At 46.3% G+C, this 144,179-nt stretch overlaps 2 protein-coding genes across 2 annotated transcripts; one reads left to right on the forward strand and one right to left on the reverse strand.

Annotated features, from left to right (window-relative positions):
* Positions 1-5,648: 5,648 nt before the first annotated feature.
* Positions 5,649-114,970, forward strand: COX10 (cytochrome c oxidase assembly factor heme A:farnesyltransferase COX10). Its single transcript, XM_069750614.1, has 7 exons — positions 5,649-5,727; positions 26,812-26,939; positions 27,385-27,658; positions 27,977-28,101; positions 88,741-88,811; positions 107,890-108,122; positions 113,138-114,970. Exons 1-7 carry the CDS (start codon positions 5,721-5,723, stop codon positions 113,551-113,553), a joined length of 1,254 nt encoding a protein of 417 aa, XP_069606715.1. The 5' UTR covers positions 5,649-5,720; the 3' UTR covers positions 113,554-114,970.
* Positions 90,982-92,669, reverse strand: LOC138667883 (salivary glue protein Sgs-3-like). Its single transcript, XM_069755965.1, has 3 exons — positions 92,591-92,669; positions 92,171-92,263; positions 90,982-91,046 (listed from the first exon to the last, which is right to left on the reverse strand). The coding sequence occupies exons 1-3, from the start codon at positions 92,667-92,669 to the stop codon at positions 90,982-90,984; spliced, it is 237 nt and encodes a 78-aa protein (XP_069612066.1).
* Positions 114,971-144,179: the final 29,209 nt, after the last annotated feature.

Raw genomic sequence — 144,179 nt, forward strand, 5'->3', positions numbered from 1 at the left:
TGTGATCAACTTTTTACTATTAATGCTGCCTATGCAGCATCAATAGTAAAAAAAATGTTAAAAATAATAAAAAATCGTGCTATTCTCACCTTCCAGCTTCCCCCGCAGCCTTCCCGATCCTCGCGATGCTCCCGGCAGCTCCCGTGCCCAGTGATGCTTTGCGAAATGACCCCAGATGACGTAGGATCACGCAAGACCGCTATGTCATCACAGGTCATTGTCGCAAAGCATCACTAGGAACGGGAGCTGATGGGAGTATCGGTAAAGCCTGGGCTGGATCTGGGGGCCACCGGAAGGTGAGTATATAAGTATTTTTTATTTTAATTGGATGTTATATACTAGTGGCTTTGCTATACACTAGGTGGGCTGTTATATACTATGTGGCCACTATATACAACGTGGCTGTGCTATATACTATGTGGGCTGTTATATGCTACATGGCTGTTATATGCGTGGCTGTTATATACTACGTGGCTGTGCTATATACTACATGGCAGTGCTATATACTACATAGCTGTGTTATATGCTACGTGGGCAGTTATATGCTCCGTGGCTGTGCTGTAATGCTATGTAGACTGTTATATACTACATGGCTGTGCTATATGCTACGTGGCTGTGCTATATACTACGTGGTTGTGCTATATACTACATGGCTGTGCTATATACTACGTGGGCTGTGTTATATGTTACGTGGCTGTGCTATATGCTAAGTGGCTGTGCTATATGCTACGTGGCTGTGCTATATGATATGTGGGTTGTGTTATATGCTATGTGGGCTGTGTTATATGCTATGTGGCTGTGCTATATACTACATGGCTGTGTTATATGCTACGTGGCTGTGCTATATGCTACGTGGCTGTGCTATATACTACATGGCTGTGTTCTATACTACGTGGGCTGTATTATATACTACGTGGGCTGTGTTATATACTACGTGGCTGTGCTATATACTACGTGGCTGTGTCATATGCTACGTGGCTGTGCTAGATACTACATGGCTGTGCTATATACTATGTGGGCTGTGCTGTATACTATATGGCTGTGCTATATACTATATGGCTGTGCTATATACTACGTGGCTATGCTATATGGGCTGTGTTATATACTATGCGGGCTGTGCTGTATACTACGTGGGCTGTGCTGTATACTACGTAGCTGTGCTATATACTACGTGGCTGTGCTATATGCTAGATGGGCTGTGCTGTATACTACATGGCTGTATTATATAATCCATGGCTGTGCTATATACTCCGTGGGCTGTGCTGTATACTACATGGCTGTTCTATATACTACGTGGGCTGTTATAGACTATGTGGGCTGTGCTATATACTACGTGGTTGTGCTATATACTACATGGCTGTGCTATATACTACGTGGGCTGTTATATACTACGTGACTGTGCTATATACTACGTGGCTGTGCTATATACTATGTGGCTGTGCTATATGCTACCCATTTTGCACTTTTACAAATGTTCTACGTTAATACTTTCTAATGTTTACTTTAAAAAGTTTTCCATTAAAAAATTTTGATATTCAATGTATGCAGTTTTTTCTTTGCAGCAAGTTCAGCTAACAATAAAATACCTACTGGTAACGGAGGAAGAGGGAGTAGGTCACAAGAATTGGCATATAAGGGGATGACTTATATAAAGCCCCCCTGCTGTATGGTATTGTAGAATTTACAATAGCTATCACTCATGTAAGAAGTGAAATTTGGCATTGTACTATACCTATATGTCTCTGCTGTATCTGTGCATCATGAATAATGGTATGTGTTAAAGTGGGGGGCCCACTGAGACACTTTCGCCCAAGGCCCTCAAAAACCTGGAGCCGACCCTGCATCAAACCCGCAGCTTAGTAATGGAGAGGCGTCTATAAGACACCTATCCATTACTAATTCTATAGTTACATGGTAAATAAAGACACAGCCAGAATAAAATCCTTTAATTCAAAAACGACAGACTGCTTTAATATTCTCAATTAAACCATACTTAAGACCTCGCCTAATTCCCGAAGCCCTCGATCTCCTGTAATAAAACTAAAAAAAAACAAAAAACAACAATATACTATACCTGTCCATCGTTCTGTCCCACGACGTAATCCATATCTGGGGGATTAGTTTTCAACCTGAACAGTGCCAAGATGAGACTGTCCAGGCGGAGAACCACTGGTGACTGAGCTGGTGAGAGCGCAGCATCATTCACCAGTGGTGACATCATCACTGGCATTTTCTCGCGATCCTAAGGTCACCGCAGTTCAGCCCTGCTGGGAACAGAGCCTCAGTGATGTCACTGCTGATCACTGATGCTGAGCTCTCACCAGCTCATTCACCAGTGGTTCTCAGCCGGGACGGTCGCATCTTGGCACCGTCCAGGTTGAAAACTAATTATCCCCCAGACATGGATTACGGCGTCGGACAGAATGATGGACAGGTATGGTATATTGTTGTTTTCTTATTTTAGTTTTATTACAGGAGATTGAGGGCTTCAGAGGAATTAGGCGAGGTCGGAAGTATGGTTTAATTGAGAATATTAAAGGAGTCTGTGTCATTTTTTCAATTAAAGGACGTTATTCTGGCTGCGGGCTTGATGTCACCTGACAATACAAAGGTGACATCAACCCCATAAATATTAACCCCACTTGCCACCGCTACAGGGCAAGTGGGAAGAGCCGGGAAAAGCTCCAGAATTGGCATATCTAATAGATGCGCCTTTTCTGGGCAGCTGCGGGCTGCTGTTTTTAGGCTGGGGGGAGGCTCTATCAATGGTCGCTTAACAGCCTGAGAATACCAGTCCCCAGCTGTGAGCTTTAGCAAGGCTGGTTGTCAAAAATGGGGGGGACCCCACACCGATATTTTAATTTTTTATTTAAATAATTAAATAAACAACGTGGGGACCCCTCTATTCTTGATAACCTGCCTTGCTGAAGCTGAGGGTTGCATCCTCCAGCTGTGAGTTTTGCCTAGCTGGTTCAAGAAAATAGGGGGGAACCCACGCCAGCTTTTTCATTCATTTCGTTATATATTGCAGGCGGCCGGCGAGGAATACCCTGATCATCATCCGCTCCTGCTGTCACTGTTATTAGTGGCAGCAGGTTTCGGATGATGGGAGTAAGAGTCCCAAAAGCCCCCACCTGCTGTCATCGCTCACTTTAATATAACTCTCATCATTCTCTTCTGCTTGTGCCGATTGCCGGCAGAGCAGGGGAGAATGAGAGCCGTCTTCAGCACCTGCCGCTGGGGAACAGCGCTTACTGTAGCACTTCTTCCATGGTGGCTATCCATGTGGTAATGATGTGGCACATGGGCGGCACACTGCTAGCACCGGTGTACCACATGTATTACACACCCGGACACGGATATCTCCGGTACCAGTTTCTCCGGTACTGGAAATAAATGGAAGTGTGAAATTGGCCTGTGAGCCACGGTAAAAAGCTCACCGTAAGTCAGCTGGCATCGGTTGATGAGACTACTACTCCCATCAGTCTATGAACATCAGATGGTTACCCCTAGCCTAAGGGACGCACAATTAACACACTGTGTGAACTGAAAAAAGATTCAGAAAGCAATTGCATCCCAATTGGATATATAGAAACACTTGATCTACGCTAAATACATAAAATCATATAAGAAACAGCATATTTTGAACAATCACTATGACAAACTTTATTAATATTTAAAAACATACATTTAAAATAAAAGAGGTAGCCAAAAATGCTTGCAGTTGAGCCAAACAGATATATAGTGGCACCAAAACAGAGCTGGTAGTATTAAGAGTGTAATAATATATAACAATACTTATATCTCACAGTGTTCCCCCATCGCTATAACAATTTCCCTGAGGAAGGCACGCCGCCGAAACGCACGAAGGGGCAGTGGCACCATCACCAGGGCATTGGTAAGTTTGAACGCTCTGATGTTATTGTTTAACTCCTTGTCCAGTGTTCAACATGTCGCCATTGATCTGTGTTTCTAAGTTAGTGCAATATGGGCACGCCAACATGGTTTGATAGACTCCAAACTGATTGTATAAATCAATAGTGCTTTGTTTTGCCTCCCATTGGAATTGTTATAGCGACAGGGGAACACTGTGAGATATAAGTATTGTTACATTATTACTCTCTTAATACTACCAGCTCTGTGGTGGTGCCACTATATATGTTTGACTCAATTGCAAGCATTTTTGGCTACCTCTTTAATTTTAAATGTATGTTTTTTTAAATATTAATAAAGATTGTCATAGTGATTGTTCAAAATATGCTGTTTCTTATATGATTTTTCCCATCAGTCTATGCCTGCTGCTGCTAATAACGGTGAGAGTAGGAACAACTGATGGGAGTATTCATCAGCCGATGTCTGCTCTCTAAATAGATAATTAAAAAAAAAATGTTTCGGGGGTCCCCTGTATTTTTGATAACCAGCCAGACAAAACTCACAGCTGGGGGCTGCAGCCCTCAGCTGTCAGAAAGGCTGGTTATCAAGAATAGAGGGTCCCCACAGCTGGGGATTGGTATTCTCAGGCTGGTAAGGGGCCTTGGATATCCCCCCCCCCCCCCAACCTAAAAATATCTGCCCAGAAAAGACATCTATTAGATGCGCCAATTCTGATGCTTTGCCCGGCTTTTCCTACTTCCCCTGTAGCGGTGGCAAGTGGAGTTCATATTTGTGGGGTTGATGTCACCTTTGTATTGTCAGGTGACATCGAGCCCACGGCTTAGTAATGGAGAAGCGTCTATAAGACACCTATCCATTACTAATCCTACAGTTATATAGCAAATAAAGACACAGCCAGAATAAAGTCTTTTATTAGAAATAAAACAAAACACACTACTCACCTAACACCTATTTCACTGAAGCCCTCGTCTTCTGTAAAAAAAACAAAAAAAAAAACAACAACAACAATATCCCTCACCTGCCCATTGCTGTGTCCCACGCTGTAATCCATGTGTGGGGGATAAATACTTTTCAACCTGGATGGTGCCAAGATGCGACTGTCCAGGCTGAGAACCCCTAGGGAATGAGCTGCTGGGAGCGCAGCGTCAGTGACCGAGGGTGACGGCATAGAGGTTACCGCCGGTCACTGAAGCTCCGCTCCCAGCCGGACTGAGCTGCGGTGACATCCAGTGAGATCCCAGCGAGCACTGTGAGAAAGTCTCACGGTGTAGCACGGAGCCCAGAGGTATGCCTCTGTCACATTTGCTGCCATTTCACACCGTGGGAACTGCGGCTGACGGGTGGTGTTGATTTTCCCGCCGATCAGAAGCGGAGTTTACCGCGCTGTCATATGCACAAACACTGGATGTTGGGGCCAATTCAAAGGAATGGGGTCTGGGGTCTGTTTTGGAACCCCAAGTGATTTTTTTTAACAGTTCGGCCGACCATGAACACGCAGGTCTATCTAAGCCACCACAACCCCCAGCAATGACTGTGTGATATATCCCTCCTAACTCACAGAAGGCAGACAACTCTGGACGAACTACAACTCCCAGCACATTCCATCAGCTACATATGTAAGCACTTGCAGTTACAGAGATGGGGAAGACGGTGAGGTGTCAGCAGCCAGGAGAGCGCAGCAAAGAACAGCTGCCGGCACCAAGCGCCACACGTGACCTCCAGAGACCGGGCTGCACCGGCGCGGAAGTGCGTCACCGGAAGCGCCTCTGTGACGTCAGCGGCAAGATGGCGGCGCGCATGAAGTGAGAGGGCACAGCGGTGACAGGATGAGAGGTACGGGATGGTGGGTGATACCGCGGAGCGGGAGGGGAACCGAGTCCTGGGTGACATATAGTTCTCCCCTGCCAGTCATTCAGTGACATGGAGGAGGACGTGCGTGACACAGCAGAGACCGGAGATGTCAAAGCCTGAATAATCCTCACTGCTGGGGATGTCATCAGTATATAGGCAGCGAGCAGTGACGTCACAGAGAGCAAGATACATCAAATGCTTCACTGTGTACATACATTACTGATCCTCAGCTACATCCTGTATTATACCCCAGAGCGGCACTCACTGTTCTGCTGGTGCAGTCACTGTGTACATACATTACATTACTTATCCTGTACTGATCCTGAGTTACATCCTGTATTATACCCCAGAGCGGCACTCACTGTTCTGCTGGTGCAGTCACTGTGTACATACATTACATTACTTATCCTGTACTGATCCTGAGTTACATCCTGTATTATACCCCAGAGCGGCACTCACTGTTCTGCTGGTGCAGTCACTGTGTACATACATTACATTACTGAGCCTGTACTGGTCCTGAGTTACATCCTGTATTATACTCCAGAGCTGCACTCACTATTCTGCTGGTGCAGTCACTGTGTACATACATTACTTATCCTGTACTGATCTGGAGTTACATCCTGTATTATACTCCAGAGCTGCACTCACTATTCTGCTGGTGCAGTCACTGTGTACATACATTACTTATCCTGTACTGATCCTGAGTTACATCCTGTATTATACTCCAGAGCTGCACTCACTATTCTGCTGGTGCAGTCACTGTGTACATACATTACATTATTTATCCTGTACTGATCCTGAGTTACATCCTGTATTATACTCCAGAGCTGCACTCACTATTCTGCTGGTGCAGTCACTGTGTACATACATTACATTACTTATCCTGTACTGATCCTGAGTTACATCCTGTATTATACTCCAGAGCTGCACTCACTATTCTGCTGGTGCAGTCACTGTGTACATTCATTACATTACTTATCCTGTACTGATCCTGAGTTACATCCTGTATTATACCCCAGAGCTGCACTCACTATTCTGCTGGTGCAGTCACTGTGTATGTACATTACATTACTTATCCTGTACTGATCCTGAGTTACATCCTGTATTATACCCCAGAGCTGCACTCACTATTCTGCTGGTGCAGTCACTGTGTACATACATTACATTACTTATCCTGTACTGATCCTGAGTTACATCCTGTATTATACCCCAGAGCTGCACTCACTATTCTGCTGGTGCAGTCACTGTGTACATACATTACATTACTTATCCTGTACTGATCCTGAGTTACCTCCTGTATTATACCCCAGAGCTGCACTCACTATTTTGCTGGTGCAGTCACTGTGTATGTACATTACATTACTTATCCTGTACTGCTCCTGAGTTACATCCTGTATTATACTCCAGAGCTGCACTCACTATTCTGCTGGTGCATTCACTGTGTACATACATTATATTACTGATCCTGTACTGATCCTGAGTTACATCTTGTATTATACTCCAGAGCTGCACTCACTATTCTGCTGGTGCAGTCACTGTGTACATATATTACATTACTTATCCTGAGTTACATCCTGTATTATACCCCAGAGCTGCACTCACTATTCTGCTGGTGCAGTCACTGTGTACATACATTACATTACTTATCCTGTACTGATCCTGAGTTACATCCTGTATTATACTCCAGAGCTGCAGTCACTATTCTGCTGGTGCAGTCACTGTGTATATACATTACATTACTTATCCTGTACTGATCCTGAGTTACATCCTGTATTATACTCCAGAGCTGCACTCACTATTCTGCTGGTGCAGTCACTGTGTACATACATTACATTACTTATCCTGTACTGATCCTGAGTTACCTCCTGTATTATACCCCAGAGCTGCACTCACTATTCTGCTGGTGCAGTCCCTGTGTACATACATTACTGATCCGGAGTTACATCCTGTATTATACTTCAGAGCTGCACTCACTATTCTGCTGGTGCAGTCACTGTGTACATACATTACATTACTTATCCTGTACTGATCCTGAGTTACATCCTGTATTATACTCCAGAGCTGCACTCACTATTCTGCTGGTGCAGTCACTGTGTACATATATTACATTACTTATCCTGAGTTACATCCTGTATTATACCCCAGAGCTGCACTCACTATTCTGCTGGTGCAGTCACTGTGTACATACATTACATTACTTATCCTGTACTGATCCTGAGTTACATCCTGTATTATACCCCAGAGCTGCACTCACTATTCTGCTGGTGCAGTCACTGTGTACATATATTACATTACTTATCCTGTACTGATCCTGAGTTACATCCTGTATTATACCCCAGAGCTGCACTCACTATTCTGCTGGTGGAGTCACTGTGTACATATATTGCATTACTTATCCTGTACTGATCCTGAGTTACATCCTGTATTATACTCCAGAGCTGCACTCACTATTCTGCTGGTGCAGTCACTGTGTACATACATTACATTACTGATCCTGAGTTACATCCTGTATTATACCCCAGAGCTGCACTCACTATTCTGCTGGTGCAGTCACTGTGTACATATATTACATTACTTATCCTGTACTGATCCTGAGTTACATCCTGTATTATACCCCAGAGCTGCACTCACTATTCTGCTGGTGGAGTCACTGTGTACATATATTACATTACTTATCCTGTACTGATCCTGAGTTACATAGTAACATAGTAACATAGTTAGTAAGGCCGAAAAAAGACATTTGTCCATCCAGTTCAGCCTATATTCCATCATAATAAATACCCAGATCTACGTCCTTCTACAGAACCTAATAATTGTATGATACAATATTGTTCTGCTCCAGGAAGACATCCAGGCCTCCAGAGCTGCACTCACTATTCTGCTGGTGCAGTCACTGTGTACATACATTACATTACTGATCCTGAGTTACATCCTGTATTATACCCCAGAGCTGCACTCACTATTCTGCTGGTGCAGTCACTGTGTACATACATTAAATTACTTATCGTGTACTGATCCTGAGTTACATCCTGTATTATACTCCAGAGCTGCACTCACTATTCTGCTGGTGCAGTCACTGTGTACATACATAACATTACTTATCCTGTACTGATCCTGTGTTACATCCTGTATAATACTCCAGAGCTGCACTCACTATTCTGCTGGTGGAGTCACTGTGTACATACATTACATTACTGATCCTGTACTGATCCTGAGTTACATCCTGTATTATACTCCAGAGCTGCACTCACTATTCTGCTGGTGCAGTCACTGTGTACATACATTACATTACTGATCCTGTACTGATCCTGAGTTACATCCTGTATTATACCCCAGAGCTGCACTCACTATTCTGCTGGTGCAGTCACTGTGTACATACATTACTGATCCTGAGTTACATCCTGTATTATACCCCAGAGCTGTACTCACTATTCTGCTGGTGCAGTCACTGTGTACATACATTAAATTACTTATCGTGTACTGATCCTGAGTTACATCCTGTATTATACTCCAGAGCTGCACTCACTATTCTGCTGGTGCAGTCACTGTGTACATACATTACATTACTGATCCTGTACTGATCCTGAGTTACATCCTGTATTATAACCCAGAGCTGCACTCACTATTCTGCTGGTGCAATCACTGTGTACATACATTACATTACTTATCGTGTACTGATCCTGAGTTACATCCTGTATTATACTCCAGAGCTGCACTCACTATTCTGCTGGTGCAGTCACTGTGTACATACATTACATTACTGATCCTGTACTGATCCTGAGTTACATCCTGTATTATAACCCAGAGCTGCACTCACTATTCTGCTGGTGCAATCACTGTGTACATACATTACATTACTGATCCTGTACTGGTCCTGAGTTACATCCTGTATTATTCTCCAGAGCTGCACTCACTATTCTACTGGTGCAGTCACTGTGTACATACATTACATTACTGATCCTGTACTGGTCCTGCGTTACATCCTGTATTATACCCCAGAGCTGCACTCACTATTCTGCTGGTGCAGTCACTGTGTACATACATTACATTACTGATCCTGTACTGGTCCTGAGTTACGTCCTGTATTACACTCCAGAGCTGCACTCACTATTCTGCTGGTGCAGTCAGTGTGTGCATACATTACATTACTTATCCTGTACTGATCCTGAGTTACCTCCTGTATTATACCCCAGAGCTGCACTCACTATTTTGCTGGTGCAGTCACTGTGTATGTACATTACATTACTTATCCTGTACTGCTCCTGAGTTACATCCTGTATTATACTCCAGAGCTGCACTCACTATTCTGCTGGTGCATTCACTGTGTACATACATTATATTACTGATCCTGTACTGATCCTGAGTTACATCTTGTATTATACTCCAGAGCTGCACTCACTATTCTGCTGGTGCAGTCACTGTGTACATATATTACATTACTTATCCTGAGTTACATCCTGTATTATACCCCAGAGCTGCACTCACTATTCTGCTGGTGCAGTCCCTGTGTACATACATTACTGATCCGGAGTTACATCCTGTATTATACTTCAGAGCTGCACTCACTATTCTGCTGGTGCAGTCACTGTGTACATACATTACATTACTTATCCTGTACTGATCCTGAGTTACATCCTGTATTATACTCCAGAGCTGCACTCACTATTCTGCTGGTGCAGTCACTGTGTACATACATTACATTACTTATCCTGTACTGATCCTGAGTTACATCCTGTATTATACTCCAGAGCTGCACTCACTATTCTGCTGGTGCAGTCACTGTGTACATACATTACATTACTTATCCTGTACTGATCCTGAGTTACCTCCTGTATTATACCCCAGAGCTGCACTCACTATTCTGCTGGTGCAGTCCCTGTGTACATACATTACTGATCCGGAGTTACATCCTGTATTATACTTCAGAGCTGCACTCACTATTCTGCTGGTGCAGTCACTGTGTACATACATTACATTACTTATCCTGTACTGATCCGGAGTTACATCCTGTATTATACTTCAGAGCTGCACTCACTATTCTGCTGGTGTAGTCACTGTGTACATACATTACATTACTTATCCTGTACTGATCCTGAGTTACATCCTGTATTATACTCCAGAGCTGCACTCACTATTCTGCTGGTGCAGTCACTGTGTACATATATTACATTACTTATCCTGAGTTACATCCTGTATTATACCCAAGAGCTGCACTCACTATTCTGCTGGTGCAGTCACTGTGTACATACATTACATTACTTATCCTGTACTGATCCTGAGTTACATCCTGTATTATACCCCAGAGCTGCACTCACTATTCTGCTGGTGCAGTCACTGTGTACATATATTACATTACTTATCCTGTACTGATCCTGAGTTACATCCTGTATTATACCCCAGAGCTGCACTCACTATTCTGCTGGTGGAGTCACTGTGTACATATATTGCATTACTTATCCTGTACTGATCCTGAGTTACATCCTGTATTATACTCCAGAGCTGCACTCACTATTCTGCTGGTGCAGTCACTGTGTACATACATTACATTACTGATCCTGAGTTACATCCTGTATTATACCCCAGAGCTGCACTCACTATTCTGCTGGTGCAGTCACTGTGTACATATATTACATTACTTATCCTGTACTGATCCTGAGTTACATCCTGTATTATACCCCAGAGCTGCACTCACTATTCTGCTGGTGGAGTCACTGTGTACATATATTACATTACTTATCCTGTACTGATCCTGAGTTACATCCTGTATTATACTCCAGAGCTGCACTCACTATTCTGCTGGTGCAGTCACTGTGTACATACATTACATTACTGATCCTGAGTTACATCCTGTATTATACCCCAGAGCTGCACTCACTATTCTGCTGGTGGAGTCACTGTGTACATACATTACATTACTGATCCTGTACTGATCCTGAGTTACATCCTGTATTATACCCCAGAGCTGCACTCACTATTCTGCTGGTGCAGTCACTGTGTACATACATTACTGATCCTGAGTTACATCCTGTATTATACCCCAGAGCTGTACTCACTATTCTGCTGGTGCAGTCACTGTGTACATACATTAAATTACTTATCGTGTACTGATCCTGAGTTACATCCTGTATTATACTCCAGAGCTGCACTCACTATTCTGCTGGTGCAGTCACTGTGTACATACATTACATTACTGATCCTGTACTGATCCTGAGTTACATCCTGTATTATAACCCAGAGCTGCACTCACTATTCTGCTGGTGCAATCACTGTGTACATACATTACATTACTTATCGTGTACTGATCCTGAGTTACATCCTGTATTATACTCCAGAGCTGCACTCACTATTCTGCTGGTGCAGTCACTGTGTACATACATTACATTACTGATCCTGTACTGATCCTGAGTTACATCCTGTATTATAACCCAGAGCTGCACTCACTATTCTGCTGGTGCAATCACTGTGTACATACATTACATTACTGATCCTGTACTGGTCCTGAGTTACATCCTGTATTATTCTCCAGAGCTGCACTCACTATTCTACTGGTGCAGTCACTGTGTACATACATTACATTACTGATCCTGTACTGGTCCTGCGTTACATCCTGTATTATACCCCAGAGCTGCACTCACTATTCTGCTGGTGCAGTCACTGTGTACATACATTACATTACTGATCCTGTACTGGTCCTGAGTTACGTCCTGTATTACACTCCAGAGCTGCACTCACTATTCTGCTGGTGCAGTCAGTGTGTGCATACATTACATTACTTATCCTGTACTGATCCTGAGTTACATCCTGTATTATACTCCAGAGCTGCACTCACTATTCTGCTGGTGTAGTCATTGTGTACATACATTACATTACTTATCCTGTACTGATCCTGAGTTACCTCCTGTATTATACTCCAGAGCTGCACTCACTATTCTGCTGGTGCAATCACTGTGTACATACATTACATTACTGATCCTGTACTGGTCCTGAGTTACATCCTGTATTATTCTCCAGAGCTGCACTCACTATTCTACTGGTGCAGTCACTGTGTACATACATTACATTACTGATCCTGTACTGGTCCTGCGTTACATCCTGTATTATACCCCAGAGCTGCACTCACTATTCTGCTGGTGCAGTCACTGTGTACATACATTACATTACTGATCCTGTACTGGTCCTGAGTTACGTCCTGTATTACACTCCAGAGCTGCACTCACTATTCTGCTGGTGCAGTCAGTGTGTGCATACATTACATTACTTATCCTGTACTGATCCTGAGTTACCTCCTGTATTATACCCCAAAGCTGCACTCACTATTCTGCTGGTGCAGTCAGTGTGCATTGTACTCCATAGTAGCATCCATAATTCTGCACGGCTCAGAGCTGATATCTGCCAGTACTTCCTCTTGTTCAGTGTCTGGGTCGCACATGTCGGAGGGATTAGCAGTGTGATTATTATCTTTATGCTCCGTATAGTAAGTTGTTCTCTTTCCTCATCCATTCCTGACTCGCGGAAGGTTCTAGTTTCCCCCAACATTGTTCTTAGAGACAGGAAAGCTTTACATCAGAGCTGTGCTCCTTTAATGCTGTGCTTTCAGCTGCAGTGCCTTGTGGGATAGGTAGGTGTTCATGTATAATTTTATTTGCTGGTTGTTTATGAAGACACTGAAGCAGCAGGGACTGTCGGTCTGCCGATACTTCATAGAGCTGAGTGCGTGGTTGGATGTGACATCTTCTCTAGTGTCGGCCAGTAAATAAGGGCCGAGGGGGAAGCGTGTATTCTAAGGGTACCGTCACACTATACGATTTACCTACGATCACGACCAGCGATACGACCTGGCCGTGATCGTAGGTAAATCGTAGTGTGGTCGCTGGGGAGCTGTCACACAGACAGCTCTCCAGCGACCAACGATGCCGAGGTCCCTGGGTAACCAGGGTAAACATCGGGTAACTAAGCGCAGGACCGCGCTTAGTTACCCGATGTTTACCCTGGTTACAAGCGTTAAACTAAAAAAAAACAAACAGCACATACTTACATTCTGGTGTCCGTCAGGTCCCTTGCCGTCTGCTTCCCGCACTCAGTGACTGCCGGCCGTAAAGTGAAAGTGAAAGCACAGCCGCTGTGCTCTGCTTTCACTTTACGGCCGGCAGTCACAGTGCGGGAAGCAGAGACAGCAAGGGACCTGACGGACACCAGAATGTAAGTATGTGCTGTTTATTTTTTTTTAGTTTAACGCTTGTAACCAGGGTAAACATCGGGTTACTAAGCGCGGTCCTGCGCTTAGTTACCCGAAGTTTACCCTGGTTACAAGCGAACGCATCGCTGGATCGCATCGCTAGATCACTAGATCGGTGTCACACACACCGATCTAGCGATGACAGCGGGAGATCCAGCGATGAAAGAAAGTTCCATACGATCTGCTACGACGTACGATTCTCAGCAGGATCCCTGATCGCTGCTGCGTGTCAGACACAGCGATATCGTAACGATATCGCTGGAACGTCACGAATCGTACCGTCGTAGCGATCGAAATGGCAGTGTGTGACGGTACCCTAAGAAAATATTCGTGCCAATTCACCAGTAAGATGGAAAGTTGCAAATATCTCCCTTATATCTTGTTAATATGGCAGAAATACATAAATCCGAACACGATCCACTCGCCCCGAAAAACCGCAGAATTTATTTATTTTACTTTTATCTTCTGTCTCCGAATAATGAAAACATTCCAGCAAAATCAAAGCTTATAAGGTCATAAACTGTTTATACCGAGCTTCGGTCACAAGGTGCAGCTGCCGTGTATTGTCACCGCTAGTGTGGGCTGTCCTCAAATGTGACTGATCTGGGGTACTGACACTTGGGGTAATGACACTAATACTTGGGGTACAGGATAATGACGCTGACAATTGGGGTACAGGATAATGGCGCTGACACTTGGGGTACAGGATAATGACACTGACACTTGGGGTACAGGATAATGACGCTGACACTTGGGGTACAGGATAATGGCGCTGACACTTGGGGTACAGGATAATGACACTGACACTTGGGGTACAGGATAATGGCACTGACACTTGGGGTACAGGATAATGGCGCTGACACTTGGGGTACAGGATAATGACACTGACACTTGGGGTACAGGATAATGGCGCTGACACTTGGGGTACAGGATAATGACACTGACACTTGGGGTACAGGATAATGGCACTGACACTTGGGGTACAGGATAATGGCGCTGACACTTGGGGTACAGGATAATGGCGCTGACACTTGGGGTACAGGATAATGACACTGACACTTGGGGTACAGGATAATGACACTGACACTTGGGGTACAGGATAATGGCACTGACACTTGGGGTACAGGATAATGGCACTGACACTTGGGGTGCAGGATAGTAACACTGACACTTGGGGTACAGGATAATGACACTGACACTTGGGGTACAGGATAATGACACTGACACTTGGGGTACAGGATAATGGCGCTGACACTTGGGGTACAGGATAATGGCACTGACACTTGGGGTACAGGATAATGGCACTGACACTTTGGGTACAGGATAATGACGCTGACACTTGGGGTACACGATAATGACGCTGACACTTGGGGTACAGGATAATGACGCTGACACTTGGGGTACAGGATAATGACGCTGACACTTGGGGTACAGGATAATGACGCTGACACTTGGGGTACAGGATAATGACGCTGACACTTGGGGTACAGGATAATGATACTGACATTTGGGGTACAGGATAATGACACTAATACTTGGGGTACAGGATAATGACGCTGACACTTGGGGTGCCGATTCAGCGATGTCAGCGGGAGATCCAGCGACGAAATAAAGTTTCAAACGATCTGCTACGACGTACGATTCTCAACAGGGTCCCTGATCGCAGTAGCGTGTCAGACACAGCGAGATCGTAATTATATCGCTGGAACGTCACGGATCGTGCCGTCCTAGCGATCAAAGTGCCACTGTGTGACTGTACCCTTAGGCTATGGACGTGTAATCTGACCATTCAGATCTCGGCCTCTCCTGTATTTCTGCAGGTCTCTCCTCAGTCCTGGGCTGGATGCTCGGCCTCTCCTGTATTTCTGCAGGTCTCTCCTCAGTCCTGGGCTGGATGCTCGGCCTCTCCTGTATTTCTCTCCTCAGTCCTGGGCTGGATTCTCGGCCTCTCCTGTATTTCTCTCCTCAGTCCTGCGCTGGATGCTCGGCCTCTCCTGTCTTTCTTCAGGTCTCTCCTCAGTCCCGGGCTGGATGCTCGGCCTCTCCTATATTTCTGCAGGTCTCTCTTCAGTCCTGGGCTGGATGCTCGGCCTCTCCTGTAATTCTCTCCTCAGTCCCGGGCTGGATGCTCGGCCTCTCCTGTCTTTCTGCAGGTCTCTCCTCAGTCCTGGGCTGGATGCTCGGCCTCTCCTATATTTCTGCAGGTCTCCTCAGTCCTGGGCTGGATGCTCGGCCTCCCCTATATTTCTGCAGGTCTCTCCTCAGTCCTGGGCTGGATGCTCGGCCTCTCCTGTCTTTCTTCAGGTCTCTCCTCAGTCCCGGGTTGGATGCTCGGCCACTCCTATATTTCTGCAGGTCTCTCCTCAGTCCTGGGCTGGATGCTCGGCCTCTCCTATATTTCTGCAGGTCTCTCCTCAGTCCCGGGCTGGATGCTCGGCCACTCCTATATTTCAGCAGGTCTCTCCTCAGCCCTGGGCTGGATTCTCGGCCTCTCCTGTATTTCTCTCCTCAGTCCTGGGCTGGATGCTCGGCCTCCCCTATATTTCTGCAGGTCTCTCTTCAGTCCTGGGCTGGATGCTCGGCCTCTCCTGTATTTCTGCAGCTTTCCTCAGTCCCGGGCTGGATGCTCGGCCTCCCCTATATTTCTGCAGGTCTCTCCTCAGTCCCGGGCTGGTTTCTCGGCCTCTCCTGTATTTCTCTCCTCAGTCCTGGGCTGGATGCTCGGCCTCCCCTATATTTCTGCAGGTCTCTCCTCAGTCCCGGGCTGGATGCTCGGCCTCTCCTGTATTTCTCTCCTCAGTCCCGGGCTGGATGCTCGGCCTCTCCTGTATTTGTCCAGGTCTCTCCTCAGTCCTGGGCTGGATGCTCGGCGTCTTCTGTATTTCTCTCCTCAGTATTGGGCTGGATGCTCGGCCTCTCCTGTATTTGTCCAGGTCTCTCCTCAGTCCTGGGCTGGATGCTCGGCCTCTCCTGTATTTCTCTCCTCAGTCCTGGGCTGGATGCTCGGCCTCTCCTATATTTCTGCAGGTCTCTCCTCAGTCCTGGGCTGGATGCTCGGCCTCTCCTGTATTTCTGCAGGTCTCTCCTCAGTCCTGGGCTGGATGCTTGGCCTCTCCTATATTTCTGCAGGTCTCTCCTCAGTCCTGGGCTGGATGCTTGGCCTCTCCTATATTTCTTCAGGTCTCTCCTCAGTCCTGGGCTGGATGCTCGGCCTCTCCTATATTTCTGCAGGTCTCTCCTCAGTCCTGGGCTGGATGCTCGGCCTCCCCTATATTTCTGCAGGTCTCTCCTCAGTCCCGGGCTGGATGCTCGGCCTCTCCTGTATTTCTCTCCTCAGTCCCGGGCTGGATGCTCGGCCTCTCCTGTATTTGTCCAGGTCTCTCCTCAGTCCTGGGCTGGATGCTCGGCCTCTTCTGTATTTCTCTCCTCAGTATTGGGCTGGATGCTCGGCCTCTCCTGTATTTGTCCAGGTCTCTCCTCAGTCCTGGGCTGGATGCTCGGCCTCTCCTGTATTTCTGCAGGTCTCTCCTCAGTCCTGGGCTGGATGCTCGGCCTCTCCTGTATTTCTCTCCTCAGTCCTGGGCTGGATGCTCGGCCTCTCCTGTCTTTCTTCAGGTCTCTCCTCAGTCCCGGGATGGATGCTCGGCCACTCCTATATTTCTGCAGGTCTCTCCTCAGTCCTGGGCTGGATTCTCGGCCTCTCCTGTATTTCTCTCCTCAGTCCTGGGCTGGATGCTCGGCCTCTGCTGTCTTTCTTCAGGTCTCTCCTCAGTCCCGGGCTGGATGCTCGGCCTCCCCTATATTTCTGCAGGTCTCTCCTCAGTCCTGGGCTGGATGCTCGGCCACTCCTATATTTCTGCAGGTCTCTCCTCAGTCCTGGGCTGGATTCTCGGCCTCTCCTGTATTTCTCTCCTCAGTCCTGGGCTGGATGCTCGGCCTCTCCTGTCTTTCTTCAGGTCTCTCCTCAGTCCCGGGCTGGATGCTCGGCCTCCCCTATATTTCTGCAGGTCTCTCCTCAGTCCCGGGCTGGATGCTCGGCCTCTCCTGTATTTCTGCAGGTCTCTCCTCAGTCCTGGGCTGGATGCTCGGCCTCTCCTATATTTCTGCAGGTCTCTCTTCAGTTCTGAGCTGGATGCTCGGCCTCTCCTGTATTTCTGCAGGTTTCCTCAGTCCCGGGCTGGATGCTCGGCCTCCCCTATATTTCTGCAGGTCTCTCCTCAGTCCCGGGCTGGATTCTCGGCCTCTCCTGTATTTCTCTCCTCAGTCCTGGGCTGGATGCTCGGCCTCCCCTATATTTCTGCAGGTCTCTCCTCAGTCCCGGGCTGGATGCTCGGCGTCTCCTGTATTTCTCTCCTCAGTCCCGGGCTGGATGCTCGGCCTCTCCTGTATTTGTCCAGGTCTCTCCTCAGTCCTGGGCTGGATGATCGGCCTCTTCTGTATTTCTCTCCTCAGTATTGGGCTGGATGCTCGGCCTCTCCTGTATTTGTCCAGGTCTCTCCTCAATCCTGGGCTGGATGCTCGGCCTCTCCTGTATTTCTCTCCTCAGTCCTGGGCTGGATGCTCGGCCTCTCCTGTATTTCTCTCCTCAGTCCTGGGCTGGATGCTCGGCCTCTCCTATATTTCTGCAGGTCTCTCCTCAGTCCTGGGCTGGATGCTCGGCCTCTCCTGTATTTCTCTCCTCAGTCCTGGGCTGGATGCTCGGCCTCTCCTATATTTCTGCAGGTCTCTCCTCAGTCCTGGGCTGGATGCTCGGCCTCTCCTATATTTCTGCAGGTCTCTCCTCAGTCCTGGGCTGGATGCTTGGCCTCTCCTATATTTCTGCAGGTCTCTCCTCAGTCCTGGGCTGGATGCTCGGCCCCTCCTATATTTCTGCAGGTCTCTCCTCAGTCCTGGGCTGGATGCTCGGCCTCTCCTATATTTCTGCAGGTCTCTCCTCAGTCCTGGGCTGGATGCTTGGCCTCTCCTATATTTCTGCAGGTCTCTCCTCAGTCCTGGGCTGGATGCTCGGCCTCTCCTGTATTTGTCCAGGTCTCTCCTCAGTCCTGGGCTGGATGCTCGGCCTCTCCTGTATTTCTGCAGGTCTCTCTTCTGTCCTGGGCTGGATGCTCGGCCTCTCCTATATTTCTGCAGGTCTCTCCTCAGTTCCGGGCTGGATGCTCGGCCTCCCCTATATTTCTGCAGGTCTCTCCTCAGTCCCGGGCTGGATGCTCGGCCTCTCCTGTATTTCTCTCCTCAGTCCTGGGCTGGATGCTCGGCCTCTCCTGTATTTCTCTCCTCAGTCCAGGGCTGGATGCTCGGCCTCTCCTGTATTTCTCTCCTCAGTCCTGGGCTGGATGCTCGGCCTCCCCTATATTTCTGCAGGTCTCTCCTCAGTCCCGGGCTGGATGCTCGGCCTCTCCTGTATTTCTCTCCTCAGTCCTGGGCTGGATGCTCGGCCTCTCCTGTATTTCTCTCCTCAGTCCTGGGCTGGATGCTCGGCCTCTCCTATATTTCTGCAGGTCTCTCCTCAGTCCTGGGCTGGATGCTCGTCCTCTCCTGTATTTCTCTCCTCAGTCCTGGGCTGGATGCTCGGCCTCTCCTGTATTTCTCTCCTCAGTCCTGGGCTGGATGCTCGGCCTCTCCTGTATTTCTCTCCTCAGTCCTGGGCTGGATGCTCGGCCTCTCCTATATTTCTGCAGGTCTCTCCTCAGTCCTGGGCTGGATGCTCGGCCTCTCCTGTATTTCTCTCCTCAGTCCTGGGCTGGATGCTCAGCCTCTCCTGTATTTCTCTCCTCAGTCCTGGGCTGGATGCTCGGCCTCTCCTATATTTCTGCAGGTCTCTCCTCAGTCCTGGGCTGGATGCTCGACCCCTCCTGTATTTCTGCAGGTCTCTCCTCAGTCCTGGGCTGGATTCTCGGCCTCCCCTTTATTTCTGCAGGTCTCTCCTCAGTCCTGGGCTGGATGCTCGGCCTCTCCTGTATTTCTGCAGGTCTCTCTTCTGTCCTGGGCTGGATGCTCGGCCTCTCCTGTATTTCTGCAGGTCTCTCCTCAGTCCTGGGCTGGATGCTCGGCCTCTCCTATATTTCTGCAGGTCTCTCCTCAGTCCTGGGCTGGATGCTCGTCCTCTCCTGTATTTCTCTCCTCAGTCCTGGGCTGGATGCTCGGCCTCTCCTGTATTTCTCTCCTCAGTCCTGGGCTGGATGCTCGGCCTCTCCTGTATTTCTCTCCTCAGTCCTGGGCTGGATGCTCTGCCTCTCCTATATTTCTGAAGGTCTCTCCTCAGTCCTGGGCTGGATGCTCGACCTCTCCTGTATTTCTCTCCTCAGTCCTGGGCTGGATGCTCGGCCTCTCCTGTATTTCTCTCCTCAGTCCTGGGCTGGATGCTCGGCCTCTCCTATATTTCTGCAGGTCTCTCCTCAGTCCTGGGCTGGATGCTCGACCCCTCCTGTATTTCTGCAGGTCTCTCCTCAGTCCTGGGCTGGATTCTCGGCCTCCCCTATATTTCTGCAGGTCTCTCCTCAGTCCTGGGCTGGATGCTCGGCCTCTCCTATATTTCTGCAGGTCTCTCCTCAGTCCCGGGCTGGATGCTCGGCCTCTCCTGTATTTCTCTCCTCAGTCCTGGGCTGGATGCTCGGCCTCTCCTGTATTTCTCTCCTCAGTCCTGGGCTGGATGCTCGGCCTCTCCTATATTTCTGCAGGTCTCTCCTCAGTCCTGGGCTGGATGCTCGTCCTCTCGTGTATTTCTCTCGTCAGTCCTGGGCTGGATGCTCGGCCTCTCCTGTATTTCTCTCCTCATTCCTGGGCTGGATGCTCGACCCCTCCTGTATTTCTGCAGGTCTCTCCTCAGTCCTGGGCTGGATTCTCGGCCTCTCCTATATTTCTGCAGGTCTCTCCTCAGTCCTGGGCTGGATGCTCGGCCTCTCCTGTATTTCTGCAGGTCTCTCCTCAGTTCCTGGCTGGATGCTCGACCTCCCCTATATTTCTGCAGATCTCTCCTCAGTCCCGGGCTGGATGCTCGGCCTCTCCTGTATTTCTCTCCTCAGTCCTGGGCTGGATGCTTGGCCTCTCCTGTCTTTCTTCAGGTCTCTCCTCAGTCCTGGGCTGGATGCTCGGCCTCTCCTGTATTTCTGCAGGTCTCTCCTCAGTCCTGGGCTGGATGCTCGGCCTCCCCTATATTTCTGCAGGTCTCTCCTCAGTCCTGGGCTGGATGCTCGGCCTCCCCTATATTTTTGCAGGTCTCTCCTCAGTCCTGGGCTGGATGCTCGGCCTCTCCTGTATTTCTGCAGGTCTCTCCTCAGTCCTGGGCTGTATGCTCGGCCTCTCCTATATTTCTGCAGGTTTCCTCAGTCCTGGGCTGGATGCTCGGCCTCTCCTGTCTTTCTTCAGGTCTCTCCTCAGTCCTGGGCTGGATGCTCGGCCTCTCCTATATTTCTGCAGGTCTCCTCAGTCCTGGGCTGGATGCTCGGCCTCTCCTGTATTTCTCTCCTCAGTCCTGGGCTGGATGCTCGGCCTCTCCTGTATTTCTGCAGGTCTCTCCTCAGTCCTGGGCTGGATGCTCGGCCTCCCCTATATTTCTGCAGATCTCTCCTCAGTCCCGGGCTGGATGCTCGGCCTCTCCTGTATTTCTCTCCTCAGTCCTGGGCTGGATGCTCGGCGTCTCCTGTATTTCTGCAGGTCTCTCCTCAGTCCTGGGCTGGATGCTCGGCCTCCCCTATATTTCTGCAGGTCTCTCCTCAGTCCTGGGCTGGATGCTCGGCCTCTCCTGTATTTCTGCAGGTCTCTCCTCAGTCCTGGGCTGTATGCTCGGCCTCTCCTATATTTCTGCAGGCTTCCTCAGTCCTGGGCTGGATGCTCGGCCTCTCCTGTATTTCTGCAGGTCTCTCCTCAGTCCTGGGCTGGATTCTCGGCCTCTCCTGTATTTCTGCAGGTCTCTCCTCAGTCCTGGGCTGGATGCTCGGCCTCTCCTATATTTCTGCAGGTCTCCTCAGTCCTGGGCTGGATGCTCGGCCTCCCCTATATTTCTGCAGGTCTCTCCTCAGTCCTGGGCTGGATGCTCGGCCTCTCCTGTCTTTCTTCAGGTCTCTCCTCAGTCCCGGGTTGGATGCTCGGCCACTCCTATATTTCTGCAGGTCTCTCCTCAGTCCTGGGCTGGATGCTCGGCCTCTCCTATATTTCTGCAGGTCTCTCCTCAGTCCCGGGCTGGATGCTCGGCCACTCCTATATTTCTGCAGGTCTCTCCTCAGCCCTGGGCTGGATTCTCGGCCTCTCCTGTATTTCTCTCCTCATTCCTGGGCTGGATGCTCGGCCTCCCCTATATTTCTGCAGGTCTCTCTTCAGTCCTGGGCTGGATGCTCGGCCTCTCCTGTATTTCTGCAGCTTTCCTCAGTCCCGGGCTGGATGCTCGGCCTCCCCTATATTTCTGCAGGTCTCTCCTCAGTCCCGGGCTGGATTCTCGGCCTCTCCTGTATTTCTCTCCTCAGTCCTGGGCTGGATGCTCGGCCTCCCCTATATTTCTGCAGGTCTCTCCTCAGTCCTGGGCTGAATGCTCGGCCTCTCCTATATTTCTGCAGGTCTCTCCTCAGTCCTGGGCTGGATGCTCGGCCTCTCCTATATTTCTGCAGGTCTCTCCTCAGTCCTGGGCTGGATGCTCGGCCTCCCCTATATTTCTGCAGGTCTCTCCTCAGTCCCGGGCTGGATGCTCGGCCTCTCCTGTATTTCTCTCCTCAGTCCCGGGCTGGATGCTCGGCCTCTCCTGTATTTGTCCAGGTCTCTCCTCAGTCCTGGGCTGGATGCTCGGCCTCTTCTGTATTTCTCTCCTCAGTATTGGGCTGGATGCTCGGCCTCTCCTGTATTTGTCCAGGTCTCTCCTCAGTCCTGGGCTGGATGCTCGGCCTCTCCTGTATTTCTGCAGGTCTCTACTCAGTCCTGGGCTGGATGCTCGGCCTCTCCTGTATTTCTCTCCTCAGTCCTGGGCTGGATGCTCGGCCTCTCCTGTATTTCTGCAGGTCTCTCCTCAGTCCTGGGCTGTATGCTCGGCCTCTCCTATATTTCTGCAGGTTTCCTCAGTCCTGGGCTGGATGCTCGGCCTCTCCTGTATTTCTGCAGGTCTCTCCTCAGTCCTGGGCTGGATGCTCGGCCTCTCCTGTATTTCTGCAGGTCTCTCCTCAGTCCTGGGCTGGATGCTCGGCCTCTCCTATATTTCTGCAGGTCTCCTCAGTCCTGGGCTGGATGCTCGGCCTCTCCTGTATTTCTGCAGGTCTCTCCTCAGTCCTGGGCTGGATGCTCGGCCTCCCCTATATTTCTGCAGGTCTCTCCTCAGTCCTGGGCTGGATGCTCGGCCTCTCCTATATTTCTGCAGGTCTCCTCAGTCCTGGGCTGGATGCTCGGCCTCTCCTGTATTTCTCTCCTCAGTCCTGGGCTGGATGCTCGGCCTCTCCTGTATTTCTGCAGGTCTCTCCTCAGTCCTGGGCTGTATGCTCGGCCTCTCCTATATTTCTGCAGGTTTCCTCAGTCCTGGGCTGGATGCTCGGCCTCTCCTGTATTTCTGCAGGTCTCTCCTCAGTCCTGGGCTGGATGATCGGCCTCTTCTGTATTTCTCTCCTCAGTCCTGGGCTGGATGCTCGGCCTCTCCTGTATTTCTGCAGGTCTCTCCTCAGTCCTGGGCTGGATGCTCGTCCTCTCCTGTATTTCTCTCCTCAGTCCTGGGCTGGATGCTCGGCCTCTCCTATATTTCTGCAGGTCTCCTCAGTCCTGGGCTGGATGCTCGGCCTCTCCTGTATTTCTCTCCTCAGTCCTGGGCTGGATGCTCGGCCTCTCCTGTATTTCTGCAGGTCTCTCCTCAGTCCTGGGCTGGATGCTCGGCCTCCCCTATATTTCTGCAGGTCTCTCCTCAGTCCTGGGCTGGATGCTCGGCCTCTCCTATATTTCTGCAGGTCTCCTCAGTCCTGGGCTGGATGCTCGGCCTCTCCTGTATTTCTCTCCTCAGTCCTGGGCTGGATGCTCGGCCTCTCCTGTATTTCTGCAGGTCTCTCCTCAGTCCTGGGCTGGATGCTCGGCCTCTCGTGTATTTCTGCAGGTCTCTCTTCTGTCCTGGGCTGGATGCACGGCCTCTCCTATATTTCCTCAAGTCTCTCCTCAGTCCTGGGCTGGATGCTCGGCCTCTCCTGTATTTCTGCAGGTCTCTCCTCAGTCCTGGGCTGGATGCTCGGCCTCTCCTGTATTTCTGCAGGTCTCTCTTCTGTCCTGGGCTGGATTCTCGGCCTCTCCTATATTTCTGCAAGTCTCTCCTCAGTCCTGGGCTGGATGCTCGGCCTCTCCTGTATTTCTCTCCTCAGTCCTGGGCTGGATGCTCGGCCTCTCCTGTATTTCTGCAGGTCTCTCCTCAGTCCTGGGCTGGATGCTTGGCCTCTCCTGTATTTCTGCAGGTCTCTCCTCAGTCCTGGGCTGGATGCTCGGCCTCTCCTGTATTTCTGCAAGTCTCTCCTCAGTCCTGGGCTGGATGCTCGGCCTCTCCTGTCTTTCTTCGGGTCTCTCCTCAGTCCCGGGTTGGATGTTAGTGATTGATGATGGTGGTGGAGGTTTATAGTGCTCTAGTTGTGTATTTTGCCCCAGTCCTGACTGGGGTATGTGCTGATTTTCGGAGGGTGGCGTCTTCCTCCTTACCTGATGTTCGGCATCGATCCTTCCAGTGAGGTCACTCTCCGCACTCCAGTATAACAGGCCTCTCTGTAGCAGCGCAGTCATTTCTCATTTCCGTCCGCTTCCACATAAACGACCCCAGAAGTACGCGGCGACTGGAAAAATGTGCGCGCAATGTTTGTTTAATGTCGATCTAATGATCTCGTGAAATGGCTCGCTGACATGTTTTTACACCAATTACGCTTTCTTCGGTGACCAAAGAAAATGTGATTGAGGGGGAAGTTTGCTTTACTGGAAAGCGGCAAAGAGCGAGGGCGGGATCCCAGTGTTTTCTCACAGCGTTCTCCCATGTACAGGCTTCGATGAAAAACACTTCAGTTTTCCAGGGAAAGTTTTTGTTTTTGTGTGCATGGCAGTGGGAGCTTTCCTACCAGAGGTTGAACAGTCTTCCCATAGATCGGACATGGAGAACATCTGTTCCCGAGCTCTCAGAGATGTAGAATTGCTGATCAGTGGTTGTTTTGGGTTCATCATCATCATCTTCCCAAATCTCATGAACAATGTCTGTGAAATTAACCTGCGGTGCAGACTTTATTCTGTAGTATGTGTCTTTGCCTGGTATTTAGTTACCTGTAACTTTAGGAAAGGATAGCTGAAGATCTCGGGCGCACGTGTCTACTCCTCTGATTTATTGTACCCAGGATCCCCTGCATTGTAGAATTGAACGCCTCTGCCGATCTCTCAGGCAACATTCGGCTAATTGAAAACCCCCTGACTGTCCCCTGATGTGCTGTTTTCCCTAATAGAAGCATTCGTGCCATTCCTTTATTTGGTATTGTGCTAAGTGATATTTCCCTGCTGGCGCCATCTTCTTGAAGAATAAGTCCCCTTCTTCCCTCACATAACAGTTTCTGGATCATGGCTTTACAAAGCAAGTAAATTTCCCACCATGTTGTCTTTAGGTTCCATAATCTGTGCTGGTGAATATAATGATGTATCTCTTATGATGCCTGCGCTCCATCATTCTTATACAGAGCTCCAGATCCACAGCAAGACATAGAATTACATGACAATGTTTTTACTACCTGCAGCCACCAATAGGGGGAGCCAAGTGCATACCGGTGTACAACAGAGTTCAGTGTTTTATCTGTATACATGCAGCTCCTTAGCTCCCCCTATTGGTGGCTGCAGGAACTAATGAAATCAGCCTGCTCTATGGTATGAATGTAATGAATTTGGTAATCGCTTTAAAGGGTCCGGCTCTTGATAATCTATCCTTTTATAGCTTAGCTGATCTCTTAATTGGCACAGATTTGATGATTATCATTCTGCCGCCAAGCCAACTATTATGTCACTGCTGACGATCATCTCATTGCCGCTGATTTGATGATTATCTCACTGTCATCGATAACTCAACCCTACCAATAAAATGATTACTCACTGCCGCCTATCTGACGATTATCTCACTGCCGCCTATCTGATGATTATCTCACTGCCGCCTATCTGACGATTATCTCACTGCCGCCTATCTGATGATTATCTCACTGCCGCCTATCTGACGATTATCTCACTGCCGCCTATCTGATGATTATCTCACTGCCGCCTATCTGACGATTATCTCACTGCCGCCTATCTGACGATTATCTCACTGCCGACTATCTGACGATTTTCTCACTGCCGCCTATCTGATGATTATCTCACTGCCGCCTATCTGACAATTATCTCACTGCCGCCTATCTGACAATTATCTCACTGCCGCCTATCTGACAATTATCTCACTGCCGCCTATCTGATGATTATCTCACTGCCGCCTATCTGACGATTATCTCACTGCCGACTATCTGACGATTATCTCACTGCCGACTATCTGACGATTTTCTCACTGCCGACTATCTGACGATTATCTCACTGCCGCCTATCTGACAATTATCTCACTGCCGCCTATCTGACAATTATCTCACTGCCGCCTATCTGACGATTATCTCACTGCCGCCTATTATCTGAACTCTGATGATCCGACATTATCTCACTGCCGGCAATTATCTGACTGCTGACGATCCGATGAATATATCATCCTTTCCCAATCTGACAATTATCTCATTGCTGTGGATCTGGCACTTGAATACCATGAAATATCAGCTGTTATTGCCGAAGGACCAGTGTGGGGGACTCACATGCCGGCAATGTAAACCGTGTTTCTTCTTCCTACTCAGGTGTGGCAGGAATGTGTTTGGCGCAGATCCAGCGGGCAGTGGTGGTGTCTCCAGCAGCGTGCCGCCTGCTCCGAACCTACAGGAGAAGAAGTGACCGATGGCTTGTGTTTCATCCCGCCAAACGTAAAGTACGTGCAGCCATATGCGCTGATTTATGTCTCTCTTGTCCCATCACCCAGTGGTTAGCGTGGCGCCTCACGCTGCTTGTTTTAACCCATTCAGGATGGCCCATTATTTTTGTTTCCATATAGTGCACAGCTACTGAGGGGATTAACCATTGTTTTTTTTTTTTTTAAATTTACCTACAGTGTAAACAATGGAGGTTTTCACTCTGGTTTCCATGGCTACATACAAATACAATGTTTCTATATGTGTTTACAAATATACAAAATAGAATGGAAGTGTAGGGGGCCATGACAACCCATGACTAACAGCAGCTGTAGGGACATGCTGGGCATTGTAGTCTTTGTCTGCAGTTTGCAGAGAACTTTCTCAGAGAACGACTGGTTTTGGCTAAGATTTCAGTCACCTTCCATAAAATATCTTCTGATTACGTCAACTGTTCTTTTCCAGTATGTGACACATTTGGGGGTTTTATGCCAAAGAGCAAAAGCAAAGGAGGACCTGGCCGAGTCGGTGATGCCAGAGGAGGGCGCCATGCCGGAGGTGAAGTCTGTATCAGCTGTGCTGCCAATCACAGACCCGTCCAACGGTCAGGAAGGGAGCCCCGACCAAACCGGCGAGCGACCGACAGCTTCCTCTGAGGAGAGAGGCTGGAAGGAAATCAAAGTAGATGTGTCCACATTACCTGGAATATTAGCCCGGCTGTCCAAAATCCGACTGTCAGGTAAGTGCTGATGTCTGCGCCCAGCAGATAGTAATAGGCACCCGCGCTCTGTATCTGACTGTGGACATGTAAGGGTTAATCAGGCCTGATTGTGACCAGTATTGGAGTGAAGGTTTAACAATCTTCTAGCAAGACAGCGAGATAAAGAAAAATGGAATGCCTAATGATCTCCTGGCCGCCGCCCGTCGGATGATGTCGTGGCCGCCGCCCTTCGGACGATGTCTTGGCCGCCGCCGGGCGGACAATATTCTGGCCGCCACCGTGGAGGGCATGTTGTAATATGAGTAGATACTATAATGCTACCTCTTATGTTTGCAGCTTTGGTGGTGATCACAGCTTCCGCTGGCTATGCCATGGCTCCTGTGCCCTTTGACTTGAGCTGCTTCCTGTTGGCCTCTGTTGGCACCGGACTGGCCTCATGTGCTGCCAACTCCATTAACCAGGTAAGTGGCCGGTGATACATGTGGATATATATTAGGCACCTGTTTGGTTCGTTGGTTCTTCTTGATCTGTGTTTTACTCTATGAGCTCCGTTTGTGTATGAGGTGGTCTTGATCCCCATGATCAGTAGTACCAAGGGCTACGCTCCGTGATCTCCTTAGCCCCAGAGACTGGAGCCACACTGAGGTTGTTCTATTTCCTCTCCATTGCAGGGAGGACGGTGTGGGGCTATGGATGCCCATTCTAGTGATCAGTGGTGAACCTGTTTTTATCCCATGCTATAATTTGGTCTTTCATTTTTGTCCCATGATTGTTTTTTGCTTGTGATCTGGAACCGATCTTTGTCCAAAACCTGACAAGTCCATAGGCAAATATCTGCACCCTTCTAATAGAGCTATGAGCAAGTACAGATCTATTAAGGTGCCATAACGGGTTATAAGATACTGATTGGTGGTGGTGCCGTCAGCGGTTTCCTTTAATAGTGACGAAAACTCCATTAATTTTAATGGAACTAGCTGGACCCAGGAGTAGCGGTCTCGGTGGGCTGTCGTCATGTGTGTGTTTCCAGGACCTGCCCTGATTGTCATACTCTGTAACTAACCATCCATTCTTTTTCAGAAGATAGTTTCTCTTTACCAGTATTCTGCCAGCACTATAGTTGTCGGAAAACTCCCAACCCCCTCATTTTTCAGCATGCATTGCTCTGGCTATTGTCCCAGGAATTGTCCCTTCTCAGTTATGCTTGTTTGCAGCGTGACAGGAGACTAGGAGTAGAGGGACATGGACTTGCCACGATTGCCAAGAAAAGTCTGTTGAAATGTAAACACTTCTATAGGTACATAGATTGCCCCCATTTCCTGTTGAGGGGCACAGCCCCACCCCCATTGACTGTAAAGGGACACAGCCTCCTCCCTCATTGACTGTAGAGGGACACAACCTTGTCCTTCATTGACTGTAGAGGGACACAGCCCCGACCCCCCCCCCATTTCATGTGGAGGGAAACAATCTTGTCCCCATTGCCTGTAGAGGGACATTAAATCCGTCCCCATTTTTTGTACACAGACCTGTAGCCTGTTTCCCGTGGAGGGGCACAGCCCTGCACCCCATTTCCTATGGCCGACCCGATTTCCATTTCCTGAAGAAGGACACAGATCCGCCCACATTTCTTGTACACACAGACCCAAAGCCTGTTTCCCGTGGAGGGACACAGACATGTTCCCCATCTCCTGAAGAAGGACACAGATCCGCCCACATTTCTTGTACACAGACACAGACCCGTAGCCTGTGTCCCGTGGAAGGACACAGACCTGTTCCCCATTTCCTGTAGAGAGAGACAGAACTGCCCACATTTCTTGTACACAGACACAGACCCGTAGCCTGTTTCCCATGGAGGGGCACAGCCCTGCACCCCATTTCCTATGGCCGACCCGATTTCCATTTCCTGAAGAAGGACACAGATCCGCCCACATTTCTTGTACACAGACACAGACCCATAGCCTGTTTCCCGTGGAGGGACACAGACCTGTTCCCCATCTCTTGAAGAAGGACACAGATCCGCCCACATTTCTTGTACACAGACACAGACCCGTAGCCTGTGTCCCGTGGAGGGACACAGACCTTTTCCCCATTTCCTGAAGAAGGACACAGATCCGCCCGCATTTCTTGTACACAGACACAGACCCGTAGCCTGTGTCCCGTGGAGGGACACAGACCTTTTCCCCATTTCCTGTAGAGAGAGACAGAACTGCCCACATTTCTTGTACACAGACACAGACCCATAGCCTGCTTCCTGTGGAGAGGCACAGCCCTGCATCCCATTTCTTGTGGCCGACCAGATTTCCATTTCCTGAAGAAGGACACATCCGCCCACATTTCTTGTACACAGACACAGACCCATAGCCTGTTTCCCATGGAGGGGCACAGCCCTGCATCCCATTTCTTGTGGCCGACCAGATTTCCATTTCCTGAAGAAGGACACATCCGCCCACATTTCTTGTACACAGACACAGACCCGTAGCCTGTGTCCCGTGGAGGGACACAGACCTGTTCCCCATTTCCTGTAGAGAGAGACAGAACTGTCCACATTTCTTGTACACAGACACAGACCCATAGCCTGTTTCCCGTGGAGGGGCACAGCCCTGCATCCCATTTCTTGTGGCCGACCAGATTTCCATGTCCGGAAGAAGGACACAGATCCGCCCACATTTCTTGTACAAAGACACGTAGCCTGTTTCCTGTGGAGGGACACAGAACCGCCCCCATTTCTTGTACACAGACACAGACCCGTAGCCGGTTTCGCAAGCGCCACACAACGGGGGCAGCGGATGCATTTTTCCAGCGCATCCGCTGCCCCATTGTGAGTTGCGGGGATGTGGGGGGCGGAGTTCCGGCCGCGCATGCGCGGTCGGAAATGGCGGACACAACGCAGCAAAAAACGTTACATGTAACGTTTTTTGCTGCCGACGGTCCGCCACAACACGGCGCAACCGTCACACAACGGTTGCGACGTGTGGCAAAGCGTCGCAATGCGTTGCTAATGTTAGTCAATGGAGAAAAAACGCATCCTGCAAGCAATTTTGCAGGATGCGTTTTTTCTCCAAAACGACGCATTGCGACGTGCAGTGCACGACGCTAGTGTGAAAGTAGCCTTACTTTTATTTAGACCCGTAGCCTTTTTCCTGTGGAAGGACACAGAACCACCCCCATTTTTTGCACACAGACACAGACCCGTAGCCTGTTTCCCGTGGAGGAACACAGACCTGTTCCCCATTTAATGTAGATGGACACAGAACCACCCCCATTTTTTGCACACAGACCCGGAGCCGGTTTCCTGCAGAGGGACACAGACCTGTTCCCCATTTCCTGTAGATGGACACACAACCGCCCCCATTTTTTATACACAGACACAGACCCGGAGCCGGTTTCCTGTGGAGGGACACAGACCTGTTCCCCATTTCCTGTAGATGGACACACAACCGCCCCCATTTTTTATACACAGGCACAGACCCGGAGCCGGTTTCCTGTGGAGGGACACAGACCTGTTCCCCATTTCCTGTAGATGGACACAGAACCGCCCCCATTTCTTGTACACAGATACAGAGCCGTAACCGGTTTCCTGTAGAGGGACACAGACCTGTTCCTCATTTCCTGTAGAGAGACACACAACCGCCCCCATTTTTTATACACAGGCACAGACCCGTAGCCTGTTTCCCGTGGAGGGACACAGACCTGTTCCCCATTTCCTGTAGATGGACACAGAACCAACCCCATTTCTTGTACACAGATACAGAGCCGTAACCGGTTTCCTGTAGATGGGCACAGACCTGTTCCCCATTTCCTGTAGAGAGACAGAACTGCCCCCATTTTTTGTACACAGATACAGACCCGGCTTGCCCCTTCTTCTGGTCTGCCTCGGCTTGTCTGCTGCTGTTGACAGATTACATTTGATAAGGGAATGGACTTCGGGTCACCCAGGATGAAGTGTGGACGGGGTGGTATAACGGGCCACCCTACTACAATGCAGGGGTGCCTACAGTCCTGTGCCACCTCAGCAGAGCAGTGCCATGAGCTCCACCACTGCTGTGACCCCATCCCGCCTTGTAGCTAATGCATTAGAGGCCGACATTCCTCCTACTTGCTAAAAAATGGTAGTTGTGGCTTAGAGGATCATTCATGGACTCGCACCGCAGTAAATGCCTTTATCCCTCACTGATCACCTAGTCCGCAGCCCTTCACCCCCAGCACACAGGGGGCTCGTAATGTGGTGTGATCATAGCCATAATGGAAGTGTTATAGGGGGAGGATGAGTCTCCTGAAGAGGAGCTGATGCGGCAGGTTCCTTATCTCCCTGCAGGATCGGATCATACACAGCGGAGAGGCGGCTGCTATTATCTCTGCACAGCACACCTTGTAATGATTGCAGAGCCGGTCCTGGTAATGGGCTCTCCGCCAGACACCGCCACTGAGAGGGGACGGCGGGGGTGTAGGACCGCGGTGTGCCGGGTGCCTCGCAAAGGATCAGAAACACCCGAGACATCCCTGCTCCTGTACACAGCATGGGAGCTTAAAGGCTCTGCTCTTACATTTGTCAGCTCTGTAGAGAGGGGTGTTTTATTGTTCTCTGTTGTCAGCCTTCTTTTAAAGTGGATAGCCCATCCGGACGGCACCTGTCCTGCTTGGAAAATGTGTGAGTAGACGACAGTATTAGGCTATGTGCACACGTTGCGGAATGGGGTGCAGAATTTTCTGCACAAAATCCGCATCTCCTGGCAGAATCCGCAGGTGCAGACTTTCCTGCGGATTTTATGCAGTTTTTATGCGGATTTTGTGCGGTTTTTACCACTGCAGATTTCTATAATGGAAGGGTGCAGAAACGTTGCAGATCCGCCCAAAAGAAGTGACATACACTTCTTTTAAATCCGCAGCATTTCCGCGCAGATTTTTCCGCACCATCTGCACAGCTTTTTTTTTTCCCACATTGATTTACATGGTACTGGAAATCACAGTGCGGATCTGCAGCGTTTCTGCGGGGAAAAATCCGCTGCGGATCCGCACTAAATCCGCATCGTGTGCACATAGCCTTACAGTCGCTCCAACATTGGGCAGGGATAAATGGTCGCATGCAACCTGTGCTACTAACAATGTGTTTGTCATGTGACTATTTCAAGGGGAAGGGGCTTTCCATGACCCCAAATCACTAGATCCCAACGGGTCTCTCTACATTTAAGAGTCATCCATTATCACTACATAGTCCTCTTTTCTGGTCCTGTTCTTATCACTGCTCACATGTTTTTGCTTTTGTTTTTTTTACTTTTTTTTTTATATGTCTTATTTTCATCTTTGTCTTTTCTATTTCCCCACCATACTGTGTTTCTGTGCTCTACACACTCAGGCCCACTCCTCCCCACTCAGAGATTTTACCCCCCGGTGCAAATCCGGCCGTCACGTCCAACATGAACAATGAGCAGGTGCACAAAAGACAATCGTGCATCCTACCTGACATCCTACACACATCCTTCTGCGGAAGTCTTGGCATAACTGGGACAGGGACCGTCAGGTGCACATTCAAACGGTGGGGCCTTCCCTCGGGTGTACATTTGGGCGCTGGGGCCTTCCCTCAGTTGTATGTTCGGGCGCTGGTGCCTTCCCTCTGGCGTATGCTCAGGCGCTGGTGCCTTCCCTCGGGTGTATATTCAGTCACTGTGGCCTTCCCGTGGGTGTACATTTGTGTGCTGATGCCTTCCCTCGGGTGTACATTTGTGTGCCGATGCCTTCCCTCGGGTGTACATTTGTGTGCCGATGCCTTCCCTCGGGTGTACATTTGTGTGCTGATGCCTTCCCTCGGGTGTACATTTGTGTGCTGATGCCTTCCCTCGGGTGTATATTTTGGCGCTGGGGCCTTCCCTCGGGTGTACATTTGTGTGCTGATGCCTTCCCTCGGGTGTACATTTGTGTGCCGATGCCTTCCCTCGGGTGTACATTTGTGCGCTGGGGCCTTCCCTTGGGTGTACATTTGTGTGCTGATGCCTTCCCTCGGGTGTACATTTGTGTGCCGATGCCTTCCCTCGGGTGTATGTTTTGGCGCTGGGGCCTTCCCTCGGGTGTACATTTGTGTGCCGATGCCTTCCCTCGGGTGTATGTTTTGGCGCTGGGGCCTTCCCTCGGGTGTACATTTGTGTGCTGATGCCTTCCCTCGGGTGTACGTTTGTGTGCCGATGACTTCCCTCGGGTGTATGTTTTGGCGCTGGGGCCTTCCCTCGGGTGTACATTTGTGTGCTGATGCCTTCCCTCGGGTGTACATTTGTGTGCCGATGCCTTCCCTCGGGTGTATGTTTTGGCGCTGGGGCCTTCCCTCGGGTGTACATTTGTGCGCTGATGCCTTCCCTCGGGTGTATGTTTGGGCGCTGGGGCCTTCCCTCGGGTGTACATTTGGGTGCTGGGGCCTTCCCTCGGGTGTACATTTGGGTGCTGGGGCCTTCCCTCGGGTGTACATTTGGGTGCTGGGGCCTTCCCTCGGGTGTACATTTGGGTGCTGGGGCCTTCCCTCGGGTGTACATTTGGGTGCTGGGGCCTTCCCTCGGGTGTAAATTCTAATGGAGGAGTTATTTCATGACGTGTCCCAGAATGGCATTTTTTGCTCGTGTGGCTTGCGTTCTTCTTGGCGCTGTGCCACTGAAGTCACCATGTATTCCTAGCCTTAAAGGGGCTGTCTGTGAAGAGACAATAGATAGATGATAATGTCAGACATCTGTAGTGGAACAACTGCTCTTAAAGGGGAAGTGGCAGGTTTGCTCCTTGGCTTATGTGCATTTTGCATTAGGAATGAAAGTGCTAAATCGGCAGCAATCATTGTTCCCTATGACAAAGCCTCCAGCAGATAGCAGGCCATAGAGGGAGTCCTGCCGCTCAGGGTCAGAGGTCGGCCTCCAGGCCCAGCTGATTCTCTCTTGTACCCGATACATAATTATGTTTTGTAAAACCTGGGAAGGAGCGGATCGTCCTCATCCCCGAGTGCTGAGCGATGCAGGCACCGTCATTATGGAGAGGCCTATAATCTGCAGCCGTGCTGACAACACTCTGCAGGGTAATAGAGGGCAGTCCTAGTTACACCGTCCTAGGGAGCAGGACCTGATGGAAATGACATGGGATTTATGACAGGTTGTTAGCAGAAATCTCTGGCATGAGAGCGATGGGAGCGACGTGCTCCTCCATCCCCCTGACAGGAGGCACAGGAACCAGCAGGACACTTTTCTGCCTCATCACAGATCCCAGGACATTCATGTCAGTCAGTATACCATCACCCATCATGGACTTGGTGGGGAACATCTGAAAACGTCAACTTTACCAACGTTTGACGACTGTTGTCAGATCGGGCAGAAGACACAACCACATGGCCCTAAAATACGACCATCGATGGCCATTGTAGAGCATGGAGATATGGTTGAGGGGGTTTCTATTCTTCACCTTCTGGGCCTTTCTCCATGGCTCTTGCACAGGCACCTCCGACCTCCTTAGACTTGACAGAGACATCGATGAGAATTGCAGCCTCATATCTCACTGTCCTGTTACAGCTGCAGAGAGAGAAATCACTGCAGACTAAATACCCTGTCATCAGTCTGTCATCACTCCGGCATTTCTGCGCTATTTCATGTGTCCACAATCTGCTTTCATCTCCCGTCTATGTGCGAGTCCCAAGTATTTTCTACACAATTTATAATATGTCTAAGGCAATGTGCCGGGGGACATCTGTGAATAGTGGCAACTCCGCAGACAGCCCCCCGCCTTCATCAGTGCTGCTCCACAGCTATCCCAGTCACCTGGCTGTAAGATATCCCCAGTGTTCAGTGTCACCTCTCGTAACAGTCTGCTTTGAGGACACATCATTTCCACAAAAATACACAAAACCACAATAATACTGCCACCTATGTTCAAGAATATAACTACTACAATACTGTCCCCTATGTACAATAATATAACTACTATAATACTGCTCCTCTGTAGAAGAATAACTACTATAATACTGCTCCCATGTTCAAGAATATAACTAATAAAATACTGCCCCAATGTACAAGAATATAAGTACTATAATACTTCCCCCTATGTACAAGAATATAACTACTATAATACTGCTCCTATGTACAAGAAAAACTACTATAATACTGCGCCCATGTTCAAGAATATAACTAGTATAATACTGTCCCCTATGTACAATAATATAACTACTATAATACTTCTTTCTATTTGCAAGAATATAACTACTATAATACTGCTCCTATGTACAAGAATATAACTACTATAATACTGCCCCCTATGAACAAGAATGTAACTACTATAATACTGCTCCTATGAACAAGAATATAACTACTATAAAGGTACCTTCACACATAACGATATTGTTAACGATATCGTTGCTATTTGTGACGTAGCAACGATATCGTTAATGAAATCGTTATGTGTGACAGCGACCAACGATCAGGCCCCTGCTGGGAGATCGTTGGTCGCTGAATAAAGTCCAGAACTTTATTTCGTCGCTGGACTCCCTGGAGACATCGCTGGATCGGCGTGTGTGACACCGATCCAGCGATGTCTTCACTGGTAACCAGGGTAAACATCGGGTAACTAAGCGCAGGGCCGCGCTTAGTAACCCGATGTTTACCCTGGTTACCATGCTAACAGTAAAAAAAAAACAAACAGTACATACTTACCTACCGCTGTCTGTCCTCCAGCGCTGCGCTCTGCTCTCCTCCTGTACTGGCTGTGAGCCGGAAAGCAGAGCGGTGACGTCACCGCTCTGCTTTCCGGCTCCCAGACAGTACAAGAGGAGAGCAGAGAAGCAGAGCGCAGCGCTGGAGGACAGACAGCGGTAGGTAAGTATCTAGTGTTTGTTTTTTTTTTACTTTTAGCATGGTAACCAGGGTAAACATCGGGTTACTAAGCGCGGCCCTGCGCTTAGTTACCCGATGTTTACCCTGGTTACCGGCATCGTTGGTCGCTGGAGAGCGGTCTGTGTGACAGCTCTCCAGCGACCAAACAGCGACGCTGCAGCGATTCGGATCGTTGTCGGTATCGCTGCAGCGTCGCTAAATGTGAAGGGGCCTTAATACTGCTCCTATATACAAATATACAAGAATATAACTACTATAATACTGCACCTATGTATAAGAATATAACTACTATAATACTGCTCCTATATATAAGAATATAACTACTATAATACTGCTCCCTATGTATAAGAATATAACTACTATAATACTGCCCCTATGTACAAGAATATAACTACTATAATACTGCCCCCATGAACAAGAATGTAACTACTATAATACTGCTCCTATGAACAAGAATATGACTACTATAATACTGCTCCTATGAACAATAATGTAACTACTATAATACTGCCCCTATATATAAGAATATAACTACTATAATACTGCCCCTATATATAAGAATATAACTACTATAATACTGCCCCCTATGAACAAGAATGTAACTACTATAAACTGCTCCTATGTACAAGAATATAGCCACTATAATACTGTCCCTATGAAAAAGAATATAACTACTATAATACTGCCCCTATGAGCAAGAATATAACTACAATAATACTGCTCCTATATACAAGAATATAACTACTATAATACTGCTCATATGAGCAAGAATATAACTACTATATTACTGCTCCTATGAACAAGAATATAACTACTATAATACTGCTCCTATATACAAATATACAAGAATATAACTACTTTAATACTGCACCTATGTATAAGAAAATAACTACTATAATACTGCTCCTATGAGCAAGAATATGACTACTATAATACTGCCCCTTATGTACAAGACTATAACTAGTATAATACTGCTCCTATATACAAGAATATAACTACTATAATACTGTCCTTATGTACAAGAATATAACTACTGTAATACTGCTCCTATGAACAAGAATATAACCACTGGAATACTGCTCCTATGTACAAGAATATAACTACTATAATACTGTTCCTATGAACAATAATATCACTACTATAATACTGCCCCTATATGTAAGAATATAACTACTATAATACTGCTCGTATATACAAGAATATGATTAGCATAATACTGCCCCTTATGTACAAGAATATAACTACTATAATACTGCTCCTATGAACAAGAATGTACAGTTGTGGCCAAAAGTATTGACACCCCTGCAATTCTGTCAGATAATACTCAGTTTCTTCCTGAAAATGATTGCAAACACAAATTCTTTGGTATTATTATCTTCATTAAATTTGTCTTAAATGAAAAAACACAAAAATCTCTACTTTTGTCTCATCTGACCAGAGAACATTCTTCCAAAACATTTTAGGCTTTTTCAGGTAAGTTTTGGCAAACTCCAGCTTGGCTTTTTTATGTCTTGGGGTAAGAAGTGGGGTCTTCCTGGGTCTCCTGCCATACAGTCCCTTTTCATTCAGACGCCGACGGATAGTACGGGTTGACACTGTTGTACCCTCAGACTGCAGGGCAGCTTGAACTTGTTTGGATGTTAGTCGAGGTTCTTTATCCAACATCCGCACAATCTTGCGTTGAAATCTCTTGTCAATTTTTCTTTTCCGTCCACATCTAGGGAGGTTAGCCACAGTGCCATGGGCTTTAAACTTCTTGATGACACTGCGCACGGTAGACACAGGAACATCAGGTCTTTGGAGATGGACTTGTAGCCTTGAGATTGCTCATGCTTCCTCACAATTTGGTTTCTCAAGTCCTCAGACAGTTCTTTGGTCTTCTTTCTTTTCTCCATGCTTAATGTGGTACACACAAGGACACAGGACAGAGGTTGAGTCAACTTTAATCCATGTCAACTGGCTGCAAGTGTGATTTAGTTATTGCCAACACCGGTTAGGTGCCACAGGTAAGTTAAGGTACCGTTACACTAAACGATTTACCAACGATCACGACCAGCAATGCGACCTGGCCTGATCGTTGGTAAGTCGTTGTGTGGGAGCTGTCACACAGACAGCTCTCTCCAGCGACCAACGATCCGGGGAAAGACTTCGGCATCGTTGAAACTGTCTTCAACGATGCCGAAGTTCCCGCTGTGCTCTGCTTTACGGCCGGTGCTTACACAGTGCAGGGAAGCTGATGTCGGGGGACGTGACAGACATCGGAATGTAAGTATGTACTGTTTTTTTTTTTTTTTTAGTTTTACAATGGTAACCAGGGTAAATATCGGGTTACTAAGTGCGGCCCTGCACTTAGTAACCCGATGTTTACCCTGGTTACAGGTGAACACATCGCTAGATCGGCGTCACACACGCCGATCTAGCGATGACAGCGGGGTGATCAGCGACCAAAAAAAGGTCCTGATCATTCCCCACGACCAACGATCTCCCAGCAGGGGCCTGATCGTTGGTTGCTGTCACACATAAAGATATCGTTAGCGGGATCGTTGCTACTTCACAAAAACGCGTGACGTTGCAACGATATCTTTAACGATATCGTTATGTGTGAAGGTACCTTTACAGCTGCTGTTAATTACACAAGTTAGAGAAGCATGACATGATTTTTCGAACAGTGCCAATACTTTTGTCCACCCCCTTTTTTATGTTCGGTGTGGAATTATATCCAATTTGGCTTTAGGACAATTCTTGTTGTGTTTTTTTCATTTAAGACAAATTCAATGAAGATAATAATACCAAAGAATTTGTGTTTGCAATCATTTTCAGGAAGAAACTGAGTATTATCTGACAGAATTGCAGGGGTGTCAATACTTTTGGCCATAACTGTAACTACTATAATACTGCCCCATGTATAAGAATATAACTACTATAATACTGTCCCTATATACAGTACAGACCAAAGTTTGGACACACCTTCTCATTTAAAGATTTTTCTGTATTTTCATAACTATGAAAATTGTACATTCACACTGAAGGCATCAAAAAAATGAATTAACACTTGTGGAATTATATACTTAACAAAAAAGTGTGAGACAACTGAAAATATGTCTTATATTTTAGGTCCTTCAAAGTAGCCACCTTTTGCTTTGATGACTGCTTTGCACACTCTTGGCATTCTCTTGATGAGCTTCAAGAGGTAGTCACCGGGAATGGTTTTCACTTCACACGTGTGCCCTGTCAGGTTTAATAAGTGGGATTTCTTGCCTTATAAATGGGGTTGTGCCCATCAGTTGTGTTGTGCAGAAGTCTGGTGGATACACAGCTGATAGTCCTACTGAATAGACTGTTAGAATTTGTATTATGGAAAGAAAAAAAACAGCTAAGCAAAGAAAAACGAGTGGCCATCATTACTTTAAGAAATGAAGGTCAGTCAGTCCGAAAAATTGGGAAATCTTTGAAAGTGTCCCCAAGTGCAGTGGCAAAAACCATCAAGCGCTACAAAGAAACTGGCTCACATGAGCACCGCCCCAGGAAAGGAAGACCAAGAGTCACCTCTGCTTCTGAGGATAAGTTTATACGAGTCACCAGCCTCAGAAATCACAGGTTAACAGCAGCTCAGATTAGAGACCAGGTCAATGCCACAAAGAGTTCTAGCAGCAGACACATCTCTACAACAACTGTTAAGAGGAGACTTTGTGCAGCAGGCCTTCATGGTAAAATAGCTGCTAGGAAACCACTGCTAAGGACAGGCAACAAGCAGAAGAGACTTGTTTGGGCTAAAGAACACAAGGAATGGACATTAGACCAGTGGAAAATCTGTGCTTTGGTCTGATGAGTCCTAATTTGAGATCTTTGGTTCTTTGTGCGACGCAGAAAAGGTGAATGGATGGACTCTACATGCCTGGTTCCCACCGTGAAGCATGGAGGAGGAGGTGTGATGGTGTAAGGGTGCTTTGCTGGTGACATTGTAGGGGATTTATTCAAAACTGAAGGCATACTGAACCATCAAGGCTACCACAGCATATTTCAGCGGCATGCTCTTCCATCTGGTTTGCGTTTAGTTGGACCATTATTTATTTTTCAACAGGACAATGACCCCAAACACACCTCCAGGCTGTGTAAGGGCTATTTGACCAAGAAGGAGAGTGTTGGGGTGCTACGCCAGATAACCTGGCCTCCACAGTCACCAGACCTGAACCCAATCGAGATGGTTTGGGGTGAGCTGGACCGCAGAGTGAAGGCAAAAGGGCCAACAAGTGCTAAGCATCTCTGGGAACTTCAAGATTGTTGGAAGACCATTCCCGGGGACTACCTCTTGAAGCTCATCAAGAGAATGCCAAGAGTGTGCAAAGCAGTCATCCAAGCAAAAGGTGGCTACTTTGAAGAACATGGAATATAAGACATAATTTTAGTTGTTTCACACTTTCTTGTTAAGTATATAATTCCTCATGTGTTAATTCATAGCATTGATGCCTTCAGTGTGAATGTACAATTTTCATAGTCAGGAAAATACAGAAAAATCTTTAAATGAGAAGGTGTGTCCAAACTTTGGGTCTGTACTGTGTAAGAATATAACTACTATAATACTGCCCCTATGTACAAGAATATAACTACTATAATACTGCCCCTATGTACAAGAATATAACTACTATAATACTGCCCCTATGTACAAGAATATAACTACTATAATACTGCCCCTATGTACAAGAATATAACTACTATAATACTGCTCCTATGTACAAGAATATAACTACTATAATACTGCTGCTATGTACAAGAATATAACTACTATAATACTACCCCTATATACAAGAATATAACTACTATAATACTGCTCCTATGTACAAGAATATAACTACTATAATACTGTCCCCTATATACAAGAATATAACTATTATAATACTGTCCCCTATATACAAGAATATAACTATTATAATACTTCTCCTATGTACAAGAATATAACGGTTACGGGGGGATTTGTGAATATTACATGGTTCGCTGTCATCAAAATTGTTATGACTGGAACTCTCAGGTTGTGGCTGAGGAGCTTTCATCTCTTCACAATCTGGGATCTTTATGATTTCCTCCTTCCGACCTCACACACCAGTCTATCATTTGTCTTCAGACGCTCCATTCAGGAATTCCCAGCCCGGAGTTGGTGTATTCTTTCTTCTGATGTCGTTCTGGTTTTGTCTGTAATATTGATATAAATTGCTGATAATTATCTGACGGTTTGCAGGCAGCTCAATCTACAGAGGGATGGCGGAGGGTCTATATACCTGTCCTAGCATTTGCATGTCTTTATGGTCACCGGTTTCCCTGTTACTTCCATAGGTGATAATGATGATTTTAATGCCGACATAAAGGATCTGATCACCAGGCGAGAAGCGTTTTTCATAAGCTAAATGAGCCTGAAGACATGGAGAATCCTCCCACCTCAATAGCCCTGATCGATGAAGGGTCTCACTGCCCCAAACGCAGAAGTCATGTGATCAGTGACCGCACCAGCAGAATAGTGAGTGCAGCTCTGGGGTATAATACAGGATGTAACTCAGGATAAATAATGTAATGTATGTACACCGTGAATGCACCAGCAGAATAGTGAGTGCAGCTCTGGGGTATAATACAGGTGGTAACTCAGGATCAGTACAGGATAAGTAATGTAATGTATGTACACAGTGACTGCGCCAGGAGAATAGTGATTGCAGCTCTGGAGTATAATGTAGGATATAACTCAGGATCAGTAATGTAATGTATGTACACAGTGACTGCACCAGCAGAATAGTGAGTGCAGCTCTGGTGTATAATACAGGATGTAACTCAGGATCAGTACAGGATAAGTAATGTAATGTATGTACACAGTGACTGCACCAGCAGAATAGTGAGTGCAGCTCTGGAGTATAATACAGGATGTAACTCAGGATCAGTACAGGATCAGTAATGTAATGTATGTACACAGTGACTGCACCAGCAGAATAGTGAGTGCAGCTCTGGAGTATAATACAGGATGTAACTCAGGATCAGTACAGGATTAGTAATGTAATGTATTTACACAGTGACTGCACCAGCAGGATAGTGAGTGCAGCTCTGGGGTATAATACAGTATGTAACTCAGGATCAGTACAGGAGAAGTAATGTAATATATGTACACAGTGACTGCACCAGCAGAATAGTGAGTGCAGCTCTGGAGTATAATACAGGATGTAACTCAGGATCAGTACAGGATAAGTAATGTAATGTATGTACACAGTGACTGCACCAGCAGAATAGTGAGTGCAGCTCTGGAGTATAATACAGGATGTAACTCAGGATCAGTACAGTATAAGTAATGTAATGTATGTACACAGTGACTGCACCAGCAGAATAATGAGTGCAGCTCTGGAGTATAATACAGGATGTAACTCAGGATCAGTACAGGATCAGTAATGTAATGTATGTACAAAGTGACTGCACCTGCAGAATAGTGAGTGCAGCTCTGGAGTATAATACAGGATGTAACTCAGGATCAGTACAGGATAAGTAATGTAATGTATGTACACAGTGACTGCACCAGCAGAATAGTAAGTGCAGCTCTGGGGTATAATACAGTATGTAACTCAGGATCAGTACAGGAGAAGTAATGTAATGTATGTACACAGTGACTGCACCAGCAGAATAGTGAGTGCAGCTCTGGAGTATAATACAGGATGTAACTCAGGATCAGTACAGGATAAGTAATGTATGTACACAGTGACTGCACCAGCAGAATTGTGAGTGCAGCTCTGGTGTATAATACAGGATGTAACTCAGGATCAGTACAGGATCAGTAATGTAATGTATGTACACAGTGACTGCACCCGCAGATTAGTGAGTGCAGCTCCGGATTAAAATACAGGATGTAACTCAGGATCAGTACAGGGGAAGTAATGTAATGTATGTACACAGTGACTGCACCAGCAGAATAGTGAGTGCAGCTCTGGGGTATAATACAGGATGTAACTCAGGATCAGTACAGGATTAGTAATGTAATGCATGTACACAGTGACAGCACCAGCAGAATAGTGAGTGCAGCTCTGGAGTATAATACAGGATGTAACTCAGGATCAGTACAGGATAAGTAATGTATGTACACAGTGACTACACCAGCAGAATAGTGAGTGCAGCTCTGGAGTATAATACAGGATGTAACTCAGGATCAGTACAGGATTAGTAATGTAATGTATTTACACAGTGACTGCACCAGCAGGATAGTGAGTGCAGCTCTGGAGTATAATACAGGATGTAACTCAGGATCAGTACAGGATAAGTAATGTAATGTATGTACACAGTGACTGCACCAGCAGAATAGTGAGTGCAGCTCTGGAGTATAATACAGGATGTAACTCAGGATCAGTACAGTATAAGTAATGTAATGTATGTACACAGTGACTGCACCAGCAGAATAATGAGTGCAGCTCTGGAGTATAATACAGGATGTAACTCAGGATCAGTACAGGATAAGTAATGTATGTACACAGTGACTGCACCAGCAGAATTGTGAGTGCAGCTCTGGTGTATAATACAGGATGTAACTCAGGATCAGTACAGGATCAGTAATGTAATGTATGTACACAGTGACTGCACCCGCAGATTAGTGAGTGCAGCTCTGGATTAAAATACAGGATGTAACTCAGGATCAGTACAGGGGAAGTAATGCAATGTATGTACACAGTGACTGCACCAGCAGAATAGTGAGTGCAGCTCTGGGGTATAATACAGGATGTAACTCAGGATCAGTACAGGATTAGTAATGTAATGCATGTACACAGTGACAGCACCAGCAGAATAGTGAGTGCAGCTCTGGAGTATAATACAGGATGTAACTCAGGATCAGTACAGGATAAGTAATGTAATGTATGTACACAGTGACTACACCAGCAGAATAGTGAGTGCAGCTCTGGAGTATAATACAGGATGTAACTCAGGATCAGTACAGGATTAGTAATGTAATGTATTTACACAGTGACTGCACCAGCAGGATAGTGAGTGCAGCTCTGGAGTATAATACAGGATGTAACTCAGGATCAGTACAGGATAAGTAATGTAATGTGTGTACAAAGTGACTGCACCTGCAGAATAGTGAGTGCAGCTCTGGAGTATAATACAGGATGTAACTCAGGATCAGTACAGGATAAGTAATGTAATGTATGTACACAGTGACTGCACCAGCAGAATAGTGAGTGCAGCTCTGGAGTATAATACAGAATGTAACTCAGGATCAGTACAGGATCAGTAATCTAATGTATGTACAAAGTGACTGCACCTGCAGAATAGTGAGTGCAGCTCTGGAGTATAATACAGGATGTAACTCAGGATCACTACAGGATAAGTAATGTAATGTATGTACACAGTGACTGCACCAGAAGAGTAGTGAGTGCAGCTCTGGAGTATAATACAGTATGTAACTCAGGATCAGTACAGGATAAGTAATGTAATGTATGTACACAGTGACTGCACCAGCAGAATAGTGAGTGCAGCTCTGGAGTATAATACAGGATGTAACTCAGGATCAGTACAGGATAAGTAATGTAATGTATGTACACAGTGACTGCACCAGCAGAATAGTGAGTGCAGCTCTGGAGTATAATACAGGATGTAGCTCAGGATTATTACAGGAGTAGTGTAACCATCGGTAATGGATATACTACACGTAGTGATAGCAGTGTCTGTGACATCAGATGCCAATATAAAGGTTATTGATACTGGTGATTTGTCTGGAGAGCTCTGCTTGTTGTCAGTACTTGGAGTGGATGTGTATTGCTGTGACTGAAACAGTAAAAACTGACCAGCACATCCCAACTAGTGTGAACAGGTGCCAGCCAACATAATAATTGTAAGAAAATATAAAGCTGCGCTCTGGATTGTTCATAATGGTTCATATAGTGCATAGGGCAGCACGGTGGCTCAGTGGTTAGCACAGCAACGCTGGAGTCCTGGGTTCTAATCCCACCCTGGACAACATCTGCAAAGAGTTTGTATGTTCTCCCCGTGTTTGCGTGGGTTTCCTCCGGGTACTCCGGTTTCCTCCCACATTCCAAAGACATACTGATAGGGAATTTAGATTGTGAGCCCCATCGGGGACAGTGATGATAATGTGTGCAACCAGTAAAGCGCTGCGGAATATGTTAGCGCTATATAAAAATAAAGATTATTATTATTATATAGTGCAGTCCCACGCCCAATTCCAGCAGATGCAGGTGGTTTTATCTAGCTGGTTCCTTCCTGCCCCATATATTGTAGGCTTTTTAGTCCAGGTGAGGGGTCTTATCAGGACAAGGACCCAACTATAAAGGCCCCTTCACATTAAGCGACGCTGCAGCGATACCGACAACAATGTCGATCGCTGCAGCGTCGCTGTTTGGTCGCTGGAGAGCTGTCACACAGACCGCTCTCCAGCGACCAACGATGCCGGTAACCAGGGTAAACATCGGGTAACTAAGCGCAGGGCCGCGCTTAGTAACCCGATGTTTACCCTGGTTACCATCCTAAAAGTAAAAAAAACAAACAGTACATACTTACCTACCGCTGTCTGTCCCCGGCGCTGTGCTCTGCACTCCTCCTGCACTGACTGTGAGCACAGCGGCCGGAAAGCAGAGCGGTGACGTCACCGCTCTGCTTTCCGGCTGACCGACGCTCACAGCCAGTACAGGAGGAGTGCAGAGCACAGCGCCGGGGACAGACAGCGGTAGGTAAGTATGTACTGTTTGTTTTTTTTACTTTTAGGATGGTAACCAGGGTAAACATCGGGTTACTAAGCGCGGCCCTGCGCTTAGTTACCCGATGTTTACCCTGGTTACCAGCGAAGACATCGCTGAATCGGTGTCACACACGCCGATTCAGCGATGTCAGCGGGAGAGCCAGCGACCAAAGAAAGGTCTGGCCCTCTAGCCCCGACCAACGACATCACAGCAGGATTCTGATCGCTGCTGTGTGTCAAACTAAACGATATCGCTAGCCAGGACGCTGCAACGTCACGGATTGCTAGCGATATCGTTTAGTGTGAAGGTACCTTAAGGTACGCATTGACGCTGCAGTTGGGCTCATATACATTGGCCAATATATGTGCTGTATATTTTCCTTTAGTAGTATTTCATTTCCAGTTTTCAAAATTCCACATGTACATGATGAATGTTCTATGGCAGTAATGCAGATCCAGTATTCTAGATGCACCATTGCTTTATATTGCTGTGATTGAGCACTGTGAAGGCCTGAGATATTAGTGGCGGTATTATTAGTGGGGTGTTATTAGGGGGGGTCTTTCGTCTTTTCTGATTTGCTGGGGTCGGACAGTCTCCAGACTTTTGTTTTCTCATCTCTATTTCCCGCCTGTTGGCAGATATATGGCCGTTATCACTGTGTATGACCATTGGGGTCATTGTCTGTTGCAGATAATGGCAGGAGGGGATTATTTGGGTCTTTCCAAGGTGAACGTTCACACCAGCAGTGAAGGGTCCGGCATTCATATTCTGTGGCCATGGATGGCATTAATCAGTGCTCTGGTCTTCGGTGAAGGGTGGTGGAGAGATGCAGCAGGAATCATCTGGAATGAATCTACAGTAATGACCCATAACACAGAAGTGATCCATTTCCTGACAGCAAGCAGAGGCTTGGACCTGCCCATATTATGGTGAACTTTCAGCCATTGTGTTGCCTTCAGGAGAGACTGAGACTTGTATGAAACGAGAGAGACCTGATCAAGGTGTAAAGCAGCAGCTCCCCCCGCCCTCCCGTATTCACAACTCACAGCTGCGGCTTCATTCACTGCCCGTAAGCAGAGATCTTGCCACCATCGAGGAACACAAGCACAACATACACTCCTCAATGCTGAAATTGAAAAACCAAGAAGGAAAAGTCACGGACTTGTGTCCCAGATCCGGGACGTCATTGGTTAGTGATTACACAGGAGCTGCCAGCAGTGGATCTTGATGATTTTGCCGTGTGCATTCTCACTGTGTAGCCTTAGGGCCCTGGACACATTACACGAATGTGGGCTGAACCTGATGGATTTGGCCATCAGTCAGTATGGGGGGCCCCCAACAGATGATGACAGGGGAAATAAGGATCTGGTATGTCCTATTTGTTCTCGGTGAAATAAACCACTGGTAGAGATGTGTGGCAGCGACTGTCTCATAGAGAGCAGAGCAGCACTCTCAGAGAGTGACCTGTCGCTTATAAAGATGGCCATGATAACTGTTGGCCGAGCCGTACAGATGGCAGCTGTGTCACGTGTATTGGGGCTTTAGGGTGGGCACATTACTCACAAAGGGCTGGATCTACTTTCCAACTTTCTCCATTGAAAGCGCATTCATGCTCTACTGAGTGTGCATTTTCATCTGTGATTGGGCGAAATAGTTGTCAGTCGAACTAGTGCTGGATTGTCAGCTGTCACATCTGATCTGATTGGCTGTCACAGGCCGAGGCAGCAGCCGCACTGTCTATAAGGTGATCGGGGCTGAGATGTCTCGTTGTTACCTCCCCTCACACTCTAACATCAGACACTTGATGGCGAGCATCGGACGCTGCTTTCCTGCGTTCCCTACCCGCTCTCCCTACCCGCACTCCCTACCCGCTCACCCTACCCGCGCTCCGTACCCGCTCTCCCTAGCCGCTCTCCAGACCCGCTCTCCCTGCCTGCTCTCCCTACCCGCACTCCCTACCCACTCTCCCTACTCGATCTCCCTACCCACTCTCCCTACTCGCTCTCCCTACCCGCGCTCCCTACCCGCGCTCCCTACCCACGCTCCCTACCCGCTCACAACCCGCTCTCCCGAACCGCTCTCCCTACCCATGCTCACTCCCCTCTCTCCCTACCTACGCTTCTACCTGCTGTCCCTGCCCGCTCTCCCTACTTGCGCTCCCTGCCTGCTTTCCCTGCCCGCTTTCCCTGCCTGCTTTCCCTGCCCGCTTTCCCTGCCTGCTTTCCCTGCCTGCTTTCCGTACCCGCTTTCCGTACCCGCTTTCCCTACCCGCTTTCCCTACCCTCGCTCCCTACCCGCTTTCCCTATCCGCGCTCCCTACCCGCTCTCCCTACCCGCTTTTCCGACCAGCGATCTCTCTTTTCAGCATGGACCACAGGACACTTCCATACCTGTTTGATAATGGTTTCCTTCATCAAACCTCGGGCAGATTGTGTGGAGGAGCAGACATAGAGCCCTGTCATTACTGGAGCCTGAAGATTACAACGCTTGCTCCCAGGACAAGAACACAAAGTATACATCTGATACCTCTGTGTGTACAGTGACATGTAAAAGTTTGGGCTTACTGTTATTGTGAACAGTTAAGGGGGTTTTCCCACCAACAAACGTACACGTTAATCAATAGATCTTGGAATAATAATAAGTTCCACATTGGACGTGTTACAATAAAATGTTCCTGTGCTGAGATAATCTTATAAATGTGCCCCTGCTGTGTAATGGCCGTGTCTGACTGTACAGGAGATGTGGTATGATCAGACCGTGTCCCTGCAGGGTCAGACACGGCCATTACACAGTACACAGCAGGGGCACATTTATAAGATTATCTCAGCACAGGAACATTTTATTGTAACACGTCCAATTGTGCTACTTATTATTATTATTATAAAATCAACTTTTGCTCATAGGAAAACCCAAACACAAAGGAAATGTATCATTTTTAACTTTAGGCCTTTTAGAGATCATTTCATCTTCAACTTGCTTAGCAGTTCTCAATAACTGTAATTTTAACCAGGGGTGCACAAACTTTTACATGACACTGCGTATGTGGTGTCACACTGGTGGCTGAGATACACTGACAGTATCATAAATGATGGGCTACTATACACTGCCTCAGCAGTAATACATAGATACACTGAGGTACACATAATTTCAGAGACCGTATTATTGACAATGGGCTTAGATGCTTGGGGTCCAGGAGACCGTATCACACCTGATAGGATTAGATACACAACTCAGCAGACAGTATCACAACTGATAGGATTGGATACTACATAGATCAGCAGTCAGTATCACACATGATAGGTTTAGATACACAGCTCAGCATCCTTTATTACACATGATAGGATTAGATACACAGCTCAGCAGTCAGTATCACACCTGACAGGATTGGATACACAGCTCAGCAGTCAGTATCACACCTAATAGGATTGTATACACAGCTCAGCAGACAGTATCACACCTGATAGGATGAGATACATAGATCAGCAGGCAGTATCACATCTGACAGGATTGGATACACAGCTCAGCAGTCAGTATCACACCTGATAGGATTGGATACGCAGCTCAGCAGTCAGTTTCACACCTGATTAGGATTGTATACATAGATCAGCAGGCAGTATCACACCTGATAGGATTAGATACACAGCTCAGCAGTCAGTATCACACCTGATAGGATTGGATACATAGATCAGCAGGCAGTATCACACCTGATAGGATTAGATACACAGCTCAGCAGTCAGTATCACACCTGATAGGATTGGATACATAGATCAGCAGGCAGTATCACACTTGGTATGTCTATTGTCTGTACAAGTCCCCTCTATAATTTGTAAAGCGCTGCGGAATATGTTGGCGCTACATAAATAAAATTATTATTGGTATGCTCAGATACACTGTGCTTTCCTACACTATCACATAAAATAGACTTGGATGCACCAGATCATTCACACGGCCCTGAGATGCGGAGATGAAGCAGATCTGTGTCCGCGCGTGGTGTGTGATCGCGGCTGCTCTGCTATGGATACCCTCATCAAAGGCCGCTCTGCCCCGAGGTCGTCATTCCTGTGCACCCTCCCGACTCCTCACACCTCCACCTTCTCCATCGCCTACAGACAAATTATTACTTACGTGCAAAAAGTAAAAATATAGAAAATTTAAAAAACTTTGCAGTGGGCAAACATGAGCTGACCATGGCCACTAAACGCCCGCGGATCGCCTATGTACCAGCCGATAGGGGGTCACGGCATAGTCAGCCTACACAAGCTAGACAGAGTGCTAGGCACATAACCGTCGGTCATGCATTCATTCTGTGCACATACAACACCATTGTTCTCGGCAGCACATAACCTGTTTACAGAAAATCACGTGCTGCCGAGAACAATCCAATCTGGGTTGTTCGCTGGGTAATTGACGTCATGGTTGCACAAGCCAATAATCTGCGCCCGAGCCTCCAGCGAAAGCAAGCTTATGTTATCTAATTGAGCCTAACGTTTTGTTTTTTTATTTTTTCTTGGTTGTTACAAGAGGATATTAAAACCGGTGTCCGTTGTGTGTACAGGATCCTAAATTAAGTCCTCCTCGTGCAGATGCCGATACACTTTTTCTTACTATTCTCTTTTCTGTGCATACTTAGGGAGGCTACGACAAAGGAAATGGTAGTCGTTACATGACTCATTGATTTTTATGGAAGAGTGTTGTGGGCATGCTCTATGACCGGTAGACAGGTCACTATGCAGGGAGGAGGTGAGCTGTAACATCATATATTGATTTTTATGAGAGTGTTGTGGCATGCTCTGTGACCGGTAGAGAGGTCCCTATGCAGGGTTGTGGTGACCTGTGATATCACCTTCTAACTTCTATAGGAGAGTGTTATGGGCAAACTTTTTGACTGGTAGAGAGGTCCCTGTGCAGGGAGTCGGTGAGCTGTGACATTAGTTACTAGCTTCTGTGGTAGAGTGTTGTGCGCATGCTCTGTGACCGGTGAAGAGGTCCCTGTGCAGGGAGGAGGTGAACTGTGACATTACCGTTACTTTCTATAGGAGAGTGTTGTGGGCATGCTCTGTGACCGGTGCAGAGGACCCTGTGCAGGGAGGAGGTGAGCTGTGACATTACCGTTACTTTCTATAGGAGAGTGTTGTGGGTATCCTCTGTGACCGGTGCAGAGGTCTCTGTGCAGGGAAGAGGTGAGCTGTGACATTACCTACTATTTTCTATAGGTGTGTGTTGTAGGCATGCTCTGTGACCGGTGCAGAGGTCCATGTGCAGGGAGGAGGTGAGCTGTGACATTACCGTTACTTTCTATAGGAGAGTGCTGTGGGCATGCTCTGTGACCGGTGCAGAGGTCCCTGTGCAGGGAGGAGGGAGGAGGTGAGCTGTGACTTTACCATTACTTTCTATAAGAGAGTGTTGTGAGCATGCTCTGTGACCGGTGCAGAGGTCCCTGTGCAGGGAGGAGGTGAGCTGTGACATTACCCTTACTTTCTATAGGAGAGTGTTGTGGGCATGCTCTGTGACCGTTGCAGAGGTCCCTGTGCAGGGAAGAGGTGAGCTGTGACATTACCTACTATTTTCTATAGGTGTGTGTTGTAGGCATGCTCTGTGACCGGTGCAGAGGTCCATGTGCAGGGAGGAGGTGAGCTGTGACATTACCGTTACTTTCTATAGGAGAGTGCTGTGGGCATGCTCTGTGACCGGTGCAGAGGTCCCTGTGCAGGGAGGAGGTGAGCTGTGACTTTACCATTACTTTCGATAAGAGAGTGTTGTGAGCATGCTCTGTGACCGGTGCAGAGGTCCCTGTGCAGGGAGGAGGTGAGCTGTGACATTACCCTTACTTTCTATAGGAGAGTGTTGTGGGCATGCTCTGTGACCGTTGCAGAGGTCCCTGTGCAGGGAGGAGGTAACCTGTGACATTACCTACTACTTTCTATAGGTGTGTGTTGTAGGCATGCTCTGTGACCATTGCAGAGGTCCCTATGCAGAGAGGAGGAGAGCTGACACACCATCTACTAACTTCTTTGGGATACGGTTATGGGCAAGCTTTGTGACTGGTAGAGAGGTCTCTGTGCAGGCAAGGGAAGGAGGTGAGCTGTGACCATCGGCTTTTGGGAAGTTCAAACTGGTGACCTATCACAGTCGCATTCACCAGCCAGTTGCTAATCTATTTTTATTCAATGTTTTTGTGCTTTTTTTCCCAATGATTTACATAAAATCGACATTTCATTATATATATATATATATATATATATATATATATATATTATTATTTTTTTTTTTTTTTTTTTGCTCAAAAGTCCATTAACCTCAGATTTGATCCTGTTCTCTTGGATATAATAGGAAATCTCTTGCTTTTTCCATCAGACGGGGGATGGGTCAGACGGGTTAAAGAGATTTTACTCGGCTTTCAGAAACTGTCCATGATGTAAATATCATATTGATCAGTGCATCATTAATGGATGGAGGATACTGCCGATCAAATCCGGGGCCGATACCGCTGGAATTATTACAGACATGGATGTATATTGTAATTGTATTTCCTTTTTTATTTAGCATTTTTTCTATTGTTTTTATGTTCTGTAGATTTTTAGCCACTAGAAGACTTTTTCCATGTAATATTCCATCACTTTCACTTACGGTATGTTATTAACACTTATTTTGTCATATTTTTAAATAAATTACCGTAGATCGTTTTTGTACTATTTTGGAAAATTTGTTATTTTCAACACAAAACCTTGGGTAATATTTTTTCTTTTCACTATTATAATTTTCTGCCTTTGTTGTAGTTTTGCATAGACGTTAGATCGGATCCTATAGACGTGGGGACGCCCGGCATCGTTCTCTCCGGCATATGGCGCTTTATAGATGGTTTACGACTGTCTCATTAATTCCACCGGTTTATATCCAGGAAGCGGTGAAAATCGATGAACAAATTCTCTTGGTTCCAGAGCTTGAACGCCGTGAAACGGGATCCGCGGCCGGATCAGCTTTATGGGCTCCCGCGTCTTCCTGCTGGGTTTTCTGGATATGACGGCAGGACAGGTGCGCGTCAGATAAAACATAGATGGATTTCTTTTCAGAGATTTCAACCAGACCAAAACCAATAACCTACAGATGGGGGTAAACGCTTCACCAAATCCAAACCAGATGGGCTTCAGTTAACCCTTCAGACACTTCAAAAATAAAGAAGGAAAAAAAAAACCGTCAAACTTTTTATTGTAATTGGGGTAGTAGAAAAATGTATGTTCCCCCGGAAAGAATTATCCAAAATTGTCATATCTTTAGAGTGAACCTTTAATTTTCAAACTCCATCTTGATGTTTCGGGTTCAGATCGGACACCTGATGATCACCATAGGGTCCTCAGTAGATGAACTTTATCCACGTTCAAAGGGAGCAGGTGAAGTTAGAAGTTGTGAATCAACTTGATGATCGAGACCTAGCTGAAGGTTACGCAAGATGGAGCAAGGTGTCACACGCGAAGGTTACGCAAGATGGAGCAAGGTGTCACACTTCATGGAGCATGGCAGAAACTGAGTCCTTCTTTGGCTATAGGGCAATTTCAAAAGGGCTTTGGCCATCATGGTCGTCTGATCTGACACCACCAAATTTCTTTCTATGGGGCATGCTCAAAGGAAAAGGTTATCAGAACAAGCCTTGTACTGTGAAGGGTCTAAACGAAAAAATCCCACGTGAAGTTGCTGCTTCCCCCACTTCTATGTGCTTGCCGATAAGTTCAGGAACATGAAGTGCAACTTCAGAAAACAGAGGTCACTTCCAGCATCGTACCTAGGTTGAGGTGTTTAGCACCTTTTTTTTTGTCCAGATTGCTTCATCCTATTGCGAGATATAGGTGCCTCTTCCCATGAATATTCCTGTAGTTACCTCTGTAGTCATGTATTTGGGAGCCCTGGGCAGCTCAGCGGGCACAGGATGAGGGGTAACAACAGGATGTCACTGGTGGAACTCCAGGATGGGAAGTTTTGTTGATAAGGTAAAGCCGATGATGGGATGGCGAGAAGCATCTCAACTCTGGCAGGAAACTACATCTACGAGTCGTGGCTGGAGGAGGCATTGTGGTGGTCTGGGCTGAACAGAGAACATGAGAAAAGAATCACTCAGAGAAGACGACACTAGTTGTGATTGTTCTGTAGCAGCTAAAAGGGGTTGTCCATCCTTTGCCTTTTTCTGGCTCATGCCTTACCTGGTGCCTCACACCATGCACGTGGTTTTCTCCATCTCAGACCCTTCCTCATTATACATGTGAAGCGTGCAGTCTCACATGAGCAACAGCACTGACCGTGTAGATGATAACTCCCATACGATGGAAGAAGGTCCAAGAAGGGGTAAAGTACATGTCTGATCTGTATAACACATGTACAGACGTATCACTACAACAGGGGACCTCACCTGACTCATTGGGTCACAGTGGACCCGTAATATCTGTGCTAGTGAATGTGTCTGTTGAGACCCTGGCAGTGCCCCCGATAAGTTTTACACCATTCCTCCCGTGTCACTGTTACTGCTCAGTACCAAGTGGATTTCAGGACCCTCCTTAGTTACTGCGCTCAGTCTCCACTCCTGATGGTTGCCCACCCTGGTGCAGGATGTTCTCCAGAGACCTCCTTACCCATCAGATTTGCATTACGCACAGAGGCCATTGATGGTCCTCCCGATTCATCTTGTGTTCTTGGCTGGATTTGGAAGAACATTTAGCATCGCGTTGCGTTGAGGAAAGACGATGGAAGCCACGGAGGAGCGACTGGGATTGAGTGTTCCTGGAAAGCGATAAATATATTGTTTGTGGTGATGTTTCCATTCTGTGCGGTGGATGTGGGAAGCTTCTTACGGCGACCACACATTTACTGCTCTCTGCTGAATCCTCAGCAATCTGAAAACCGTATTTGCTACGCCTCTAACTGGGCCTACGATCAGCGGGGAGTCTCTGTTCATCTAGGAGAGCACCGAGGCCAAGCAGCAGAATGGCAGCCAATATCTCAGGAGCGTGAGATTTAATCAGATGGAGAACGCGGGAACAAATTGGGTTTAACTACTCAGAAACGAGGTGCATTTATGTCGTCTTGATTGCTTTAATCAGGTGAATACTGGGTGGCTCCTGTGCACGGAAGGCTTATCTAATTGGAATGGAGGGACGATTCTTACTACTGATGGCTTTCTGCTGCGTTCTTTTTTGCTTTTAATGTATTTAAACGGTCGGTATCTCCAATATGAGACATAGTATGACTGATATCAATCCCCAGTCCCTCCATTCATTGTCTATGTGCGTTCTGGAGAGCAGTCATACTTCGAAGATCTCGCGATGTACAACAAAAGCCTGCGATGATCCCACTGTACGGGCAGCTGATGGATATGTCGCTAGGCCATCGGGGCACAGACCCACCCAACAGTAGTCAGGAAGAGGGTCTGATTTCTGGGAAGCGGGGAAGAAAATATTTCTGAAATGCCCCCTTGGAATGGAGCGCTGGCTGTGCATGTACCCCGATATTTTGAATAGTCTTATGAAGAATCAATGGAGCTCACGTGCGGATACTGTTCTGACGGCGCATTTCAGATCCCCTGTTCTCTAGATCCTAGCACACAGAGGGTATCATCCATTTAAGTCTTGACACCAAACATCAGCCTGTCTCAGTTTGGTGTGGCACATGAGGCCATAAAATACTGATCAGCTAGTAACCGATGAGGACAGCATCCCTAATCATGTGAAGAGTGGCCCCTGAACCTTCCAGAAGCCGCACAATGATGGCATTGTCCTCAGTGTGCCGATATTGTCATAGTCTTGCCCGCCGCATTCTATTTAGACTCCGTGCCCCATTTAACGCTCGCTCTGCATAACTCGCTTCTTACACTTTCCCAAATCCCCTTCGCTACACCTCATGGACAGGACCTGGAAGCAGCGGGGGCTCTCGCTTCACACACATCCCCGCAGCCTGTTTCTCACCCGCAGATTTCATGCAAATTAGATGCAAATATGCAAAGTGTCCCCCTTGAAGAGTTTTGCTGCAATTAAGAAAGCATAGAGGAGCAGAGGGGCGCTGTCAGATCCGGGCAGACATGCTGTCACTCCTCGCTCATTGTCCACGCGCTCATCTATAGTCATAAGACTCTACTCCCTTTCTTGTTTTTCCCATTTCTGGTTCCTTTCAAATGCCCAAAAATCAGATTTTTATGATTTGGCAAAAATGTTTAAAAAAAAAAAAAACACGCAAATATCGTAGTCTTAGGTAAAATTTCCATGTGTTTTCAAAGGGCTTGCAATCTAGTGTCCCCATGTTCACCCCTGGTCAAACTCTGCTTATATAAGACCGAGTTCTCTCCTCACACTCCTCCCAGAATCAGGGCGGTACCCTAATGGTAGTGTGACTCTGGGAGAAGTCCGAGCTCTGTGTGCTGAGATACAAAGGAGAAAAATGGTTTGGATCCACTCTGACGATCGTAGCGACGACAATGATCAGAACGTACCATAGCTATTTTCTGTTCCTCAGGAAATGGTTTCCATCCATTGTAAGGATCACAGCGCAAACGCTGATCAAATCACTATATTGCGGAAAATGATTTCCATGTAACGATTTGTAGTAAAAACAAAATCCAGCTCACCATACCGACATTCCCAGGAGCTCGGAGCACGGAACCGCTGTGTCAGGGCGTGGACGAAAAGGAAAGAGAAGGAGATCCAGCTCAACGAAATAGTGAAAAATCCATAATTTATTTCACTCAAAATACAATGAAAGGACAAAACATCAGCATACAGAAAAAATTATAAAAACAAGGTCAACGCGTTTCCGGTGACTAAGCACCCTTAATCATGAACGATTTGTAGTGCCGATTTAATAACCTGGAAAACCATTTGATAGCCAGTTGATAGTATTAAAAAAAACCACAAAATCTTTAAAAAGGAGATTTCTCTGCATTTTTAAATGTATACTGAGCACCACTTCCAGTCACCGCTGCTCCACTGCTTCTGAAACATTTTCTTTCTTCTGTGCCTTGTTTTGATTGGTCAGTGTCAGAGGTAAAAAAAAAAAAAAGCAGACTCCCACAGAGAGGTTCTGTGGTTTACACCCAGTTGTTCTATGTCACGCCCCTTTCCTTCCTCTACCGCGCCCCTTCCCTCCTCTGTCGGCCCCCTCCATCCTCTTTTGCACTTTTTCCTTCCTCTGTCGCTCCCCTTCCTTTTTCTGTTGCGCCCCTTTTTCTGTTGCGCCCCTTTTTCTGTTGCGCCCCTTTTTCTGTTGCGCCCCTTTTTCTGTTGCGCCCCTTTTTCTGTTGCGCCCCTTTTTCTGTTGTGCCCCTTTTCTGTTACGCCCCTTTTCTGTTACGCCCCTTTTTCTGTTGCACCCCTTTTTCTGTCACACCCCTTTTTCTCTCACGCCTCTTTTTCTCTCGCGTCTCTTTTTCTGTCGCGCCTCTTTTTCTGTCGTGCCCCTTTTTTCCGCCACTTCCCTTTTCCCATCGCATCCCTTTTTCTGCCGCGACCCATTTTCTTTTGCGCCCCTTTTTGTCTCGCGCCTTGTTTTTTCCTTGCGCCTCTTTTTTTTCTCGCGCCCCATTTTCTCTCGCACGCCCTTTTTTCTCTCGTGCCTCTTCCTTTGTCAGCTGCACCCATAGTTGTATATTAACCCTAATGACAGAGCCAAATTTTTTAAATCTGACCAGTGGCAATTTATGTGGTAATAACTCTGGAACGCTTCAACAAATCCCACTGCTTTTGAGATAGTTTTTTTTCGTGACACATTATACTTTATGATAATGGTAAATTTAGGTCGATATGTTTTGTGTTTATTTATAAAGAATATCAGAAATTTGAGAAAAAGGTTAAAAAATTAGCAATTTTCAAACTTTGAATGATTATCCCTTTAATCCAGATAGTCATACCACAGCAAACCATTCATAAATAACATTTCCCTCATGTCTACTTTACAACAGGACCATTTGTAAAATGTTATGTTATTTTGTTTGCATTTTAGGAGGTTTAAAAATGTAGCAGCAATTTTCCATTTTTTCAAGGAAATTTACAAAATTTATTTTTTTAGGGATTTATCCATGTTTGAAGTGACTGTAGGGGTCCCATATATTGGGAAACCCCCAAAAGTGATACCATTTTAAAAACAGCACCCACTGGCATATTGAAAACTGCTGTCGGGTAGTTTATTAACCCTTCAGGTGATTTTCAGGAATTAATGCAAAGTGGCATGACAGAAATGAAAATGTGCATTTTTTAGCACCTAAATGCCGCTAACTTCTGAACAGGGGGTTAAACAGATTTGGACGGTACAAACACTGATCGTGTCTGATACAGCAAGTTGTCAGCTACAGTGGACAGCCGACAGCTGTGGGATTGTCACCTGTGTGGGGAGGCTATTCTCTTATATCTCAGGTCAGTTGAAAGAGACAGTGGCAGTCATTAAGGGGTTAATGCTTGCCTTGCGCTGTCTTGATCCATCATGGAGCCTGTATGTGCAGGATATTTTTGCCCTCTTTCCTAGGTAGAAGTTTTGCATGTTGGCTTTAGTTTTTGATTTCCTCTTTGGCCTGTCATTAGATATTTCAGAAGGTCCTCGGAGATGGGAGAAGCTCTTTGATTTATGTGCGTACTGCAAGCATTTATCAAAGATGTCGTCGTCTCGGTTATTAAAAAGGAAGGAACCGTCGTAATGTGCGGCTGAAGGTGGCCCGGACCTGTTTTCATAAGTCGGTGACATTACCAAATGTCATTGTTAGAAATGAGGATTTATGTCAGCACGAGGGCACTCGGGGAAGGATAAAAACACCATTGATTTTGTGATCAATTTTCCACCACAGGGCTGCGTTAAAGGGCACCGCTGAGCAATAATGAAATAGTCATTTATATCTTGTTGTAAGTGTCTCGCCTTCACATTATTAATGATCTCAGGAATCAAGTGCAAGTTTTTATATTTATGGCCTTGGTAGATCTAACGTGAGCCGCCGGCTCTAAGCGACTACTGGGAAAGCTTGAAGTCTGCCTCCATCTATCGAGCTCATTTCATGCTCGTGTCCACAATTCTCCGCTTATTGGTTTCCTGATAGACCTTTATAGGGGCCGGAGCTCCTGATTCCCTTCTCACCGCTGTAGGAGGCGCTCACTGCATACTGATTTTTACGTGTGCCCCATTGAACTCAATGATACATGTGTATGCAGTGAGCTCCCCCTAGTGGCGACTATACACAGTGAGATCTTTGGAGCATTGCCTTAGAAAAATAGGCCACCAAGTATTAATAAATCTAAAGAGCTTTCTGATACTTTGTGGTTTGCCTACATGACTCATTACATGACCATCAGTCAGAACTACACCTGAAACCAAAATAAAAGCTTGGTCTTTTTGCTTTCCTTTTAATGCACACACCAGCCTAATATGCCCAGAAACCGTCCCAAATCCCCTGTGCCGTAACTTGTCATCTAAGCTTTTTGAGGGGGCACTTTTACTTTATCGGCATTTTTGCCAGTATTATAGGTTCTCAAACTTCCATTCTCTGACTTCTCAGAGTTGTTGATTCCTGCCATTGTCCAATGGCTTGTCTGACAATGCCTGTTTGTGGTTTAACAGACAGGAGAGCATGAGCAGAGCAACAAAATGAAGATAACGACCTGCCACCACTGCCTATGGCGAGGCAACAACCCTTATCCACTTCTGATAATTAGGCAAAAATGTGTCCCCGCTTCTGTTGGAGACCAAAAATCTGTCCCCTTTTCTGTTGAAGATGCAAAGACTCACCCCCACTTCTGTCAAACTGGGGAAAGACCCGCTCCCGCTTATGATGAACAGGGGAAAGGCCCACTCCTTCTTCAATTGGAGAGGCAGTGACACCCCTCCCCCACTTCTTTTGGAGCGGCACAGACACACCCCCACTTTTGTTTGAGCGGCAAAGACCCGCCCCTACTTGTGACGGTGCAGCAGGGACCCGCCCCCACTTTTGTCAGAGAGGCAGGGACCTGCCCCCACATTTGTCGGAGAGCTGCCCCCACATTTGTTGGAGAGGCAGGGACCTGCCCCCACATTTCTCAGAGAGGCAGGGATCCACTCCCACTTTTGACGGAGCGGCAGGGACCTGCCCCCACATTTGTCGGAGAGGCAGGGACCTGCCCCCACATTTGTCGGAGAGGCAGGGACCTGCCCCCACATTTGTCGGAGAGGCAGGGATCTGCCCCCACATTTGTCGGAGAGGCAGGGACCCGCCCCCACTTTTGTCCGAGAGGCAGGGAACCGCCCTCACTTTTGTCCGAGAGGCAGGGGACCGTCCTCACTTTTGTCAGAGAGGCAGGGAACCGCCCCCACTTTTGTCGGAGAGGCAGGGACCTGCCCCCACTTTTGTCGGAGAGGCAGGGACCTGCCCCCACTTTTGTCGGAGAGGCAGGGACCTGCCACCACTTTTGTCGGAGAGGCAGGGACCTGCCCCCACTTTCAGTGACTTTTCTGCTAGAGATGGATTTCACTTAACAACAGGCAGTGGACACAGAAGAGAGGCACCAGTTTGTCAACAATTTGGAGGGACTGAAAACATACTTTTGAGTAAATTAAGTTCTTGGCAATTTTGTTAGTTGAGCAGATGAGCCTAAGGTACTATTAACCACAGTATCAGGATTAATGATGGGCAGGCCCTTAATTGGAAGAATAATTTTTATTTTTGGTGGTTTCTTATCCAGCCATATAAAGTCTCTTGATTCGGGGCACACAGCCCGCCTGAGGTTGGGATACCCTGGCTGAACCCTGCCTAGCCCTCGATTGTGGTCTTGCTGGGATATATTTGCCCAGCCTACGATATTTGTCTCTGATAATTATATCCATAAAATGGACTACGCTGCATACACTAGACTCACTACAATCATTAGGAATGGATGTAGACTTGTCGGCCTCCTTGTGACTTTATACTATTGTAGTGTGAGATTTTCAGTATTTCTTGGTGGGTGGCATCTCCTGCCTCATCTCAGGGGGCCACACGTTGTCAGCACATGATCTAGCCGAGACGTAACCACAGGATCACTCCTACTGGAGAAAGCCATTGTTGAAAGATCCCGATGCTGGAATGCGGCAGTTCTTGTTTGTGTGGGGTCACCGAGGAGCTGGCTATCCCCTAACCAGGGGTTGCAGGAACGTCATCTGGGCTCCCCAAGGACAGTGAGATCAGCAGAAAACCATGTGAGCCGGCCTCATCTGTGAGATGATACGAGCAGATAGACACCAGGCCCACGGCCGGATATTTTTATTTGCTGCTTTGTCACTGGAGACCACCAAACCTGGTTTTTATGAGATTTCGACATTACATTGCTCACAGGAGCTTGTGCTCATTTCTGCCAGGTTACTGCAAGGACAGAACCAGATATTCACACGCTGAGCTTATACTTTTCTGCCTCAGGTTCTGGTTCTTAGACACTTTTGGTATAAGCTACAGGCATTGTACAGATATCCCTTTAGGGGTTGCATCAACAATAGGGGTCCTCCTTTAAGATGAGTGTCACCTTATTTGAAGGACTCCCCAATATTGCCTTTGTATGAACAATGGGCTGCAGTCCCTCAAGAAGATCAAAGAACTGTTATCCTCTTATACTGATCCTGAGTTACCGTATTTTTCGGACTATATGACGTATCGGACTATAAGATGCACCTAGGTTTTAGAGGAGTAAATTAGGAGAGAAAAAAATTGAAGCAAACAATGTGGTCAATTCTATACTTAATATCCCCTATCCTGGTATATATGGTCCCCTCATCCCCATCTTGGTATGCATAGATCCCTCATCCCTATCCTGGTGTGCTTGGCCCCCTCATCCCTATCCTGGTATGTATGGATCCCTTATCCCTATCCTGGTATGCATGGCCCCCTCATCCCTATCCTGGTATGCATGGCCCCCTCATCCCTATCCTGGTATACATGGCCCCCTCATCCCTATCCTAATATGCATGACCCCCTCATCCCTATCCTGGTATACATGGCCCCCTCATCCCTATCCTGGTATATATGGTCCCCTCATCCCTACCCTGGTATACATGGCCCCCTCATCCCTATCCTGGTATGCATGGCCCTCTCATCCCTATCCTGGTATGCATTGACCTCTCATCCCTATCTTGGTATGCATAGCCCCCTCATCCCTATCCTGGTATGCATTGACCTCTCATCCCTATCTTGGTATGCATAGCCCCCTCATCCCTATCCTGGTATGCAAGGATCCCTCATCCCTATCCTGGTATTCATTGACCTCTCATCCCTATCCAGGTATACATGGCCCCCTCATCCCTATCCTGGTATGCAAGGATCCCTCATCCCTATCCTGGTATGCATGGCCCCCTCATCCCTATCCTGGTATTCATTGACCTCTCATCCCTATCCTGGTATACATGGCCCCCTCATCCCTATCCTGGTATGCATTGACCTCTCATCCCTATCGTGGTATGCATAGCCCCCTCATCACTATCGTGGTATGCAAGGATCCCTCATCCCTATCCTGGTATGCATGGCCCCCTCATCCCTATCCTGGTATACATGGCCCCCTCATCCCTATCCTGGTATTCATTGACCTCTCATCCCTATCCTGGTATGCATGGATCCCTCATCCCTATCCTGGTATACATGGCCCCCTCATCCCTATCCTGGTATACATGGCCCCCTCATCCCTATCCTGGTATACAGTACATAGCCCCCTCATCCCTATCCTGGTATACATGGCCTCTTCATCCCTATGCTGGTATTCATTGACCTCTCATCCCTATCCTGGTATACATGCCCCCCTCATCCCTATCCTGGTATGCATGGATTGGGATGGGGCCTCTCATCCCTATCCTGGTATACATGCCCCCCCTCATCCCTATCCTGATATGCATGGCCCCCTCATCCCGATCCTGGTATGCATAGCCCCCTCATCCCTATCCTGGTATGCATTGATCTCTCATCCCTATCCAGGTATACATGGCCCCCCATCCTTATCCTGGTAGGCATGGCTCCCTCATCCCTTTCCTGGTATGCATTGATCCCTCATCCCTATCCTGGTATGCATGTCTCCCTATCCTGGTATGCATGGTCCCCTCATCCCTATCCTGGCAGGAATGATTGCCCTCATTCCTATACTAGTATGCATGGCCCCATCCCTATCCTGGTATGCATTGATCCCTCATCCCTATCTTGGCAGGATTGATTGCCCTCATCCCTTTCCTGGTATGCATGGATCCCTCATCCCAATCCTGGTATTCATGGCGCCCTCATCCCTATCCTGGTATGCATGGTGCCCTCATCCCTATCCTGGTATGCATGGCGCCCTCATACCTATACTAGAATGCATGACCCCATTCTTATCCTGGTATGCATGGCCCCCTCATCCCTATCCAGGTATGCATGGCCTCTTCATTCCCATCCTGGTATACCTGGCCCCCTCATCCGTATCATGGTATGCATGGACCCCTCATTCATCCCTATTTTGGTATGCAGGGCCTCATTCCTATTCTGGTATGATTTTCCCGCAACCTCGGTCCTGGTATGCATGGCCCCAGTCTTATAATTGGCCCTCATCCCCGTCCTGGAATGCATGACCCCATCCCTATCCACATCTCTGGTGGTCACTTGTGCCGCCACTTAAATTACTTGAATCTTCATTTCTCTTAAGTAGCGGCACATGTGACCGCCGGCAGCAGCAGGAAGCCCGTGGCTGACGCTGCGCACTACTGAAGAGCAATGAATAGTCACTGCTCTTTGCACGCACAGTCACAGCAAGTATTCCGGCATCTGTGCCCTGCTTGTGAGCAGCGCATGAGGTCCCTGCCATGCGCTGCTTACAAGCATAAAGCAGTTGCTGGCACCAGAGCAGGACGCTGCTAGGGAGTTCCGGGTAGGTAAGTGTAATGGTTTGGTTTTTTAATGTTTTTTGATGGGGCCATGCATACCAGGATGGGGACGCTGGTGGGGGCCAATTATAAGGCTGGGGCCATGCATACCAGGACTGGGGTTGGGGGAAAATCATACCAAGATACTATTTTTAAAGAGAAATGAATATTCATTGCTCTCCATGCCCATGGGCATGGAATACAGTGAATATTCATTTCTCTTTAGCAGCGGGAACCGGAGTTGGCTGCAGCCCCCGCTCCAGCCTCCTGTGACCAGCTGCTCCGCTGATGCCATTCCCCCACCTCCCCACCACAGCCAGACAATACATTGTACCCCAACGTACATCTGTACTATAACATGCACCCTCCATTTTCCTCCACATTTTTGGAGGATAAAAGTGTGTCTTACAGTCCGAAAAATACGGTACATCCTGTATTATACTCCAAAGCTGCACTCGCTATTCTGCTGGTGCAGTCACTGTGTACATACATTACTGATCCTGTACTGATCCGGAGTTACATCCTGTATTATACTCCAGATCTGCACTCACTATTCTGCTGGTGCAGTCACTGTGTACATACATTACTGATCCTGTACTGATCCGGAGTTACATCCTGTATTATACTCCAGAGCTGCACTCACTATTCTGCTGGTGCAGTCACTGTGTACATTCATTACATTACTTATCCTGTACTGATCCGGAGTTACATCCTGTATTATACTCCAGAGCTGCACTCCTGTACTGATCCTGAGTTACATCCTGTATTATACCCCAGAGCTGCACTCACTATTCTTCTGGTTCAATCACTGTGTACATACATTACATTACTTATCCTGTACTGATCCTGAGTTACATCCTGTATTATACTCCAGAGCTGCACTCACTATTCTGCTGGTGCAGTCACTGTGTACATACATCATTACATTACTTATCCTGTACTGATCCTGAGTTACATCCTATATTATACTCCAGAGCTGCACTCACTATTCTGCTGGTGCAGTCACTGTGTACATACATTACATTACTGATCCTGAGTTACATCCTGTATTATACTCCAGAGCTGCACTCACTATTCTGCTGGTGCAGTCACATTACATTACTGATCCTGAGTTACATCCTGTATTCTACCCCAGAGCTGCACTCACTGTTCTGCTGGTGGAGTCACTGTGTACATACATTACATTACTTATCCTGTACTGATCCGGAGTTCCATCCTGTATTATACTCCAGAGCTGCACTCACTATTCTGCTGGTGCAGTCACTGTGTACATACATTACTTATCCTTTACTGATCCTGAGTTACCTCCTGTATTATACTCCAGAGCTGCACTCACTGTTCTGCTGGTGCAGTCACTGTGTACACACATTACATTACTTATCCTGTACTGATCCGGAGTTACATCCTGTATTATACTCCAGAGCTGCACTCACTATTCTGCTGGTGCAGTCACTGTGTACATACATTACATTACTTATCCTGTATTATACACCAGAGCTCTATAACCAGGGAGGTTTCCAGATTATCAGACTTCTGTTGTACCATGTGATACTTGTTGGGGACCTCACTGTGGGGGGATATCACTGATCAGAGACCCTACCACATAAAGCAGCAGCCTCCTCTCCATGTTTATATTCCAGGTTGTGGCTTGTGATCTGCTAAGTGCCGACGCGTTTCTTCTGCTCGGAGACTGAGACTCGTTTTATCCCAGGAATGAGTCACAGTCCCCGCAGCCCCCTCAGCGTTACGTTTTTTATCGTCACCCTCAAAGCCACAAATCCATTTTCCTCTCTCCATTTGAAGGCAGAGATGGCTGACGGGAGATTTTCTCCTTTTATCTGCGGTTTGGTGTCAGTGTAACGTCTGTTATCTGGAAACCAGCGCTAATTTATCGCGCTATTGGTGTCTTGTACCTATGTGGACCCCGCTGACTTTTCTTCTCTGCTATTTTCTGGGCGGATGCAGTCGGGGTCTGTACATCCCAAATCTGTACAATGATCAGATGATGGAATCGGGAGCAGCCGCTGCGCTCTGGGGATATTGTGCAAACATTTGGTTTTCTGCAATCTTGATTGGAAAACCACAAATTTCCAGCTGTTTCTCCCCCCATATCTCTGCTTGTTCTGCACCTGCGAGGCGCAGGGTCTCGCTTTATCAGTAAGGAGGAGCGGTGGGGGTCTTGTCAATACTGATAACCGCCAACCACATTTTTGTATAACTGATACCAGACGTAAGAATCAGATTAAGGAAATTTGAGAAATATTCCAGGCAGAAAAGCCCATCGCTCATTGATCCTGGCCGCCCTCCCGGACATTGTTTACAAGCATCTAATATGTGACCTCTGCAGTAGACACCTGCTGTACTTATCATGGCTCTGTGCTATTTAATGATGCCTGTGGTATGGCACATGGCCAGTGATTGCCTGCAGCGTTTATGGCCTACAGAAAAGTCAAAGCAGACCATATAATGGACAACTTTCTCCGGATATAGATCAGCTATTTGATTTTAACATGTGGAGTCGCCTGGACAGCTAATCAAAAAAGGAACCTCAAACGTCTTCAGGGCCCACACATTTCTGAAAAGGCGGCTGAACTGGGTTCCTCACAGGCAGGTAGAAAATCCGATGCCAGATTAGTCACAAAATGTCTGGCCCCATAGAGAACACATGAACGCTCAGCTGGGCCAAGCATTCACAAGTATGGGGGTGTAACAGTGGCCGATCGGAGACCACCAAAGCATCAGCGTTGTATCAACAAGAACCCTAGTAGGGCTAGTTTACACCACGGCTCGGTTGGCGTACTCTCTTGTCTTCATTTTTGCCGTACGTCCCGGCCCAACTGCAGGTCTCATGACACGGACGTTCTTGAGAGTGGCACAGGTCTCAGAGGTGGTATCATCCCCCCGTAATAAGAATCATATCACAACTGTATATCCAGAATCAACATGCAAGTGTCCAATATTTCCTGCACTTAGTAAATGTCCACTCCCGTTACCCCACTGAGTGATAATGAGCCGGTAGTGGTTGATAACCGAGAACAATATCTCGCAGCAAGTAATGATTCAACGTTTGTAGGTTGTGAAGTGTTCTTCCTTCTTCCTGCATAGATAAGGTGGTATAAAGACACAGGGAGCTATGTTCTCCGCTTCTTCCTGCTTTATCATTTTTCCGCTGCACACGGGTCCTTATCGCTTCCTGTGTGCCATATGTTGGGTGCCAGTATTACTCAAGGTGATTACACACGGGGGTCTGCGAAGACGCTGGCAGCACCTGACTCCACAGAAGCACAGCAGGTTCCTCTCTGCATAAGAAATAACTAACGAGCGAAGAGAAAGGTGCTAATTAATGGAGAATGGCACCGTGCGCCAGGTACCGTTACCGTCCTCACACAGCCGACGTGTGACTGACAATGCATAGTGATATCCTTAAAGAGGAGCAGAACGTCTCCAAAGACGAGGCCATCGGAGGTGAAGCCATCAGTCATTTGTAATATGTCATCAGAGTAAAGGGATTCGCACTCCGGATCAACTCAGGGCTTCATCAAAAATAAAAACAGTCTATAGATACCTCATCCTGTGATGTCTGCGCTGCTGTTCCTGGCGAGTGACCACTGCAGCCAATCAGCTGTCTTTGATCAGCTGCAGCCTTTGCTATTTTGTCAGAGTGGACGTTCGCTCTAAAGGAATTTTGATGAGCAGCTGCTGATTGGCCACGTGACAAAGCAATGCCCCGTCACTTGTCGGGAATAGTAGCTCCAACATAGTTCAAAGGACCCGCTGCAGTAGGTCAGTATACATTGTTTTCATCTTTTAAGGGGCCCTGAATTGATTCAGCAATATCATTAAAGAGATTGATAAATCGTCATCACAGGATAGGTGATAAATGTATGATCACTGCAGATCTAAGAGCCTCAGCAATCACAAGACTAGGGGTCCCCTTTGGGAATGGAACAGGAGTGAGCATGTGCGACCACCCGCGAGTGAGCATGTGCGACCACCCGCGAGTAAGCATGTGCGACCACCCGCGAGTGAGTATGTGCAACCACACCACCATTCACTGTGTTTCACATGCGCACCCTTTTCACACAGGCGACTTTGGTGTCCTCCGCTCCATTTTTATGATTGTTGGAGGTCCCCAAAGGCTCATATATTTATTATAGAGCAACCAGTTTAATGTGCTTGATGACTTCAGATGAATGGCCCCCATAAGTGTCAACCATGAAGTTAGAGGCACTGAACCCAACTCCTGAGCAATAAGCAATCAGGGCCCCTGACTCTTGGATCCTGGGAGAAGCATAACTGGTCGATTTCATTATTGATTGGCCAATAAGGACTTCTCCTGGTTACCCGTTCCTTTAGAGCGACACTCCGAAGACATAACATAAGCAATCATCATTGGATACTACATGCACCATGCAGTACTCTCGAAGTCATGGCAGCGCTGTCAACATAGCTGAGAGATATGGAGATCTCTGGACTGAAAGCTGAAGGGCTAAAGTTCTCCATCCCGATCTTGTAGCTACATGCTGTACAAATCCCCACTGATTAGTAGAAAGAAGCTGCCACAGTGAGTGCCCCGTCAATAAGTGACCCTCACTGCTTCTGACCATCTTTGTGTCATCACAGTAATATAGGGCTAACCAAACGGGGCTGTGCGGTAATGCCCGGTTATTAAAGGGGTTTTCCAGTGATTGCTATCCTCAAGGTGGCTTCATACCTTGTGGGCACATTCTGTCCCTCTCTAACTCCCTTTGTATATGAAACCCATTGTGCCCGATCCGTGACATCGTCCATTGGAGTAGAGTGTGACTATCTCATGCACATTAGATGGTCGTCCAGTCCTACCAACATTACCAGGTTTCCACCTACCTTCATCTTGCAATAATCCCATCAGTCTAGGATTTGCGGAGGGAGGAGTTGATTCAGACTCCCACCGGTGGCTGTGCATGGTACTGCCGCTCAGCCCTGTTCACTTAAATTATTATTTTTTTTTTTCCAAGAAAAAAAGTTTCTTCTTCCACTAAAAAAAATATATATAATATTTTTAGATTTTTCTTTCCTATTTTTTTTCCCCTTTCCTTGGAGTATGTGCTGGTCTGCCAAGCCTGTCTCAAGAAATTAAAACTTGCCAACTCATCCTGCATCCAAGAGAAGGACTAATAACTCTGAAATTCAGGACACACGTGTGCTCTTGTGTGAATAGAGGAGCGTGTTTGCGAGCGCCAGCCCCGGACTCCTGGCTGCACTGTCGAGAGGATGATGAACGGGGTGATCTATAAAGCAACAGGTGCCAAGTGTGTGGGCAGGCGCTCCATATGGCCGCACGTTATAGGCGCTCAGCGAGGATATCCGATGTCTGGGCTGCGTTTCTTTATCATTAAGAAGCCTGTGATTGCCTATTTAGGTTGCATGCTTACGGTCCCCCTGGATTAATGTGTTTTGCTATTTTCCAGCTTTGCTCTTGATGCTTTGTCCGCTGCCGCCCCCCCCTCTCCCCTTTTCTTTTCTGTCGGGGTTCTCAGATAACTCTTTTGTGGTCCAGATGTAGCAAGTTATATATTAAAACTCCTTTAAGGCTGCAAAGTTCTGAAATTCACGTCATCTCAAATCCCTCCGCTGCTCCGTCTGTTCCTGCAGAAATTCGGGAAAGAAGAAAACTGTCCCCCGTTCCCAGCAGCCTGGCTTTTCTTCCCAGTTTTGCTTCACATACTTTGGTGCGAAAACCTTCAGAGAGCGGCGATTGATGTCAATTACCTTCTCTGCTCTTTTCATGTGGTGGCCATTGTGGACTTTCCTAGAATTGGCCAATTACAGGATTAGAATGCAAAGCTACCCCTGGCGCAGGCACAATAGTGGCCATTTTGGTTTTAGTTGAAGGCTCCCAAAAAGAAGAAGAAAAAAAAAAAAAAAGATTATTTTACATCTCGGCGTCTGTAGAACCTGAAACCTTCTACTTTATCCCACAGGACAAAAGAGGAAAAAAATGTGCTTTTTAGGTCGTCAGCATTACTGCCATTATCTTATTTTTTATTTTAGTTTTATATTTTAACTATTTTTTTGTTTTACTTTTTACTATCCCTCATTTTGGATACATAGGCACACGTGTACATGACGTGATAGCAGAGTAATGCACATGGGAAATATGGAGCGAGCTCTGGTCCTCGTCCGCTGTACTTTTGACATGCTAGATACGGTATCGAAAGTGATACAGCTTTATAAGGGGGGGAGAATGAGAAAAGAGCATTGTGGCGGCATGTAATATTAATATAGGGACGAGAACCTCACCGGAGAAAATAAAGGACCTGAAGTACGGCACTGTGCAAAATGGAGAAAATACTGCCAGCGTTTTAGGTGTTGGGGGACTGGCATATTGTGGGTATTGTTTTTGCATTTTTGATAATTGTGATATATTTATTTTTACATATTTGTTTATGATAAAGCCTAAAATTAGAATCAAATAATGAAGCTCAAAATGTAGCAAAGGGAACGGGATCCCTGTTGTAAAAAAAATGTAGCCTGTAATGATTAATAGACAAATTATCTCAGTATTAAAGGGGTATTCCCATCTCCAAGATCCTATCCTAATATGTAATAGGTGTAATAATATTAGGAAATACCTGCAATTAGAAATGTATAGTTCTCCTGATTAGCTGTGTCGCTTACCTCATGTGCAGGGCATTACAGTAGCTTAGGTAGCCATGGTTATGACCACTAGTAACTACGGTAACTGTCACTATAAGAGTGGTCCATGGACACCTAAGATATTGCAATACCCTGCACATGGGGTAAACAACATGGCGAATCAGAAGAACTATACTACATTTCTAATTGGAGGTATTTGCTAATATTATTATTTCACTTACGGAACTACATATTGGGATATGATCTTGGAGATGGGAGCACTCCTTTAGCCATATACCGTAACTAATATTTTTCGCAATACATTTTGCCTCAGTTTTGTTTTAGCGAATCGACAATCCTAAATGGATGATTATGTTTCTGCATATTTTTTTCTTTGGAGGGGATTTGCTTTACCTTATTATTTTATTAGTGAATGCTACAATAATACTAATAATAATTTATAACAAAAAGTTTAAAAATATTAAAAAATATGAAAAACAAATCGATTATTTCTGGTTCCTTAACAAAAATTGCAGCAAGTTTATTTCACCGCTTATAGTCTGCCTGCTTCAGGGGAAAAAAATGGAGCCACTGGGAGGATCACTGAGAAAATTGCCAATTTCTTTTGGATGGTAACACTCAGTTGTGTGAACGGTGCCCAATGATCACTGTAGGATTTATTATGGGTGATTATTACATGTGAGATCCTGTTTAGTAGTAAAGCTGTTGCTACATTACAATAATTTTGAGAATTTCCCCTATAATTTTTATTTTTTTTTATGAATAATATTTAAAAAACTAAAAAATCCTTGTATTTCTCTTTTTCTTTTTTGCAGTTTTTATTTTACATGATTAGCGTTGTGTTTGCAGTTTGGTATCTATGTGCATGTTTTCTACCTGCTGCCTCTAGGAGTATTATACGAGGGAACAGATTTTTTTTTTTTAGATCTACTATATAATTGTCTAAGGGTCACTTCCGTCTGTCTGTCTGTCCCGGATATTCATTGGTCGCGGCCAGCCAGTGGGCGTACCCAAAAAGGGCAGGGGAGGCCAGGAAGTATGCAGAGCTGGCCAGAAACAATGGAAAGGGGGCGGAGTCGCCATGAGGAGGGCAGAAGCGGCCGGGACCATGGACGCTGTTGGGCCTACCTCGCCAAAAAGGCGGGGACTAAATTACCGGCCGTGGTCAGCCAGTACAGGCGCGGCCAGAAGCGCTGCAAAGGGGGCGGAGTCGCCATGAGGAGGGCGGAGGCAGCCAGGACCATGGACGCTGTTGGGCCTACCTCGCCAAAAAGCCGGGGACTAAATTACCAGCCGCAGGTCGCGGCCAGCCAGTACAGGCCCGGCCAGAGGCACTGCAAAGGAGGCGGGTCGCCGTGAGGAAGGCGGAGCCGGCCGGGACCATGGGCACTGTTGGGCCTACCGCCGCCAAAAGCCGGGGGCTATATACTCTGTGGCTGTGCTATATAATACGTGGCTGTTCAATATACTACGTGGCTGTGCAATATACTACGTGACTGTGTTATATACTACGTGGCTGTGCAATATACTATGTGGCTGTGCAATATACTATGTGGCTGTGCAATATACTACGTGGCTGTACAATATACTACGTGGCTGTGCAATATACTAAATGGCTGTGCAATATACTACGTGGACATGCATATTCTAGAATACCCGATGCGTTAGAATCGGGCCACCATCTAGTCTTTATATAAAAGTTGAACGTTTCCCTATAAATAGTGTTTTTAGCATCATTATTCTTTATTAGCCTTTCCTTAGCTGTTTCTGTTAAGCGGTGATGCATGATGATCTCCAGTTGAGGTCGGTGGATGCCATCGGACAGAATTGTGCATCAGTCATAAAGATAGATGGCCATAGACATAAGATTAGCCTTCTTTGGAATGGGTCGATCAGTTGTACTTTGGGTGGCTTTCAATGACCGGTCCAGAAAAAATGTTTTTGTTTTTTTTTTTTTAAAAGGGCAACGTGGCAAATGATTGGTTGTTAACAAACGATCATGCCAAACATATTTGGTAAAGTTCCAACTTAAAGGGAACCTGTCACCCCGAAAATCGCGGGTGAGGTAATCCCACCGGCATCAGGGGCTTATCTGCAGCATTCTGTAATGCTGTAGATAAGCCCCCGATGTTACCTGAAAAAGGAGAAAAAGACGTTCGATTATACTCACCCAGGGGCGGTCCCGCTGCTGGTCAGGTCAGATGGGCATCTCCGGTCCGCTGCGGCGCCTCCCATCTTCTTTCCATGACGTCCTCTTCTGATCTTCAGCCACGGCTCCGGCGCAGGCGTACTTTGCTGTGCCCTGTTGAAGGCAGACAATGTACTGCAGTGCGCAGGCGCCGGGCCTCTGACCTTTCCGGTGCCTGCGCACTGCAGTACTATCCTCTGCCCTCAAGAGGGCAGAGCAAAGTACGCCTGCGCCGGAGCCGTGGCTGAAGATCAGAAGAGGACGTCATGGAAAGAAGATAGGAGGCGCCGCAGCGGACCGGAGACGCCCATCCGACCTGACCAGCAGCGGGACCGCCCCTGGGTGAGTATAATATAACGTCTTTTTCTCCTTTTTCAGGTAACATCAGGGGCTTATCTACAGCATTACAGAATGCTGCAGATAAGCCCCTGATGCCGGTGGGATTACCTCACCCGCGATTTTCGGGGTGACAGGTTCCCTTTAACAGATTCCAGTTTTGTTGAAGACCAATTTTAAATCGATGATCAAAAATGTAATGTACTAGCCGCGTTGTCTCAGTGCTGAAGATAATGTGAGAACGCTCCTCCACTGACCGGTCATGAACAAGCCATATTGTCTCGGTGGTGACGATATTGTGAGCACTCTCCTCCACTACCTGGTCATGTACAAGCTGTATTGTCTCGGTGGTGAAGATATTGTGAGCATGCTCCTCCAATACCTGGTCATGTATAAGTCGTATTGTCTCGGTGGTGAAGATATTGTGAGCATGCTTCTCCACCACCAGGTCATGTACAAGCCGAGTTGTCTCGGTGCTTAAGCTGTCTTGAGTGCGCTCCTCCACTGCCCAGTCATGTACAAGCCGCGTTGTCTCGGTGCTGAAGATATTGTGAGAACGCTCCTCCACTGACCGGTCATGAACAAGCCATATTGTCTCGGTGGTGAAGATATTGTGAGCACTCTCCTCCACTACCCAGTCATGTACAAACTGTATTGTCTCGGTGATGAAGATATTGTGAGCATGCTCCTTCACTACCTGGTCATGTACAAGTCGTATTGTCTCGGTGGTGCAGATATTGTGAGCATGCTTCTTCACCACCAGGTCATGTACAAGCCACGTTGTCTCGGTGCTGAAGCTGTCTTGAGCGCGTTCCTCCACTGCCCGGTCATGTACAAGCCGTGTTGTCTCAGTGGTGAAGCTGTCGCGAGCACACTCCTTTGCCGCCCGGTCATGTACAAGCCATATTATCACTGTGGTGAAGATGTCGTGAGTGCGCTGCTCCACCACCCGGTCATGTACAAGCCGTATTGTCTCGGTGGTGAAGATATTGTGAGCACGCTCCTTCACTACCTCGTCATGTACAAGCCATATTGTCTCAGTGGTGAAGATATTGTGAGCGCTCTCCTCCACTGCCCGGTCATGTGCAAGCCGTGTTGTCTTCGGTGGTGAAGATTTCGTGAGTGCGCTCCTCCACTATCTGGTCATGTACAAGTCGTGTTCTCTCGGTGGTGAACATGTCAAGAGCACGCTCCTCCACCACCTGGTCATGTACAAGACGTGTTGTCTCACTGGTGAAGATGTTGTGAATGCGCTCCTCCACTACCCGGTCATGTAAATGCCGTGTTGGCTCTGTGGTGAAGATGTCGTGAGTTCGCTCCTCCACCACCTGGTCATTGCAGACGACTTTCATCCGAACTCAAATTCACTGTAGGAATCCTGCCAGGAGACCGGATCTTCCACTGATTATTCTTCGGGGGTTTATAAGATTTTCTCTCCAAAGTCGCACTTGTGGGTACTTTTACGAAGAATAGTTTGTGTTATGATTGGAGGTTGCTTTGGGGGAATAGGGCTCAGATGTCCATCATTCTGGGTTATGATGGCAGAGGCCACAGACTCTACCGATGTTATCTTCTGGAAGTTCTCACACCGGTAACTCGTAAATGCTCAAAGTATAATCTTCACTTTGAAGAGAACATAAGACACTACAGAGCGGGTATTGTATGTAAGCAAACCAGTCCCCCTGCTTCATGATCCGCACAAAACCAGGATCTAGAGATCGAGAAAAAGAGCCATAGATCAAAGGGCAGCAAGACTTTCAAGATGTGAAGAGTCAAAGGAAAAGAAAACATAGAACACCTGAAACTGATGTATTATCAACGGTGTATTTGATAATGTACAGAAACTCCACCCTCAGAATAGTGAGCGCAGCTCTGCAGTATAGTACAAGATAAGTAATGTAATGTATGTACACAGTGACTGCACCAGCAGAATAGTGAGTGCAGCTCTGGGGTATAATGCAGGATGTAACTCGGGATCAGTACAGGATAAGTAATGTATGTACATAGTGACTGCACCAGCAGAATAGTGAGTGCAGCTCTGGGTTATAATACAGGATGTAACTCAGGATCAGTACAGGACAAGTAATGTAATATATGTACACAGTGACTGCACCAGCAGAATAGTGAGTGCAGCTCTGGGGTATAATAAAGGATGTAACTCAGGATCAGTAATGTAATGTATGTACACAGTGACTGCACCAGCAGAATAGCGAGTGCAGCTCTGGAGTATAATACAGGAGGTAACTCAGGATCAGTACAGGATCAGTAATGTAATGTATGTACACAGTGACTGCACCAGCAGAATAGTGAGTGCAGCTCTGGGGTATAATGCAGGATGTAACTCGGGATCAGTACAGGATAAGTAATGTATGTACATAGTGACTGCACCAGCAGAATAGTGAGTGCAGCTCTGGGTTATAATACAGGATGTAACTCAGGATCAGTACAGGATAAGTAATGTAATATATGTACACAGTGACTGCACCAGCAGAATAGTGAGTGCAGCTCTGGGGTATAATAAAGGATGTAACTCAGGATCAGTAATGTAATGTATGTACACAGTGACTGCACCAGCAGAATAGCGAGTGCAGCTCTGGAGTATAATACAGGAGGTAACTCAGGATCAGTACAGGATAAGTAATGTATGTACACAGTGACTGCACCAGCAGAATAGTGAGTGCAGCTCTGGAGTATAATACAGGAGGTAACTCAGGATCAGTACAGGATAAGTAATGTAATGTATGTACACAGTGACTGCACCAGCAGAATAGTGAGTGCAGCTCTGGATATAATATATGATGTAACTCAGGATCAGTAATGTATGTACACAGTGACTGCACCAGCATAATAGTGAGTGCAGCTCTGGAGTATAATATAGGATGTAACTCGGGATCAGTACAGGATAAGTAATGTAATGTATGTACACAGTGACTGCACCAGCAGAATAGTGAGTGCAGCTCTGGATATAATATATGATGTAACTCAGGATCAGTAATGTATGTACACAGTGACTGCACCAGCAGAATAGTGAGTACAGCTCTGGAGCATAATACAGGATGTAACTCGGGATCAGTACAGGATAAGTAATGTAATGTGTGTAGTGAATCACTACACTTTTCATTAAAACATCTCAACAAGAGAAACGTCAGTGGTAAATGTTTGTCCGGCCGTGCAGCGACTTGTACTCCGTGTGTAGCTCTATTCTCCGGTGAGGGCAGATGCCTCGTTCTCTACATACACTTGTGCACTGTGTTGTGTAATGTTGTGCGTCTTGTTTTTCTTTACATTCCTGTCAGTTTGTGGGTGTACGAATACAGATCTGACTTAAAATGAACACATCCACCAACTCTATTCCCACAAATCTATACGAGAGCTGTAGGTGCTCTGTGTGCCTCTGCCTCTGGATGGCGATGCTTCTGAGGGGGGAATAACTCTAATACAGAATTCGATGAAACCTGCTGGAGCTTACAAAGATGGTACTACAGATCTGTGCGTCGTGGAGCTTGGTTGGGATGGTACATGAGACCCAAAGCTGGGCCATTACAGGCCACTCTATCTACTGGATTTAAGCACAGATGACGCCAGTGACAGGCAACTGATTTTATAAACTGCCTATTATACACTCAGATCTGTAAATGCCCCTTAATGGATGTCTCATGATGTACAGGTAGCTCTCTAAGCTCAGTTTTATTTTTGGAGGGGATTTCTTATTTTTCCCAGATTTCTCAGTGGTTTTGATATTTTGTTTGAGGCATTGAAGAGTAGGAAGCCAGACAGGGGTCACATACTTTATGCTGACACTCGACTTGAGGTACCACAGCCCTTATCTCTATCCACTTGAAATATGACATGGAGTTACACCCTCCGGCCCAGGATAAGCTTTTGAACTCTTTGGTTCCCATCTCACTGCTATCTGTGTATTGATGCAGGCAGGTCATTGGACTGACAGCACGGTGAGTGTGAGGAGAAGCACAGTCCGCTCCTCGGGGAAAACTGTTTATAAAGTTCATAAACAAACACTTAGAGCCGTCTCCGACCTAACCTCTCACCCCTAATCAAAGCAGAGACCGGGCACACACCCCCCTTCCCTCCTCGGTATAATGTGTCCAACATGGGGGAACTTCTCACCCCTAATCAAAGCGGAGACCGGGCACCCCCCTGGTACCATATGTCCGATATAAGGGAACCTCTCACCCCTAATCAAAGCGGAGACCGGGCACCTCCCTCTGTATAATGCGTCCAACATGATGGAACTTCTCACTCCCTAATCAAAGCGGAGACTGGGCACCCCCCTGGTACCATATGTCCGATATAAGGGAACCTCTCACCCCTAATCAAAGCGGAGACCGGGCACCCCCCTCTGTATAATGCGTCCAACATGAGGGAACCTCTCCCCCCTAATCAAAGCAGAGACCGGGCACACACCCCCCTTCCCTCCTCGGTATAATGTGTCCAACATGGGGAACTTCTCACCCCTAATCAAAGCAGAGACCGGGCACCCCCCTCTGTATAATGTGTCCAACATGAGGGAACCTCTCACTCCCTAATCAAAGCGGAGACCGGGCACCCCCTCGTATAATATGTCTGACATGAGGGAACCTCTCACCCCTTAATCTAGGCGGAGACCGGACGCCCCCTGATATAATATGTCTGACATGAGGGAACCTCTCACCCCCCTCAGTATAATGTGTCCAACATGAGGGAACCTCTCACTCCCTAATCAAAGCGGAGACCGGGCACCCCCTCGTATAATATGTCTGACATGAGGGAACCTCTCACCCCTTAATCTAGGCGGAGACCGGACGCCCCCTGGTATAATATGTCTGACATGAGGGAACCTCTCACCCCCTAATCGTTGGAGACCCCAGGCACCATGCTATTATAATATGTCCGGCATGAGGGAACCTCTCACCCCTTAATCAAATCAGAGACCGGGCACCCCCTTGGAATAATATGTTCAACATGTGGGAACCTCTCACCCCCCGAATCAAAGCAAACCAAGGGCAACCCCCCTGGTATAATTTGTCTGACATGAGAAACATCTTACCCCTAATCGAAGCAGACCCCAGGCACCCCCCTGGTATAATGTGTCTGACGTGAGGGAACATCATACCTTAATGAAAGCAGACACCGGGCATCCCCCTGGTATAATGTGTCTGACACGAGGGAACCTCTCATCCCCTAATCAAAGCAAAGACCATGCACCCCTTAATGTTATATGTGTTGTGTCTGACTTGAGAGAACATCTCATCCAATAACCAAAGCAGAGACCGGACACCCCCTGGTATAATAATAATAATGTGTCCGACAAGACAGAACCTGTGGCCCAAACTACTCTTCTGCCATGTTGCGTCCTACAAGAGGATGCTCTCACACCGGATGGTCTCCTCTTTTGCGTCCAATTAGATAAAAGCTCACATCCCAGCTATTCTTCCCATACTGTGTCCTACAAGAGAGAACCCCTTACACTGGCACTCTACTTCAATGTTTTATATAGATCAAAACTTTTTCTTCAGTTTGCTGAGGACAAGCTCACAATCTATGAATGATTTGGCTGTGAATCAGTCTTGTGTGATATACTACTCCTTGTCCACGTGGGTCGTCTGTAGTCCGGCATCCTCCATCCCCTACAATCGGCTTTATGAATGGACGTGCGCAGATTGCTGTTCTTAGCATATCGCCAAGTCTCTCGGTTCCGGAAGGGAAGCCCCCAATTAACACTTACAGCTGGTCCTAATTATCGCCAGCATGCCTTATTGAGTAACTAGTCCTGTGTGCGGCTTTTACGTTTCTTCCTAGAGTCGGATTTCTCTGCTATTTTCTGTTCCTCCTTGCTGGAGACGATCCATAGACTGTGGCGGGTGATTGAGGCCGTGCCCCGAGATATAACACCTCTGTGTAAATTAGCGCCAATCTGGACCTGGAAGTGTCACATTAGAGAGGTTAATTAGGACCGTGACACTCTGATAGGGAGCTTATTAAAGGTACCAATCAATGGCCTCTTCTTCACCCGGCCAGACAGATCCAATATGTGCTAGTTCCCAATTAACTAGATTCCATCGGAGAAGAGCCGCCTTATAATACGACTTCTTTATCTTAATAGCATCCAGTGTCTGAGAATAATTCTGATTACGTTACTCGAATCGAGCTCGGAGCCCAAACAGTCGTCCGGTTCTCTCATCTTCTCCTCGAAGAAGCCGAATCTTCCTTGTGGATCTGTGTAGACTTGAGAGTTTAATATAGAGCGGTCGGTCACTCCTGGGAGGTGGAGGAAAGATATCTGGCATGTCAGAGAAGTGCAGAAATTGGGAGATGTCTATTCTGGTTTATATTAGGACATACCCGAATGTCCAGCCGGTGGTGTACCTGTATTATCAGAGTAGGTATGGATATACGTCACTCCCTATTTTTGTAGGTGCTCAGATAGTATACCACTCCTTCCAATTAAGTAAAGTAAAATCTGGCACTCTTGTAAGTTGAATGTGAGGTTTATTTAGTAATAGCGATCCCAAATTAAAGTAACGTTTTGACCTCATATATAGAGCTTCATCAGATAGTATGAAGGAAACAAGATGCAGCGCCTCCAGGATAAGAGTAGCAGCCCAGGGAGAGTTTGCTCACCGTTACCCCTATCCTGGTGAAGGTGTCTGATGAAGGTCTATGTTTGAGACCGAAACGTTACTTTAATTTGGGATAGCTATTGCTAAATAAATGTCACATTCAACTTACTAGTGTAGCAGATGCAAATTGCCTCTCCTGAGAAAAAGAGGACTTAAACTCTATAGCGCCACCTGTTGGAAGTAGCGATCCTGCAAGTCACAATCAACTCTTTAACGAGTCGTGCAATATGACTTAGGATAAAAGCCAAATTAGTATCTCAATTCGCAGACACGGTGTTTCGGGCAGATGTAATTGTACTCGTCTTATCATAATATGCGGCCGGTGGAGTACCTGGATTATCAATGTGAAGCCCACCATGCATTTCTGTAGGCAATATGTATGGCCTTTTGCAGGCGTCACACTCATTCCTTTATGGCGAGCCATCCTCGCTTAACCCTTTAATGTTAAGCTTTTGCGGTGTAATTAGTACTTTGTGTTTGTCTTTTATGTATCTGAGCTCAGGCAGATTGGAGTCCTTTCATTTACTGCTGTGTCGGTGAGGCGGAGGGTGTAATGAAGGCCGCGGAGCTGTTACCTTTATGTTATGATTTGTGACCGTCCCCGTGATGGCGGTGTGCGGCCGCAGCGTTCAAAGCACAACTTTGTTCTTTAACCCCTCTGTGACCTTAGACGTACTATCCCGTCGAGGTGCCCTGGGCTTATCTGACCCTGGACGGGATAGTACGTCATAGCCGATCGGCCGCGCTCACGGGGGGAGCGCGGCCGATCGCGGCCGGGTGTCAGCTGCTTATCGCAGCTGACATCCGGCACTATGTGCCAGGAGCGGTCACGGACCGCCCCCGGCACATTAACCCCTGGCACACCGCGATCAAAGATGATCGCGATGTGCCGGCGGTGCAGGGAAGCACCGCGCAGGGAGGGGGCTCCCTGCGGGCTTCCCTGAGCCCCCCGCAGCAACGCGATGTGATCGCGTTGCTGCGAGGGTCTCCTCACCTCCCTCCCTGCTCGAGCCCCGGATCCAAGATGGCCGCGGATCCGGGTCCTGCAGGGAGGGAGGTGGCTTCACAGAGCCTGCTCAGCTGTGAAGGCTGCAGCGCTGCATGTCAGATCAGTGATCTGACAGAGTGCTGTGCAAACTGTCAGATCACTGATCTGTGATGTCCCCCCCTAGGACAAAGTAAAAAAGTAAAAAAAAAAATTTCCAAATGTGTAAAAAAAATAAAAAAAAATATTCCAAAATAATGAAAAAAAAAAAAAAAATATTATTCCCATAAATACATTTCTTCATCTAAATAAAAAAAAAAAACCAATAAAAGTACACATATTTAGTATCGCCGCGTCCGTAACGACCCGACCTATAAAACTGTCCCACTAGTTAACCCCTTCAGTAAACACCGTAAGAAAAAAAAAAAAAAAACGAGGCAAAAAACAACGCTTTATTATCATACCGCCGAACAAAAAGTGGAATAACACGCGATCAAAAGGACAGATATAAATAACCATGGTACCGCTGAAAGCGTCATATTGTCCCGCAAAAAAAGAGCCGCCATACAGCATCATCAGCAAAAAAAAAAAAAAGTTATAGTCCTGAGAATAAAGCGATGCAAAAATAATTATTTTTTCTGTAAAATAGTTTTTATCGTATAAAAGCGCCAAAACATAAAAAAATGATATAAATGAGGTATCGCTGTAATCGTACTGACCCGAAGAATAAAACTGATTTATCAATTTTACCAAACGCGGAACGGTATAAACGCCTCCCCCAATAGAAATTCATGAATAGCTGGCTTTTGGTCATTCTTCCTCACAAAAATCGGAATAAAAAGCGATAAAAAAATGTCACGTGCCCAAAAATGTTTTCAATAAAAACGTCAACTCGTCCCGCAAAAAACAAGACCTCACATGACTCTGTGGACCAAAATATGGAAAAATTATAGCTCTCAAAATGTGGTATTGCAAAAAATATTTTTTGCAATAAAAAGGGTCTTTCAGTGTGTGACGGCTGCCAATCATAAAAATCCGCTAAAAAACTCGCTATAAAAGTAAATCAAACCCCCCTTCATCACCCCCTTAGTTAGGGAAAAATAAAAAATAAATGTATTTATTTCCATTTTCCCATTAGGGCTAGGGTTAGGGCTAGGGTTAGGGCTAGGGTTAGGGTTAGGGTTAGGGCTAGGGTTAGGGTTAGGGCTAGGGTTAGGGCTAGGGTTAGGGCTAGGGTTAGGGTTAGGGCTAGGGTTAGGGCTAGGGTTAGGGCTAGGGTTAGGGCTAGGGTTAGGGCTAGGGTTGGGGCTAGGGTTGGGGCTACAGTTAGGGTTGGGGCTAAAGTTAGGGTTAGGGTTTAGATTACATTTACAGTTGGGAATAGGGTTGGGATTAGGGTTAGGGGTGTGTCAGGGTTAGAGGTGTGGTTAGGGTTACCGTTGGAATTAGGGTTAGGGGTGTGTTTAGATTAGGGTTTCAGTTATAATTGGGGGGTTTCCACTGTTTCGGCACATCAGGGGCTCTCCAAACATGACATGGCGTCCGATCTCAATTCCAGCCAATTCTGCGTTGAAAAAGTAAAACAGTGCTCCTTCCCTTCCGAGCTCTCCTGTGTGCCCAAACAGGGGTTTACCCCAACATATGGGGTATCAGCGTACTCAGGACAAATTGGACAACAACTTTTGTGGACCAATTTCTCCTGTTACCCTTGGGAAAATACAAAACTGGGGGCTAAAAAATAATTTTTGTGGGAAAACAAAAAGATTTTTTATTTTCACGGCTCTGCGTTATAAACTGTAGTGAAACACTTGGGGGTTCAAAGTTCTCACAACACATCTAGATAAGTTCATTGAGGGGTCTAGTTTCCAATATGGGGTCACTTGTGGGGGGTTTCTACTGTTTAGGTACATTAGGGGCTCTGCGAACGCAATGTGACGCCTGCAGACCAATCCATCTAAGTCTGCATTCCAAATGATGCTCCTTCCCTTCCGAGCCCTCCCATGCGCCCAAACGGTGGTTCCCCCCCACATATCGGGTATCAGCGTACTCAGGACAAATTGGACAACAACATTTAGGGTCCAATTTCTCCTGCTAACCTTGGAAAAATACAAAACTGGGGGCTAAAATATAATTTTTGTGGAAAAAAAAATATTTTTTATTTGCATGGCTCTGCGTTATAAACTGTAGTGAAATACTTGGGGGTTCAAAGCTCTCACAACACATCAAGATAAGTTCATTGAGGGGGTCTACTTTCCAAAATGGTGTCACTTGTGGGGGGTTTCTACTGTTTAGGTACATTAGGGGCTCTGCAAACGCAATGTGACGCCTGCAGACCATTCCATCTAAGTCTGCATTCCAAATGGCGCTCCTTCCCTTCCGAACCCTCCCATGCGCCCAAACGGTGGTTCCCCCCACATATGGGGTATCAGCGTACTCAGGAGAAATTGGACAACAACTTTTGGGGTCCAATTTCTCCTGTTACCCTAGGGAAAATACAAAACTGGGGGCTAAAAAATAATTTTTGTGGGAAAAAAATTTTGTTTTATTTTTATGGCTCTGCATTATAAACTTCTGTGAAGCCCTTGGTGGGTCAAAGTGCTCACCACACATCCAGATAAGTTCCTTAGGGGGTCTACTTTCCAAAATGGTGTCACTTGTGGGGGGTTTCAATGTTTAGGCACATCAGTGGCTCTCCAAACGCAACATGGCGTCCCATCTCAATTCCTGTCAATTTTGCATTGAAAAGTCAAACGGCGCTCCTTCCCTTCCGAGCTCTCCCATGCGCCCAAACAGTGGTTTACTGCCACATATGGGGTATCAGCGTACTCGGGACAAATTGGACAACAACTTTTGAGGTCCAATTTCTTCTCTTACCCTTGGAAAAATAAAAAATTGGGGGCAAAAATATAATTTTTGTGAAAAAATATGATTTTTTATTTTTACGGTTCTGCATTATAAACTTCTGTGAAGCACTTGGTGGGTCAAAGTGCTCACCACACCTCTAGATAAGTTCCTTAGGGGGTCTACTTTCCAAAATGGTGTCACTTGTGGGGGGTTTCAATGTTTAGGCACATCAGTGGCTCTCCAAACGCAACATGGCGTCCCATCTCAATTTCTGTCAATTTTGCATTGAAAAGTCAAACTGCGCTCCTTCCCTTCCGAGCTCTCCCATGCGCCCAAACAGTGGTTTACTGCCACATATGGGGTATCAGCGTACTCAGGACAAATTGGACAACAACTTTTGAGGTCCAATTTCTTCTCTTACCCTTGGAAAAATAAAAAATTGGGGGCAAAAATATAATTTTTGTGAAAAAATATGATTTTTTATTTTTACGGTTCTGCATTATAAACTTCTGTGAAGCACTTGGTGGGTCAAAGTGCTCACCACACATCCAGATAAGTTCCTTAGGGGGTCTACTTTCCAAAATGGTGTCACTTGTGGGGGGTTTCAATGTTTAGGCACATCAGTGGCTCTCCAAACGCAACATGGCGTCCCATCTCAATTCCTGTCAATTTTGCATTGAAAAGTCAAATAGCGCTCCTTCCCTTCCGAGCTCTCCCATGCACCCAAACAGTGGTTTACTGCCACATATGGGGTATCAGCGTACTCAGGACAAATTGGACAACAACTTTTTGGGTCCAATTTCTCCTGTTACCCTTGGTAAAATAAAACAAATTGGAGCTGAAGTAAATTTTTTGTGTAAAAAAGTTAAATGTTCATTTTTATTTAAACATTCCAAAAATTCCTATTAAACACCTGAAGGGTTAATAAACTTCTTGAATGTGGTTTTGAGCACCTTGAGGGGTGCAGTTTTTAGAATGGTGTCACACTTGGGCATTTTCTATCATATAGACCCCTCAAAATGACTTCAAATGAGACGTGGTCCCTAAAAAAAAATGGTGTTGTAAAAATGAGAAATTGCTGGTCAACTTTTAACCCTTATAACTCCCTAACAAAAAAAAAAATTGGTTCCAAAATTATGCTGATGTAAAGGAGACATGTGGGAAATGTTACTTATTAAGTATTTTGTGTGACATATCTCTGTGATTTAATTGCATAAAAATTCAAAGTTTGAAAATTGCGAAATTTTCAAAATTTTCGCCAAATTTCCGTTTTTTTCACAAATAAACGCAGGTACTATCAAAGAAATTTTACCACTATCATGAAGTACAATATGTCACGAGAAAACAATGTCAGAATCACCAGGATCCGTTGAAGCGTTTCGGAGTTATAACCTCATAAAGGGACAGTGGTCAGAATTGTAAAAATTGGCCTGGTCATTAACGTGCAAACCACCCTTGGGGGTAAAGGGGTTAATATTGAAACTTGGACGGATGATTGAAGTATTTCACTTTGTACCTATGTGTTACAGGGACTGCACTTTTCTATGTTCAGAGTTTCATGTTTCATTATATTCACAAGTCGTTCCTCCAGAATGAAAAATATTGTTCAGGTGACACCTGGCGCCCTCGCTGATCAGTTGTTATCCCTTCCAGCCCCGGCCGGATGTAAACCGTTTACGGCACGGAAAAGCACACCTTCATACACTGTAGCGGTTGTTCCCGGGTACTGCTGCTCAGGTCCTATTGACGTGTATGGGATCTGACCTGCAGTACCTTAAAACAGCCACTACACAGAGTACAGCACTCTGCTCTTCAATGTCGTACACTGATGATGACAGCAGATCCATGGGGGAGTCGGGTGTAGGACCCTTACCCTAAGGGTGAATCGTCATTATAAATGTACCGGGAAACCAACACTGTGGGGAGAATACACCGTACATGCTCTATGGAAAGATCTGAAACGGTTGTGCCCGACAAACACTTTATATTCTGGCATTATCTCATGTGATACTTCGTTCCATTTTCTGGTGACGTGCCCTGTAATTTCAGCCTGCCTTTTTTTTTTTTTTTTTTTATATCCTCCTGTGATTTTTCCCTAATCGGGGTCTCATACTAATCATCCTGTGATTTTTCCTTGATCGGGGTCTCGTACTAATCCTCCTGTGATTTTTTTTTTTCCTGATTGGGTTCATATACCAATCCTCCTGTGATTTTTCCCTAATCGGGGTCTCATACTAATCATCCTGTGATTTTTCCCTGATTGGGGTCTCACACTAATCATCCTGTGATTTTTCCCTGATTGGGGTCTCATACTAATCATCCTGTGATTTTTCCCTGATTGGGGTCTCATACTAATCCTCCTGTGATTTTTCCCTAATCGGGGTCTCATACTAATCATCCTGTGATTTTTCCCTGATTGGGGTCTCACACTAATCATCCTGTGATTTTTCCCTGATTGGGGTCTCATACTAATCCTCCTGTGATTTTTCCCTGATCGGGGTCTCATACTTATCATCCTGTGATTTTTCCCTGATTGGGGTCTCATACTAATTATCCTGTGATTTTTCCTTGATCGGGGTCTCGTACTAATCCTCCTGTGATTTTTTTTTTTCCTGATTGGGTTCATATACCAATCCTCCTGTGATTTTTCCCTAATCGGGGTCTCATACTAATCATCCTGTGATTTTTCCCTGATTGGGGTCTCATACTAATCATCCTGTGATTTTTCCCTGATTGGGGTCTCATACTAATCATCCTGTGATTTTTTCCCTGATTGGGGTCTCATACTAATCCTCCTGTGATTTTTCCCTGATCAGGGTCTCATACTAATCCTCCTGTGATTTTTCCCTGATTGGGGTCTCATACCAATCCTCATGTGATTTTTCCCTGATCGGGGTCTCATACCAATCCCCCTGTGATTTTTCCCTGATCGGGTTCTTATACCAATCCTCCTGTGGTTTTTCCCTGATTGGGTTCTTATACCAATCCTCCTGTGATTTTTCCCTGATTGGGTTCTTATACCAATCCTCCTGTGATTTTTCCCTGATTGGGTTCTTATACCAATCCTCCTGTGATTTTTCCCTGATTGGGTTCTTATACCAATCCCCCTGTGATTTTTCCCTGATCGGGTTCTTATACCAATCCTCCTGTGATTTTTCCCTGATTGGGTTCTTATACCAATCCTCCTGTGATTTTTTTTTTTTTTTTTCCTGATAAGGGTCTCATACTAATCCATGTGTGATTCCCCCCCCCCCCCCGATCGGGGTCTTATACCAATGAATAGGTCATCATAAGTGAGTGTGCTTGCTGCTGGTCGCAGTACATGTGCGGTGCAACCGTGCACATACGCTATGGGGAATGGAATAGGAGACCTATTGTCACTCAGGCCCTTGGACCGAGAATAGTCTCGGAAATGAGAAGACACATGGAAATCTAGACGTCTCTGATTCCCGCATCCGTCATCAGTTTCCTACTATTATCTACATCTCGTATGTTGTGGTCAGTCTTAGTAATTGCCAATGAGACAGCAGCGTCCTCTGAATATCAGAAAGTTTCCTTTCTCTTGTAGAAAGAAATATTGACCCTTAATTTGCAGAAAGTGGGAGTGAAGTGGCCGCCACGTGACGTCTGTCTGCCTGCGCCCAGCGTCTTCTCTCCGTCCAGTTCTGGCCCTTGCACGGGGCGGCAATCATTCCCAATCACTGCATAATGAAAACCTGCTCAACGATCAAATAACAAACCAAAAACGATGGCTCCCCTATCAGTAGGTGAATGTGCTGAGTGCGGGGGCACGGGACGCGCTCTTCCGATTTATTTTGCTTGCATATTTGTTTGATTTGGGAAGAGAAGCGTCAGAAATTAGGAAGCCGGGCGCCCCTCACGTGCTGCTGCAGCAGGTTTTCACGCTCTTTTCTCACTCCCGTCAGCAGATGAATTCCTCTTATTCTGTGTGAATACCATACACAATCTTTCCGATGAGTTATTTTAAGGATATTTGCAGACAAAAGTGTCCATTGCTGAATAGTCAAACTCACAAACCCGTCTACTGGTCGTGTCACAGTCCCGCAGGCTCCATTGGGAGATTGTCAGAGCACTTAGCGCATGGACACCCCCCACTGCACTTCCAGGCACATTGGATTATGACAAGACTGGTATCATTTTTATTCTTCTACTGCCATAACACGACTTTCAGGCATCAAATAGTCTTGACCGGTTCCCTTTAAAGCCCCATACACATTAAATAAAAGCGAGCCAATGCCAGTGGACCTGTTGACCATCTAATGTGCATGGGGACCCTTCCCTGACAGATTGAAATTTCATGAGCCCGAAATAATGTCCGATTAATTCGTTCTCAGGGGCGATAAGCAGCTGACTGAGGTGTCTGTAGGCGGCTTTCTTTCCACAAACTCTCTGTTAAGCTTCATCCATGTGACTGAGGGAGCTAAGTCATGTATACAGACAGCTTTACTCCTGCTTCTTCTGGAGACCCCCTGACCATGTTCCATGACTCCGGGATTAGTACCCAGTCCCTATGGCTCAGTTGTCTTGAGCTGTAGGTGTGCACGGCTGTATTGCGCTTCGTTACTGTCAGACCGGTGGTTGCGCCAAGCTGTCAGCACTACGCGGCTGGTGAGCATGTCCACTTCATAGAGAACATACTGACAGAGGGACCTTGTGATGGCCAATTACCCACCAATCTTAGCAGCAGTACATGGCTCCCATGTGCCCTGGGTGTGTCTGTGAACCCTTGGTGGGAGTTCCTGTCATCGCCGTTTTTCATCACTGTCCTTGTTCTCGGCGTGTTTGTGTTCCTTCGCCTCTTTTTCATGTCGTCAGATCAGGTTCAGCCACTCGCGGTGTTTAGGATTAGGCCTCGTCATTAGGAGGCAATGCAGCGTGCGACCAGCACACAGGTGTGTGTTGACTAAATGGCATTGCGGTTTATTTTGCACCTTTGTGTCCCATGCACCTGTGAAATGTATTGTGCAAATATTTTCAGAGGTGACACTTCACAGTGACGGTGCATGAACCAGTAAAAAAAAATATCTGTTCTCCAGCAATTACTTGTACGTCACTCATGGTCCTTTTGTGTTTCTCTTGCAGTTTTTCGAAGTGCCGTTCGATTCGAACATGAACAGGACAAAGAGCCGTCCCCTTGTACGAGGACAGATCAGGTAAGGCTACTGCACTAGTCTTCATAATATGACGTCCTCTCCATTGTACCTCTGGGAGCGTGTGTCCATAAGCAAACACTACACCGTGAAAGTAGCACTGTTGGAGAGGAGAGGAAGGACCTCAGGGACGCAGTAGAGGAGTAGAGAAGAGGGGCAGCAGGGGCGCAGGAGAGGAGTGGAGAGGAGGGGCAGCAGGGGCGCAGTAGAGGAGTGGAGAGGAGGCAGCAGGGGCGCAATAGAGGAGGGGTAGCAGGGGCGCAGTAGAGGAGTGAAGAGGAGGGGCAGCAGGGGCACAGTAGAGGAGGGGCAGCAGGGGCGCAGTAGAGGAATGGAGAGAAGGGGCAGCAGGGGTGTAGTAGAGGAGGGGCAGCAGGGGCGCAGTAGAGGAGTGGAGAGAAGGGTCAGCAGGGGTGCAGTAGAGGAGAGGAGGGGCAGCAGGGGCGTAGTAGAGGAGGGGCAGCAGGGGCGCAGTAGAGGAGTGGAGAGGAGGGGCAGCAGGGGCGCAGTAGAGGAGTGGAGAGGAGGGGCAGCAGGGGCGCAATAGATGAGTGGAGAGGAGGGGCAGCAGGGGCGCAGTAGAGGAGTGGAAAGGAGGGGCAGTAGGGGGTGGAGAGGAGGGGCAGCAGGGACCCAGTAGAGTAGGGGCAGCAGGGGCGCAGTAGAGGAGTGGAGAGGAGGGGCAGCAGGGGCACAGTAGAGAAATGGAGTGGAGGGGCAGTAGGGGGGTTGAGAGGAGGGGCATCAGGGGTGCAGTAGAGGAGTGGAGAGAACAGCAGGGGGCAGTAAAGAAGTGGAGAGGAGGACAGCAGGGGCACAGTAGAGGGGTGGTAAGAACATTAAAAAATTTAAAGGGAAACCCTTAGGATGTGTTTCCCTAATGTCTGTGGGAGTTTGACTACAACAACCAATATTGTGCGCCCCTGAAACAACCCTATTCAGATAGTCTGGACATTTGGGGTTAACCCTCCAGATCTGGGAGTTTTGGGGCTTGCACACCTGTATGAGAAAGGATAAAGCTTTCTTATGACCTCTGCTGCTGTAGGACTCATATTTCCTTATTTACTGAGAGGATCTGGACATTCCCCACCTCGGCACACCGGCCAATAAAAGCACTCCGACTGGAACTGGCAACAGGATGGAAAGTTACTGGCAAGTACAGGGAGATGGCTGCCACGGATGGTGGGTGGTCGACTCTGCAGTAATAATAATAATCTGCCCGGCGTTAACAATGACTGTAAATATAGAAGAGGATATTATATTATCAGGGTGTCGCTGTATAGACCAGACACCACTGGGAGGGAGGAATATTTTTAAGACTTTTTGTTAGACAATAATTAACGGTGATTTTCATTTTCAATATCTCTGCTTGCTGTTTGACCACGTGATATTGTGTTTATATCGAAGGTTGAAAACCCTCCCGATTGTCCTCGATTGTCACGGCTGCCCGGATCGTGCTGGGAGGGATACGATAACCAGAATGTTTCCGTTTACATACAGCAAATATTGATCTTAAAAATGGTTTGCAATTAAACCACTGGAAAGTTGCAGAACATTTTATTATATAAAGATTAAACTTTTATTTTTTTTCTTACATACAAATGGGAAACACCATTAAAGTGTAATGATGGTCCCAAAACTGGCTACTGAGGAGGCGCTCACGGACCGTCCTTACATCAGTCACATCATTCTCCCAGCCCATTTTACTGATTAGCGGGGTCTAAGACCCTGGACCCTCACCAATCAAAACTTCCGACTTGACAGGTGCAGAAGCCACAGTAACTAATTGGGGTGTACATTGTGCAGCCTGCGGCTCGTTGTTGTACCATCTCCATAAGCTTTTCCCATTAATGAGACTGTTGTAATTAATTTCCTATTGTCTGGCAACCCCTCCCCCCGCGTCCACAATCAGGGCTTATTTCCCGGGAGTTGTTCTTTTTATGCTGGTGCGTTGAGGATGTGACATGACACCCAGATATTAACAATTAAAAAAACACGATCTGGTTCCATTACTGGGTATACGAGGCGTGCGATGCACATTGTTGCCGTGTTCTGGTAATTAGCTGCAGGGATCATTTGCAATAAGCGTGCGTGTTACCCGTAGACCCCGGGGCCATTCCATTTTTCCAATCATTTTCAGAGGAGGTGAAGGAGAAAATGGCTGCATGTAGGATTAGTGCCTCTCCTCCAGGCTATGTCCTGCGTACAGGTTGTATGCTCCAGCGGCCGCAACATGTACTAATTAAAAGGACATTATTAGAAAGCTCATCAAGGAAATAATTGTCTCCAGTCACCTTCTGCTTCATTAGTGGAAACTGATATCCTGGACGGACAGTGGAAATAACTCTTCTAAAGATCTGGGCACAATGCTCCTACACACCGTGTGTCGAGGTGCTGTGCTACAGATCATGCATTTGGTCACTGTGCTCCTGCCGTCGTGCATCTGTGCACGGTGCTCCTACAGGTTGTAGGTGTGGTCACAGTGCTCCTACAGGTTGTGCGTGTGGTCATGGTGCTCCTGCAGGCTGTGCGTGTGGTGATGGTGCTCCTACAGGTTGTGGGTGTGGTCACAGTGCTCCTACAGGTTGTGCGTGTGGTCATGGTGCTCCTGCAGGCTGTGCGTGTGGTCATGGTGCTCCTACAGGTTGTGGGTGTGGTCACGGTGCTCCTGCAGGCTGTGCGTGTGGTCATTGTGCTCCTGCAGGCTGTGCGTGTGGTCACGGTGCTCCTACAGGTTGTGTGTGTGGTCATGGTGCTCCTGCAGGCTGTGCGTGTGGTCACGGTGCTCCTGCAGGCTGAGCGTGTGGTCATGGTGCTCCTGCAGGCTGTGCGTGTGGTCATGGTGCTCCTGCAGGTTGTGCGTGTGGTCACGGTGCTCCTGCAGTCTGTGCGTTTGGACACGGTGCTCCTCCAGGCCGCACATCTGGGCACGGTGCTCCTACAGGTTGTGCGTGTGGTCATGGTGCTCCTGCAGGCTGTGCGTGTGGTCATGGTGCTCCTACAGGTTGTGGGTGTGGTCACAGTGCTCCTACAGGTTGTGCGTGTGGTCATGGTGCTCCTGCAGGCTGTGCGTGTGGTCATGGTGCTCCTACAGGTTGTGGGTGTGGTCACGGTGCTCCTGCAGGCTGTGTGTGTGGTCATTGTGCTCCTGCAGGCTGTGCGTGTGGTCACGGTGCTCCTACAGGTTGTGTGTGTGGTCATGGTGCTCCTGCAGGCTGTGCGTGTGGTCACGGTGCTCCTGCAGGCTGTACGTGTGGTCACGGTGCTCCAACAGGTTGTGTGTGTGGTCATGGTGCTCCTGCAGGCTGTGCGTGTGGTCACGGTGCTCCTGCAGGCTGTACGTGTGGTCACGGTGCTCCTACAGGTTGTGGGTGTGGTCACGGTGCTCCTGCAGGCTGTGCGTGTGGTCATGGTGCTCCTACAGGTTGTGGGTGTGGTCACGGTGCTCCTGCAGGCTGTGCGTGTGGTCATGGTGCTCCTGCAGGCTGTCCGTGTGGTCACGGTGCTCCTACAGGTTGTGGGTGTGGTCACGGTGCTCCTGCAGGCTGTGCGTGTGGTCATTGTGCTCCTGCAGGCTGTGCGTGTGGTCACGGTGTTCCTACAGGTTGTGTGTATGGTCATGGTGCTCCTGCAGGCTGTGCGTGTGGTCACGGTGCTCCTGCAGGCTGTACGTGTGGTCACGGTGCTCCAACAGGTTGTGTGTGTGGTCATGGTGCTCCTGCAGGCTGTGCGTGTGGTCACGGTGCTCCTGCAGGCTGTACGTGTGGTCACGGTGCTCCTACAGGTTGTGGGTGTGGTCACGGTGCTCCTGCAGGCTGTGCGTGTGGTCATGGTGCTCCTACAGGTTGTGGGTGTGGTCATGGTGCTCCTGCAGGCTGTCCGTGTGGTCATGGTGCTCCTACAGGTTGTGGGTGTGGTCACGGTGCTCCTGCAGGCTGTGCGTGTGGTCATTGTGCTCCTGCAGGCTGTGCATGTGGTCACGGTGCTCCTACAGGTTGTGTGTGTGGTCATGGTGCTCCTGCAGGCTGTGCGTGTGGTCACGGTGCTCCTGCAGGCTGTGCGTGTGGTCACGGTGCTCCTGCAGGCTGTGCGTGTGGTCATGGTGCTCCTGCAGGTTGTGCGTGTGGTCACGGTGCTCCTGCAGTCTGTGCGTTTGGACACGGTGCTCCTCCAGGCCGCACATCTGGGCACGGTGCTCCTACAGGTTGTGCGTGTGGTCATGGTGCTCCTGCAGGCTGTACGTGTGGTCATGGTGCTCCTACAGGTTGTGGGTGTGGTCACAGTGCTCCTACAGGTTGTGCGTGTGGTCATGGTGCTCCTGCAGGCTGTGCGTGTGGTCATGGTGCTCCTACAAGTTGTGGGTGTGGTCACGGTGCTCCTGCAGGCTGTGTGTGTGGTCATTGTGCTCCTGCAGGCTGTGCGTGTGGTCACGGTGCTCCTACAGGTTGTGTGTGTGGTCATGGTGCTCCTGCAGGCTGTGCGTGTGGTCACGGTGCTCCTGCAGGCTGTACGTGTGGTCACGGTGCTCCAACAGGTTGTGTGGTCATGGTGCTCCTGCAGGCTGTACGTGTGGTCACGGTGCTCCAACAGGTTGTGCGTGTGGTCACGGTGCTCCTGCAGGCTGTACGTGTGGTCACGGTGCTCCTACAGGTTGTGGGTGTGGTCACGGTGCTCCTGCAGGCTGTGCGTGTGGTCACGGTGCTCCTGCAGGCTGTCCGTGTGGTCACGGTGCTCCTACAGGTTGTGGGTGTGGTCACGGTGCTCCTGCAGGCTGTGCGTGTGGTCACGGTGCTCCTGCAGGCTGTACGTGTGGTCACAGTGCTCCTACAGGTTGTGGGTGTGGTCACGGTGCTCCTGCAGGCTGTACGTGTGGTCACGGTGCTCCTACAGGTTGTGGGTGTGGTCACGGTGCTCCTGCAGGCTGTGCGTGTGGTCATGGTGCTCCTACAGGTTGTGGGTGTGGTCATGGTGCTCCTGCAGGCTGTCCGTGTGGTCATGGTGCTCCTACAGGTTGTGGGTGTGGTCACGGTGCTCCTGCAGGCTGTGCGTGTGGTCATTGTGCTCCTGCAGGCTGTGCGTGTGGTCACGGTGCTCCTACAGGTTGTGTGTGTGGTCATGGTGCTCCTGCAGGCTGTGCGTGTGGTCACGGTGCTCCTGCAGGCTGTACGTGTGGTCACGGTGCTCCAACAGGTTGTGTGTGTGGTCATGGTGCTCCTGCAGGCTGTGCGTGTGGTCACGGTGCTCCTGCAGGCTGTACGTGTGGTCACGGTGCTCCTACAGGTTGTGGGTGTGGTCACGGTGCTCCTGCAGGCTGTGCGTGTGGTCATGGTGCTCCTACAGGTTGTAGGTGTGGTCACGGTGCTCCTGCAGGCTGTGCGTGTGGTCATGGTGCTCCTGCAGGCTGTCCGTGTGGTCACGGTGCTCCTACAGGTTGTGGGTGTGGTCACGGTGCTCCTGCAGGCTGTGCGTGTGGTCATTGTGCTCCTGCAGGCTGTGCGTGTGGTCACGGTGCTCCTACAGGTTGTGTGTGTGGTCATGGTGCTCCTGCAGGCTGTGCGTGTGGTCACGGTGCTCCTGCAGGCTGTACGTGTGGTCACGGTGCTCCAACAGGTTGTGTGTGTGGTCATGGTGCTCCTGCAGGCTGTGCGTGTGGTCACGGTGCTCCTGCAGGCTGTACGTGTGGTCACGGTGCTCCTACAGGTTGTGGGTGTGGTCACGGTGCTCCTGCAGGCTGTGCGTGTAGTCATGGTGCTCCTACAGGTTGTGGGTGTGGTCACGGTGCTCCTGCAGGCTGTGCGTGTGGTCATGGTGCTCCTGCAGGCTGTCCGTGTGGTCACGGTGCTCCTACAGGTTGTGGGTGTGGTCATGGTGCTCCTGCAGGCTGTGGGTGTGGTCACGGTGCTCCTGCAGGCTGTGCGTGTGGTCACGGTGCTCCTGCAGGCTGTACGTGTGGTCACAGTGCTCCTACAGGTTGTGGGTGTGGTCACGGTGCTCCTGCAGGCTGTACGTGTGGTCACGGTGCTCCTACAGGTTGTGGGTGTGGTCACGGTGCTCCTGCAGGCTGTGTGTGTGGTCATGGTGCTCCTACAGGTTGTGGGTGGTCACGGTGCTCCTGCAGGCTGTGCGTGTGGTCATGGTGCTCCTGCAGGCTGTGCGTGTGGTCATGGTGCTCCTGCAGGTTGTGCGTGTGGTCACGGTGCTCCTGCAGTCTGTGCGTTTGGACACAGTGCTCCTCCAGGCCGCACATCTGGGCACGGTGCTCCTACAGGTTGTGCGTGTGGACACGGTGCTCCTGAAGGCTGTGCGTGTGGTCATGGTGCTCCTGCAGGCTGTATGTCTGTGCACGGTGCTCCTGCAGGCGGTTCCTCTGGTTACGGTGCTCCTACAGGTTGTGCGCCTGAGCACGGTGCTCCTGCATTCTGTGCGATTGGGCACGGTGCTCCTCCATGCCGCGCATCTGGTCATGGTGCTCCTACAGGTTGTGCGTGTGGTCATGGTGCTCATTCAGGTTGTGCGTGTGGTCACGGTGCTCCTACAGGTTGTGTGTGTGGTCACGGTGCTCCTGCAGGCTGTGCGTGTGGTCATGGTGCTCCAGCAGGCTGTATGTCTGTGCACGATGCTCCTGCAGGCGGTTCCTCTGGTTACGGTGCTCCTACAGGTTGTGGGTGTGGTCACGGTGCTCCTGCAGGCTGTGCGTGTGGTCACGGTGCTCCTACAGGTTGTGCGTGTGGTCACGGCGCTCCTGCAGACGGTTACGGAGTTCCTACAGGCCGTGCCTCTGGTTACGGAGTTCCTACAGGCCGTGCGTCTGAGCACGTGCTCCTGCAGGCTGTGTGTGTGGCCACGGTGCTCCTGCAGGCCGTGCATCTGGGTATGGTGCACCCACAGGTTGTGTGTCTGGGCATGATGCCCCTGCAGGGCATTGAGCTTAACCCCTTAATGACAGCCAATACGTCTTTTAACTGACCTGAGATATAAGAGACTAGCATCCCCGTACAGGTGACAATCCAGCAGCTGTCGGCTGCACACTATAGCTGACAACTTGCTGTATCAGCCACGATCAGTGTTGGCACCGTACATATCTGTTTATCCCCTTAGATGCTGTTGCCAATAGTGACTACATCATATAAATGGTTTACACAGTGTGGGGGCTTCCTCTTTATCCCAATTGGTGCCCTCAGATCATGATTTTGTGTTCCTGATGTTTGCGATGGCATTTCAAGACCAAATAGCGGCCTTAGGCCATGTTCACACAGTGCGTTTTTTTCTGTGGAACCGCAGCGTTTTTGCCGCTGCGGTTCCGCAGCTGTTTTCCATGCAGGGTACAGTACAATGTTCCCTATGGAAAACAGGAACCACTGTGCACATGATGCGGGAAATGGGAAAAAAAGCCGCGCTGAATGGCCGCGGTAAAAAAGAAGTACCATGTCACTTCTTTTTTCGGAGCCACAGCGGTTCTGCACCCATAGACCTCCATTGTGAGGTCAAACCCGCAGTAAAACCCGCAGATCAAAAATATATCTGCGGGTTTTATTGCGGTTTGTGGTGCCGAACCGCTGCAGCAGGAAGTGCGGGGAAGCGGGCGGAAGTGCGTGTGCGGAGTGTGGCTGCCCCGATCCCACCCCCCATGCTCCGATGCCCCCCCCCCATATGCTCCGATGCCCCCCCCCCCCGTGCTCCGATGCCCCCCCGCGTGCTCCGATGCCCCCCCCGTGCTCCGATGCCCCCCCCCCCCCCCCCCGTGCTCCGATGCCCCCCCTTATACTTACCCGGCCTCCCGTTGTCCGTCCGGCCATCTTCTCCCTGGGCGCCGCCATCTTGCAAAATGGCGGGCGCATACGCAGTGCGCCCGCCGAATCTGCCGGCCGGCAGATTCGTTCCAAAGTGCATTTTGATCACTGAGATATAACCTATCTCAGTGATCAAAATAAAAAAAATAGTAAATGACCCGCCCCCCCCCCCCCCCCCCCCCCCTTTGTCACCCCCATAGGTAGGGACAATAAAAAAACTTAAGAATTTTTTTTTTTTCCACTAAGGTTAGAATAGGGGTAGGGTTAGGGTTAGGGGTAGGGGTAGGGTTAGGGTATTTTCAGCCATTTTAACCCTAAAAAACTTCCTAGAAAACACACAGACTCTGCATAGAAAACTGCATAAAAAAAACGCATCAAAAAACGCACCAAAAAAGCACCAAAAAAAGGACCTGCGTTTTCTGCAAAGAGCTGCGGTTTCAGTCCTGAAAAAAAAAAGGATGGAAATCAGGAACGTGTGAACATACCCTTAGAGTCTGACGGCTGTTGTAACCTGTTACCGACATTTAGGTGGTAAAAATACACATTTTCATTTCTGTCATGCCACTTTGCATTAATTCCTGTAAAGCACCCGAAGGGTTAATAAACTACCTGACAGCGGTTTTCGATATGTTTGGGTGTGCTGTTTTTAAAATGGTATGACTTTGGGGGGTTTCCCAATATACGAGACCCCTAAAGTCACTTCAAACATGGATATGTCCCTAAAAAAATAAATGTAAATTTCCTTGAAAAAATGAAAAATTACTGCTACATTTTCAAACATCCTAAAATGCTAACAAAATAAAAGAACATTTTACAAATGGTGCTGATGTAAAGCAGACATGTGGGAAATATTATTTATTAATGGTTTGCTGTGGTATGACCATCTGGATTAAAGGGATAATCATTCAAAGTTTGAAAATTGCTATTTTTTTAACATTTTTCTCCAATTTTTGATATTTTTTATAAATAAACACAAAACATATTGACCTAAATTTACCATTATCACAAAGTATAATGTGTCACGAAAAAACAATCTCAAAATCACTGGGATTTGTTGAAGCGTTGCAGAGTTATTACCACATAAAGTGACACTGGTCAGATTTCAAAAATTTGGCTCCGTCACTAAGGGGTTAAGCATGCAATATTCCCCGGCCACCCACCATAAATTTACAACATACGATCCTTAAACAAGAAATGAATCTTTCAATTTTGGGAATTCTTATTTTTTCCCTCTGATTTCTGCAGTTCACAGTCACGTAGGTCAGGTGAGACATGTGTACATGGGGTCGTGACACTGGCAGGGTCAGTCCTATCTCCTGCCGACAGTCCGACCCCACAAGCCACCTCATTGTGTTATCATTGATATGATTTATCCATCCGTCATCTTGCTTCTCGACAGCTCATGGAAAGTTCTAAAACGTCCATTAGATGAAGGAGCAGATGCAGATTGGTCACGACAGGGAACGATGTTCTTAGTTCGGCCTGCGTATACATGTCACGATGTATGGAGGCACGCTGACAATCCCGTGCTCCTGTTTGAATTGGATCTTTCGCTTTGTTCATCCTGATCTACTGATTCCTGAATCATCCCCGGGGGAATGTGAGGATGGAGGACTTTGGAGAATTATACCATTTTTTTGCATTCTTCCCACATGATGTGACGGGTTAAGGGTCTTTTAAATTTCAGTATCAATGCAACTAACTCATTTCTGCTGACTGAAAGCTAATAATAAATGCCCTGTTTTCCCAGCGAAATATATATTTCTGACAGGTCACCTTTCACTCGCCATATATTGAAGTTGGCTGAAGATTATACGAGTAGAGTGCGGAGAGCGGCCAGGGCATAAAATAAGAGCAGCCTCCATATATTTTCTTTGTGACATGCTGTATACCTGGGGGAGCGAGGGCTCCCCGGCCTCTAAATGTCAAGGCTTTCCGAAAGGCGGCAGAGAGGAGCGGCAGCGTCGCCAGGCAGTCAGCTCGCTGCTAGGCTCTGTTCCTGAAGGCTCGACAGCACAGCCTGTCATGTCACCGAGGCGTCAGGCTCCTAGTGCCCTACCCTCGTTTGCTATCAGTAATGCAAATGACTGATTGTCACCCGTTATCCTGCAGGACGGGGTGCAACCTGTAGCTGGGTTTCGGGGTCTCTACAGCACATCTCACAGTAGGATATAAGTGTCTTCGAGATCTGTAACGGGGTCCCAGGGTCTCGGCAGCACATCTCACAATAGGGTATAAGTGTTTCCAAGATCTGTAACTGGGTTCCAGGGTCTCGGCAGCACATCTCACAATAGGGTATAAGTGTTTCCGAGATCTGTAACTGGGTCACACGGTCTTGGCAGCACATTTCACAATAGGATATAAGTGTCTCCGCAGTCTGTAGCTGGGTCACAGGGTCTCGGCAGCACATCTCACAGTAGGATATGTGTCGCCGCGATCTGTAGCTGGGTCACAGGGTCTCGGCAGCATATCTCACAGTACGATATAAGTGTCTCCGTTATCTGTAGTTGGGTCACAAGGTCTCGGCAGCACATCTTACAGTAGGATATAAGTGTCTCCGAGATCTGTAACTGGGTCCCAGGGTCTCGGCAGCACATCTCACAGTAGAATATGTGTCTCCGCAATCTAGCTGGGTCACAGGTCTCAGCAGCATATCTCACAGTACGATATAAGTGTCTCCGCGATCTGTAGTTGGGTCACAGGGTCTCAGCAGCATATCTCACAGTACGATATAAGTGTCTCCGCGATCTGTAGTTGGGTCACAGGGTCTCAGCAACATATCTCACAGTACGATATAAGTGTCTCCGCGATCTGTTGCTGGGTCCCACGGTCTCGGCAGCACATCTCACAGTAGGATATAAGTGTCTCCGCAATCTGTAGCTGGGTCACAGGGTCTCGGCAGCACATCTCACAATAGGATATGTGTCTCTGTGATCTGTATCTGGGGCCCAGGGTCTCAGCAGTACATCTCACAGTGGGACATAAGGGTCTCCTCAATCATTTACTGGGTCCTGGGATCTTGGCAGGACGTCTCACAGTAGGATATAAGGGTCTCCGCATTTGTAGCTGGGTTTCTGTGTCTCAGCAGCACATCTCAGTGGAGGATGTAAGGGTCTTCGCAATCCTTATCTGGGTACCAGAGTCTCTCCAACACATCTCACAGTGGCATATAAATGTCTCTGCAATCTGTAGCTAGGGCCGGGGTCTCTGCAGCACATCTCACAGTAGGATATAAGGGTCTCTGCTAACTGTAGCTGGGCCCCAGGGTTTCTGCAGCACATCTCACAGGCTGCAGTCAATTAATGTAACATCCGCTTATCCTTCATTTACATTTGATGTCTGACTATAGATTTAAAGTCACATATACAGACTTATTTCAGGGAATCACTTTTCCCGACATCGGTGTGATCAGTGAGGGAACTACGGTGCTTATCAGAGGAAACTGATCTACACTCAGCTTCAAAGGGGTATAAATATGGAGGAATCTTATAAGACACAAATATGTATAAAATCTAATAAATGAGGTTGTGTGCACTAAACATTCCAGAATAGTAGTACAAAAGTGTATAATGCTGCTCCTAAGTACAAGAATATAGCTACTGTAACACTGCTCATTTGTACAAGAATATAACTCCTAAAATACAGACCTATGTACAAGGATATAACTACTATAATACTGCCTTCTATGTACAAGAATATAACTACTATAATACTGCTCCCTATGTACAAGAATATAACTACTATAATACTGCTCCCTATGTACAAGAATATAACTACTATAATACTGCCCCCTATGTACAAGAATATAACTACTATAATACTGCCCCTATGCACAAGAATATAACTACTATAATACTGCCCCTATGTACAAGAATATAACTACTATAATACTGTCCCTATATACAAGAATATAACTACTATAATACTGCCCCCTATGTACAAGAATATAACTACTATAATACTGCCCATATACACAAGAATATATCTACTATAATACTGCCCCTATGTACAAGAATATAACTACTATAATACTGCCCCTTTGTACAAGAATATAACTACTATAATACTGTCCCTATGTACAAGAATATATCTACTATAATACTGCCCCTATGTACAAGAATATAACTACTATAATACTGCTGCTATGTACAAGAATATAACTACTATAGTACTGCCTCCTATGTACAAGAATATAACTACTATAATACTGCCGCTATGTACAAGAATATAACTACTATAATACTGCTCCTATACACAAGAATATAACTACTATAATACTGCTCCTATACACAAGAATATAACTACTATAATACTGCCCCTATGTACAAGAATATAACTACTATAATACTGCCTCCTATGTACAAGAATATAACTACTATAATACTGCCCCCTATGTACAAGAATATAACTACTATAATACTGCCCCCTATGTACAAGAATATAACTACTAAAATACTGCCTCCTATGTACAAGAATATAACTACTATAATACTGCCTCCCATGTACAAGAATATAACTACTATAATACTGCCTCCTATGTACAAGAATATAACTACTATAATACTGCCTCCCAAGTACAAGAATATAACTACTATAACACTGCCCCCAATGTACAAGAATATAACTACTATAATACTGCTCCTATGTACAGGAATATAACTACCATAATACTGCTCCTATGTCCAAGAATATAACTACTATAATACTACCCCTATGCACAAGAATATAACTACTATAATACTGCCCCTATGTACAAGAATATAACTACTATAATACTGCCCATATACACAAGAATATATCTACTATAATACTGCCCCTATGTACAAGAATATAACTACTATAATACTGCCCCTATGTACAAGAATATAACTACTATAATACTGCCCCTTTGTACAAGAATATAACTACTATAATACTGTCCCTATGTACAAGAATATATCTACTATAATACTGCCCCTATGTACAAGAATATAACTACTATAATACTGCCCCTATGTACAAGAATATAACTACTATAATACTGCCCCTTTGTACAAGAATATAACTACTATAATACTGTCCCTATGTACAAGAATATAACTACTATAATACTGCCCCCTATGTACAAGAATATAACTACTATAATACTGCCCCCTATGTACAAGAATATAACTACTATAATACTGCCTCCTATGTACAAGAATATAACTACTATAATACTGCCTCCTATGTACAAGAATATAACTACTATAATACTGCTCCTATACACAAGAATATAACTACTATAATACTGCTCCTATACACAAGAATATAACTACTATAATACTGCCCCTATGTACAAGAATATAACTACTATAATACTGCCTCCTATGTACAAGAATATAACTACTATAATACTGCTCCTATACACAAGAATATAACTACTATAATACTGCTCCTATACACAAGAATATAACTACTATAATACTGCCCCTATGTACAAGAATATAACTACTATAATACTGCCTCCTATGTGCAAGAATATAACTACTATAATACTGCTCCTATACACAAGAATATAACTACTATAATACTGCTCCTATACACAAGAATATAACTACTATAATACTGCCCCTATGTACAAGAATATAACTACTATAATACTGCCTCCTATGTACAAGAATATAACTACTATAATACTGCTCCTATACACAAGAATATAACTACTATAATACTGCTCCTATACACAAGAATATAACTACTATAATACTGCCCCTATGTACAAGAATATAACTACTATAATACTGCCCCTATGTACCAGTTTATAATTATTATAATACTGCCTCCTATCTACAGTATAAGAACAGGGGGTGTTTGCACATGACTGTGAATGTTGATTATCTTCTTATTTGCAGACATCTATAATTACAGATTAGTTGATTTCTATATGGATTAGTTATTTTTCAGACTCATTTAGTAGAAAAATCAGACATGACATTGGACAGATATAGATGTAATGTTTGATATGTATGATGTATTGTAGAGTAGTAAGTTGGGGTCCGGCGGCATACGTACTGCAGGGTTTATGGTGATTTATCCTCTTTAATCTTGTTTTATTTCTACCCTTTGTATCCTTTTTAGAGTAGAACTGAAATTTTGTCGTGCATCTAGTATTTGCAAAAATCCCTAACTGTCCGTCCTGTGACCCCTCATGGACGGCGCTGACCTCCGGCCAGTGACACACGGCTGCTCCATTAGTAAACATGGCGACAGCAGCAATGGTCAGATCAGGGAGAGATGAATGACCGCAGTGGTGGGGAGCAGAACCGATGATCAGTCACTGCCGACAGCTAATGATCCCTGGTAATTGAGATGTGGCACCTGGAGCCTTAAAGGAAGGGGGGGTACTTTTTATTGTCTCTTAAAACTAGTTTTAAGGTTGGTACCTGATTATAAGCCTAACCTTACATCTGCAGTGTACCCGCCGGTGATGATGGCACTAATTGTGCGGGTGACCAGGATTAGTGACAGGTGGGTTATATCACTGCCTCTCTCTTGACGCTGTAACTTGTGTGGATTGACCCTCTTCTTACCCCAGTCATCCTCTTGTCTTAGTCATTTGCAATTTAAGACCTTATAGACATCAGAGCTGCTTGTATGGATGTGTACTTTGAATGCCGCCATATAATACTTGTGCCGCCATATTATAGATGGCACCTACCATTCATATTTTTTTTCCTTTACACTAGTGACCTGCATTGACACTTTGCGGACCGTAGTTCTTCCTCGGCCTCATCCTTTTATGACAAGGACCTTGCCGCTCCGAAGAGACAAGATACATAAGGGAAAAGGGTGTTGTCATTAATGCCGCAGAGACGCCCGGGGATCAGGTGCCCACATCCTGGAAGGGCCAGACATTAATCCCAGCTGTTCCCAGTCCCAACAATTAAAGGATATGTCCAAGAGCAGCATTGTGGATAGGTGATAAATGTACGATTGCTGTGGCTCCCAGTGTTTGTGAGAACGGGGGTCTCATGGCCAGACGTGGTCATTTTTGCATTTTTCCAAGTCTATGGGAATGACTCAGAACACTGTATATACCCGTCAGTCCTACAGACAGTGGATGGGAGCGGTAGTGTGCATGCATGATCAGGGTTGCCACGTTTGTCTACGAGCTGTACACCTTTAAGATCTTTAGTAAATAGGGATAATTTTTTCTTGGAGCAGTTTTGTGGCCGATCACTGACTATATCGCTGTGTATTGTAGGATGAGAAGCATTTAGCACACAATAAAGGAATAAAGGGGATATGACAATAGTCTATTCACTGCAGTAAGTGGCGGCTCAGGTTACCCGGCCGCCATACATGTTCTCATCGCTTTCATCTTCTAAAGACTCTTCTGAAGTGCACTGTACAAGCAGTTGATTTAGCTTACCAAAGCTGGACCATCACCGCCTCTCAACTATGATAGACTAGAGGACTGTCCTGGTCATGGTGAAAATTAGAAGAGACTCTGCTCCTGACCAAAAAAAACAGCAGTGGAGCCCAGGAGATCACTGCAGCAACATTAGTATCATGTGCACGATTGTGATCATCAGGATAGTTATTGGCAGGATAGTGTTTGGCAAAATCATGGTCATTGTTCATGATCTGTGACCAAGATCCATGTGATCGGCATAATTATGGTCATCGTTCAAGATCTGTGACCACATTCCATGTGATCAGCAGGATGGTGATCGGCACGATGGTGATTGACATAATCATAGTTATCATTCATAGTCTGTTGCCAAGGTCCATGTGATCGGTAGGATAGTGTTTGGCATAATCATGGTCATCGTTCATGATCTTTGTCCAAAGTCCATGTGATCAGCAGGACAGTTATCAGCATAATCATGGTCATCGTTCATGATCTATGATCAAGATCCGTGTGATCAGCAGAATTATGGTCATCATTCATGATCTGTGACCACGTTCCACGTGATCGTCAGGATGGTAATCGGCACGATGGTGATTGACATAATCATGGTCATCGTTCATGGTCTATGACCAAGGTCCATGTGATCGGCAGGATAGTGTTCGGCATAATCATGGTCATCGTTCATGGTCTATGACCAAGGTCCATGTGATCAGCAGGATAGTGTTCGGCATAATCATGGTCATCGTTCATGATCTTTGACCAAGATTTTGGTGATCGGCACTATAATGATTAGCATAATAAAGGCGATCGTTCACGATCTGTGGCCAAGATCCTTGTGATCAGCAGGATAGGGATCGGCATAATTATGGTCATCGTTCGTGATCTGTGACCATGTTCCATGTGATCGGCATGATGGTGATTGACATAATCATGGTCATCGTTCATGATCTGTGACCGAGATCCACGTGATTGGCCATGTGGGATTCTTTTAATTTTAACCCTTTTTTGCCTTTAGGAAGACATCCCACAGGTGCTGAGTAATTTCTCACCCTTTCTTGTGTTCAGTGGGGTGAGGGTGACGTACGTTTTTTAGTCCTATTACTGTGTATGGTGGGATCAGTATTGAAAAGTCAGCATGAGCGTCTGATCGATCAGTAATTGTGCAGCAGCTTGTGTTTTATTTCAGAATGTTTGGGATATCCTCCATCACATTCTTCCACTGCTAATTCAGATTATAGAGTGTCCTGAACAGCAGAATTTCAGGTATTATCTCCATGATGGATGTCCGAGGTTTAATGAAGCTGTTATTGTCCCAATTGGAGATAAGCCGGGAATCATCATCTTGTCTAATCTGGAATGATATAGAAGCGGGTGATTGTAGAATTATCCCCGATAACATCTCTTCATTGCTTGTAAACTTTGAGATTGATATTAGTAACGACCTCGACCGCAGCAGCTTCTGTGTAAGGCGCTCCCCCTTACTCTGCCAGACGCCGCCATTTCCCTTGTAATTAGATATATACATATTGATCCTGAGAGTCACAAAGCCATCTCTAATTAAAATGGAAATTGAATTTAACGCTGCCGTTCGTCATTTTTGCGCCCCTCCTTTATCGCGGTTAAACGCCCAACATGAGACTAATAAAGCTTCATCTGCGCAGATCGATTTTCCCGTAACTTCATTAAATGGCGACTGATAACAGAAAATTCTGGTGCAGAATGTCATTTCTTGAGACAGCAGAGATTGCCGCAGAAGTCGAGCTCAATACCGTAACCAGCGAAGCGGGAAATGTTTCACCACGTCCCATATTCTATTACTCTATTATATCAGCGGCGACAGCAAGAACGATGAGTATTACTTATAACTGCATGAAGTGCGGAGTATGAGGAGTAGACGCTGGTAAACATCTCCATACTGTGCTACTTCTGTCTTTAATACCGGGCGATTATCCTAATATTGCGTAGATTGCAGTCATTCTCTCCTGTGAACTTGTGCAGTGATCGGCAAGAGCTTGTCGTTGACCCGATACTTTTTGACCAAAATCTGATCTGTCAGTTATTTTCCCTGTACATTTTCGTAGGCAAAGATACATTATCTCAAAAGTGATCGAATTGATGAGAAACCATACGGTTACTGTTACTTAATGCGTTTTTTTCACACTAACGACTCACTATATCGGTGATATCACATGTACAGTGACACTGACCAATGAAAATCTATGTGCTTGTGCACGAGTGACTTTCCATGCACTTGTCTCGGCTGTTATCCAATATGATACACTATCTGTAATGGCAGGGCACGAAGAACAATGGACCCAGGCTAGTCTGGAAATTGATCAGCTTGATTGGATCGAGAAATCACATATTCATGTGATTCACACTTGATCTGTCTGGAAGAGCTCCTCCAATATGGGTCTTTACCTGGTCGTGGACTTTAGGCATGGTCGAGTTATGAGGTCACGCTGTCTATGGCCCATGAATATTCACCTCCTAAGATGTTGTTGTAGAGGATGTGCTTGTTACAGTTTTTCTTCACAGATTCATGGCATTTGGCTGGTGCAATGATGAGCTGATGCAGGGGCATGATGATCAGCCGGCATGAGCCGATGGCAGCACGCGTTGATGAGCTCATGCCGGTGTGTGACGAATAGCCGAGACGGATATGTGACTATGAGCTGATGCTGGTGAATGACGCTGGTGCGTGACGATGAGCCGATGCGGGTGCGTGACGATGAGCTCATGCGGGTGCATGACGATGAGCTGAGTCGGTGTGTGACGATGAGCTCATGCGAGTGCGTGACGATGAGCTCATGCGAGTGCGTGACGATGAGCTCATGCGGGTGCGTGACGATGAGCTCATGCGGGTGCGTGACGATGAGCTGAGCCGGTGCGTGACGATGAGCCGATGTGGGTGCGTGACGATGACCTGATGCCGGTGAATGATGCTGATACAGATATGTGACGAGCCGGTGCAGTGTGCTACGATGAGTTGATGCCGATGCTCATCGTGACGTTGGTAATGAGGTATAATTATTAAAGCAGATGCGTCATCCTGATATTACATGTAATCAGAATTTTCTCGTTTACCCTGGATGCTCGTGAGTAAGTTTGACCTTTTTCAGGTCTGCCGCATTACATGTATGGTATAGCTTGCCCTGTCTGTGTCCTGTGAGGTTACACAATTGCCAAGTAACAAGGCGAGAGTCCAATGCAATTGCATCAAAAATCCATCAGGCCACCGCGCGGTGAAACACAGTAACATTTAATCTGAGACTGGAGAGCAGGTGTTACATTAAAGGTGCCTTAGAGCCCGGGGCCAACTCCTTATGTTACAGGTCATAGTTCATATGAGCAGCAGCTCCGACACTTCACATTCGATAAGACGTCTCCTAGCACAACCTGTGCAATGGGGGTCGGGAGGAAAATCAAAGGAAGAACAAGGTAGAAATCACCGGCGGGGGAAACACTATGAACATTTCCCACTATCTACAGTGAATATTTTGAGAATGGCGCATATAAATGGCACATGTACTGGGAATAGATCCTCCAAATCCAACAGGTGTACCCCATGCCTTGTGCGCCAGCTTGTTTTTCCTGTGTAAAGTGATATTTTTATGATCTGACCGGTAAATGGCGCACAACGTATGGGGAGTGATAACATTTGTGTACTGGTTGGCTGGTAATGATAGGGGCTTGGATATGTGCACAGCCTCAGAAGTGCTGGAACACGCAGAGAGGCTTATAATGGATTGTAGGACCCGGTGTCTCCTGCGTCCTAGCCCCCCGTGACTATACTCCGTGAGGATCACATTGTATGATGCCGAGCACTCGCTCCTTACATTTCACAATCCACTGTTTCACCATCCTCGTATTTCTCATTCCGTGTAATTAATGGATGTATAATATCTCTCCGCAGCCCGCTCATTGCCGTCACCTTTGCAGCTGCCTGCGCTATTCCTGGGATCACCTTACTGACTGTCGCCGTGAACCCACTGACCGGAGCACTTGGTGCATTCAACATCTTCCTCTACACCTGCTGTTATACCCCAATGAAGAGGCTCAGCATTGCCAACACCTGGGTGGGATCTGTGGTGGGCGCTATCCCACCAATCATGGGCTGGACTGCGGCTACTAGCAGCCTGGATGCTGGTGAGCAATGCCATGATATAGATTAAGAATTGGACATTATTATGGAAGACTCTACTACCATGTGCTATGTGTCCTACTCCAATCACATCCAGAGCTGTGATTTCCTGGCAGTAATCCGTCTGCATTGGTTTACATCTTTACTATGTTGGCGCCTCGTAGGAAATCTAGTGGCTACAACTCCCGCAATCTAGGCTTATTCTTATAGCAAAGTGCCAATGCTAGATACAGCTCTGGTTGTGATTGGAGACCTAACAAGTTGACTTTAGCCAAATCTCCAGCTTTTGTAAAACTACAATCCCAGCCTGCCGTGACATTTTGCAGCTGTCGGGGCACACTGGGTGGTATTGTAGGGCCAGACTGCTCCAGAGAAGGAGCCCCAAATGATCCTCCACAATGACCTCCATAGGGACTCGGCTGTGTTCACTGTGACTTCTTCATGGACAGATACATCAGAAGCCGATCCTAGTAATTATCACTACTGCTTATCTAGTAATTCTCCAGACCCCCTCCTGTGTGGCTGTGCTCCCCAGGGGGCTAATTGTGCAGCTACTAATTTCTAAGAAAGGGCTTTAATTGTGTAGATGGATAGTCAGGGACGCTCCTCATATCAGAGTCCTATACGGCAGGTAGAAGCCCCTAATGAGTGCACATATTCACCAATCTCCACTCCGCATATATACCTTGTATCTGCACCTTCTGTAGCCTATACTAATCAGCAGACTTTGGAGATCCAAGGTCTCGAGGGCACCTTAATCAGCGGCATTGTGTGCCCAGGTCCTCTGCTCCGACCTCCTGTCAATAGTCCAATCAGACCCCGCGAGTAAGTGCAGCACTTCACGGTAATAGGGGCCACGTAACAGTAATTGGCTGTAGCGGTAACCATACTGGGAACCTTCCTTTATTATGGTCTGTGTATGGACACAGGGACCAGGACTTTAGTTCTGTCTCCCATAGAGCATGTTGTATGGCCTCTACTCCAATCACCACTCTGCCTGATGAGAAAGAACGGGGGCCCCTCATTTACCACTTACTCTATAGGTAGTGTTGGGAGATGCACAGGTTTCTCTGGCCGATGTGGAAGACAGGAGCATTGACGCACAGGTAGAGTATGATGCAGGACAGGGACCCTCTCACCCGCTGCTGGATAGCCTAAGGCATGAGCGGAGAACGCCATCAAGAGGCATTTTCTAAAGTCATTCTCTTGGCTGGTGACTGGTTGTGTCCCAATAACCAGAGATGGTCCAGTATTTAAAGCCGAATAGTGGTCATCTTAAAGTGGCTGCCATTTCTGATACACAAGCAGGAGATCGCATCTGTTCCCTGTTTTGGTGTCGTGAACCTTTTTCTGCACCCTACAGGAACATGTGCCGCCACGCTCGGTCACATCCATCTCTCCCCCACCTTTCCATGTGACACTTTAAAACTCTCAGCTGTCACTCCCCGGCAGCGCCTCGTAGCTGTCACCCCACTTCTAAACACTGACGTGATGCCGGGGACCCTTAGCGGGCGAGCCCTTCCTGTGGGGCTACTTTGATTTGTTTAGGTAACAAAGAAACAAACATCCTCAGTTCGATGAATGATGGAGCCCGCGCATCGTATCATTTATTTTCTCAGCTCGTCGCAGCGATTGGGACCCGGCCCTGTGTTTACTCGCAGCGGCATTCGAGGCCTCTTCTACAGACTGTTTAAATAACATGTTCTGAGCGCCGAGCCCTCGGGCAGGGGCTGTATTAATTAGACTCGCAGACTAAAGTCGCTGCGTAAAATGAATTGTGCTGCCAGCTGGAAGAAGAGATCTATTGTTCCCTTATTGACCGCTTTCCATATATTGGAAGCTATCGGTTTTATATGGATTTTGTATGGTCCACAATGGTTGTACAAGGCCTAATGCCATGATCGGGGTAAAATATCTGGAGCTTTTCTAACCCGTTAGTGACGGAGCCAATTTTTACAATCTGACCGCTGTCACTTTATGAGGTTATAACTCTAAAACGCTTCAACGGATCCCACTGATTCTGAGACTGTTTTTTCATGACATATCGTACTTCATGTTAGTGGTAAAATTTCTTCAATATAACTTGCGTTTATTTGTAAAAAAAAAATTTAAATTTGGCAAAAATGTAGAAAGTTTTGCAATTTTCAAACTTTTAATTTTTGTGCCCTTAAATCAGAGAGTCCTATTGCACAAAATTAGTTAATAATATTTCTCACATGTCTACTTTACATCAGCACAATTTTGGAAACATTTTTTTTTTGGTAGGACGTTATAGGGGTTAAAAGTTGACCAGCGATTTCTCATTTCTCCTCCAAAATTTACAAAAACATTTTTTTAGGGAGCACCTCACATTTGCAGTGAGTTTGGGGGTCCATATAACAGAAAACACCCAAAAGTGACACCATTCTAAAAACTGCACCCCTCAAGGTGCACAAAACCACATTTAAGAAGTATATTAACCTTTCAGGTGCTTCACAAGAGCTAAAGCAATGTGGAAGGAAAAAATGAACATTTTACTTTTTTCACAAAAAAATTACTTTGGAACCAAATGTTTTTATTTTCACAAGGGTATCAGGAGAAAATGGACCACAAAATATGTTGTGCAATTTCTCCTGAGTACGCCGATACCCCATATGTGGGGGAATGCCACTGTTTGGGCGCATGGCAGGGCTCAGAAGGGGGGGATCAGTGTTTGACTTTTTGAACGCAAAATTGGCTGGAATCAATGGCGGGCGCCATGTCGAGTTTAGAGACCCCCTGAGTAACCTAAACAGTGGAAACCCCCAAATTATAACTCCAACCCTAACCCCAAAACATCCCTATCCCTAATCCCAACCCTAAACATAACCCTAACCACAATCCTAACCCCAACACACCCCTAACCCTAATCCCAAACCTAATCATAACCCTAGCCCCAACCCAAACCCTAACTCTAGCCCTAATGGAAAAATGGAAATAAATAAAAATAAATCATTATTTTTACCTAACTAAGGGGGTGATAAATGGAGGTGTGATTTACTATTTTTTTTATTTTGATCACTGTGATAGGGTCTATCACAGTGATCAAAATGAACCAATAGGAAAAATTTCCTGTTGTGGCCAGGTGCTGGCCGACAGATCTCGGCGGGCGCACTGCGCATAGCCCGCCATTTTCTTCCCGGAAGAAGACGCCTGCTGCCGGGGGATGCAGGAGGGTACAGGGAGACTGGGGGTACCAGGGGGAGGGGGGGGAGGGGACCCCATTTGTCTCTGCTCTGATGTGCTAGATTACATCAGAGGATTGAGAAATTAAATGGGAAATCTGACTTTTTTTTGCAGTCGCCGTTATTCCGTGAATAACGGCCATCGCAACATCATGTTCTCCGGGGTCTCAGCTATGCTGGGGGGCTCTATATTTTATTTATCGGCGGCGTTAAAAAGCAGCGATGAGGAGTAAGTACCCATAACTACCACCATTAACAGGCGTATCAGGCGTTTATTGTTTATCTCGGATACTGCGGGACCAGGACCACAGACATAAAAATGTCATATACAGTCATGGCCTAAAGTGTTCCAGAAAATGAACTATTTCTCCCAGAGAACTATTGCAATTACACTAGTTTGTTATACACATGTTTATTTCCTCTGTGTATTGGAGCAACACAAAAAAATACTGAGAAAAAATAGCAAATTGGACTTAACTTCACACACAACCCCAAAAATGGGTCGGACAAAATTGTTGGCACTTTGCAAAATTGTGGGTAAACAACTTTGTTTCAAGCATGTGATGTTCGTTTAAACGCACCTCTGGCAAGTGACAAGTATGGGCAAAATGAAAATCACACCTGAAACCAGATAAAAAGGGGAGAAGTGAGCTCAATCTTTGCATTCTGTGTCTGTGTGTGACACGCTAAGCATGGAGAAGAGAACTGACTGAGGACTTAAGAACCTAAATTGTTGAACCAATATCAACAGTCTCAAGTCCATCTCTGGAGATCGTTACTCAAACACATAGGGCCCCCATAGCAAAATGAGATGGGACCCACCACCTAATGACAGGATCTGCAACAGCAGCATAGGGAGCAATAAAAACATGGATAATACCGCCATATGTGAAAGAGCCCGCATAATAGTACCAGATAGCAGAAATCTACAAAAAGATACAGGCCCTGATTCATCATTGCTGTTTCTCCACTTTTTAGGAGTAAATTCTTCCATTTTTTAGTGACTTTTTAGTGTTTGTGCCTTTTTCTCTATTTTTAAGCTATCTGTCTTGAGTCTTTTTTGTTTTATTTTTCCTCGACACCTTGGCTTACCAGTTGTGACAGGTCAGATTCATGAATGTCGCATGCCGCTCCAGTCCCTGCCTGGGGTAAGGTTTGTGTTGGAGTTTTCACTTTGGTTATAAAAAATGTGCGTCTTTTCTTGCTAAAAAGTTGCAAAAACTAGTTAAAGACGAAAACAAAGAGCAAAAATGACTTCAATGAAGCACAATTGATAAAACTGGGCCACTGGCCACATTGTTCTTGCACTATGAGTGGTCCCTCAATATGTGGGCCCCATGGTAGTTGTGGCTACTTTGGATGCATGACAATTAACATTGACCAGGACTATGACCACAGGCATAAAACCGTGATCACACACACATATCTACTGACCGCTGTTTCCAGTTTATATAGGACCCAATATAGCGATCAGATTAGGATAAGAGGAGCTTTTATAACCTGAGGGAGCAGGGAATATTATACAGTTTATTGTAGTGAGTTTCTATAGACTTGAAGGTCTATATCTATCTATATAGACTTGAAGGTCACACGTTATCACGTGTGTATATGGAAATTGTAGTTTGTCTGAGTCCCAAGAACACGATCTGGGTGATATCATTTATAATCTGAGGTTCAGTGAGAGCATTCATTATTTCATTGCGGTGAGTTTAGGTTGTAGAGCAGATTACAGGTACTGCGGTACAAGGACCACAGACATAGACACATGGAGATTACCTGCTGTTTCCAGTTTATTGATGATCTCCTTTATGTTCTAGGGGCCTTGCTGATGGGTGCCATCCTCTACTCCTGGCAGTTCCCTCACTTCAATGCCTTGAGCTGGAACCTCCGTGAAGACTACTCCAGAGGAGGCTATCGAATGATGTCCGTCACGCATCCAGACATGTGCCGCCGCGTGGCCCTTCGCCACTGCCTTGGGCTCATAGGACTGTCCACTGCAGCACCTGTCCTGGATGTCACTACATGGAACTTCCCCATCATCTCCCTCCCCATTAACCTGTATATCTCTTACTTGGGCTACAAGTTTTACCGGGACGCCGATCGCAACAGTGCCAGAAAGCTTTTTTTCTGCAGTCTCTGGCATCTCCCCACACTTCTGCTCCTTATGTTGACCTGCAAAAAGTCTGTCGTTGGGAAAAAAGAGAAATCGGAGGTCGTCCAAGATCCAAGCTGAAAATGGAGAATGAAGAATTTTCTAGAAGGATCACACAATGACCAGACTTTACTGTAAACTCATTTGCAAATAATGAATTTTCTCTGGTGTCCATGACAGATTTACTTCGAGGACACCAGTCTTACCTCATATAATAGGATCGGGAAGGGACGTGCATTTTAAAGTGCTCTTTATAAGTTCGTGACCCCATCACACCATGCAAAATCCTTTAGCTAGCTATTTAAATTTGGGAACTTCTTCCACCTTATGTGATCTGTGAGAATTCAGCAAGCAATATTGTTGGCTCGTCAATGTACGAGAAATCTGTTCATAATACAAAAAGGTGGCATCCACATGACTCCCGCATGGACTGGTATTCTCATTGCTACCGGATGGTGCCACTATTAGCCTGTATCCAATGTTCGGTACAGTTCAGGTCAAGGGAACAAGACAATCTCCAGATGGAAGAGCTAATATTTATTTTCTGAGGTCAGGAGATGGTATACAAGAGTTACTATACTACGGGAGACTGTTCAGAAGATCATGCATGGTTTCACTTCTAGTCTAGTTGCCTATGTCCAGGCTCTCAACATAAATATTGGGTGAGGCCAAAGATACTGCCAGATACTTCTGCCACAGCTTATCATGGAGAAAACAAAGGTTACCCTCAACGGGATCCATCAGGAATATGCCAGTGACTTGGAGCAGCTTTAAAGGGGCTGTCCAGTGGGTAATAAAATAATTTTTAAAGGGTTCAGATTGGATAGAGAACCTCCACCATTTCCCAAAGCTCCTGATCTAAGGTTGATCCTGTCTCCTCTACTCTCTACTTCCCAATTTCATTTTGACAAAGCAGAAAAAGCCCATTTAAAACTGAGTTGGGTCACCGCTGCGGCCAGTGGTTGGCTGAGCAGCAATTTCTGGTGTGTAGAGATGAGACTAATGGATTAAGCTCTGGAATAGGTGCTGGGGGTGGAAATGTCAAGGTGAGTACCAAGTGGTAGAAATGGCTATGTACTGCCGACACATGGCCTCATAAGTGTGAACGTCAATGTGGCAGTGTCCTATCCATCACTGGACCCCAAGTCCACCTCTGGGAAAAAGCTGAAACGATCAGTGTATAAAGCCTTCAACTTGTCTATCACCTCCCTTGAAATGATAGATGGCATCGTCACCCAGATATAATAAGGGAAATGAAATCACACAAGAATGGTCATGTTAATGATTAGGCATCACTTCCAGTCTTAGATTTTTGGTTTCACTTCCCTACCCTCACAGCAACCACCATTATTCTCTAATCTGAATTTGCCTTACGTTTCCTGCTTCAGCCTGTGGGGCTCCGTACTTGAAGACACAATCTCTGATACTGTAATGTAAGATATCGCTCTGTTTATGATGTTTTTTGGCATATTTCATTAAAAAAATGGAAAACTCCTAATCCTTTCGCTGATTTTTTTTTTTGTGAATTGTACTTGAGTCCAACTGTCCGGAAGATACAATTACTATGGGATATGGGATCATTTCCTCCTGCAGCGATCACAGGACACATCTATTTACGCCCCATATATGGGATGTGAGGTATTGGCTCGCAACACAATACCTGTAATTTACCAGTGAGCAAAGTCCCCTCAAGTCATGAAATTAATAGCCGCGTGCGTACATGGGGTAGTCATGCCGGTCTGCGCTTGTGCCAGACAAAGCCAACATGACCGCCAGCTGCCAAGGGTGTGGTGCCAGGGAAAGTCAGCTGGAGCTGTGCTAATGGAGGGCAGGGATGGCAGTTACTTCACCCACAGCTCTTAATAACACTGCCTCGTTGGTGGCGCTTGTGAGACAGCACCTGATTATTTTCCTATCCCACAGGACCGGAAGGCCACAGCAATGGTTTGGGATAGGCCAAAGCCCATGTCGCTCCCAACTTCTACCTGTGCTGCTACCTCAGTTGGTCCCAGTGGTACCTGGTAGTGCTGTAGTCATACAGGGGCACCTAGAAGACTAATCAAGAGCTCATCTAGATTTCTAGAAATAAAGCTTAAAAGGGATTTTCCAAGCTGAACAGGAATTTTCCTATATTGCCATATAGATTGGTCATCGAAATATGCGATTTGCTCCCTGGCGGTCCCGGTGTCCATGAGCTTCTCAATCGCTTATCTTAATAAAAGATTGAGATGAGCAGGAAACGTTGCTTGTCGGCCTGTGACCCCAAATCGTATATAAGCCGTTGTGACAACTAGTGATGAGCGGACGTGCTGGGATAAGGTGTTATCCCACATGCTCGGGTGCTGACCGAATGTCTTCAGCGTGCTCGAATAATATGTTTGAGTCCACGTGTCTTCGACAGCTGCAACACATGCGGGGATTACCTGTTTGTTAGATAATCCCTCCATGTGTTGCTGCTGTCGAACAGCCACGAGACATGCAGCTGCGGGGAGTCGAACATCTTATTCGAGCACACCGAAGACACTCGGTCAGCACCTGAGCATGCGTAATAACACCTTATCCGAGCACGGTCGCTCATCACTAGTGACAACCGCTAAGCTGGAAATAGAGGGTAATCTTGACCTCGTGTACATTGCCCACTGTCAGGATTTGGTAATCTATAAATGTATGTTCAGTTCCCAAAACAAATGTAATCACTCTATAATGAAATGCTTTCAAACTTTCTAATAAGCTTTGTTGTTTCAAGTCAAGACAGTATTTAAGATCTCTGCTTGCCGTAAGTGACTAGGAACATTTATGTCGCCATCTAGATGGTAAGTATACCTACAGAGGATGTACAATTGTATCCAGCCTAGACGATCCTCTGTACGCTCCGAAGTCTGACAATACATTTTACCTGTGCTATTACATTGTAACAAACCATCAGCACAAGAGAGCTTCCTACTGCCACCCACACAATTCTGAAACTACAGGTCCCAGCAGGCCATTAACTCCTTTTACAGTTTAATTCATGAAAGATAGCAGAATTGCATTCCCTGCAATGACAGTCTCCATTCCTAATACTTGGACAACCCTGCACAGATCTGAGCAGAGTATAAGATGGAGCCAGAGGAGCGGTGCACGGACAGATGATGTCTGCTCAGCCGGCTGTGCAGTGACCTGCAGCTGCCTCTATTCGCCAGTCATAATATATTAATACGGGTGCGTCATTAGTTTTCGTAGATGGTGAAAGGGTCACTTGGATGAGATCCCTCATCTATAAAGTACAACCACCCAATCCTGTAAGTAGTCAGACTAAGGCTTCAGACTTCTAATAAGAAGCCAATTATGTGAGCGCTTCAGGCTGTAGGATCGGAGTAATGCACTTTACACACCTTATAAATACCGTACTGTAATATAACAGTGTGAGCGCTGGAGTTCATTCCACAACTTTGTCTGCGGAGCCAACACATATGTGCATTAAAATAATGGGAGTAGTGAGTGATTTTGGCTAAATTTCTGGCATGGCCTGGTAATTTTGGATATGAATGATGCTCATGGCCAGAGTGCCATATACAGTGGTGACATCTTCCAAAATGGGCCAACATGGCACGCCATGTGTCAAATTTATTAAAGCCATGTCCCATTTCTTAATGCACACAATTGGAGTATATGTACACTAGTCGTGAGATGTTATTAGGAGGAATGTCTAACATTGCAGCTAATATATTTTGCCTCCTTAGTCACTTTGGTGCAACTTTTCCCAGGTCGAAAATTATCAGACCATGCCAGAAATGTAGCCGAGGTAAGCATCAGAAAGCATAACCTGCCTTCTGCTAACATGACCTGTATCCTAGTGATATCATCGACGCCTTCCACCTTCGACATCAGATTTGATGTAGACATTTGTTCTAACGTATTGCTCTTAACTGGTCATTCAGAAAGCTGGAGACCCAAATAGAAGATGGTACTATAGGATATACTTGGCACACTCTCGTGGCCATCAGATCCGCGGCGGATACCGCGTCTGTTTCCTCCTCTCCAGCCTCACTTATGGCTTGATCGGCTGGCTATAGCCCTCATACTTCAGGATTTCCTGCTCATTCCACGTTTTTGATGCAATATTCTCTCTGAAGGGTCTGTGCCATATACCCTTTTTCGCTTTTTATAGAGTACACTGATGAAGGTCCTTTGTTGACTGAAACGTTTGAACATTGTAATACTGTGTGTATTATAATAAACACCCTATTGCATCAGACCCACGAGAGTGTGCCAAGTATGTCCTATAGTATATCCTAAGGTCTGGGCACCTACTTCTTCGGCACCTCCACCCTCGGCCTGTGCTTACCATTTATTGTACTCCAAATAGAAGATGGGTCATTCTGTGGAAGCACCATTTATATGGCAACTAGGAGTCAGAGATTGATGATACTTAACCTACCTGAAGATGGCATTACCTCCCCATCCAGCTTGGATTTCAGATGTGGAAATTTGTTCATGACCACAGAAACCTGAAGAGTCAGAGGAAAGTTTGTCGTTTTGAAGCGCTATTTATATGGCCACCAGGAGTTGGAGCTTTTATGATGCTTACACTACCTGCTGATAACATTCCTCCACATTCAGCTCAGATGTAGACATTTGTTCTTGATCATACATTTAGAAACCTGAAGAACCAAATAAAAAATAGGTTGTCTAGAAGCACGATTTATATGACCGCCAAGAGTCGGAGTGGTCTAAATTACTCTTAAAACTGCTGATTACAGTAGCCGGATTCCTAGTGATGTTGGAACTCCTCTTCCAACTCCGATATCGGATATGGTATGGACATTTGTTCTTGACCAGACATTAAAAAAACCTAATGACCCAAACAGAAGATGGTTTGTCTACCTGGAGCACTGTTTATGTGGCCGCCAGGATCAAGAGAGGACTCGACACTGAAACCTGTCTGCCAATGACATTACTTGTATCTTAGTATCTATTCCAACTCGGCAGATGGCTTCTTTCCATATTACACCAGACGGTCATTGCTCTATACATAGAAGAACTTGTATTTTGCTCCATGTTGAATGATTAAACTCATACAATAGTCTGGAAAACCACCATCTTCAGATACTTCACTATGTTCATGCACACATATGATAATTCTCCACAGAGAAAGAACCATCCTAGAATCCAGGTTAGCGTGACCACATTGTCCTGACTATTACACATTAGCATGTACCGCCTCCCGTTTATAGAGCCCTCATCACTGGATATTAACACATCTGCTGACACCAAGCTGAACTCGGTCAGTTCAACTGCCAGGTCGCCCCTCATCCTCCTTGACCTGCCATATAAGACACAAAGGACTGTCCATTGTAATGTTAATGGCCTGGTGTGGAGACAAGACTCAAACAGATGTGACATGGCTGTTGAAGGATGGAGTTCATGTGTTCAGCATACGCCAGGCCCAGCTTGGGGAGGGGATATAGAGTATTACATCTGCATGATACCCTCACCCTATGGGTCAGTAGTCCGAGAATAATACATCATTAGCTGCATCATTACAGGTGATTAGTGCATTTCGCTACTGGGAGAATCGGGGTCTTCTACACTCCGATAGCATGCATATGTTATTAGTGTTTGTGTCATGCAGCCAATGAAATGTAACATGGTTCTATAGAGTCCAAAACTTATTGCACTGTTAAGACAATGTAAAAAAAAAAAATAGATCCCATGTGCCATAGAGGAAAGGTCCAGCAGCTGCTGATGCAGTAACAAACAATGAAAGGGGTGGACAAACTCAATGGTCATGCCTCTCTATGCATTTACCAAAAACCGGAACATTCTGGGACAGAGTGTTTGATTATATAAACTGTTCAGGGTCTCTAGATTTTAAAAAGATTGGAACAAGAAAAGTTCTGATTTCAGTCAAGAATTGATTGTATTGAGGAAGAACGTGGAAAAAATTATGGGAAATAAGAAATACAAGTGGACAAGAAGAGCAACTTTGGTTTAAAAAAAGCTTTCTGGGACTTATTCAGTGATTGTAGGACCAGTCGAGGTCCAATTGCAAACATTACAGCTCATGGCCCCATCACTGTTACAAGATTCACTACCATAGATTCTGTGCCTAATATTACAGCTTTATTATTATTATTATTATTTATTATTATAGCGCCATTTATTCCATGGCGCTTTACATGTGAGGAGGGGTACGCATAATAAAAAACAAGTACAATAATCTTAAACAATGCAAGTCACGACTGGTATAAGAGGAGAGAGGACCCTGCCCGCGAGGGCTCACAATCTACAAAGGATGGGTGAGGATACAGTAGGTGAGGGCCGAGCTGGTTGTGCAGCGGTTTGGTGCATCGGTGGTTACTGCAGGTTGTAGGCTTGTCAGAAGAGGTAGGTCGTCAAGTTCCTTTTGAAGGTTTCCATGGTAGGCGAGAGTCTGATATGTTGGGGTAGAGAGGTCCAGAGTAGGGGGGGATGTGCAGGAGAAATCTTGTATGCGATTGTGGGCAGAGATTATAAGAGGGGAGTACAGAGTTTTTACAGATTCTAAGTTGAGGAATGTACAGATCCTGGAAATTTTTAGTTGATGTCGGCAGGAAGTGGAAAGAGCTTGGCTATGTGATATGAAGGAGAGATCAGAGTCAAGGATTACCCGAGGCAGCGAGCTTGTTGAACTGGGGAGAGTGAGCAGCCATTCACTTTAATGGATAGGTCTGTTGGGGGAGTCGAGTGAGATGGGGAAAAATGATGAATTCTGTTTTGTCCATGTTAAGTTTTAGAAATCTAATTGAGAAGAAGGATGAAATAGCAGACAGACATTGTGGGATTTTGGTTAGTAGGGAGGTGATATCTGGTCCAGAGATCTGTGTGTCATCAGCATAGAGGTGATACTGCAAGCCGTGAGATTCTATGAGCTGTCCCAGTAAATCGAGAAGAGCAGGGGGTCCTAGGACTGAACCTTGCGGGACTCCGACAGATAGGGGTCGAGGAGAGGAGGTGGTGTGTGAGTAGGAGACACAGAATGCCCGGTCTGTTAGGTATGACACGATCCAAGATAGGGCCAAGTCTGTGATGCCAACAGATGAGAGGGTCTGTACTAATAGGGAGTGGTCCACTGTGTCAAAGGCAGAGGATAGAGTAGTGTTGCTTGGCTTTGGCAGTCAGTAGGTCATTGGTGACTTTAGTTAGGACAGTTTCAGTGGACTGATGCAGCCGGAAGCCATATTGTAAGCGGTCGAAGAGGGAGCAGGAAGTGAGGTGGGAGGACAGTTCGAAATGGACATGTTGTTCCACTAGTTTTGAAGCATACAGGAGAAGTGATATGGGACGATAACTAGATACTGAGGATCGGTCAAGAGAAGGCTTTTTGAGGATGGGTGTGATTGAGGCATGTTTGAAGCATGACCAGAAAACACCAGTTAGTGATAAGTTGAAGAGATGGGTTAGGGTTGGGATGAAGACTGTGGTGAGGTTTGGGACAAAGTGGGAAGGGATCAGGTCAAGTGCACAGGTGGTGAGATGTGATCTCGAGAGTAAGATAAAATGTTGGTCTTCTGTAATGATGGAGAAACTGGTTTTGGAGGAGGAGGGCTGAGTAGTTAGGGAGAGGGGTTGTGGGGTGTAACAACTCTGCTGGCATCACAGCATGGCCTCACATCTCTCACACAATCTTACCCACTGCTCCAGGCCATGATGTGCTTTCTCTTTAATGCCAGCTCCATGTTCTGTGTCTTTGCTCTCTGCATGCCTCATGGCTATGTGTATAGGGGGCCGGCGCCTGAACTCTCAGGTTCTTATAGGAATCAGGTGCACCTGTCCAATCAGTTCCTGACCAATTACCAAGAGGCCCCCTGTATATAGTGCAGCTCCACCCTGTGGTCTGGGCCTGTGCAATGTGTTAGCTCAGTTAGTGTTTAGCTGCTGAGTTTGCCTGGCCTTGCTCTGAGTTATTCCCTCTGAGCTTTTCTCTGTGCTTTTTGCCTTGTTCTTGTAGTCCGCCCTCCAGGAGGCAGAATATCCTGGTCCCTGTGTCTTTGTCCCTGTGTCTTGTTCTATTGCCTTGTCTGTACTTTGTCTTTTCTCGGTCTCCTTATCTGTGGCTTCCTTCCCTGCTTTCTTTCCTTGTGTTTTCTGTCTGCTTAACTCCGCACTCTTGCGGCTCTGCACTCAGACCTTGCTTCACACTCTCTGGCTTTGCTCTGTGGCTCCGCTCTTTGCGGTTCTATCTGGCTCCGCTCTTTGTGGTACTATCTGGCTCCGCCTCCTGTGTTTCTGCACTTGGCTCCGTCTCTGCTCTTGGCTCCGCCTCCACCGTCTCCGCTCTTGGCTCCGCCTCCAGCGTCTCCGCTCTTGGCTCCGCCTCCAGCGTCTCCGCTCTTGGCTCCGCCTCCAGCGTCTCCGCTCTTGGCTCCGCCTGCATCGTCTCCGCTCTTGGCTCCGCCTCTAGCGTCTCCGCTCTTGGCTCCGCCTCCAACGTCTCCGACCTTGGCTCCGCCTCTTGCGGTTCCGTCCTTGGCTCTGCCTTCTCCTTCTCTTCTCTTAGTTCCACCTTCTACTTGTTACTTGGTCCTCCTGTGTGAACAGGTCCCTACCTGTTCCTTCATTCTCCTTTCCTTCTGGCTTGTTTCCGTACCTGCATCTTCTGTGTGTACAGGTCCCTACCTGTTCCTTCATCACACTCACAATAGGACTGCACTCGGGTGTCATCAGAGTGCAGCCTGATTCATACACCACATCAACCAGTCCTGTGTATCCTGTGTTCCTGCCAGTCCTGCTGTTCTTGCCCTGCCTTCCAGTCCTGTGTTCTCTGCAGTGCCTCCCAATCCTGTGTTCCTGCCAGTCCTGCCATTCCTGCCCTGCCTTCCAGTCCTGTGTTCCTGCTGTCCTAGCCAGTCCTGTTTCCTGCCGTGTCTCTGCCAGCCCTGAGTTCTCTGCCGTGTCTCTGCCAGACCTGTCTCAGCCGTGCCAGCCTACTCGTCTGTGTTCCAGCCGTGCTCTTCTGCCAGTCCTGCCTAATGCCCGCACCAATCCAGGTGTTCCTGTCTCCCAAGTGGGATCAGCAGCCACAGCCAGACACCACCCTGGAGTAGCACCTGGCAGATGCCTGCTGCACAAGCCTGTCCTCACCATCAGAGGCTCCAGTGAAAACCCAGGCCGCAGTCATAGTCATGCCCCTTCCAGGGTAGTCTGGCTTGTGGCACAGTGGGGCCACAAACCCCCCCGAGCTCACGCCCACCAGTCAGGGCGTGAGCGTGACATGGGGGATGTAGGTCAAAGCTTTATCTGATGTTATCAATCTTCTGCTTGAAGAATGAGGCAAAGTCTTCAGCTGAGGTGAGTGGAGAGGGAGGAGGTGCTGGGGAACAGAGGAGAGAATTGGAGGTGTTGATTAGCTGTTTGGGGTTGTGAGATGGAGGATACGAGAGATGAGAAGTAGGTTTGTTTTGCTGTGGCGAGTGTGGCCTTGAAAGTAGTGAGGGACTGTTTGAATGCAATGAATTGTTCATTGGAATGTGATCTTTTCCATCTTCACTTAGCAACCCTGGAAGCCTGCCTCAGTTATTTGGTCAGGCTGGTGTGCCAGGTTTGTCTGTTGATTTTGCGAGCTTTGGTATGTGTGAGAGGGGCAACCAATTCAAGAGCTGCAGCTATTGTATATAAAGCGGCAGCAGCATCCGCATTGTGTAGGGAACTTATGTCTGTAGGAGGAAGAAGGAATTCAGAGAGTGAGTGTAGATCGAGGTGTTTAAGATTTCTGCAAGGGTGTGCAAGTGTGTGGGGTGGGGATTGTGGACACGGAGAGGAGAGGGAAGAGAATGTAAGTAGGTTGTGGTCAAAAAGAGGTAGAGGTGGGTTAGAGAGGTTAGATACGGAGCAGAGGCGGGTGCAGATGAGGTCCAGTGTGTGGCCATCTTTGTGAATGGCTGCAGAAGACCATTGAGCGAGGCCGAAGGAGGAAGTGAGAGATACAAGTTTAGTGACAGCTGAGAGGGAAGTGTCAATGGGGATGTTGAAGTCGCCCATGATGATAGTGGGGATGTCAGCTCAATCCAATTCAATTAAAGCACTATACCACGTAGATGATAAACTCAACGGAAAGCCGTGGACCCATTAGCCAGCAGAGATTGAAAGAAGTCAGACCCCCACCAATCTGATCTAAATTGACATCAATATCAAACTCCAGGAAAACACCTTTAAAGCAGAAATAATTAGGTAAAGAGGCACATGGCATTGGACATTCACATTTTACTAAGCACCACGTGCACATTAGATTGTCAGCTGAACCAACCAATATTGGCGAATTTGGTCAACGGTCTAATGTGTATGGAGGCAGATGATGATGACAGATGATGTTGGGTGAGATAAGGAGCTGCTATGTCCAATCCTTTGATGTTGGTGCTATAAGTCACCCCCACTTATATCTTTACATTTTTCTGTATGTCTTATGAATGATAAAGAGGTCAAACAGTGAAGATAAGTGGAAAGTATCACAAGAATCATGATCAATCCATTGAGAAGTAGGAAGACCTGCACAAGATATTTTGGAGAAATGTAGACCACAAGGTATCCAGGAGTCAGACCTGACTTGGCGCCACTTTTATGATATCTTAAGAATTCTTTTGGTTTTGTGGAAAATATCACTTAATCTTCAGAAGACGTTCTGCTCCATTGTAAGGTGATTTCAATTATAATCTGTGTCCAGATGAAGTTCAGCCGAGGTTAGAGATTCTGCAGCGGGTACAAACATCTGGGTGGCCACAGTGATTGTTATCGATGCACAGACTCGGTATTTCTATCGCATTTCCTTCCTTCCATGGCTCATTTTTACCTTTCATTGAACTCTACACATAGAGGATAACACTCCACATGGTGCTTCCAAGCAGATGTATATAAAACCTCTTCACGTAGTGCAAAAATTCTCCTTTTCCTCATCTGGCTGGCAGGAGAGAGGTTAATAGGAGCCTGCCGTGTCTGTAATTTCTGGAGTAGTCCATTATATACAGCACCTTTTTCCAACAGCTGTTTCAAGTGTAGAATTTGGCAGATTGGTGAACGCTTAAATTAAAAGCAGAGATTTCCTTCTGGAACGACGGGACGGAAAGTCACAAGAAAGAAGGTACATAGAGAAAGAGGGTTGGATCCAGCATCGGATGATCCAGAAACCTGATCCTGAGAAGAGTCCCAATACGGTAGATCAGTGGTGTTTTTTTTTTTTATATAAGCGCCACCTAATGATAGGTGTCCCAAAACTTGTGAGCTTCAGTGTTGCCTAATGGTCAATGATACAGGAAATGATAAGACCACGTAGACCACGGCTGAAAGGTGGCACATATGAATGGATAAACTTTCCATCTCCTATTTGCTTTATTCGTTTGGAATGCTCTTGATTTTTGGCTTTTTATTAATTGGGAGTTGACTTCGTCAGTGTCTGAAGGTTTGAGCCGAACTGCTCACAAAGTTCTAATTTCTTTGGTGGTTACCTCTCTCTCCAAGCTATTTTCTAACCAAGTTCCATCTATCGATCATTCATATCTATTTATCTATCTATCTTAGGGCTCGTGCTTACGACCTATTTTGTTGGACAAGTGCTATCCTTGGTTTTCACAGATAGCACTCATACTTATGATATCCTGTGGGGCTGTACACACATCCGATTTTTTTCCTCAGACCCCAGTGGTCCTCAGAAAAAATTGAAGACATGTCTGATATTGATCCTAGTGTTGGGTCAAAATGGGCAATTCAAATCTATCGGTCCTTGGGAAAAAAAAGATCAGATCATACTCATATGATATCTGAGTGCGGTCCGATTTTCACAAACTGATACAATGGAAAAGCTGAAGAACTTTTTAGTTTTTTCTCTCCACGTACAAGAAAAACGTATGCCCTTTTTTGATAAAACTCTAATCAGAATAATCTGATCGTTCTCAGATGTTGAGAAAACAGTTATGTGACCTTACCTTGAAATACACCCACATTCCTTATATACACCTCCCTGGCACCAGTGAGTTGCCATGTGTTTGTGTAATCCCAGGTTATAATCTGTTTACACAACACTTCACAAACAACATGGAAGCCAAGAAGTGTCTGAAGTGGGCCTAAAAACAAACAGAAAACACTGACTAGGAAATAACAATAGGAAACAAAGAGGAGAAAGAAAATAAACAGGATTTTGTTCTAATGAGGTGAGAAAGACAAAAAGGACTCCATACCCAGTACAACATAAGTGGTCACACTGACACCATAATGTCTACAGGGCCCAGCAGACCCTTGGCCAATGGTGGCCATACGCATTAGGTAGAAGTAAGCTGTAATGGTCAGCTGACAGTTGAACGATATTTACACCCAGTCACACACATTTTGGTCCATACTCATTGCCTATGTCGTTCAACTTGGCCATACAAAATCAGTGGCAAAGGGCGAAGGATGAGAGATCTTTCTGTGGGCATAAGATCTGTTGTAGACTAGCTAATCCACAAAGATCTTATCATGTTCACAGAAAGACATAAATGAAAGCTTTATTCCAAATGGTGACTGATGACTACATTTTACCTGACAATCATTTAGGTCGATAATCGGATTATGGTTGTAAAAGATGATCTGACAGATGGGGAAGTTTTGGTCTCCTAAAAATTTGTTATTGGACGAGTTAAGTTTAGTCTGTCAGTGATGTGGTGGAATTACTTGTACTGTGGGGTAAAAGTTTGCTATAAAGCGCTGTGAACATTGACTGTGTGCTGCCCCAATCTGGTGGACATCTATGATGGTCTGAACTGGTGATGTCTAAATTGATCTTGTCTGCTGGATATCTACATTTTTACATCCAATCTACTGTGTATTGGTCTGATCTCTTAAACATCTACATTTATCCCATCTGGTCTATTGTGTATTTGTCCAATCTCCTGCACATCTACTGTCTACTAACCTGATGTCCTGGACATCCGCATTTATCTGATCTGTGTATTGGTCTGATCTTCTAAACACCTACATTTATTTAATCTAGTCTATTGATTATTGGTCCAATCTCCCAGACGTCTATTATATATTAACCTGATCTCCTGGAGGTCTATCTTTACACAATCTACTCCATTTTGGACAGATCTAAACATCAACATTAATCTGATCAGATCTTTTTTTCATTGGCCTGATCTCCTGGACTGCTAAATTTATCCGATCTACTCTGTTGGACCATTCTACAGGACATTTGCATTGGTATGACTTGGTCTATGTCCAGCTCTGGCCAGTTGGAGTACAAGTCCAGCAGTACTCTGCCTACTGCCCCCACAACATGAGTATAAAAGTAAGAGTGACTGTATTGTCTGCTAAGGTGGGGGAAGCAGATAAAGAGAAGGCAATTCAGTCCCTTGAAGTGCTGAAGAGATGGTCATGCTGAGAGAGGCCTGAGGATGTGACAATTAGTGACATATATGGCCTTTTAATTGTCCTAATGGCTCTTTGTGTAGGGTTTACAGCTGCCATAACCCCTCCTATATTGACAAAGCCCTTACATTTTACTGTTGTATTCTCCCTAGAATGGATGTGTGAAAGGTATATAAGTGTGTATTTGTGGGGGGTTTATGGGCTGGATTTTATCAGTAGCAAGTCCCTGGGGATGACTGGAGATAGCCATAGACATAGGGCTACTATATGATTGCTTGGTCAGCAGTTACCTACTCCAGTTCTCTAATATATGAGAATTTTAATACAAAGTGAAGAAGGTTTGGCTGGCTCCTCTGGCATCGCTTATTTCTGAGAGCAAAAGATCCTTCTTGGTTCTCTTCATTGGAGGGTCAGCCTGCCCCATACTCAGGTTGGCAGCAGGAATCTAAGTATGGGAGTGTTATTGCAGCCATATACAAGTGGTTCTCACTAAATTAGAATATCGTCAAAAAGTTAATTTATTTCAGTTCTCCAGTACAAAAAGTGAAACTCATATATTACATAGTCATTACAAAATTACAAACAGAGTGATCTATTTTAAGTGTTTAATTCTGTTAATGTTGATGATTATGGCTTACAGCCAATGAAAACCCAAGTGTCATTATCTCAGAAAATTAGAATAATTAACAAAAATCACCTGCTTCCTAAGCATTTAAAAAGGTTTTTCAGTCTGTTTCAGTCGGCTCCACAATCGTGGGGAAGACGGCTGACTTGATAGATGTCCAGAAGGCAGTCATTGACACACTCCACAAGGAGGATAAGCCACAAACGGTCATTGCTAAAGAAGCTGGCTGTTCAGAGTGCTGTATCCAAGCATATTAATGGAAAGTTGAGTGGAAGGAAAAAGTGCACAAGCTACTGGGATAACCGCAGCCTTGAAAGGATTGTTAAGAGAAGGCCATTCAAAAATTTGGGGGAGATTCACAAGGAGTGGACTACTGCTGGAGTCATTGCTTCAAGAGCCACCGCACACAGACGTATCCAGGACATGAGCTACAAGTGTCGCATTCCTTGTGTCAAGCCACTCATAAATAATCTTTATTTTATATAGCGCTAACATATTCTGCAGCACTTTACAGTTTGCACACATTATCATCACTGTCCCCAATGGGGCTCATAATCTACATTCCCTATCAGTATGTCTTTGGAATGTGGGAGGAAACCGGAGTACCCGGAGGAAACCCAAGCAAATACAGAGAGAACATACAAACGCTTTGCAGATGTTGTCCATGGTGGGGTTTGAACCCAGGACTCCAGCGCTGCAAGGCTGCAGTGCTAACCACTGAGTCACTCATGACCAACAGACAACGCCAGATGCGTCTTACCTGGGCCAAGGAGAAAAAGAACTGGACTGTTGCTCGGTGGTCCAAGGTGTTGTTTTCAGATGAAAGTAAATTTTGCATTTAATTTGGAAATCAAGGTCCCAGAGTCTGGAGGAAGAGTGGAGAGGCACAGAATCCAAGCTAATTGTGTGAAGTTTCCACAATCAGTGATGGTTTGGGGAGCCATGTCATCTGCTGGTGTAGGTCCACTGTGTTTTATCAAGACCAAAGTCAGCGCAGCTATCTACTGTGCTTGATTGGCCAGAAAACTCGTCTGACCTTAACCCCATAGAGAATCTATGGGGTATTGTCAAGAGGAAGATGAGAGACACCAGACCCAACAATGCAGATGAGCTGAATGCTGCTATCAAAGCAACCTGGGCTTCCATAACACCTCAGCAGTGTCACAGGCTGATCGCCTCCATGCCACGCCGCATTGATGCAGTAATTGATGGAAAAGGAGCCCCGACCCAGTATTGAGTGCATTTACTGAACATACATTTCAGTAGGCCAACATTTTGGATTTTAAAATCATTTTGCTAGCTGGTGTTATAAAGTATTCTAATTTACGGAGATAATGACTTTTTTGTTTTCACTGGCTGTAAGCCATAATCATCAACAGTAACAGAAATAAACACTTGAAATAGATCACTCTGTCTGCAATGACTCTACATAATATATGTATTGAAGAACTGAAATAAATTATCTTTTTGCCGATATTCTAATTTTGTGATAAGCACCTGTAGATATAATTGATTGATTTTCAGGAAAGAGGTGACACATCAAGTTCCTCTACATAGCTGGATGATCTTTTATTTGCTCACTGTAGGCAGCAATTTTGTTAGCCCAAGATTGGCCTTTTTCAAACTTGATCAATTAAAGGATTAACCTCAAATAATAATGATAATGGAAGATTGGTTGATCGCTGAGAATCCAACCATCCTAGAGATCCGGAGATCGGGGCTCTTGAACCCCCAGAACAGGGCTTCAGTTTGGCTGCACATATAAAACTTCAGCTCCATTCATTATCTGTGGGATTGCCACAGACTGACTGTGGGATAGTTGAGTGCTGTACTCGTTAGTTCCATGGACAATGAATGGAGCCAAGGTTGAGCAGGTGCACCTACGCAACATTGTGGACGGGGCTGCAGAGTGGTTCTTGAAGTTCCAGTGCTCTGATCTCAGGATCCCTTTATGTCTCAGTGGTGAGACACCCAGCAATCAGAAAATTATGCCCCATATGCTGTAGATAGGGGATAACTTGTTGTTTGGGAATAACACCCTCACACCCCTCCAATCTATTCTAAATTCTGCTGCCCGACTAATCCACCTGTCCTCCCGCTATTCCCCGGCCTCTCCCCTCTGTCAATCCCTTCACTGGCTCCCCATTGCCCAGAGACTCCACTACAAAACCCTAACCATGACGTACAAAGCCATCCACAACCTGTCTCCTCCATACATCTGTGACCTCGTCTCCCGGTACTTTCCTGCATGCAACCTCCGATCCTCACAAGATCTCCTTCTCTATTCCCCTCTTATCTCCTCTTCCCACAATCGTATACAAGATTTCTCTCGCGTATCACCCCTACTCTGGAACCCTCTACCACAACACATCAGACTCTCGCCTACCATCGAAACCTTCAAAAAGAGCCTGAAGACCCACCTCTTCCGACAAGCCTACAATGTGCAGTAACCACCGATCGACCAAACCACTGCACGACCAGCTCTACCCTCACCTACTGTATTCTCACCCATCCCTTGTAGATTGTGAGCCCTCGCGGGCAGGGTCCTCTCTCCTCCTGTACCAGTTATGACTTGTATTGTTTAAGATTATTGTACTTGTTTTTATTATGTACAGGTCCTTCTCAAAAAATTAGCATATAGTGTTAAATTTCATTATTTACCATAATGTAATCATTACAATTAAACTTTCATATATTATAGATTCATTATCCACCAACTGAAATTTGTCAGGTCTTTTATTGTTTTAATACTGATGATTTTGGCATACAACTCCTGATAACCCAAAAAACCTGTCTCAATAAATTAGCATATCAAGAAAAGGTTCTCTAAACCAGAGGTCCCCAACTCCAGTCCTCAAGGCCCACCAACAGGTCATGTTTTCAGGATTTCCTTTGCATTGCACAGGTGATGCAATTATTACCTGGGCAAGACTAAGGAAATCCTGAAAACATGACCTGTTGATGGGCCTTGAGGACTGGAGTTGGGGACCTCTGCTCTAAACGACCTATTACCCTAATCTTCTGAATCAACTAATTAACTCTAAACACATGCAAAAGATACCTGAGGCTTTTATAAACTCCCTGCCTGGTTCATTACTCAAAACCCCCATCATGGGTAAGACTAGCGACCTGACAGATGTCAAGAAGGCCATCATTGACACCCTCAAGCAAGAGGGTAAGACCCAGAAAGAAATTTCTCAACAAATAGGCTGTTCCCAGAGTGCTGTATCAAGGCACCTCAATGGTAAGTCTGTTGGAAGGAAACAATGTGGCAGAAAACGCTGTACAACGAGAAGAGGAGACCGGACCCTGAGGAAGATTGTGGAGAAGGACCGATTCCAGACCTTGGGGAACCTGAGGAAGCAGTGGACTGAGTCTGGTGTGGAAACATCCAGAGCCACCGTGCACAGGCGTGTGCAGGAAATGGGCTACAGGTGCCGCATTCCCCAGGTAAAGCCACTTTTGAACCATAAACAGTGGCAGAGGCGCCTGACCTGGGCTACAGAGAAGCAGCACTGGACTGTTGCTAAGTGGTCCCAAGTACTTTTTTCTGATGAAAGCAAATTTTGCATGTCATTCGGAAATCAAGGTGCCAGAGTCTGGAGGAAGACTGGGGAGAAGGAAATGCCAAAATGCCTGAAGTCCAGTGTCAAGTACCCACAGTCAGTGATGGTGTGGGGTGCCATGTCAGCTGCTGGTGTTGGTCCACTGTGTTTCATCAAGGGCAGGGTCAATGCAGCTAGCTATCAGGAGATTTTGGAGCACTTCATGCTTCCATCGGCTGAAATGCTTTATGGAGATGAAGATTTCATTTTTCAGCACGACCTGGCACCTGCTCACAGTGCCAAAACCACTGGTAAATGGTTTACTGACCATGGTATTACTGTGCTCAATTGGCCTGCCAACTCTCCTGACCTGAACCCCATAGAGAATCTGTGGGATATTGTGAAGAGAAAGTTGAGAGACGCAAGACCCAACACTCTGGATGAGCTTAAGGCCGCTATTGAAGCATCCTGGGCCTCCATAACATCTCAGCAGTGTCACAGGCTGATTGCCTCCATGCCACGCCGCATTGAAGCAGTCATTTCTGCCAAAGGATTCCCGACCAAGTATTGAGTGCATAACTGAACATTATTATTTGATGGTTTTTTTGTTTGTTATTAAAAAACACTTTTATTTGATTGGATGGGTGAAATATGCTAATTTATTGAGACAGGTTTTTTGGGTTATCAGGAGTTGTATGCCAAAATCATCAGTATTAAAACAATAAAAGACCTGACAAATTTCAGTTGGTGGATAATGAATCTATAATATATGAAAGTTTAATTGTAATCATTACATTATGGTAAATAATGAAATTTAACACTATATGCTAATTTTTTGAGAAGGACCTGTATACCCCTCCTCACATGTAAAGCGCGCCATGGAATAAATGGCGCTATAACAATAAATAATAATAACTCTTTAATAGATCAAGCTTGAAAAAAGCCATTACAGTGGGCAAATACAAGTCAATTTCTTTGTACACAAAATTGTGGATTGCTGATCTCTTCTGGAATCTATTTAAGGAGGTTTTGGGTTGTAATGATGGATACAAGTGAGACTGAAAAATTTTCACACTTGGAACGACACGTTGCACTTGCCACCATCACTATGGGTCAATATACAACTATTTTTTTCGATACCGGAGTGATGTCTATATCTTTTTGGACATAAATTGAGGTTTGGTTTTATTTGAGAGGCCTTGCACCCGCTATTCTCTTTAGCGTTTGTTTGTGTTGCACCTATATTTTTGCATTTAGATAGACCTGTTATTTCTTTTTTTTTTTAAGAAGCCCCCCTACTCTGCACGCATTACCTGTATTAATTGCAACCTTTTGAACTGGTTACCTGTATAATGGACACCTGTCCACACACTCAGTCACACGCCAATCTCTCCACCATGGCAAAGACCAAAGAGCTGTATAATAACACCAAGGACAAAATTATAGACCTGCACAAGGCTGGGGTGGGCTACAGGACAATAGGCAAGCAGCTTGGTGAGAAGGCAACAACTGATGGCACAATTATTAGAAAATGGAAGAAACACAAGATGACTGTCAATCTTTCTCGGTCTGGGGCTACATGCAATATCTCACCTCATGTTGAGGTTTCTGAGAAAGGTCAGGAATCAGCCCAGAACTACAAAGAAGAACCTGGTCAATGACTTGAAGAGAGCTGGGACCACAGTCTCAAACATTACCATTAGTAACACACTATGCCATCATGGATTATAATCCTGCAGGGCAAGATCCCCTCTTCATGCCAGCACAGGTCCAGGCCCATTGAAGTTTGCCTATGACCAGCTGGATGTTGCAGAGGCAGCATGGGAGAAGGTCATGTGGTCAGTTGAGACCGAAATAGAACTTTTTGGTAAGAAATCCACTCGCTGTTTTTGGAGGAAGAAGAAGGATGAATACAACCCCAAGAACACCATCCCAACCGTGAAGCATTGTGAAGGAACCATGATACTTTGGGTGTGCTTTTCTGCAATTAGGACTGGATGACTGCACTGTATTGAAGGGTGGATGTATTGGGTCATGTATCGCAAGATTTTGACCAACAACCTCCTTCCCTCAGTAAGAGCATTGAAGATGGGTCGTGGCTGGGTCTTCCATCATGACAGTGACCAGAAACACACAGCCATGGGCAACTAAGGAGTGGCTCCGTAAGAAGCGTTTTAAGGCCCTGGAGTGGCTTAGCCATTCTCCAGACCTGAATCCAATAGAAAATCTTTGGAGGAAGCTGAAACTCAATGTTGCCCAGCGTCAGCCCCAAAATCTATCAGATCTGGAGATGATCTTTAACCCCTCTCTGACCTTAGACGTACTATCCCGTCGAGGTGCCCTGGGCCTATCTGACCCTCGACGGGAGGGCGGGAGAGTGCGTGTGTCCCTGCTGTTGACAGGTATGCTATTGGAGACGCTGCCACTGTGCATCATGGTTCCTGTCTATTCATGTCTATAAACTATGCGTTGTCTCCCAGGGTTTTTCACATGCTCTCTAACCGCCGGTCTTTGTTGTGGGAGGATTTGTCACTCTTTTAACCATGTGTTCTGTCATTAGATCTTTTGTAAATTATTAATAAACTTTTGCATTATATTTTGGTGTTAGTCTTTGGACTTCTTTACACTGAACTGTGTTTGTGGTGCCCTCTTGTTGGACTTCAGTGTGTCCGTATATGTCCTGGGGTATACTATGGGCTATATGTGTATTGGTGATACCTTATACTAATATGCTGTCCCATAGCTATACGTGTTTTCCCGCTTATTATTTTTCCTCGACGGGATAGTACGTCATAGCGATCGGCCGCTCACGGGGGGAGCGCAGCCGATTGCGGCCGGGTGTCAGCTGCCTATTGCAGCTGACATCCGGCACAATGTGCCAGGAGCGGTCACGGACCGCCCCCCGGCACATTAACCCCCGGCACACCGCGATCAAACATGATCGCGGTGTGCCGGCGGTATAGGGAAGCGTCGTGCAGGGAGGGGGCTCCCTGCGGGCTTCCCTGAGACCCCCGCAGCAACGTGATGTGATCGCGTTGCTGCGAAGATCTCCCTACCTCCCACCCTGCTCCAGGCCCGGATCCAAGATGGCCGCGGCATCCGGGTCCCGCAGGGAGGGAGGTGGCTTACCAAGTGCCTGCTCAGAGCAGGCGCTTGGTAAGCCTGCACAGCTGTAAGTCAGATCGGTGATCTGACAGAGTGCTATGCAAACTGTCAGATCATCGATCTGTGATGTCCCCCCCGGGGACAAAGTAAAAAAGTTAAAAAATTTTTTTCCAAATATGTAAAAAAAAATAAAAATAATAATAATTCCTAAATAATGACAAAAATATATATATTATTCCCATAAATACATTTCTTTATCTAAATAAAAAAAAAACAATAAAAGTACACATATTTAGTATCGCCGCATCCGTAACGACCCCACCTATAAAATTATATCACTAGTTAACCCCTTCAGTGAACACCGTAAAAAAAAGAGGCAAAAAACAACGCTTTATTCTCATACCGCCAAACATAAAGTGGAATAACACGTGATCAAAAAGATGGATATAAATAACCATGGTACCGCTGAAAACATCATCTTGTCCCGCAAAAAACGAGCTGCCACACAGCATCATCAGCGAAAAAATAAAAAAGTTATAGTCCTCAGAATAAAGCGATGCAAAAATAATTATTTTTTCTGTAAAATAGTTTTTATCGTATAAAAGCGCCAAAACATAAAAAAATTATATAAATGAGGTATCGCTGTAATCGTACTGACCCGAAGAATAAAACTGCTTTATCCATTTTACCAAACGCGGAACGGTATAAACGCCTCCCCCAAAAGAGGTTCATGAATAGCTGGTTTTCGGTCATTCTGCCTCACAAAAATCGGAATAAAAAGCAATCAAAAAATGTCACGTGCCCGAAAATGTTACCAATAAAAACGTCAACTCGTCCCACAAAAAACAAGACCTTACATGACTCTGTGGACTCAAATATGGAAAAATTATAGCTCTCAAAATGTGGTAATGCAAAAAATATTTTTTGCAATAAAAAGCGTCTTTCAGTGTGTGACGGCTGCCAATCATAAAAATCCGCTAAAAAAAACCCACTATAAAAGTAAATCAAACCCCCCTTCATCACCCCCTTAGTTAGGGAAAAATTAAAAAAATGTAAAAAATGTATTTATTTCCATTTTTCCATTAGGGTTAGGGCTAGGGTTAGGGCTAGGGTTAGTGCTAGGGTTAGTGCTAGGGTTAGGGCAAGGGTTAAGGCAAGGGTTAAGGCTACAGTTAGGGTTGGGGCTAAAGTTAGGGTTTGGATTACATTTACGATTGGGAAAAGGGTTGAGATTAGGGTTAGGGGTGTGTCTGGGTTAGGGGTGTGGTTAGGGTTACCGTTGGGATTAGGGTTAGGGGTGTGTTTGGATTAGGGTTTCAGTTATAATTGGGGGGTTTCCACTGTTTAGGCACATCAGGGGCTCTCCAAACGCGACATGGCGTCCGATCTCAATTCCAGCCAATTCTGCGTTGAAAAAGTAAAACAGTGCTCCTTCCCTTCCGAGCTCTCCCGTGTGCCCAAACAGGGGTTTACTCCAACATATGGGGTATCAGCGTACTCAGGACAAATTGGACAACAACTTTTGGGGTCCAATTTCTCGTGTTACCCTTGGGAAAATACAAAACTGGGGGCTAAAAAATAATTTTTGGGGGGAAACTCTGCGTTATAAACTGTAGTGAAACACTTGGGGGTTCAAAGTTCTCACAACACATCTAGATAAGTTCCTTGGGGGATCTAGTTTCCAATATTGGGTCACTTGTGGGGGGTTTCTACTGTTTAGGTACATTAGGGGCTCTGCAAATGCAATGTGACACCTGCAGACCAATCCATCTAAGTCTGCATTCCAAATGATGCTCCTTCCCTTCCGAGCTCTGCCATGCGCTCAAACGGTGGTCCCCCCCCCCCCCCACATATGGGGTATCAGCGTACTCAGAACAAATTGGACAACAACTTTTGGGGTCCAATTTTACCTGTTACCCTAGGGAAAATACAAAACTGGGGGCTAAAAAATAATTTTTGTGGGAAAAATTTTTGTTTTATTTTTACGGCTCTGCATTATAAACTTCTGTGAAGCCCTTGGTGGGTCAAAGTGCTCACCACACATCCAGATAAGTTCCTTAGGGGGTCTAATTTCCAAAATGGTGTCATTTGTGGGCGGTTTCAATGTTTAGGCACATCAGTGGCTCTGCAAATGCAACATGGCGTCCAATCTCAATTCCTGTCAATTTTGCATTGAAAAGTCAAACGGCGCTCCTTCCCTTCCAAGCTCTCCCTTGCGCCCAAACAGTGGTTTACCCCCACATATGGGGTATCAGCGTACTCAGGACAAATTGTACAACAACGTTTGGTGTCCAATTTCTTCTCTTACCCTTGGGAAAATAAAAAATTGGGGGCAAAAAAATGACTTTTGTGAAAAAATTATTTTTTTTTTTACGGTTCTGCATTATAAACTTCTGTGAAGCACTTGGTGGGTCAAAGTGCTCACCACACCTCTAGATAAGTTCCTTAGGGGGTCTACTTTCCAAAATGGTGTCACTTGTGGGGGGTTTCAATGTTTAGGCACATCAGTGGCTCTCCAAACGCAACATGGCGTCACATCTCATTTCCTGTCAATTTTGCACTGAAAGTCAAATTGCCCTCCTTCGCTTCCGAGCGCTGTCATGCGCCCAAACAGTGGTTTACCCCCACATATGGGGTATCGGCTGTTATGGCTGGCAATCAGGCAACACAGCGTGCAGTAATCAGCGCACATACAGAGATCTGGCAATAACCAAAAACAACAGGACGAGCTCTGAGACGTGGAATCTCTGTAGACTGCAGTACCTGATCTATCCTCACACAACTATAAGCAGCAGTGGATTGCGCCTAACAACTACCTATGCAACTCGGCACTGCCTGAGGAGCTGACTAGCCTGAAGATAGAAATACAAGCCTGACTTACCTCAGAGAAATACCCCAAAGGAATAGGCAGCCCCCCACATATAATGACTGTTAGCAAGATGAAAAGACAAACGTAGGAATGAAATAGATTCAGCAAAGTGAGGCCCGATATTCTAGACAGAGCGAGGATAGCAAAGAGAACTATGCAGTCTACAAAAAACCCTAAAACGAAAACCACGCAAAGGGGCAAAAAGACCCACCGTGCCGAACTAACAGCACGGCGGTGCACCCCTCTGCTTCTCAGAGCTTCCAGCAAAAGACAATAGCAAGCTGGACAGAAAAAAACAGAAAACAAACTAGAAGCACTTATCTAGCAGAGCAGCAGGCCCAAGGAAAGATGCAGTAGCTCAGATCCAACACTGGAACATTGACAAGGAGCAAGGAAGACAGACTCAGGTGGAGCTAAATAGCAAGGCAGCCAACGAGCTCACCAAAACACCTGAGGGAGGAAGCCCAGAGACTGCAATACCACTTGTGACCACAGAAGTGAACTCAGCCACAGAATTCACAACAGTACCCCCCCCTTGAGGAGGGGTCACCGAACCCTCACCAGAACCCCCAGGCCGACCAGGATGAGCCACATGAAAGGCACGAACAAGATCTGGGGCATGGACATCAGAGGCAAAAACCCAGGAATTATCTTCCTGAGCATAACCCTTCCATTTGACCAGATACTGGAGTTTCCGTCTAGAGACACGAGAATCCAAAATCTTCTCCACAATATACTCCAATTCCCCCTCCACCAAAACAGGGGCAGGAGGCTCCACAGATGGAACCATAGGTGCCACGTATCTCCTCAACAACGACCTATGGAATACATTATGTATGGAAAAGGAGTCTGGGAGGGTCAGACGAAAAGACACCGGATTGAGAATCTCAGAAATCCTATACGGACCAATAAAACGAGGTTTAAATTTAGGAGAGGAAACCTTCATAGGAATATGACGAGAAGATAACCAAACCAAATCCCCAACACGAAGTCGGGGTCCCACACGGCGTCTGCGATTAGCGAAAAGCTGAGCCTTCTCCTGGGACAAGGTCAAATTGTCCACTACCTGAGTCCAGATCTGCTGCAACCTGTCCACCACAGAATCCACACCAGGACAGTCCGAAGACTCAACCTGTCCTGAAGAGAAACGAGGATGGAACCCAGAATTGCAGAAAAATGGAGAGACCAAGGTAGCCGAGCTGGCCCGATTATTAAGGGCGAACTCAGCCAACGGCAAAAATGACACCCAATCATCCTGGTCAGCGGAAACAAAACATCTCAGATATGTTTCCAAGGTCTGATTGGTTCGTTCGGTCTGGCCATTAGTCTGAGGATGGAAGGCCGAGGAGAAAGATAGGTCAATGCCCATCCTACCACAAAAGGCTCGCCAGAACCTCGAGACAAACTGGGAACCTCTGTCAGAAACAATATTCTCAGGAATGCCATGTAAACGAACCACATGCTGGAAGAACAAAGGCACCAAATCAGAGGAGGAAGGCAATTTAACCAAGGGCACCAGATGGACCATTTTAGAAAAGCGATCACAGACCACCCAAATGACCGACATTTTTTGAGAAACGGGAAGGTCAGAAATGAAATCCATCGAAATATGTGTCCAAGGCCTCTTCGGGACCGGCAAGGGCAAAAGCAACCCACTGGCACGTGAACAGCAGGGCTTAGCCCTAGCACAAATTCCACAGGACTGCACAAAAGCACGCACATCCCGTGACAGAGATGGCCACCAGAAGGATCTAGCAACCAACTCCCTGGTACCAAAGATTCCTGGATGACCGGCCAGCACCGAACAATGAAGTTCAGAGATAACTTTACTAGTCCACCTATCAGGGACGAACAGTTTCTCGGCCGGACAACGATCAGGTTTATTAGCCTGAAATTTCTGCAACACTCTCCGCAAATCAGGGGAGATGGCAGACACAATGACTCCTTCCTTGAGGATACTCGCCGGCTCAGATAACCCCGGAGAGTCGGGCACAAAACTCCTAGACAGAGCATCCGCCTTCACATTTTTAGAGCCCGGAAGGTATGAAATCACAAAATCAAAACGAGCAAAAAATAACGACCAACGGGCCTGTCTAGGATTCAAGCGCTTGGCAGACTCGAGATAAGTCAAGTTCTTATGATCAGTCAATACCACCACGCGATGCTTAGCACCCTCAAGCCAATGACGCCACTCCTCGAATGCCCACTTCATGGCCAGCAACTCTCGGTTGCCCACATCATAATTACGCTCAGCAGCAGAAAATTTCCTGGAAAAGAAAGCACATGGTTTGAACACTGAGCAACCAGAACCTCTCTGTGACAAAACCGCCCCTGCACCAATCTCAGAAGCATCAACCTCGACCTGGAACGGAAGAGAAACATCAGGTTGACACAACACAGGGGCACAGCAAAAACGACGCTTCAACTCCTGAAAAGCTTCCACGGCAGCAGAAGACCAATTAACCAAATCAGCACCCTTCTTGGTCAAATCGGTCAATGGTCTGGCAATGCTAGAAAAATTACAGATGAAGCGACGATAAAAATTAGCAAAGCCCAGGAATTTCTGCAGACTTTTTAGAGATGTCGGCTGAGTCCAATCCTGGATGGCCTGAACCTTAACCGGATCCATCTCGATAGTAGAAGGGGAAAAGATGAACCCCAAAAATGAAACTTTCTGCACACCGAAGAGACACTTTGATCCCTTCACGAACAAGGAATTAGCACGCAGTACCTGGAAAACCATTCTGACTTGCTTCACATGAGACTCCCAATCATCTGAGAAGATCAAAATGTCATCCAAGTAAACAATCAAGAATTTATCCAGATACTCACGGAAAATGTCATGCATAAAAGACTGAAAAACAGATGGAGCATTGGCAAGTCCGAACGGCATCACCAGATACTCAAAATGACCCTCGGGCGTATTAAATGCCGTTTTCCATTCATCTCCCTGCCTGATTCTCACCAGATTATACGCACCACGAAGATCAATCTTAGTAAACCAACTAGCCCCCTTAATCCGAGCAAACAAGTCAGAAATCAATGGCAAGGGATACTGAAACTTAACAGTGATCTTATTAAGAAGGCGGTAATCAATACACGGTCTTAGCGAACCATCCTTCTTGGCTACAAAAAAGAACCCTGCTCCCAATGGTGACGACGATGGGCGAATATGTCCCTTCTCCAGGGACTCCTTCACATAACTGCGCATAGCGGTGTGTTCAGGTACGGACAAATTAAATAAACGACCCTTAGGGAATTTACTACCAGGAATCAAATCGATAGCACAATCACAATTCCTATGCGGAGGTAGGGCATCAGACTTGGACTCTTCAAATACATCCTGAAAGTCCGACAAGAACTCTGGGATGTCAGAAGGAATGGATGACGAAATAGACAAAAATGGAACATCACCATGTACTCCCTGACAACCCCAGCTGGTTACCGACATAGAGTTCCAATCCAATACTGGATTATGGGTTTGTAGCCATGGCAACCCCAACACGACCACATCATGCAAATTATGCAGTACCAGAAAGCGAATAACTTCCTGATGTGCAGGAGCCATGCACATGGTCAGCTGGGCCCAGTACTGAGGCTTATTCTTGGCCAAAGGTGTAGCATCAATTCCTCTCAACGGAATAGGACACCGCAAAGGCTCCAAGAAAAATCCACAACGTTTAGCATAATCCAAATCCATCAGATTCAGGGCAGCGCCTGAATCCACAAACGCCATGACAGAATACGATGACAAAGAGCACATTAAGGTAATGGACAAAAGGAATTTGGACTGTACAGTACCAATAACGGCAGAGCTATCGAACCGCCTAGTGCGTTTAGGACAATTAGAAATAGCATGAGTAGAATCACCACAATAGAAACACAGTCTGTTCAGACGTCTGTGTTCTTGCCGTTCTACTTTAGTCATAGTCCTGTCGCACTGCATAGGCTCAGGTTTACTCTCAGGCAGTACCGCCAGATGGTGCACAGATTTACGCTCGCGCAAGCGACGACCGATCTGAATGGCCAAGGACATAGACTCATTCAAACCAGCAGGCATAGGAAATCCCACCATTACATCCTTAAGAGCTTCAGAGAGACCCCTTCTGAACAAAGCCGCTAGTGCAGATTCATTCCACAGAGTGAGTACTGACCATTTCCTAAATTTCTGACAATATACTTCTACATCATCCTGACCCTGGCATAAAGCCAGCAGATTTTTCTCAGCCTGATCCACTGAATTAGGCTCATCGTAAAGCAATCCGAGCGCCAGGAAAAATGCATCAACATTACTCAATGCAGAATCTCCTGGTGCAAGAGAAAACGCCCAGTCCTGTGGGTCGCCGCGCAAAAAAGAAATAATAATCAAAACCTGTTGAATAGGATTACCAGAAGAATGAGGTTTCAAGGCCAAAAATAGCTTACAATTATTTCTGAAGCTCAGGAACTTAGTTCTGTCACCAAAAAACAAATCAGGAATCGGAATTCTTGGTTCTAGCATCGATTTCTGATCAATAGTATCTTGAATCTTTTGTACATTTACAACGAGATTATCCATTGAGGAGCACAGAGCCTGAATATCCATGTCCACAGCTGTGTCCTGAAGCACTCTAATGTCTAGGGGAAAAAAAAGACTGAAGACAGAGCTAAGAAAAAAAAATGATGTCAGGATTTCTTTTTTCCCTCTATTGGGAATCATTGGTGTGGCTCCTTGTACTGTTATGGCTGGCAATCAGGCAACACAGCGTGCAGTAATCAGCGCACATACAGAGATCTGGCAATAACCAAAAACAACAGGACGAGCTCTGAGACGTGGAATCTCTGTAGACTGCAGTACCTGATCTATCCTCACACAACTATAAGCAGCAGTGGATTGCGCCTAACAACTACCTATGCAACTCGGCACTGCCTGAGGAGCTGACTAGCCTGAAGATAGAAATACAAGCCTGACTTACCTCAGAGAAATACCCCAAAGGAATAGGCAGCCCCCCACATATAATGACTGTTAGCAAGATGAAAAGACAAACGTAGGAATGAAATAGATTCAGCAAAGTGAGGCCCGATATTCTAGACAGAGCGAGGATAGCAAAGAGAACTATGCAGTCTACAAAAAACCCTAAAACGAAAACCACGCAAAGGGGCAAAAAGACCCACCGTGCCGAACTAACAGCACGGCGGTGCACCCCTCTGCTTCTCAGAGCTTCCAGCAAAAGACAATAGCAAGCTGGACAGAAAAAAACAGAAAACAAACTAGAAGCACTTATCTAGCAGAGCAGCAGGCCCAAGGAAAGATGCAGTAGCTCAGATCCAACACTGGAACATTGACAAGGAGCAAGGAAGACAGACTCAGGTGGAGCTAAATAGCAAGGCAGCCAACGAGCTCACCAAAACACCTGAGGGAGGAAGCCCAGAGACTGCAATACCACTTGTGACCACAGAAGTGAACTCAGCCACAGAATTCACAACAATCGGCGTACTCAGGAGAAATTGTACAACAACTTTTCTCCTGTTACCCTTGGTAAAATAAAACAAATTGGAGCTGAAGTAAATTTTTTGTGAAAAAAAGTTAAATGTTCATTTTTATTTAAACATTCTAAAAATTCCTGTGAAACACCTGAAGGGTTAATAAACTTCTTGAATGTGGTTTTGAGCAGCTTGTGGGGTGCAGTTTTTAGAATGGTGTCACACTTGGGTATTTTCTATCATATAGACCCCTCAAAATGACTTCAAATGAGATGTGGTCCCTAAAAAAAAATGGTGTTGTAAAAATGAGAAATTGCTGGTCAACTTTTAACCCTTATAACTCCGTAACAAAAAAAAATTTTGGTTCCAAAATTGTGCTGATGTAAAGTAGACATGTGGGATATGTTACTTATTAAGTATTTTGTGTGACATATCTCTGTGATTTAATTGCATAAAAATTCAAAGTTGGAAAATTGCAAAATTTTCCAAATTTTCGCCAAATTTCCGTTTTTTTCACAAATAAACGCAGGTAATATCAAAGAAATTTTACCGCTATCATGAAGTACAATATGTCACGAGAAAATGTCAAAATCACCAGGATCCATTGAAGCGTTCCAGAGTTATAACCTCATAAAGGGACAGTGGTCAGAATTGTAAAAATTGGCCTGTCATTGACATGCAAACCACCCTTGGGGGTAAAGGGGTTAAGGAGGAGTGGGCCAAAGTCCCTGCTGCAGTGTGTGCAAAGTTGGTCAAGAACTACAGGAAACGTCTGACCTCTAATTGCAAACAAAGGTTTCTGTACCAAATATTAAGTTCTGTTTTTCTATTGTATCAAATACTTATTTCATGCAATAAAATGCAATTTAATAATGTAAAAATCATACAATGTGATTTTCTGTTTTTTTATTTTTAGATTCTGTCTCTCACAGTTAAAGTGTACCTACGGTAAAAATTACAGCCCTCTCCATTCTTTGGAGGTAGGAAAACTATTAAAGATAATAAATAGATAATAGATAGATAGACAATTGGATATAGATATTTTCTGATATGCAGTCATCATTATTGATTTTTCACTACAATGCAGCCACCTTGATTTACCAGAATGGGGTCCAGAGACCATTTTTAATCATGATAGTTCAGGGCTCAAAAATAGGAAATACCTTTTCATTGCAGTTTGCATTTTTCTAATTATATGCACAGCCATCTATGTTGCAGAACTCCACAAAAGCCGTCGTGAGCTTCTCTCTTCTAGGAATGTCGGGCACAGATGCAGCGGCAGCGTGGAGGCTGTTGGCTTCTTGCTTACATTCTGGATATTATCTGTGTGTTCTGGTGCAGACGCGTTTCATGGTGGACTGTGACCGTGTAGAAATGCTTAGGAAAACAGCGGCTTTGTGGTTATTTTATGTGTATTTTCCTTCTGTCTACAAAGTGGTGTCGGGTTTAAAATCCTATAAAATGTGCCGGAGTTTATGGACTTTAAATAAAAGAGGAGGTCACTTCCCCCCAGTGAAACACAAGAAGTTTCCGTGAGCTCGGAGGATGTGTTGATACTTTCACGGGTTTGTGTGAACATTTTATTTGCGGTCTCCAGTAAGGTGGGTTATACGGGATTAATATGCTGCGGAAAACAATATTGGGCTTTATAAAATGTGTTGGAAGTGTGGAAATAGATAATTTCCAAAAATATGAGGCAGCAATCAAAAGAATTCCGGAAAAAAGAAAAAGGGCGGTTTATTTG

Source organism: Ranitomeya imitator, chromosome 2 (assembly GCF_032444005.1).
Source record: "Ranitomeya imitator isolate aRanImi1 chromosome 2, aRanImi1.pri, whole genome shotgun sequence".
Lineage (NCBI taxonomy): Eukaryota > Metazoa > Chordata > Amphibia > Anura > Dendrobatidae > Ranitomeya > Ranitomeya imitator.

Bases quoted from the DNA above. Each gene is read 5' to 3' on its own strand.
- LOC138667883 (XM_069755965.1), bottom strand. From the start codon at position 92,669: ATGACCACACCCACAACCTGTAGGAGCACCATGACCACACGCACAGCC. The intron at 92,264-92,590 runs GTAGGAGCACCG...CCACACGCACAG, and splicing joins CGTGACCACACCCACAACCT to CCTGCAGGAGCACCGTGACC. The intron at 91,047-92,170 runs GTAGGAGCACCG...CCTTTTAATTAG, and splicing joins CGTGACCACACCCACAACCT to TACATGTTGCGGCCGCTGGA.
- COX10 (XM_069750614.1), top strand. The intron at 28,102-88,740 runs GTAAGTGGCCGG...TTTCTCTTGCAG, and splicing joins CTGCCAACTCCATTAACCAG to TTTTTCGAAGTGCCGTTCGA. The intron at 108,123-113,137 runs GTGAGCAATGCC...TTTATGTTCTAG, and splicing joins TACTAGCAGCCTGGATGCTG to GGGCCTTGCTGATGGGTGCC.